Source organism: Nelumbo lutea, chromosome 2, assembly GCF_056320005.1.
Source record: "Nelumbo lutea isolate HS-2025 chromosome 2, American lotus-T2T, whole genome shotgun sequence".
In the NCBI taxonomy this organism is placed as follows: domain Eukaryota; kingdom Viridiplantae; phylum Streptophyta; class Magnoliopsida; order Proteales; family Nelumbonaceae; genus Nelumbo; species Nelumbo lutea.
In genome coordinates, this window is record NC_142685.1 from 34,873,581 (window position 1) to 35,010,051 (window position 136,471).

General features: G+C 37.1%; 7 protein-coding genes, 2 long non-coding RNA genes, 2 other non-coding genes and 1 pseudogene across 17 annotated transcripts; 6 read left to right on the forward strand and 6 right to left on the reverse strand.

The window, feature by feature from the left end:
• Positions 1-11,879: 11,879 nt before the first annotated feature.
• On the reverse strand, positions 11,880-14,842 carry LOC148869797 (protein TIC 55, chloroplastic-like). The gene is made up of 3 exons (XM_088972792.1): positions 14,096-14,842; positions 13,201-13,303; positions 11,880-13,089 (listed from the first exon to the last, which is right to left on the reverse strand). The coding sequence occupies exons 1-3, from the start codon at positions 14,557-14,559 to the stop codon at positions 11,971-11,973; spliced, it is 1,686 nt and encodes a 561-aa protein (XP_088828918.1). The 5' UTR covers positions 14,560-14,842; the 3' UTR covers positions 11,880-11,970.
• Positions 14,843-18,864: 4,022 nt separating this feature from the next.
• Positions 18,865-19,711, reverse strand: LOC148869798 (uncharacterized). Its single transcript, XR_016106694.1, has 2 exons — positions 19,547-19,711; positions 18,865-19,429 (listed from the first exon to the last, which is right to left on the reverse strand). It is a non-coding gene; the product is annotated as an uncharacterized LOC148869798 (long non-coding RNA).
• On the forward strand, positions 19,699-19,785 carry LOC148869799 (small nucleolar RNA snoR14). Its single transcript, XR_016108403.1, has one exon. It is a non-coding gene; the product is annotated as a small nucleolar RNA snoR14 (small nucleolar RNA).
• Positions 19,786-29,758: 9,973 nt separating this feature from the next.
• Positions 29,759-31,787, forward strand: LOC148869800 (peroxidase 46-like). Its single transcript, XM_088971892.1, has 4 exons — positions 29,759-30,240; positions 30,341-30,520; positions 30,615-30,780; positions 31,219-31,787. Exons 1-4 carry the CDS (start codon positions 29,989-29,991, stop codon positions 31,632-31,634), a joined length of 1,014 nt encoding a protein of 337 aa, XP_088828018.1. The 5' UTR covers positions 29,759-29,988; the 3' UTR covers positions 31,635-31,787.
• Positions 31,788-33,410: 1,623 nt separating this feature from the next.
• Positions 33,411-33,483, forward strand: TRNAK-CUU (transfer RNA lysine (anticodon CUU)). The gene has a single exon. It is a non-coding gene; the product is annotated as a tRNA-Lys (tRNA).
• A 3,677-nt stretch (positions 33,484-37,160) lies between these two features.
• LOC148869802 (uncharacterized) lies at positions 37,161-42,006 on the forward strand. Its single transcript, XR_016106531.1, has 2 exons — positions 37,161-37,475; positions 41,760-42,006. It is a non-coding gene; the product is annotated as an uncharacterized LOC148869802 (long non-coding RNA).
• LOC148869803 (Tetratricopeptide repeat (TPR)-like superfamily protein) lies at positions 37,471-39,358 on the forward strand. Its single transcript, XM_088967487.1, has one exon. The coding sequence runs from the start codon at positions 37,528-37,530 to the stop codon at positions 39,079-39,081; it is 1,554 nt and encodes a 517-aa protein (XP_088823613.1). The 5' UTR covers positions 37,471-37,527; the 3' UTR covers positions 39,082-39,358.
• A 9,809-nt stretch (positions 42,007-51,815) lies between the features above and the next one.
• On the reverse strand, positions 51,816-53,430 carry LOC148869804 (G-type lectin S-receptor-like serine/threonine-protein kinase LECRK3; annotated as a pseudogene).
• Positions 53,431-53,834: 404 nt separating this feature from the next.
• On the reverse strand, positions 53,835-74,743 carry LOC148869805 (ubiquitin receptor RAD23b-like). 7 transcript variants are annotated; one of them, XR_016107331.1, is made up of 16 exons: positions 74,433-74,669; positions 73,871-74,032; positions 70,308-70,346; positions 70,148-70,218; positions 70,003-70,047; positions 69,570-69,605; positions 69,401-69,436; positions 59,133-59,313; positions 58,901-59,056; positions 58,757-58,819; positions 56,415-56,462; positions 56,229-56,338; positions 55,308-55,386; positions 55,100-55,219; positions 54,733-54,780; positions 53,835-54,223 (listed from the first exon to the last, which is right to left on the reverse strand). XR_016107331.1 is itself a non-coding variant. In XM_088970313.1 (15 exons), exons 1-14 carry the CDS (start codon positions 74,496-74,498, stop codon positions 55,103-55,105), a joined length of 1,209 nt encoding a protein of 402 aa, XP_088826439.1. In that variant the 5' UTR covers positions 74,499-74,669; the 3' UTR covers positions 53,835-54,223; positions 55,100-55,102. The 7 variants fall into 7 exon arrangements, 3 of the variants coding, with proteins under 3 accessions (XP_088826439.1, XP_088826440.1, XP_088826441.1); XR_016107332.1 differs by having other exon boundaries at positions 53,835-54,339; XM_088970313.1 differs by lacking the exon at positions 54,733-54,780.
• A 6,371-nt stretch (positions 74,744-81,114) lies between these two features.
• LOC148869806 (Pentatricopeptide repeat (PPR) superfamily protein) lies at positions 81,115-84,023 on the forward strand. Its single transcript, XM_088968088.1, has one exon. It carries the CDS (start codon positions 81,366-81,368, stop codon positions 83,559-83,561), a length of 2,196 nt encoding a protein of 731 aa, XP_088824214.1. The 5' UTR covers positions 81,115-81,365; the 3' UTR covers positions 83,562-84,023.
• Positions 84,024-101,873: 17,850 nt separating this feature from the next.
• On the reverse strand, positions 101,874-104,677 carry LOC148869807 (gamma-glutamyl peptidase 5-like). Its single transcript, XM_088973230.1, has 4 exons — positions 103,987-104,677; positions 102,520-102,684; positions 102,127-102,294; positions 101,874-102,040 (listed from the first exon to the last, which is right to left on the reverse strand). The coding sequence occupies exons 1-4, from the start codon at positions 104,302-104,304 to the stop codon at positions 101,942-101,944; spliced, it is 750 nt and encodes a 249-aa protein (XP_088829356.1). The 5' UTR covers positions 104,305-104,677; the 3' UTR covers positions 101,874-101,941.
• Positions 104,678-119,518: 14,841 nt separating this feature from the next.
• Positions 119,519-121,016, reverse strand: LOC148869808 (gamma-glutamyl peptidase 5-like). The gene is made up of 4 exons (XM_088973231.1): positions 120,456-121,016; positions 120,188-120,352; positions 119,928-120,095; positions 119,519-119,858 (listed from the first exon to the last, which is right to left on the reverse strand). Exons 1-4 carry the CDS (start codon positions 120,771-120,773, stop codon positions 119,760-119,762), a joined length of 750 nt encoding a protein of 249 aa, XP_088829357.1. The 5' UTR covers positions 120,774-121,016; the 3' UTR covers positions 119,519-119,759.
• Between the last annotated feature and the right edge of the window lie 15,455 nt (positions 121,017-136,471).

A 136,471-nucleotide genomic window follows, 5' to 3' on the forward strand; every position in this document is an offset into this window, starting at 1 on the left:
CCATACTTACCCCAAATGTAATTTGAAACTACAAGTTCTGACCTTAGGTTATCGTTTCTTGATCTCTATTTTCTCAATGTAAAATAATATTATCTAAGAAGTAATGTGATGAGACTAAAAAGAACCCTATTTTTGTCCCATAATTTTCATCTTTTTACATTAATTTAGCACTTAAATGGACTCATTACTCTTGTATTTCGATTCAGGGCAATAAAGAGGCAATTGGAAAAAAATAGGGCAAATCGGGTGATTTTACATAGTTTCGGCGATCATCAATAATTTGGGCATAACTCTCAATTCCGGACTCTAAATTGAACAATTCAAGAAGCATTAGAAAGAAGAAAGGAATTCCCACAACTTTTATGTTTTGGGTTTTGACAGATTCGGCTCGCATCGAGTACGAAAATGAGCCTAAATTCAGAGCAAGTTCGTAGCCAGGCCCATTTCAAACTGAACCCCAACTCACAGAAGTACCTTGAAACAACCCAAATTATCAAAGCAACCCAACTCGAAATCAATAGTCAAGAGTCCCAATTTCGAATGTAATCTCTAAGGAGAGAGTCTTATCAGATCTAAAGTCTTGAATGTAATTCTAGAGAGATAAGAAGATTGAGATTAAATCAATAGATAAGAGATAGGATAGGATTAGTTCAAAGAAGATCAAGACTCCTTGAAGATAGGATGATCTCCTAGAAGGAGTTGGAAAACAGCCATCTCCTTTGGCTATATAAAGAGGGGGGAGAACCAGCTCTAGCATCACTCAATCATCCAACAATCAAGCATCAAGCAACTCAAGAAGATCAGTTCGGCCTGCTGAGAAGCAAAGCTTGGAGGGTTCAAAAATCATGAGCAGCTAAGCCTTTTCTTTTCTAGTTCAAGGGGAGGTTCAATTGAGTCATCGTGAGGTTCTATATTTAATTCAAGTTCTTGCTTTTTAATTCAAGTATTCATTGATTATTGTGCTCATTCTCTATGGATGTTAATGTTAATTAGTCTGACAAATTAGTTAATATTGATTTTCCTACTGCTATCCATGGTTAGGTGATCCGTAATTGTTACAAATAGTGGTACAAGTAGCAATTAGGTTAATATCTTTCTAAGTCAATTGTTCATGACAGCCTTTGACCAATGTATTGACATGTTTTAACCTAAAGGGAATCAATGGAACAAGATTTGATAATTGTAGATATCTCAATTATTGTTATTTTGGTTTAACTGTTTTCACAAAGTTTAATGCTATCACTAGTTAATATGGAGCGCTATCGTACCCAGTTGATTAGTGACAAGTGTTGATCGAATGTTGGGTTTGGTCAGCTGATTTAGGAAAACACAATATTTATTATGGCTATCCTAATAAATCTAAGGTTAAATGCTTAAATTGCAAGACTGTCGAAGTCTACCTATGATCGATGACCAATTGATCAATCTGAACCCTTGAATCAGAATTTAGTAAGACTGATTTCTCTTGTTTGTTCGTTGCTATTTTCTTTCTTGTTCTTTTAGAATTTTTAATTATTTAATTCTCCCACTATATTATATTAAACATTCGACTAAGAAATTATTCTCTAACTCCCTATGGGATTCGACCTAGTACCACTATTAATGCAAAAATTCTATTGTGGGACTAACATTAATTTTGAGGGCTTTGACAACCTGTCATAATGATGGCAATGACAAGTTGTCATGTCTCCTCTATCTTCCATCATGTCAACCCCTCCCTCTTTCTCTCCCCATAATAACCTATTCAATTAATAATATGAATTTAAATCAATTAATTAATTTATATTTTTAGTTTTATTTATTATAATTAATTTAATAATTTTTAAGAATATTGATTTTATTTTACCTTGTTTTTAATTAATTTGAATGATTTGCTTTAATTTGAATAAATAAAATAACTAATTGTTCAGACTTATTAAATTAATTGCTAAAACGATGGTAGCTATTTGTACTATGGTAACTTACTTAAAATTTTGAAATTACCTAAACCCTAAATAAAAATAATTTAAAACTTTTCAAAATTTTAAATTAAGTTATCTACTTTACAAAATAATAATAATAATAATAATAATAATTAATATTTAATAGAAAACCTAAATAAAATTGTCATGTTATTAAGTTGTAGGAAGGCATTGGACCATAGGATGTTGGTCGGTTTTAGAGGTGTTTAATCTTCATTGGATTTCTCACTCCAGTTTTATATTTTATTTTATTTTAGCTTTGATTTTCAGATATAGTTCTATATATTACACTTCCTCTCACATTCTATCTCTCTATACACCTACACTTATATTACATGTTACAAGAGAGTGAGAGACCCATCTCCAATAGGATCTCCTTGAAGCAAAATCCCTATACCGACCTGCAATGGGTGAGGGGGAGAAGGAAAGTACGGATAACCCAAAATAAGTAGACCGGATTTACTCTTCACACAGCACACTTTATAACCGATCTCATTCGCACATTTCACCATGCAATGGGTACATCTTCCGTATTCAAGTGTTTTTATTCATGGGAGATGTTCTCAATGCAAAGTGTATGTGCCTATAAGGTCAATGTGTGGCACACAATTGCAAATAAGTTATAGGAGTATCGATTAGGTCTTCAAATGGTTCAGATTGGATCAGATTTGGTAATGATAGGGTGATTTGGCCCGACCTCATAATGAGGGGACACGTGGATGTGACTCGACATAAGTGATAATTTAGCGTAACGAGCTCACTACAAGATAATACTCCGTTGCCCCGAGCTAAGACTCTCCCAAGTAGGGAGCACCCTGAGCTAAGATTCTCCCAAGTAGGGAACACCCCAAACTGAAGACACTTCTGGTTAAGCTCGTCAACTCCCTAACTAGAATAAACTCGCTCTAGTCCAAACCTAAGTAGGCTACCTCAGAGACCTGCCTCGGGTAGAAGCACCTTGGCGCATCACCAACATCTCGGTGTAAGGTAGCTCGCTATAGAGTAACTCGGCGTATCGCAGGGGGTTTTATGCCTGACAAACGTACTTGCCAAACCTGGAGATTGCACCCACGTCTCTCGCCTGGCAGTGGCGTGGCTGCCAACCCTGGAGGTTGTTTCTCGTCTGGCAGGACCGTACTCTGCAGCGATCACCTTTGCCCGCTAGCTCAGCTCTAACAAATAACGGCCAACCACTCCAAGCTGTTATTTGACAGAAGATCGCCACAGTAGAGATTCGGAGGCAGTTACACCTGACATGTCAAGATACTAGTAGATAAGGACCCCGACCCCCAGAGGCGAAAGTATTGCGTGATCATTACTCTAGCTCTTTAATTTCTCTACAACTCTCTCTCTCTCTCTCTTTCTCTCCCAGCTTTCAATCCGGTTACTAACTTAACCATCGGAGTGTTCCCACCGGGTGAGCCCCTCGGGTTCCTTCATCTTCTTCCTCACAAGTATCTCTCATCCGTCGCTAGATCGCGCATAATCAATTGGCGCCGGCTGTGGGAAACGCTTCGAAAAGCCTCTTTCCGCCAAGCACTTTCAGTCAAGTTTTCATGGATTCCTCCAGCAACGCCGGACACAGCGCGGATATGAATACTTCTGGGGAGCTACCTCAGATCCCAACGGTGTGCGTCGGTCAGTTCACCGTACCTCTCTTTGTGGATGGGGTCCCGACTCTGAACGTGCCTCATATCGCGACACTAGTGAGTGCTCCACTCCCCTCCACGGTAGGTACAACCTTCGCCAAACCATCAGTTCCCCCGGTAGCCGGACAGAACCAACTCGAAGATCTGGTGCACTGCATGTGAGCCATACAAGCTCAAATGTAGCAAGTCTAGCAGCTCCAACTATATTAGCAATAAGCACCACACCATGTTTATCAATAGCAGTACTAGCAGCATTTTCCACCTCAGCATCCGGCCACACAGCAAGCTAAGCCATGTCATCGGGACGGACACCCCTCTCACCAGGGAGAGACCTACCAGACTCAGAATCCTCTTAGGAGTCAGGTCTCGTCCCGCGGTAGGAGGGAGAAACCAGTTACTCCCACCTCACCGCGCATGGTCGGGTCGGGAGATTCTTAGCCTAACAGACCCGCATCACCTTGGCTTTCAGAGTTTGAGATCCCGCTCGTAGAAAACCGGTTCGAGGTCCTGGCCGCAGACTCTAGACAAGGTCCCTCAATCCACAGCCATCGCCAGCAGTCCGAGCCACTCCCTACGAGAACTGTGCCTGACAAAACAGAGGCCAGCAACACCAATGCGGAGCCGACAAAGAAGCAACGAAGACGCCGCAGAGCTCACCGAGCTACAGCCGAGAACTTGCCTAAACTCCTCAAAGGAAAGGAAGAAGCGAGCTCGGGAGAAGTGAAAGCCACTTCGCTCCTCTCTCTGCCATATCCCCTGTCTCTCGAACTCTTGGCCGTCTCAATGCCAAAAGATTTCAAGGTACCTCCCCTAGACAAGTATAATAGATCATTCGATCCGAATGATCATGTAGATTCTTTTCAGTCCCAGTAGTCGGGGCTGATGAGTCCTGCATGTGTGTAGCTTTTTCTACTACATTTAAGGGGGTAGCTCGCACATGGTATAGAAACCTCGCACCCAGGACAATTAATAGTTGGGCGCAATTTGTGCAGATTTTCACCTCACACTTTATCACCAGCAAGAGGGGTCCGAGGTCCCAAGAAAGCCTTCTCGGCATAGTCCAGAGGGAGGAGGAATCTATCCGCAGTTACATCAAGAGATTCAATGATGCACGCCTACAGATACCTGATCTAGACCCTGCAATGAGGCTCACAACAGCCAAAAGTGGCATAACGCACAAAGAATTCAAGTGGCACGTGGTTGCCAACAAGCCTAAAGATGTAACCGAATTCCTCAAGCTCGCGGACCAGTTCATCGGAAGAGAGGAGGAGATGAACCAGAAGAACGAGAAGAGGAAAAGAAAATGTGAGACCTCAACTAACGGGGACAATAAGAGAAAGAAAGAACTAGCTCGGGGAGGAAATCCAGACCAGTCTTTCCGAGCTCCTTCAACTGAAAGGATGAACTACACGCCCTTGAACGCGAAGCGAGCAGAAATCCTCATGGCGATCAAGGATGCGTCTTATGTGAAGTGGCCACCTTGGATGAGAGGAGGCCCGAATACTAGAAATAAAAAATCTGTATTGCCATTTTCATAGAGATCACGGTCACAACACCAAAATTTGTAAAAACCTCCGCGATGAGATAGAAGAACTCATCCGTCACGAGTATTTGAGAAATTTTGTACAAAGTGATAATAAAACAAGACGACAGGGGGAGCAAGGTATAAACGTTCCCCGAGTCCAGCAACAAGCAAAATGAGCAGCCGCAGAGGCAGCCACCCGAAGAGAGGTCAGTTCGGCGAACAATCCAAATGATCACTGGCGGATCGATCGTCGCGGGCTGCACCTCAGCCACAGCAAGGATCTCGGCTCGCAAGATCGAAAGAGAAGAGTGGAATCCCCCGAAGTGACCAAGGATAGAGGAACCGATTTTCTTCACCAAAGAAGACACGCGCGGAGTCCAGTATCCCCACGATGACGTGCTCATTGTAAATAAGAGAATCAATGATTTTGAGGTAAAGCGCATCCTCGTCGACTGTGGCAGTTCGGTGGATATACTCTTCAAGGCCGCGTTTGACAAACTTCAGCTTCGGGAAAGTGATCTCAAGCCTGTGAACACTCCCTTGGTGGGCTTCATCGGAGAGGAAGTCAGGCCCCTAGGGAGAGTTACAGTACCTATGGAGGTTAGGACATGGCCTAGTATTGTGAGATTCAACCACACTTTTCTAGTGGTCGCGACTCCCTCCCTATACAATGCCATAATAGGTCGGCCGATCACCCACGCTTTATGCGTAGTGGTGTCCACCTATTACTTGGCTATGAACTTCCCAACGGACTTCGGAGTAGGGGTAGCATGGGGCGACTAGCTCGAATCTCGCAAATGCTACGTCGCCGCTCTGAAAGGGAAAGCCAAGGTGGCCGACGACCTCGAGTTGGAGCAACCTGCGGAGCAACATGAAGAGCGAGCTACGCCCATAGAAGAGACAGCCGTTGTACCCACTTCAACAGACGATCCAGCTCAGACTCTCCAGATCAGCGCTTCAATCGAGGAGCCTCTACGATCTCAGCTGGTAAGCTTTCTACTTAAAAATTTAGATGGTTTTACATGGTCCACGGCATAGACCCCGAGGTCATTACTCACAAACTGAACACCGATCCTGTAGTTAGGCCTGTTAGACAGAAGAAACGCAACCTAGCCCCAAAGCATTGGAGAGCAGTCGACGAGGAGGTTGGGAAGCTCCTCGCAGCCGATTTCATTAGGGAGGTCCATTACCCGAGGTGGGTAGCCAACCCCGTTCTAGTAAAAAAGGGCAACAGTAAATGGCGCATGTGCATCAATTATACCGGCCTAAATCGAGCTTGCCCGAAGGACTGCTTCCCACTTTCCAAGATAGATCGTTTGGTGGACGCAACCTCAGGGCATGAGTTGTTGAGCTTCTTGGATGCTTACTCGGGCTACAATCAAATCAGAATGGACCCTGCCGATGTGGAAAAAATGACCTTCATAACCGAACTAGGCTTGTACTACTACAAGGTCATGCCCTTTGAGTTGAAAAATGTCAGGGCTACTTTTCAAAGACTTGTAAACCGATTGTTTGATCCATTGGTCGGCAAAAAAGTAAAGTGTTATGTAGACGACATGGTCATCAAAACCTAGTTTTCGAATGATTTAATAAAAGATATGCATTCTGTTTTCGAAATTTTATGCAAGTTTAACATGAAATTAAACCCAAACAAGTGCGTTTTCGCTGTCACCTCGAGTAAATTCTTATGTTACATCATCAACTGACGTGGCATTAAGGCCAACCCTGATAAAAATAATGTCATCTTAGATATGAGACAACCCCAAAAATTGAAGGAGGTTCAAAGGTTGAACGGCTGCATAGCCGCTCTGAGCCACTTCATGTCTAAATCGGCAGATCGCTGCATGCCTTTCTTCGAGGCAATTAAGAGAAGCAAGGACTTTGAATGGACCAAAGAGTGCTAGCTTGCTTTTGACAAGCTCAAAAGGTACCTCGCTAGTATCCTGGTGTTAACCCAACCCGAGGAGGGAGATATTTTGGAGTTGTACCTCTCTGCGAGTGACGAGGTAGTCAGCTCGGTATTGATAAAAGAAGTAGATCGGGTCCAATGACCCATCTATTATGTTAGCAAAGTGTTGCAGGAAGCAGAGATGATGTATCCAGAGATCGAAAAGTTGGCGTATGCACTAGTTGTTGCAGCTCGGAGATTTCAACCGTACTCCCAAGCTCATACGATCATCGTCCTCACCAATAAGCCTCTGAGGCAAGTCTTGCTCAATCCCGAGGTCTCCGGTAGGTTGACGAAGTGGGCCATCGAACTCAGCGAGTACGACATCCAGTACAAGCCACAAATTGCTATCAAGGCCCAAGCCTTAGCTGACTTTGTCACGGAATGCACTTTCAGCACCAAAGTCCCCAGGTCGGACGAGCCCGAGCACAACGAAGAAGCTTCGACTAGCGCGGCCTCTCCCCTGGTTAGACCGAACCTGACTTGGGATGAGGAGCCCTAGATCCTCCATGTGGATGGCTCATCAAATCAGCAGGGTAATGGGGTTGGAATCGTTCTGTACGGGCCAAGTGGAGTGAAATTGGAGTATGCGCTACGCTTCGAGTTCGCTGCGTCCAACAATGAAGCGGAGTACAAGGTGTTGATAATCGAGCTGGCCCTAGCGAGTGAAGTAAAAGCTAAGCACATCGTTATTTGCAACGACTCCTACCTCATGGTCAACCAGGTCATCGACGAATATGAAGCTCGCGAGCCAACCATGGTCGCCTACTTAGCCAAAGTCAAAGAGGCTCTACTCAACTTCTAGTCCTACTTCATCAAGCAGATCAAGAGATCCGAGAACACTGAGGCCGATGCCCTATCCTGATTAGCCAGCACAAGCGATAACACCATAAGAACCATGTACATAGAGAACCTGCCTCGGCCTAGGATTCTCTGGGGGGCAGAGGAGGTCGCTCCTATCGTACAAGCAGAGCCGAGCTGGGTTGATCCACTTGCGAGCTACCTGCTACATGGGACCCTCCCTACATATCGTAATGCTACCAGAAGGGTAGAGCAGCAGGCAGCCAAATACGTCATGATAAACGGACGGTTGTACCGAAGATCCTACACGCTCCCTTATCTGCGCTGCTTACAACCTTCTGAAGCCGAGTTTGTGCTCCGCGACACTCATAAGGGTTTTTGCGGCAGACACATGGGAGGCAGGGCTCTCGCCCAGAAGGCGCTACGACAAGGATATTATTGGCCAATGATGAAGGCAGATGCGATTGAGTTCGTCAAAAGGTGTGACAAGTGTCAGAAACATGCCAACATCCACCCCCAGCCCACTGCCGACCTAAAATACCTCACCAGCCCATGGCCCTTTGCATAATGAGGGATCGATATACTCGGACTGTTTCCACCAACGACAGGACAGAGGAGGTTCTTAGTGGTAGTAGTTGATTATTTCACTAAGTGGGTGGAGGTCAAACCTCTCGTAACAATCACGGCACGAAGTGTGCAGAATTTCTTCTAGAAGAATATAGTTTGTCGTTTCGGACTACCTCGAGTGCTCATCTCTCATAACGACAAACAATTCGAGGACATTAAGTTCCAGAACTGGTGCAAAGACATAGGAATACAACAAAGTTTCACCTCGGTGGCACACCCCCTAGCGAACGGTTAAGCGGAGGTCACAAACAGAGCCATTCTCCGCGAACGGAAGGCACATCTAGCCCGAGCTAAGGGATTGTGAGTAGATGAGCTACCCAGTGTACTATGGGCTTATCGAACCACAGTGAAGACCGCAATGGGTGAGACTGTTAGACAGTTTTGTATGCCCTTAGCTTCAATCCGATTTGATGTACTTTTGACATTTAGTGTAATTAAATAAAGTACATGTTTGATTCATGTTATGTGGTATATTTCTGCGTAGGACCCTTAAACTGGACACTTAATGAAACTTGTGTTAGTTTAGAACATTCATAGCCGTTGGATAAGTTTGGGGAGATTTATCCTGCCAAGGCTGACATTGATCTGCCACCAAGTGTTGGGGTGGCTTGTCTCGGCCACCAGGGTAAGAACCAAGGCACATGTAGTGTGGGATTACTCGAATCCTTGAACCGGACCAGATTTTCAGTATTGCCCTAGACCTTGGAGATAGATGGGCAAAACTGAAAAGTTACACCTGACCCCTAAACCTGATTATGGTATTGCACTAGGTGTCGGATTGGCTATCTTTGACATGCCAATCAGTGAGATCCTTAGCGGGGGTCAAAACCTGGGTATGTTGGGACAATCTGAGAAGTCATCTAAGTGGGTGATCATAGTGATGGGATCAGCCCCTTTGTCGAACAAAGGTAATGATCGGGAATGCACTCTTTCTTATGGAAACTAAACTGTCGGTAGTTGATTTCAATCGTTGGAATTTTGTTTTGCAAAATCTATATATATGATATATACTTACATATGGTTTCAAATTGTTTGCAAATGATTTTAATTCCCGAGATCCATGTGAGTAGAGAGTGCAACACTGTTCTTTGTAGCCGAGGGAGAGGTCATCTCTTGTCGGGCAGTGCTTGATCATTATGGGCTGAGAGGTTAAGTGTAAGGCTATTTAGGATAATACATGATGGGTTAATCTTGCATCTGCCCACAATCCCTTGGTTTTTATAAGATGGCTTGGCCTAGGGACCACTTAGTGTAACTGTTGGGCCCATAGGGTCCATGTGATGGGCTCAAGGGGTTAACTGGGCTTTCTAGTGAATTCGGCCAGGCCTTGTAACAAAGGCTAGGCCAAACCCATGTGGTTGGTGTGTAAATCAATGCTTGGGTCCCATGCCATACAAAGAAGCCCAACTACGCAGCAGTTTGAAAACTTATTGAGCACTTAAAACATATTGGGCCTAAAGCCCATTTCGAACTGGGTTGATTTGATCAGTCACTTAAAGGGGCGGGTCTGGGATTAGGTCAAGCCAAAAGGATTGGTTCTTGACCCTATCCACTCATGGATACCAAATTCAAATTAGGATTTGAATCTGGTAACCTCCTGATAAGATCAGGAGTGGGTTGATCTAATCTGCAAATAGGATTAAGAAGACTCCTTATCCAAATACAAATTTGGATTAGGATAACTCCTAATGGAATTAAGAGATTTCTTAACCACTAAGGAAAAGGATGAGAAACCCTAATTCGAATTACAAGAATTCGAACCCAAGGGATTTCGCAGAGGACACACCTGCATTCTAAATATTAGATCTTAGAAACCCTAAAGGAGAAAAGCAGTTCACCACTCTCTTCTCTAGTTTTCTTCCTCCATCAGCCGCTGCCAACCACCACCAGTTCGATTTCTCTGAGAGGGAAAGATCAAGAAAGAGTTCTTGATATCAGCTTTTACTGAAAGGCAGATTCAGTTCGGTGCTCATTGTTTTCCAGAGGATTCTTGTAAAGGATTCGATGCGTAGGACGCACTTTGCTGGTTTTGTTCCACAGTTTCTTTGGATCATGTATAATCCTTCCCTTGTCTTTTGGTTCAGATCTGGTCCGGTTATGATTCAAGTAGGATCCTTAAATATTGTATTCTAAAATCAGGGAATATGTTTCCCAGTTGGAGGAAATGTAGGAAATTTTTGAAATTCGCCCACCCATTCCGCATTTTTTTTGGCGTCCATATGATGGATGCTACCATTCCTTCAGAGACCCCTTTCAACCTCACTTATGGCACGGAGGTAGTGATCCCTGCCGAGATTGAGGTCCCTACGCTACGCCTAGAAGCATACGACAACGAAGCAAACAATGATGAACTACGCACCAACCTAGACCTACTTGGTGAGGTACGGGACCTCACATACATTAGGTCCGTGGCCTACCAGTAGAGTGTAGATCGATACTATAACGCCAGGGTCAAGAAGCGAAACTTCCACGTCGGAGACCTAGTTCTTCGTAAAGTCATGGTACCTGAGCCCAGTGTTGGTAAGCTTGGGCCAAATTGGGAAGGACCCTACCGAGTAAAGTGGGTACTCGGGGAAGGAACGTATGAACTCGAAGCCCTAGAAGGGAAGCTGAGTGCCCTTTATTGATATTATTTTTAAAAAGGTAACCAATTTTTGAAATTTTTTTAAATATATTACTTTTATTGATATTAAACGCCAAAAGTTGCCCTTATATGCTAGAAACCCTAAATATTTATATCGATGATGTTTTACATTGGTTTCAAACGTGGTTAGGACTATATCCAATCCACCCCTCCCAACATCCCATATAGCTAGGACCGATCCTTTATGATCAAATTGGTACTTTAAACCTTGTGGAATAGATTGAAATTGGTGTATATAACTAAGGCTGCATTTGGCATTTTTTATTTTAGGGATTTATCTCCTTTTTGCAATTAAAAATTCATTGTTCATATGAGCATTTTCATTGTAAAATAAGTCCTTAAAATAAGGAATGCCAAATGCAGCATAAGTAGCATTGCTTAAATATGTTTTGTACATGGTTTTCGAACCATCGTTGACCCAGACAATCAGACTGTTTGGCCCAAGAACCATCTAGGCAATCGGTTCAGTTTTATCCCAAACCTAGTCCCTGGCCAAAAACCATTGAATTATTCAATGACCCGTTGATTCAGGCAGTCGAACCATTGACCCATTCAACGGTTTTGGCTATTTTTATTTTTAATTATTTTTTATCAGAACGGGCAATCCATTCAAACCGGATGGTCAAACCATCAACCCAAAAACCAATGTCCAAAATGGTTCCATTCCGGGTTGTTTTTTAAAACCATGGTTTTGTATACTCGCACACCATATGAACTCAGAACCTTGGTAAGGCAAGAAAAGCAAAATTCATATATTCTTTATTGTACGGTCTTCATACCCCTACATGTTATATACAGTAATCTCTTCCTTTCTTTCACAATCTCCTGTGATGCCTAATGAAATTTGTTGTGTTGATTGCAATTACAGAGGAGCATGCTTGTACTCCTGCCAAGAACAATGCTGTGGAAACCAAAAGAAGAGCCTTCCATTGTCTCCCTGACACCAGAATGGCCAAAGCAGTTGAAGCAAGAGCCATGATAGAAAGGGCATTTTTCCAGGCTTCAAAAGCTTGGATGGCACTCCTACAGTCCTTGCAATGGACCACATGTCGGAAATATCGATTAGCCGGATTAGGAGCATGTGTCGTTCCCAGGCCACCCTTTGCCGGCAAGGAAGCTGATGCTCCGGCAATCAGCCCAGCTGGTGCATGTTCCACCACAGCAGGCTCCCTAGGCAGTGAGACTGTTCTGTGACCAAAATGATAAGGCATCCCATGCCCAACCTTGTCCATCCACTTCCTGTACTCTGCAACCCAAGTGTCTGAGGATCTTAGGTTAATGTATAACTCCTTTGTTGGGACCTTCTCCTTCATAAGAACCTCATTTTGAGATGAGAGGAAGCCCATATCTTGCTCAAAAACCTTACATGCATTCTGGTGTATGTACCATTTTGGAATCACTTTTGGTAGGAAGGATCCTACAGTACTTCCAAACCTTACAATGAGCATGGATTTCCCTTGTCCTGCTGGTCGACAAAGGAAGAGGCCAGATAAGTAGTGTTTCTCCCCCTTGTTGTTGACAATCACACGGTTGTTTTGGAGAACACAGGGTGCATCAAAACGTAAGGAACTTGGGTTGTCTTGCTCACTTTCTTTACTCCATTCGCCTGCAAATCCACGATCAGTTCGTTCAGTAACCTTGAAAACCAGTGCTTGGGCATCTTCTCTTTTCGCACTCCAATCAGTTCTGTCGTGTGAGATTGGTACATGGGCTGGATCCATGAGGTTCTCAAGGAGTATTGAATGGTCATATGGAAGCTCATGGATGGTGGAGTTGTCCTGGAATCCTGGCCTAGCAAAGTTCTCAAACCATGGGAGCTTATCAGGATTTGGTGGGTTCTTATCTGACATCCATACCCATACAACTCCTTGAGAGTCCCTCACCTCATAAGTCTTGGTACAAGCAGATCGAGGAATTTGTGCTCCTTTCGGGAGCTGTAGGCAAATTTGAGTTCAGAAAGAATGATACTGATCAGTTTCTTTCCAAGTTGTTGAAAATAAATGGAACAAGAGTCAAGACAAAATGGGAGAAGAAGTAAGACAGACCTGAGGAATCCTCACACATTTACCATCACCTTCAAATTGCCAACCATGGTAGAGGCATTCTAGTCTTCCATCAACCAACTGACCTTCTGACAATTTCGCTAATCTGGACAAATTTTGGAAGACATTCAAGATCAGAGCTTCCATGGCCATGAATTAAAACCTCAGAAGTGATGCCTTAAAAGGGGTACATGACAAGGGTAAGCAGAAGCTCACTGGACAAGGAAAAAAAAAAATGTAGCCCAACTTCCCTAACAGTAGACAACAGTTCATCACCGCATCATATTATATTGCACATAAAAAAGTATTCAGAAGGGAGACCCATCTTCCATCTACATGGAAAACAGATATCAGCAAAGGCCCAAAAGATTATTTATTTTAAAGATTTCCTGATATTTAAATTGTCTTCTTTTAATTTCAATTTTCTTTTTCTTGGTTGATACTGAGAAAGAATCCCCAGGTTATATTCTTTTTCCAATTTTAATCAGCTATTGATCAGGCTTCCATATCTAATTTCACTTGATTTTAACTTTATCCCCAAACAATAAGAAGGAAAACACAGTGGTAATAGGCTTTGTGACAACTCCAAATCACCCCGGGTACTACTTAATTCTCAATCTAATTGACTTACTTTTTCCATGGTTTGACTTCTTGGCAAAACCCAGAACAATGTGATACGGAGTAAAAGAGGTAGGGGTGAGAGAGAATTAGGTCAGGATTAAAACGAAGAACCTTCAATAATCAGGTAAAAATCATCAATTCCTACTCTACACCCTAATCTTACAGCAACCCAGGTTCATAATTCGGTGACAAATCTACAAACAGAAGCAAACCATCAGGACTAAAACGATAAAAGGGGGGAAATAACAGAAAAAATAATCACTATCTGGGGTTTTACCTATGAGGACAACGATCTTCGTAGCACCTAAGAACGCCGCTTCCATCTTTATACAACACGAGCTGCTTATCGAAGACAGTGAGACCCAAAGGAGCATCATCAGGGATGTTCCGAGTAAGGTAGAGAGGATACCACTCTTCTCTCCAGTCATACTCAACGCGATCCACTTGTCCTTTCTCTTCTTCCACAGGAGTATGCCCCAGAAAAACACGATCATCTTTTGATCCTCCACCTTCCTTCTCATCAACAAGCGCTCCTCCTCCAACCTCTGCTACTGCGGAGCAAAATATGGATCCCCTTCTTCCTTGCTTTAGTCTTGTTTTCGGGGTCAGCAGCTCTGCAACAGAAACAGTTGCTCTTGAGGTTTTTCTTGTTGCAGTGGTGAGATTGTGGGGGAGCGGTGAGAAGGGGAGTGTTCTTGCCAAGGAATTATTGGAGATGAAAGGGTAGTGCAGCAGAGCCATTTGGTGTCGAAGTTATCAACTACTTGTGATACACTTCAGTCCTGACCACACAAACTTGGAAGAACGAAAACTATGCAAAATTTTCTTTTGGTAAATCAGTCAGACATGCAAAATTGGAAGAAGAGAAGACAAAAAAACAGGTTGAGCATGCGGAGAATCAGAGACTGGGATGGACCGTCACCGAGCCTAGCTGCCTTACAGATTATAGTGTCTTGGACGTACAAGCAACTCATTTGTCCATTTGCTCAAAGTAAATCTGCTGAGATTTTTTCTGACGCCATCCAAGTGAAATGCAAATACATCAAAGTTGATAGGTTTACATCTCCGCCCCCACAAGGCGCTGCCCCACAACGTTCTATAACACATCTCCGCCGTGTACTAGGAATATCTCGATGATCATACGTCATCGGTTCTAATATTATTATCGGGAGATGTGTTATGAGACGTTGTGGGACAGTGATCGGATCTGCTCCTCATACGATGCGCCTCACTCACACACATCGTACTATAGATTGGGAATATCTTTCGAACTTGACCTAGATGATTGGAAGCTACAATACGCAAATAAGTTTTACCTTTTTTTTTAAAATGCAGTCATCAATCTTTAATTTAATTCGTAGACTCGGTAGTATCCATTGTTCTTTGGGGGTTTCTTTCAGAAAAAGGCAACTTTTTGCCTTGAATATCAATAAAAAATAATATTTTTATAAAATAACTATAATTTTTTAGAAAAATATCAAAAAAGACAGGAATATTGTTCATCGTCTTCTTTGACTCTGTATTCATGCGAAGAAATGTGTGAGATGGTTCCACTCTACTTTTCCATGGACCTTATGTGCAATAAACCCTTTCTGGATTATATTCTGGCATGAATGATGAATCAACCATACCACTACCTTCCTTGGGTCGAAGCATTTCGTGTTCGTCTGGAATTGCCATCAAATTTGGAACTGGGCGAGCCATGCCGATAGGTCTCTTCAATCAGCAGTGTGTGCTTCATGCGCCAAGGGAAGAAAGGTGCAAGCCCACACGCCTTGGCAGGTCTATACTATCATGCCAGTGTACTTCGGGGATGAATAAATCTTTTTGTTTCTGGGACTTGAATATCATTGATCAACTCATCATCATCATCATCACTTGAGAAATGGTAGGCAGAAGAAGAAGGAACCCTCTCAAGCATTTTCTTCTTTGAAGAATTTGAGTAAGAAGAAGCCAAGGCATCTGTTGCCGGGAGAAAACGACGTATTATGAAACTCGGTGAGTGATTTCCTCTAGACTCCACCGTCTCTAAACCTTCATGCTCCAATCCACGCACCCCAAGGTTCACGCTATCAACAATATCTATGGACTCTGATAACGAGAAATTGTCGTCTATTACATCTGATGACAAAACCTCATCGTCGTCGGTGTCGGTATCGTCATCACAGTCCGTTGAATTATCATCTTCATCATCGTTGTTGTTGTCGGCAAATCATCGTCATCATCGCAGGCCACTTTCGTCGGAGGGCACCATCGACCGATGGGAGCTTGGGAGGTGGTGGGCTCTCAGCAAGGAGGTCACTTTTCTCAATGTCGTCTTTGGGCATTCCAAGAGATCTCTCCCATGAAAATGGGATCCTTTTACTTATATCGCGAGCAATTCCTCAGGGATCTGCATTTGCATCTGCATCGATGGAACCATCTGCGGCAAGACGCCTTGTTGATAGAAGCGGTGCATTGAAGTTCAAGCTGTGGACATAACATCTCTCATTTGAACCCTCTTGATCCATAGCATAGAGCTCAGAACTGTGAGTCAGCAGAAACAAGTGAATGGCACCACCAAATCATCCACTGAATTTATTCTGACCATTCATTTGGGTAGCTGGGGCTCGCAGGGACAGATGAAAATTGACTAATTAAAATCTTTTCTTCCTTATGGATTTATCGAGAAACAAATAACACGAATACTCCATGAAACATAAAAGTAGAGTGGAACCATCGCACACTTTCTTCGCATGAATAAAGAGTCAGAGAAGACGATGAACAGTATTCCTGTCCTTTTTGATATTTTACTAAAAAATTTATTTTATTTTAGTTATTTTATAAAAATATTACGCAAAAAATTACCCTTATCAGGTGAAGGGATGACTACGTTAATATCTTATTAACCATTATGAGAAAGAAGCTATAAGATTACAGGAAGGATGAACCCCTAGTGAAAAGTTTATCATCTGATAGAGTTAACGAGTTTAACGGCAAGCATGTGAGGTCCACGAAATTTACCACACAGAGTCTAGGGTTACACAGGTTTGATCCTGTGAGGTCCATTATTTTCTACCTAGCTCTATCTCAGAAAGCTCTCTCGGATACTTAATCAATCACTGCTGTCAAGTCAAAATTATAGAGCTAGACAATTTTTGGCAGTGGATGCCTAATTAATCAACAATTGTTTTAGGCAAAATTATATGTGCTACTGTGATACTCAAATTGTCCCTATGGGGATTCACCCACATCACCAAATACCAAAAAAAAAAAAAAAAAGTATAATGCCCTCCCCCTTTCCTCTATTAATCTACATTTTTTCTTCATTTTTTAGGATTCTAGCATTACTTAAAATTGAAATAGTGTTTGTATTTGTTGAATCTATCTCTTGGTTTAAATTAAAGATCATTTGAGAAATCTGATATTGTTTGAATTTTAAGATTTCTAATTAACATATTTATTTATTTATTCGTTTATACTCTTAAATTGTTTGATTTGGTGTGGCTATTTGATAGGTATAAAAGCTAAGATTACTGGTAGGAAGGCATTGGTACGATGGCATATTGTATCAGTATCGGAAGGTACCGATGTACAAAATACGTTATGATTGGAATTATATCCTTTTAGTAATGTATGCCATTGTATTGGTGCGTATTATATAATATCGGCAGATAAAATTCGATAATTAGCACTCCAAAGTTATATCAAGACTCAAGAGCTATCAAACAACACACTATAAGAATTAACCCACGCGAACAATTAAACACATCATTAATGACTAAGCCAATACTCATTTTATGATAATAAATGAAAAACATTAAATTGTATTATTTATTGGTTATAACCAATTCAAATAAATATAAAATATATTATATTAAGCCTTCCCAACTATAAATTAAAAAAGAATAATATTTAAAATTAAAATATTATAAACTAATAGAAAAAATAATCTATCAAATCCATATTTATATCAAAAATGAGTTTTAATCTTAAGAAATTTATACAAATAAAAGTGTTAATAATAGAATAATTATTTTAATCCTTTTTCTTTGGAAACTAATAATTATTTTAGTACATAAAATTTATAAATTTGCACATGATATGTATCTTAAAAAATTTATAAATTATTATTTAATATTTTGATTTGTATTAAATAACAATGTATTTATTATTTATAAAAATAATAATATTATTTATAAATTATTTGAGAATATAATATAAACTGAATCTATCAAATCCACTAATCTACATTTATATCAAAAAATTGATAATTTAAAGAAACAAAAATATCAATAGTGGAATAATTATTTTAGTAATTAGAAATTATGAATTTACATATGATATGTATCTTCAAACTTTTAATAGATTTGATATATTTTAAGATCATATATTTTTGTAAACTATTAATTGATACTTTAATTTACATTTTATAATAACATATTTATTGTTTACAAAAATAAAAATATTACTTACCAAACATTTGAGAATTAAATTTTTAGTTGACCGTTTAATTAATATTAAAAATTAAAAAACAAGATACATATAAAATAATTAATATAATAATTCAAATGTTGCATATACTTTTTTTTTTGCATTGGACTTTAATAGAAAATAAAATAATAATGGTTGCGTATGTATTACTTTGTAAAGATCTATATAATATGTCTTAGACTCTTGTTTAATTTAGTATCAACAAATTTGTATGATTTGTGCAACTTATTATAATAATTGTAATGCATTTCTTCATATATACCAATCAAATATACGCTTTCTTTATATTTATACACTATTTATGGTTATTTTAACATTAAATTTTGTAGTATTAATATATTTATGGAATTTGTATGCATTTTCCTACTTTACCCAAGCTATCCGATATAATATCCAATACCGATACTTTAATCCTAGTAGGAACCATGAGGAAACGCAGTATGGCATTAAATTGAAGTTTGTTTATTATAAAAAGGGGGAAATGTGGGTAATCATGGGGCAAAATGGTAAAATTTATAATTTTAAACATTGAATTATTGTCCAACTCAAACACACTTATTTTTTCATAAGTTCTGAAAAGCAGAAAAAACACTTCTATTACTTTTCAAACTTTAGTGTTATCAAATGCCATTTTGTAGAGCAAATTTGAATTGAATATAAATTTGGGTAAATTACAAAGACCCACCCCGTACTATGGGGTATGTGACAAAGACCCCCCATGTACTATGACTGTGAGACAAAGACCCACTTCCATTAGCCTTCCATCAAAATCTGTCGTTGTAATATTTTTTAATCTCCATACTACCCTTAGAAGAAAAACATTGTTCATCTTCCCTGACCTTATGATACACGAACAGCAGCGACGACATACTTCCGTAGTCATCCCCCGATCTCTCTTCTTCCCCTTCTCGTTTTTCTCTAGTACAGAAGCTGAGTTTCTTTTCTGAACAAACCGAGGCAATCTGCGAGCGCTGTTTCATCTCCAAGCACGACCTGGATGGTTGTTCCTTCATAGTAGAAGCTAGCACCATTCGGGAGATGTGTACTCTTATTAACATACATAGCAGAAGTTGGCTGCCATCGTGACCGGAGAGAGCTGAGAACCTTCATAGCAGAAGCTGGTGCCATTCGGCAATTGCTTCAGTCAATTGTAGAAGTTGACTGAAGGTTAGAATGATAGAGAACGTTTTGACAGAAGTTTCCAAATAAAAGAAAAAAAAATCATGCGGCAGGAAAACATAGTGGCTACTCTAACCTTCATAATAAACTTTGGCAATTGCTTTAGTCAAATAAATGTTCTCCCTCACTCTAACCTTCATAGTGGTTACCTTCTGATTGTTCTCCACTCTCTTTAGTTTCCTTATTTCAAAACACTAGTTAATGGTGTGTTGATGGATGTTGGGGAAGACGAGGTGACGATGAAACTCATGGTCTATCAACCCACTGAAATTATTAGTGTGATGTTAATCATGAATCCCAACAGGTTTTGTTTGTTTTCTCCACAACAACCGACACCTTGAATTCATTTTCAACACGCCATTGGAGGTTTTGTTTCTTTCTCTTTTAATTTACTTATTTGGGGTTTGATTTTCTTTGATTTGCAGCTTTCCCTTTTTTTTCGTATTTTGGATTTATTGTTCTCAGTATCCTTTTAGGAGTATTTCAAGATTTTTAGTGCCATTCCTGGTTCTACAAAATTGCACATTCAGTAACCCTGCTCGTCCAGCTGCATTCACAGTTTGTCATGTTCAACTTCAAGAGTGTTTAGTTATAGGTGCATGCATATTTATATGAACAAACTCTAATTATAATCGGCCTCGCATCAATCAACCCAGGAGAGCTAGGGAGGTTCAGAGGCACAACCACAACCAAAGAAGCTGACTCCACCGTCGCCCAGGAAAACGTGGTGGCTCCACTATGCTAGGGAGGCTCAGTATTGAATCTTGCTCTACAGATAACGATAACGCGAATGGTGGTTGCAGAAGTAAATCCGTTCAGAACGGGCAGAAAAAATCAGCCCTAGGAGAAAATTGATGATGCGCAATCCGACCACTCCAAGCTGGAAGTGACGGGGCATCTAACTGGTGATGGGCAAGAGATACCTGCAAGAAGGACGAAGGGACCCGGGGTTGAACACCCGGCGGGGACTCTCCGATGCATAAGAAAGAGAGTGAGTATGCAAGAAGATAAGAGCTAGAGAGGGGTGAATATGCGATACCTTGGTCCCTCGGGAGTTGAAGTGTCTATATACCGATGCTCTGACGAGTTCGACTGAGTCGGCCACGTATCCCTGCTGCGGCGGGATATGCTTGTTGGGTAGCGTCTCGAGGTGGCTGACCGTTATTGTCAGGACTGAAGGCAGGCAGGCTACAGTGACCGTTGCTTGGTACGGTCCCACCAATCAGGAGACAACCTGTAGGTTTGCGACGCCACCTGTCGAGAGATGTGGGTACAACCTTCTGAATCGGTAGGCGTTGCACCGCATGTCGAGAGACGTGAGCGCAATTCTCTGAATCTGCAGGTGCTGCACCACCAGACAAAGGACGTGGGAGCAGTGCGGCAGGTACGGTTCCGTCAGATAAGAAGCTTCTCGTTGGGTGTTGATCTACCCTGCAGTGAGCTACCCTGTAGCGAGCTACTATGTAGCGGGTTACTCCATAGCGAGCTACCGGTGGCATGCCGAAGTGATTCTCCTTGAGGCGAGTAGTCTTCGGGGTGGCCCACTTGCTTGGGCCTAGGGTGAACTTGTTCTCAGTTCGCGAACTGAGATGAGATTGGCTCGGAGTGCAGCTCGGGACATTGGCGCACTCGAGCTCGCTTTGTGGCGAGCTGGTACTTGGTGAGTTGCTACATGCACCGAGTCATGTCCACGTGCCGGTCCGCCTAAGCCTAGCTGTCATATATGTTGAGTCATGTACACATGTCACCTAGTTAGGGGGTCGGGTCAAATCACCCTTCATCAATTGCCCCCCACTTCTCGAGCAAGGGGATTTTCCATGGCGCAGGGAGTTCATGAAGTGATGCGTGGATTTGACCCATAGTTCAAACTATCTTGTCGGACCGTGTGAGGCGTATGCGGAACGTCACGCGATTATACATCCTATAGGCGCCAAAAAATGCGTTAAACTATTTTCGAACTCGGAGAATGTGTAGCCGGTTTTGCTATGGGCCATTGGATCGCTTTAATCGGGGCCATCGCTTTTCGGGCACAGTAGCTATAAATAGGAGGGCCCCAGGCCTCATTTTCTCGTACCAACCATCCTTGCTTTCGGCTTTGAGGTCATGCCTTCGCCTTACTTGCTCGAGTTCCTTCCGTTCGTGTCGTTCTTTTCAGCTCACTTTCTTCGGTGAGTCCCTCCTACCTTACTCAATTATGTTTGGGTATCCAGAGCTCGGGAACTTCAGGAGGGGCAATCTCCGGAGGCTTGGGAAGCCTTTGGTAACTTGGCTTCCACCTCCCGAAATCGGGAGTCAGACAGTTTCGATCCTTCTTCTATGTTGATGGAGAGACCCAGGGCCCTGGTCTTTCAATACAACCTCCATAAGTAGCTTATCTACAACCTTCCAACCGGTAATTATCCTTGGGAGCACGATCACGACGAAATTGTGACCTTTGAGGAACAGCTCATGGCTACTCTTCGCCTTCCCCTACACCCTTTGATAGTAGAGGTTCTCACTCACTTCAATGTCACCACAGACCAGTTGCACTTGAATTCTGTTCGAAACTTAGTTGGAACCATTTCTTTGTTTTACGAGTATTGTCTTCCTCTTTCTCTCGATATTTTTGCCTCCATCTTGTCAATCAAGAACGCTTCCCCCGGAGCCCCTACAAATAGGCGCTCTTATTATTTTTCCCCCAGTCCTGGCTTCAAGCTCCTCCATGAGTTTCCCAATAGGATCCCGGCCTGGAAGCGGGGCTACTTTGTAGTTCGTAATCCCGAGGGGTGGCCCTTCCCGACCCACTGGAGGGTTGCCATTCAGGATCCGGGCGCTAGCTTGGATCCAAGGACGTAGGAAACGCTACAGTCATGGGCTGAGATTGGCCTCCTCTGTTCGGACTACTTGGCCGAGAACAAGCTTGTGCAAGCCGGCCTAAGCCCCGATAGGTTAACTTCAGGTTCTTTTTTTTATGAACTGGGCTAACACCTCTTTGTTTTTGCAACTGCAATGTCGGACGTGGACGCGGCCCGCCTCCTATCGAACTCCCTGAGGGGCAAAAGTAGGGCGAAGAGGTTTCGCCAAGACAAAGCATCTTCTTCCAAGGCCGCCGAGTTCGAGGCTACAGACCCGTCTTTCGTTCCACCACCAAAGGTCCCGCCCATGTTTCCCGAGGAGGTAGCCGTGGAAGGCGGTGAAGGAGAGGTCCCTGCGCCGACCGTCTCGTCTGCCATGCCAGTGTTCCCCACCAAGGGGTGTGATGAGAGCATCACCAACTATGCCCTGGCCACGTGGAGAAGTCGGGACTCGATCTTCCACGAGGAGATAGGGGAGTGGTCGAAGATACACCCTAGGCGGTTTCTGGGGCTGGCCTCGACTCACTGTATGGTGGTAAGTACCTTCCCTTCTTCTCCCCTTTCTTTTTTTTTTTTTACTTACCTCGGCTCTCTATTGGCAATTCAACTCCGCCCTCCATGCCATGGCCTGTCAGGCGGCTATTCACTCCCATGATGCCGCCGCCCAAAGGATAGAAGTGCGGAGGCTCAATCGCAAGATGGACTGGGCCCGGGGTGAGGTCCTCCAAGTCAAGAAGGGGAGCAAGGCCCAGGGGCAGCTCATTTAGGACCAGGAGGCGCAGATCTCCAAGATGATGGAGGAGAACGCCTGTTACAGGGAAGAGACCTCAAGGACGGCCAAGGATAGGGAGAGCCTTCGTCAGGAGGTGCGGGGTATGGAGGCCAGCCTCCATGAATGAGCTCAAACCTTTGATGCTGCTGTGGAGGAGGGACGGATCAAGGACGTGGACCGCTTCAAAGAGTCCCCGGAGTTTCGTGACTACAGGTCGAGTACCGCACGAACTCCTACCACTCGGGGTTCAAGCTTTGCCGATATCTGGTCCAGAAGAAGTTTTCTAACCTTAGTCTTGACGGCAATACCATGAAGGGCTTGTCCCCTGAGACGATGGATGCAGTGGAGGAGGAGGAGCCCGATTCATTGGAGGAAACGGATGAGGACGTAGAGGTGTTGGATCCTTGATGTTGGGGTGTTTCTTGATTTTTCTCTCTCTCTTTTCTGATCTCTGGATGCATGTTCCCGGGAGGTTGAGCCCAATTTTCTCCTCTTTTTCTTTCTCTTTCTGATGTACTTTCCTAGGTCGTTAGGCCTGGTTTTTTATGAAGAACCTCTGTACTTAACGAAATATTGTTTTTTGCTTAGAATGGTTCCTTTCTGATCCAAGTCATACGTATATAGGTTACTTGAGCTGTTGAGTTATCGAGCTAGCAACAAACGAGGGTAACTGAAGCGGGAGTCATTCAAAATTACATGAGTTACCCGAACTATCAGTCTACCAGGCTTGGTAGCGAGTAAGAGTAACCTTAGTAAGATTTTTCCTAAGTTTCTTGTCGCGAGTTGTCTGCACTTTTGACTTTAGCGGGCGAGGCAATGGGGTCTTACGCTTTGCTTGAAGCCACCATTAGTTCGATTTCATAGCCCTTAGGCTTGGGGAGTGACTCGGAGTCCACTCATAAGCTTTGCCCATGTCGTGGAGGTGACTAGGGCTTAGTTCGCCCATGCCATAGAGGCGACTGGGACTTAGTTCGCCCATGTCATAGAGGCAACTGGGACTTAGCTCGCCCATGCCATAGAGGCGACTGGGACTTAGTTCGCCCATGCCATAGAGGCGACTAGGACTTAGCTCACCCAGGTGGAGCGAATCGGTGTCCACTCTGGGCCATCGGTCACAAGTAGTACTACTTTAGGTTGCTAATGTTCCAAGCTCGGGGTACCTGCTTTCCTTCCAACGTTTTGAGCTCGTACGTACCTTCCCCGAGTATTCGCTTTACCCGATAGGGACCTTCCCAGTTCGACCCCAGCTTACCCGCTCCGGGCTCAGATACCATTACTTTCTGGAGGACCAGGTTGCCTACACAGAAGTGCCGCTTCCTGACCCGGTTGTTATAGTACCGAGCCACCTTTTGTTGGTATGTTGTGGTCCGAATATATGCGAGGTCTCGTACCTCTTCTATGAGGTCGAGGTTGGTGCGGAGCTCATCATTGTTGGCCCCTTTGTCATATGCTTGTAATCGTAGCGTAGGCACCTCGATTTCAGACGAGATTACTGCTTCTATGTCATAGGTGAGACTAAAGAGGGTTTCTCCTGTGGCGGTCTTGATGGTGGTTCGATAGGCCCATAGTACACTACGCAGTTCATCCACCCATAACCCTTTGGCTCAGGCTAGGCGGGCCTTTAGTCGACGGAGTATAGCCCTGTTTGTGACTTCTACTTGCCCGTTCGCTTGAGGGTACACTATTGAGGTAAAGTTCTGCTATATCCCCATCTCGGTGCACCATTCTTGAAACTTGATATCCTCGAATTGCTTGCCATTATCTTAGATGAACACTCGAGGTAGACTGAAGCAGCATACCACATTTTTCCAAAAAAAAGTTTTGTACCGTTCGAGATGTGATTGTCACTAAGGGTTTCGCCTCTACCCATTTTGTGAAGTAATCCACTGCTACCACCAGGAATTTCCTTTGTCCTATCGCTGGTGGGAATGGTCCAAGAATGTCGATTCCCCACTGTGCGAAGGGCCATGGACTGATGAGGTACTTCAGGTCGGCAGCGGGTTGATGAGGGATATTGGCGTGCCTTTGGCATTTATCACATTTCTTGATGAGCTCGAGTGCATTCACTTTCATCGTTGGCCAGTAGTATCCGCCGCACAGCCCTTCATGAGTGTCACGGAGAACAAGCTCGGCTTCTGAGGGTTGTAAGCAATGCAAGTAGAGGAGAGTGTAAGATCTTCTATACAGCCGCCCGTCTATAATAACATACTTGGCTGCCTGCCGCTCCACCCTTCTGGTTGCATTACGATCTGTAGGGAGGGTCCCGCATAGCAGGTAGCTCGCGAGTGGGTCAATCCAGCTCGACTCTACTTGCTTTGTTTGTACTTCATTTGCTAACATGAGTCTGGCTAATAGTGCTTCGTATTCCACTTCGTTATTGAATACCGCAAACTCAAAGCGAAGTGCGTACTCCAGCTTCGCTCCGATTGGACAGTATAAGATGACTCCAGCTCCGCTTCCTTGCTGGTTCGATGAACCGTCTACGTGGAGGATCCAAGGCTCCTCGTCCCAGGTTGACTTCGTTCTAATTAGGGTTGGTTCCGCACTGGTGGAGGCTTCTTCCGTGTACTTGATCTCCATCAGTTCGAGCGTTGTGGTGCTGAAAGTACATTCTGCCATGAAATCGGCTAGGGCTTGGGCCTTGATTGCCGTTCGAGGTTCATACCGAATGTCATACTCACTGAGCTCTATAGCCCACTTCCTTAGCCTCCCAGACACTTCGGGCTTGATTAGTACCTACCTCAGAGGCGGATTGGTAAGGATGACGATTGTGTGGGCCTGGAGGTCTTTCCTGCTGCCGAGGTGCAACTAGCGATGATGGATTCACCTGTGATTGTGTTTATCACCTCGTGGACTGGTCTTTCTTCGGGTGGTTCTTACTGTGCGGCTCACCTATTACTGGACTTGGGGGCATCTCTCCTCTGTTCCCCCTGCCGATATACATGGCTTTTACTATTTTTTTGTATAAATTTCTTTTAAGTACCTGTGACGGATGAGTTCCTCAATATCGTCGCGGAGACTTTTACAGTTTTCGGTACTATGACCATGGTCTTTATGGAAATGGCAATATACATTCTTATTCCTAGTGGCAGGGTCCCCCTTCATCCGGGGTGTACACCTTGCAAATGGTGCATCTTTAATTGTCATTATGATTTCCCCTCGCCTCGCGTTGAGGGGGGTGTAGTTCGTCCTCTCAACCGGAGGAGCTCGGGGGGGCCAACCTGACTTGTCTCCCTCGGTCGGGGACTTGCTCTTCTTCCTCTTACCGTTTCCGTGGTGTGCCTGTCGTTGTCTCTCATCCTCTTCTCCGTTGTGGCTCTAGCCTTCTGGTTCATTTCCTCTTCAGTTTCAATGAACTAGTCGGCGAGTTTGAGGAAGGCGGTGATGTCCTTAGGCTTGTTTGCTACCACATGCCACTTGAACTCCTGATGAGTGACTCCTCTTTTGGCTGCAATGAGTCTCACCATGAGGTCCAAGTTCAGGATCGAGAGACAGGTGTCGTTGAAGCGTTTGATATAGCTCTAGATGGACTCTCCCTCATTTTGGATGATGTTGAGAAGGCTTTCCTGTGACCTTAGACACTTCTTGCTAGTGATGAAGTGCGAAGTGAACGCTTGCACGAACTACACTCAACTCCAGATTGTTCCGGATGGGAGATTTCTATACCATGTGGGTGATACTCCTCTAAAGGTCGTGGAGAATGCGATACACATGCAGGCTTCACTGGCTCTGGCAAGGTGCATCTGAGACTGAAAGAAGTCCACATGGTCATTCGAATCGAACGACCCATCGTACTTGTCTAAAGGGGGAATTTTAAAGCCTTTTGGCATGGGATCTGTTAGGAGGTCAGGAGAGAGGGGAGATGGTACCGAAAGGAGGGGTGCGACTTTTGTGACTCTCAGGTCCGCTCCTGCCTTACCTTCGGGCTGCTCGGGCTGGTCGAGCTCCGCGAGCTGTCCAGGGATTAGTGCACGACGGGCTTTGGGATGCTGCCTCTTGGCTGAGTTTGCGCTGGTGCTGGTTGTTTCGGTGCTGCCGGGTCGGGCCTTGGCCTGGTGAGTCTGACTGGAATTGGCTTTCACGAGCTGAAGGCCTTCGCCCAGAGTTTGTTGCCAAGACTTCGAACCAATTGCCCGGCCTTGGCGGGGCGAGCGCTCCCTAGCCTGCCTTGTTGTTGCAAGGCGGCGGGGGTTGTTGGTCCTCTCCTGCTGTGAGACGAGGTCTGGGAGGTCTCCCCCCTGTGGGGAGGTTGACTACTTTGGTGGCGATCAAACGGTTGCTGGTTTAGTGGTGTTACGGGGCACCGTGGTTGGGCTAGCTGCTGGCTCTGTTATAGCGCTGGGAACTGCTGCTGGTAGAAGTGACACAAGACTTGTTGCTGGTAATGCTGAAGTTGCTGGACTTGCTGCATTTGGGCTTGCATGACTCATATGATTTGCACTAAATCACCAAGCTGGCTCTGCCCCACCGCAGGGGGGGACCACAGCGGGTTCAGCAAAGGTGGTGTTCACCATAGAAGGGAGTAGGGAGTTCACAACTTCGGTGACCTGGGCTAGGTCCAGCGTGGGAACTCCAAAGGTGTTGAGGGGTACAGTAAACTGTCCAATGCGTACAGTGGGAGCTTGGAGTGCTCCCCAGAGGTGTTTGTTCCATTGTTAAGCCCGGCATTACTAGAAGACGCCATTGATACTGGTGAAAGTTTGGTAGAGAAGCCTTTTGGAACGAATTCCCACAGACGGCGCTAATAGATGATGCGCAATCCGGCCACTCCTAGTTGGAAGTGACGAGGCTTCTAGATGGTGATGGGCAAGAGATACCTGCAAGAAGGACGAAAGGACCGGGGGTTGAACAACCGATGGGGACTCTCCGATGCTTAAGTTAGAACTCGGTAGCGAACTGAGAAAGAGAGTGAGTTTGCAAGAAGATAAGAGGTAGAGAGTGGTGAATATGCGATACATTGGTCCCTGGGGAGTTGAAGTGTCTATATATCGATGCTCTGACAAGTTCGGCTGAGTCAGCAACGTATCCCTACTGCGGTGGGATATGCTTGTCGAGTAGTGTCTCGAGGTGTATGACCGTTATTGTCAGGACTGAAGGCAAGCAGGCTACAGTGTACAGTCCCGCCAATCAGGAGACAACCTCCAGGTTGCGACGCCACCTGTCGAGAGATGTGGGTACAGCCTTCTGAATCGGCAGGCATTGCGCTGCCTGTCGAGAGACGTGGGCGCAATTCTCTGAATCTGCGGGTGCTGCACCGCTAGACAAAGGACTGGGAGCAATGTGGTAGGTACGGTTCTGTCATATAAGAAGCTTATCACTAGGCATCGAGCTACCCTGCAGCGAGCTACTCTGCAGCGAGTTACTCCGTAACGAGCTACCGTTGGCGTGCCGAAGTGATTCTGCTTGAGATGAGCTGTCTTCGAGGTGACCCACTTGCTTGGGCCTGGGGTGAACTTGTTCTCAATTCGTGGACTGAGATGAGCTTAGCTCGGAGTGCAGCTCAGGACACCGGTGCACTCGAGCTCGCTTTGTGGCGAGCTGATACTTAGTGAGTTGTTACTTGCACCGAGTCATGTCCACGTGCCCATCTACCTATGCCGAACTGTTATATATGCTGAATCACGTACACGTGTCACCTAGTTAGGGGTCAGGTCAAATCACCCTTCATAAAAAACATTCAGTGTAACCAGCGCCCCTTAAATCTCTCTTCATCAAACGACAAAAGTTATGAGGAGTACGGCAACGACCATGGGGAAAATGGACTGCTGGGATTAGAGACCCCGCACGAGTGTACGCTTGTGGCTGGGAACTTACGACACCGCCGAGGAAGTAGCCAAGGTTTACGACACTGCAACGATTCAGTTGAGAGGACCAGATGAATTTTGCCATTCCGCCAAAAGCTAAGCAGGAGATACAAGTACCACCCAGTTTTTGATAAGATTCCTTCTATTGCTACCTCTGCTACTGTGACATCGGAAAACAGAGGAAATGGAGAAAAAAAAAGGGGAAGAGGAAAATCGGGAGAGAGAGGGAGGACTTCTGAAGTCTGCTGCCGCAGCAACAGTTACTGCTGCTGCTGTTCTTATATTGTGAGGTTGAAGATGAACAGTGTTTTTTCCTTCGGTTAACGGAAGGAGGTCTTTGTCTATTATTAAAAGCTACATTTTATTGCAATACAAATTTTATTTATATTAGTGTGAATGCTGGCCCTGGCCTTAGACACATTGAGGTTGGGCTCAGGCCCTGGCCTCCTGGCTCTGTTTGGATTGATTAGTCGGTCTCAGTTGGACCTATTTAGCCCAGTTTGTTAAAAGAAAAATGCTCTAAACATGTTCGAGCTGGGCTAAGGATTTGCAACTACTGGCCAGTCTATACTCTATAGTGATGACAAGGCATGGTAAAATGTAATATGATTTGAATATAAATAATACAAATATGTACAGTGCAAATGCATACAAAATACAAGGTTTTACACTCTTATACATTTATATTTGTACTCCTTCCAACTGAGCCTCAGGGCACTGCAACCGTACATTGAAAACTTCTCCCTTCGTCATTCATGGGGAGATGTTCCCATACTGGTTGGGATTTTATTGGGACCATGTGTTGGTAGCTGATCCGATAAGAAATTAAGATGAAGGAGAAATCTCTATATTTCTTTTTGTTCAAAAAGAAATTAAATGGTTTCTACTCCTTCGCTGGGAAAACAAGTGCTAGCCCATCTACCTCTTGCAATCACTGAAACTAATAAATGCAGCTTTAAGAAAAGGCGGTAGCCATTACTCCAGTTCTCTCTTTCTCTCTCTGAGTTGTGTGTACAAGCAACAGTATTGACTATTGAGCAAGTAAGAGAAACACAGTGTACATTAGCTCTGATCTTTTGCTCGGATTCTTCGATCAAACCTTCTGTGTATGGAGCCAAAACGAATATCTCCAGTTTCTCTTGATCTCTACAACCTTTTTATACTTGTTACCCTGGCGCTTCTCTTCCAGATCGGGGTATTGGCTGCTTCCTCCGAGTCTAGGCTCTTCTTCAACTTCTATGCAGCTTCATGCCCAACAGCAGAACTCATGGTGAGAAACACAGTGAGGTCGGCTTCGGCCTTGGATCCAACAGTCCCTGGAAAACTCCTGCGTTTACTGTTCCATGACTGCATGGTGGAGGTCAGTGAATCAAAACCTGTCCAAACGAAAAACCCATCAGTTACCAAAACTAACCGTTTTTGTAACTCTGCTTCTTTGTGTTCTGCTTTTAATTTTATAGGGCTGCGATGCTTCCGTGCTACTAGAAGGAAATCAGACAGAAAGGAGTGATCCAGCCAATGCATCGCTTGGAGGATTCTCAGTAGTCGATTCTGCCAAAGACTTGCTTGAACTCTTCTGTCCTGGAACTGCTTCTTGTTCAGATATCATTGCTTTAGCTGCTAGAGATGCTGTTGAATTTGTAACCTCTCTCTCTCTCTCTCTCTCTCTCTCTCTCTCTCGAACACACACATAGCAAGAGTGTGACCAGAGGGTTATGTATTTTATATACACAGGCTGGAGGACCATCAGTTAATATTCCAACAGGTAGAAGAGATGGAAGAGTGTCTTCAGTGTCTAATGTGAGGCCAAACATGGTGGACACTGGTTTCACCTTGGATGAGATGCTTGAGTTGTTCTCCTCTAAAGGGTTGTCTCTAGATGACCTTGTTACTCTTTCAGGTATCAAAAATATACAACCCATCTGCATTTACTTAATGATTCAATTAATCTAGAGGATCAATCAATGGCTTGCCTCTTGGATGGAGCAAATCCAGATTCTGCCATTGCCAGATTCTTATTCATATCAACCTGAGATTTTTCCATTGCATGGAGGGATTATTTGATAAAAGTTGAAATTAATGGCTAATCAAGTGAATGAGTTAGCATGGAGGTTGTAAACTTTCTAATGGCTGAATCTGAAGTTGGGTTGGTTACAATATTCTCCTAAGAAATATTCCATTCAAACACACATCAGCCATTATCAGAAGGCCCCAAAGCAATATTCCCCCTAAAACTCAGAAGGCCCACGTCTTATCATCAAACAGTTAAGATTGTCTAGTTGGTAGCAGTATGATTTAGAATAATAATTACATTCTGGGTTTGTTGTTAATCTCACAGGAGCTCACACAATAGGATCAGCACATTGTAGTACATTCAGTGGTCGGTTCCAAGAAGACTCGAATGGGACCATGACATCCATTGATGCATCTTTAGACAAAATTTATGCAAGAGAACTGATAAAGCAGTGCCCTATAGAGGCTAGCGAGTCTGTAACTGTCAACAATGACCCAGAAACGTCCCTCTTGTTCGACAACCAGTATTACAGGAACCTCATATCCCACAAGGGGCTCTTCCAGTCAGATTCAGTGTTGTTTGTTGATGGAAGAACAAAGGCAAAAGTAGAGGAGCTCTCCAGTAGCCAAGAGATTTTCTTTCAACAATGGACACAATCGTTTCAGAAGCTTTGTAGTGTAGGCGTGAAGACAGGTGAGGAAGGAGAAATACGTACTTCATGTAGAGCAATTAATGGGTGAAGAAGCAAATTCTTGCTTGCAACAAATTCTCCATGCATATTGTTTGGTCTGTGTAGCATTGTATATTTGTGTCGATTAGGTTATTTAAATAAACTGGGCCTGTATGCTTTGGATGGAACACTGCGAAGCTTATTGCAAGAATCCTTTCACGTACATGCTCAACATCTTTCCCTTCAATTTCTAATCGACTTTTTTTCCTGATCTTATCTAACCTGCAAATAAATGGAGATTATACCTGTTCTAGTTTTCATTTTTTCAATAATGTCAATAGATGGATTCTACTAGTCTGCTTCTGATTAACTTCTTCTCAAATGAATAGAATGAATCATATATACAAACAGAAAAAAGAGAGTCCTCATTAAGCCCCTAATTAGAACACTATTTTTGGCTGCTTGCACTGTTGTAAATGCGTGTAAGTGCAAACAGGAGTTAAATTCTGGTTCAATTTTACCTCAGATTTGATGTTGTCTCTTTTGTTTGTGAAAAGTAAATTAAAGTAGTGTGGTTCCAACTCTTATGAAAGAGAATGGAGGTGGGGATTATTTGTTTAGGATTTGATTGTAAAAAGCAAGATATATGATATGAGATAGAATTGAAGTAAGAGAAAGGTAGTGTCAATTTTGCATCAATTTTTTAGATTAAAATTTACACTGCTAAACAACTGCAAATGAGATAAAAATTACAAATTTTGCATCAGATAGAAGTGCAAATCATAGTTACAACAATTAGATGCAAATTTTATATCTGGTTCAGATTCGAAGGGCAACCAAATCTTGTGTAAATGCATGAAACTGCAAATAGATCGAATGTAAATTCTGGCTTACTTTTGCTTTATATTTGATTTTTTTTCTTATTTGTTTGTGAGAAGTAATATAAGGAGTAAAAGAATGTAGTCTCCATGTTGTATGAAAGGGTTATTGGCTCTTGAGAGTGAGGTGAGAAGCAAGCTGATGTAATCCCCACTTGATATGTGAGAGATCGAATTGGTTAATTTGTAGTACGCAAAATTTGCATTGCCAATTACAACTTAACTTGACAAGCAAACTAACACAAAACCAAATCAGGTGTAAAATTTGTATCTAGTTCAGATTGACACTGCAAAAACAAAGCCTTATGATTAGGGATGTCAATGAGGTTGGTTTGGTATGGGTTTGTCTCAACCTTAACATGACCCTTCAATATTCCCATTTTAACTCAACCCGATTTGACTAATTAAATAATATGTAATTTCTGAACCCGCCCATGCCCTATAGGGTTTAAAGTTTAAACCCCGTACCAACCCAACTCAACTCACACTCGCTCAATTATATTTTTTATGATAAATTTTAAAAACCTAAAAATTAACCATTAATTTATGTTCGAATGTGGTTTTAAGATGTCAATTTCTTCATTAGTAAAATCAAAATAAACATCGAAAGAAATCCTAAAGTTTAAGACAATGGAGTTAGAAGTCAACAACTTATACGTATACCCCATATAATGTAAGGGATAGGTATCATGACTTAATAGGGCAGGTGAACCAAAACATGAACCCAACTTAAATTAAAAAAAAAAAATCAAAACCCTAATCCAATCATACACTAGACCTGACCTGAACCTGAGCGTTGAAGTCCAGGTTTACCATTTAACTTTGTCCATTGACATTGGTACTTATGGTTTATCCTGTTAGGAATATGATGATGTTAGGAATGAGTAATCTACAAAAAGACCTTTCTTAATCAGGATGAGTTAGGGCGCTAGTCGCTAGTCCCTACATAAATAAGGACCAAGGAAACAGCCCGTCTAGCTCAGTCGGTAGAGAGCAAGGCTCTTAACCTTCTGGTCGTGGGTTCGAGCCCCACGGTGGGTGGATTTGTTTTTCCACAACATTCAAAAGGTATTTTATTTTATTTTTGGCCCAAAGCCCTTGGGCCCGGCGCTTCTTCTCCAACCTTACCTCTTACCCTTTTAAGTATTAACACCCGTTGATATATTTCATAGTTAGGGATTGTAATTTTTCCCATAAAACCAGGGCCTGCCCCATCTGGAGCAGGAATCAGGGACGGGTTTGTATATGATTCCGGACCTGGAGACAAATTATTAAAATACCTTTATATTTAATATTAATTTATAAAATATCTCTGAATTTTTTCCAAATTCTTACAACCTCTAGAATGAAATAATCCTATGGGGGTAGGGAAGGGGGAGGGGGGCCTTGCCCCATTCCCATTCCTATCTTTGTTTTTTTTTTTATTTTTTTATTTTTTTGTTTTTAAGAAATTTTGCATTTTTCAACATCACCTCAATTTCAAAATACCATCTAACATTCCCAATTACCACAAACCTCTTCTTATATCATAGCCTCCTAAAACCATTTTGTTTGATTATCAAAAAAAACTCCTAAAATCATTTTTCTTGATGGCATTTGTGTTTTTCTTATGACTAGTCAATGGATTTGTGTTAATATTTTTAAAAATATGGTTGAATATATTTGTATCTATTTTGATAGGATTGTAAATTGTAACTTTTATTTTAAAAAAATGAATGGTGTAGAAAAAAAAAGTGAATTTGGCATTGTAAAAAAAATGGTGGAGAATAGGAACCCCATGGAAACAAGGATGAGGAAATCCCTATCCCCATTGGTAAGGATGGGGACCAAGGATGGGGATGGGGTTTTTTGTGGGGATAGGGATCAGGAGTGGTTCCTCGTATCCAATTATACCATGGTTTTGAAAACTAGATTGAATATGACGGTCGGACCTATTGGCCTGAGAACCAGTCAAGTGATTGGTTCTATTTCAACCAAAAAACCCTTATGGGCCAAAAACCATTGATTTGGTCAACGGCCCACTAACCCAAGCAGTCAAACCATCAACCCATCGACCTGGACAACGGTTTTGGCCGTTTTTTGTTTTATTTTTTTTAAGTCAAAATAGGTCATCCATTCGAACCAAACGATCGAACCATTCGACATGAAAACTGGTGGCCAGAACAATTCCATGTCTTATCCAGTTTTGAAAACCTTTCATTACATTGTTGTTTCTAGTTCAACATTTTCATGTCAAATGTGTCAACCATTGATGTCATAATTGAATAAAAAAAAACTAAAAAGATAAAAACACAAAAATTATGAAAAAGATACTGAAATTTTGTAGAAAACATTTGGGAACACTTATAACATTATATGTTCATCATATTAAAAAAAAAAGATTGTTATAAATAAAAGTTATATATATATAATATAAAAAATTGTAGAAAAAATTAGGCAAAATTTACTACCATCATTATCACCACCATCTAAATCTAAAATTTCCATGTACAAGGCACATGCACATTTATTTTATAAAAGAAAGAGGAAGACCAAGAATCCTCTCATTACTCACATATAACAAGTATTTATTTTTTAATTAAATTATTAAAATATAAGTCAAAATCAGATCTCTATTATGTCTTAATTTTTTGGGTAAATTACAAAACCCCCTTGTACTATGGGGTCAATAAAAATTACCTAGGGATGGCAATTTCCCCCATAAAACCGGGGCCCCACCCCCGCCTTGAATTTTATAGGGATGGGGAAAATATTTTTTCCTCGAACCGGTGATAGGGCGAGGACAGTTTTGTATATAATTCTCCGAACCCGCCCTGAACCCGAAAGTAAATTAGTAAAATATCTCTAGGTTTAATATTGATATTTAAAAAATCTTTTAAGTTTTTTCCTAAATTCTTAAAATCATAGGATCCCATAATTCTATTTTCGAATTACCCCTAAAATATTATAATTCAATTTCTAAAATACCCCCAAATTCCTATATCCTATGTGTAAATTATCCATAAAATAGATAATTTTTAAGTAGTTGCCTTGGAGCAGGGAAATTCAGGGATTCCATGTCCTTGACGGGGAGTGGATGCCCTGCCTCAAACCTGCCCCATTGGGGAGGGGACGAGAAGGGGGTGCCCCGCCCAATTGCCATTCCTACAATTACCCCTTTAACTTTCACTTGCAATAAAGATCAACCTATACTATGGGGTCAATGACAATTACCCCTGAATTTTATTTGCAACAAAGACCCGCTGAATTTTCAGTTCGCAACAAATACCCCCATTGCGACATGGCCATTAGGTGAGATGATAGCAGAATGCATTAAATTACCAAAATACCTACACTAGCTTTCTTTATTTTATTTTCCTCATCCTTTTCTATTAAACCCTAATTGACCCAATAATACCTCCATTTTCTCCAAATGCAACCAACTAAAATAATAAGAATCATTTCATTGGAATAGAAAAAACAAGTATCATTAAATTCTTGTTTCATTTTGTTGGCATGAATGTCTCTCTTCATCATAAAAATATAAAAACAATCCACTCATTTCTCCAAGAAATTAAGAAAAACCAAACGAAACCTTAAATTTATATTTATCAAAAAGAAATCTCTACCATATCATTTCAATATTGAATCTAACAAAAATTCTACAAGGATCTTTAGAACTTAGAACATCTAAGAGGACTCCAATATTATATTTAGAAAACTAATCAAATCATAAATCATTCAAATAAATAAGAAAATGGCAATTTAATAATTAAAAAAGTTAAACAACTGAATAAGAATCTTTTTCAAAGTTAACCAACAGAACTCTAACGAAGGAGGTATTTGTAATTTACCCTAATTTTTTCTAATAAATTCACAATTTATATAATTAATTAAATTGATCTTATAAAAACGTTAATTTATAAATAAAAATAATAAATCAACACAAATTTTCCTAACTAACCAATAAGAATAAAAAAATGAATGCAAATTAGGATCCTTGTAAAGTAATTTAAAATAATATAAATTGATATATAATAGATATGCAAATGAGACTGGATTAGGTCAATTTAACGTCAACCCTAATCTAATCTGAAGTTTTGGGGTTGGATTGGGATGTATATACATACATACGTGTGTTTATGGATGGAGAGTTGCACATATCCATAAATGTTACATGCATACATATATACTTGCATAGGTTTAGCCAAAGCCTCAACTCTAACCCTAAACTAAATCCAATCTTTTCAGATTAACCCAGCCCAAGTTGTAAGCTCAATATATAGTGACTATAATTTAAAATAATAAAATTTAATAAAGAATCAATACAAACTTGTCTAACAATCTCTAAACATGTACTTAGTTTACAAGTTTTATTATTTAATATCCATTTAAAAATAATTACATGAATAAAATTTTAAAAATAAAAAATAATTATTCTTTTTAGACATTAGCTTGGTCCAATTCGAAATGTCATAGGATTTATTTTACTTTAATTTCACTTAACAAAACTCGTGCACCTCATGAATCTCTGTCTTCATTTATTTTTTTCTGATAAGATCTATTATTACTCTCTCTAATAACTTTATTTCTTAACCCTTCCTCTCTCTAATAACCTTTTACAATATTCAAACCAAATACAACCTTGTCAATGCTTCTAATTTCCCCACTCCCTCGTTAAATCCCGCTTTTCATTTGGTTGAGCTGGGTTAAAGGCGAAACCAAGAATAACCCTATCGTGATGTAAAATGCTAAATTTAATGTGAAAGCCCAAATTTGACAAACCCAATAAGACTAAAACCCTCACCGAAAACAAGCCTGTTCGAGCCTTCAGTGTTCTTGCTTTCTTCACATCAATCTTTGAGTCCTGTCTATTCTTTAACCTCTCAGTTCCTTTTCTTCTTAATGCTGCACTTTGCATTCATCTGCTCGATTACTGTTATCCGGCCTCGACTGCAATTACGGTGAAGCTTTATTGCAACCAGAGTCAGTTCACCAGCGTGGATTGTAGCAGAAATCTCAGGCGGCAACAGAGTTGGAGGAGGAAGTTTGAGGTAAAAAAAATCAAAATTTATTTTTCATATTTTTAATAGTTTTATTATGTGAATGAAGCTTGCAATAAGGCCAAAGAAACCCAAACGGTTCATCCAAATCCCACAGAACCTCACCTCAGTATTCTCCATCTCTTCCGATTCTTCCCAATTATCTCCTCCCATCCCCGAAATCGATTCCGAAATCGACCGAATCACTAGACTCATCAATGATCATCCATTCCCTGATCATCCATTTCATCCCCTCCTCTTCCGCCACATCCCACCTTCTCTCCTCTCCACCACCCTCGTCGAACAAGTCCTCGGCCGACTCTTCTCAGGCCACTCCAATGGCCTCAAAGCCTTTGAGTTCTTCAAGTTCTCTCTCCATCACTCTCAATCCTTCTGTCCGAGTCCCGACGCATTCGAGAAGACCCTCCACATCCTTACTAGAATGCGGCATTTCGATAAAGCTTGGGAGCTAATGGAAGAGATGAAACAGAAATACCCTTCCTTGCTCACCCTCAAGTCTATGAGCATTGTACTATCGAAATTGGCCAAGTTTGGATCCTTTGAAGATACCCTCGAAGCCTTTGATAGGATGGAGAATGAAATTTTTGTGGGGAGAGTGTTTGGTGTAGACGAGTTTAATGTACTCCTTCGAGCGTTTTGCACACAGAGGCAGATGAAGGAGGCTCGGGCTGTATTTGGAAAGATGTATTCAAGGTTTTCTCCCAATACCAAGACTTTAAATATCTTGCTTTTGGGGTTCAAGGAGTCTGGCGATGTTACTGCTGTTGATTTGTTCTACCATGAGATGATTCGCAGAGGGTTTACGCCGAATGTTGTAACGTATAATATCAGGATTGATGCTTACTGTAAGAAGGGTTGCTTGGGTGATGGTTTAAGGCTTCTCGAAGAGATGGAACAATCAAATTGCTTTCCAACGTTAGAAACAATTACCACTTTGATACATGGTGCAGGGATTGCTCAGAACCTGTCACGAGCCCGGCAATTGTTCGATGAAATTTCACAGAGAAATTTGAAACCTGATATTGTGGCTTACAATGCTCTTATGGCTTCTTTCGTCAGAGGAAGAGATGTGAGGTCTGCAGTTAGGTTGATGGATGAAATGGAAAAGATGCATGTCAGGCATGATAACGTTACTTATCATACGTTGTTCTTAGGATTGAAGAGGTCAGATGGCATTAAGGGTGTTCATAAGATCTATAGGAAGATGGCTGAGAGAAATTTTGTGCCCAAGATGCAAACAGTGGTGATGTTGATGAAATTCTTCTGTGAGAATCAACGACTTGATTTGGGATTGGAACTGTGGGAGTATCTGGTAGAAAGAGGTTGCTGTCCCCACGGGCATGCGTTGGATTTGTTGGTGGCAGGCCTGTGCTCCCGAGGAAGGGTGAAGGAAGCTTACATGTGTTCTGAGCAAGTGCTGGAGAGAGGAAGGCATCTGAGTGAAGGAGTATTCCTCATGTTGGAAAGGTCTTTGGTGCAAGCAGGTGAGGCTGACAAGTTGAGGAAACTTGATCAAATGATAAAGAGGTTACAAATGGTTTTGCCTTCATCAAGGGGGCATGCTTTAGGTCTTTCGGCTTCAACTACTGTAAATTGATGCATTGTGGGATTACAGAGAAGATTTTGAATGAGGCATTTTGCCAATGTTTTTAATTCCCGTCTTTTCCAAGGCTATGCTTGGTTTGACAGAAAATTAGAGAAATAGAAAGTTGAGGGAAGGCTCTTTAGGAATTGGTATTCCCCCCCCCCCCCTCCTAGCTTTTGCCTTTTCCATGTCGTATATTGTTTTCCTAAAATGGAAAAAAGATTCATAACCATGCTATGAATTTCTGCATGATTTTAAGATAGTGGATTTTCCGGACAACTGCCACCCACATGATACTGGATGGATGAATTTTAGCCAAAATTTTAAAAAAGTTTCATTCGTACATACATACATGCATGCCTGTATATATATAAACAAAAAAAATCATCCAAAACATGAAAGTTTCAAAAATATTCATCATTGTATTCCAACCATAATATCATATTGTAGTGATACTAGAAAGGAGTCTTGAATAGTAAAAGTATTCTTAGATACCTTTATAAATGAGGTTCAACATTGTCGGCCAATTTGGTATGTCACTTAGAAAGGAGTCTTAGTTACATGTAGCTCAAAACATACAAGAAGTTACTAGGGTGTTTTTAGAGCAACTCCAGCTAAAAAATGAATATGATTATTTGAGGAAACATTATTAAGAATGGTCTTCCTTAATCTATGGCAAGTGAAGGTTTTGACCTTGTCATTGTTTCAATGACTTGGTCTAATGAACAATGGGATGATTACTTGAAGGTAATGAATATTTATTATTCGATTTTTTTCATATCAATACCCATTAAAAATTTTCTTGACTCCTTGTGTCGTCTACAAGCACAAAATCACTCCAACGTGAAGAAATTTAGACATTTAGGGCTTCAATGGGTTAATGAGTAAAAGGCATTATTACAAGGTGACTGTGTCACCAAACAAAATTGTTGGGGTCCTAGGGTGGAAGGGTTAGTGCAAGGAAATTTGTTGCCCAATTTGAAGTGTACTTCTATTAGTAAAGCATGTTTTATTAGTGGTTCCAAATTTGGCATGAAATATCAAGTAGGGAGGGAGCAAATGAATCTAGTGATGACAACGGCAGTTAATCAATTTTGTGCCCGATCTGTCTTCCATTAGACGAAAAAAGTCCAAGGGAGCGGAAGTAGTTAAGGAACTTTAAAGCATTAATAATTCTATCAATAGCCTCATGGAGATTTTGGAGGCACCTCCACCACAACCCATAGTGCCTACGCCAACCCAAATAGCTCCACATCCAAATGAAGTTGAAGCACAACTTATAGTCTGGAATGTATAAAGGTATTGTCTGATTTAGGAGTTTCTTAAACACACCAAATGTATATTTCAACATCTATGCTATTTGTCAAGGATGTGAAATATGGGAGGGAGTGGATGAAATTACATGGAAATGTGCCTATAAATGTGCAACTGGCATGGTTACAATAAATAGTGAAAAGACTTTTTGGATAGTGAGAATATTTTGTCATTGGTTTTAGTTATTGTCTCAAGCGTCAGCTCAATATTTTTTTTTCCTTTTTTATTTGTAACTTATGAATAGTCTAAAATTACTTTATGTCATGAATATTATTGCTTAATCAACCTATTATATATTGTTTTTTAACGTATCATGACTTATTGTCAGAAAAAGGTCTTTCAGTTGGTGGGATTTTTTTATATGACTATACATTTCAACTACCAATGGATTGTGGAAAATACATGTGCTTGCTAGCATTGCTTTTCATATGTTGCGCTGTAAAAATTAGAATGTTTAATTGTTATGGAGAAACATTCATCGAATGTTCTGAAAATTTATTACAAGTCATTGAGGAACCAAGCGTAAATGATTGCATGGAAAAATTAAGAGATATGGTATTCACAAAAAGAAATCCCTGTATGTTAAAACACACATTATATTTACTGACAATATGCGTCATTGGCAAATGCGGATGAGCTTTTGTGATAGATCAACTTACTCGGCTAAAATTGAGTGGTTGTAGACTATTATATGCAACTACTTTGATCATTAGCTAACTTATATAATTATGATAGTATTCCTTGTATGCTTTTGTGTTTTTGTGAAATTTAAGCAATGATGTAAACAAGTTATGGTTCATTAATACGTAGTGCCATTTAAGATCATATTGTGATTCGATATCATGTAGCAAATTATCTATTTTTTCATATTTTTTAATTATAGATGTTAACTATTGTTTTAAAAGGCTTTAAGCCTCGAGGCACGAAATGTACATGTTAAGGCTTAAGTCTACCGGGGTGGCATTGGTTTTCCCCAAGGTTTAAACTTCACCTTATTGTGAGGCTTATCAAAATGAGGTGTAAGCCTCAAACATCAATGTGTGAGGCATAGCCTGAGGTGTAAAAAGGCTTAAGCCTCGAGCATCATGGATGGGAGTGCAAATTTTAGGCTAAATAGAAAAGTAAAAAAGAAAAACCAACAAGGCAAACCAAATTCTATTAAATTTTCTTAGTGTTTAAAAGAGCTAAATGTAAAAATGACGACGACTACTACATCAATTTACAAATTTTAATTATTTTTTCCTTAAACTTTGAGGCCTACACCTCACCTTTTTGGGCCACTATACCTCAACTATGCCTTAAACCTTTTAAAACCTTGATATTGACAATAAAGGTTAGGAATGCATTGAAGGATGTTTCCTTTCGATCTGTTCTAGGTTATCTTTTTTGGTGGTTGGATCTTGTAGAAGGAGATGGTGTGCTGGTTGTCCGTTGTTGACAATGCAAATTAACACTGTTGCATTGTAATTTCTTTTCATTTGTTTCAATTTGGAAGGAGTACAAATATAAGTATGTAGAGTGCAAAGACTTGTATTTTATATTATTTTGTATGTATTTATATTATACAAATTTGTATTTGTACCTTTTCCAAACCGATCAAATGGAAGTGCAAATTTTGATTTACTTTTATTTCAGGTTTTACTTTGTTTTGTTTGTCATCAGTGTAGATGAAGGAAAATAAAACCTGAAATGTAATAAAGTAAAAAAGATAAAGCAAAAGTGAACTGGAATTTGCATTCTTATGATTTGCATCTGATGCATTTGTATTGAATATGGCTCTGTTTGGAAGGAGTACAAATATAAATATGTACAGTTCAAAACCTTGTATTTTGTATGTATTTGCACTGTACATATTTATATTTATACTCTTTCCAAACTGAGCCAAATTTTCATTTTCTCTGCAAATAGACTAACAGTCAAAAAGTGCCCTGTGAAATTTAGGTGGCATTTGGATAAGCTTTGGCTCTCAAGCCATTTAAAGCCCAAAATAAAAGGCCAAATTTGGGCTTTTTACTTCAGACTTCTGGCTTTGAAGCTTGTTTGGCAATTTTGACTTTCAAAGCATATTTTTCAAAGTTAAAGCAAACAATATGCGTTGGTAATGTAATGAAATGTAGTCCAAACTACCATATTTTTCAAAGTAACACCATCCACCACCATTAAAACATGCCATCATATACCAAGTAATGTAATGAAATGTAGTCCAAGGTACCAAGCTGTGTGGACTGAAAAGATTTGTCTTCAACAAGTTATAAAAACAAAAGATGTCAACATATCTATTCAGTATAGGCTTATAAAAATAACATAACTATTCAATAGACCTAGATATATCCTTAAGGTGTAATTTCTAGCCATTGATAAATATTGATTTCAACATGCGTCATCAAATCTATGAATGCCTATGAAATAACCTCAGATAAATCTTGAATTGCTTCCCTCCGAATTACAAAAGACGAAACCCTCAAACCTGCATAAAAAACACTCCGTGTTCCAAAATTTATTATTAGCTACAATGTTGTATGTTTAGGGTAATGCTGACAGTGGGTGTCAATTGGACCAGATTTGGTCCAATCTGATTTTTGGTCCAATATGATTCCATTACAGATTGATAAGGAACAATTCAATCCAAAACTTTAGACCATTTTGGAGAGGTCCAATTTAATGTCTGAACCATTCAATCTTTTCAAATCGGTCTTAATTTAGATTAGTTCCAACCAAACACGGTCCATTAACACTTATGTTCTTATTGTCCAGCAATGGACCAGATATATTGGTTCAACCAACCCAATCCAATATAAATCCATTATGGATGGATCAGGTCCAATTCAATCCAATAAATACTTTGGATTGGACTAGTCGAATTCAATATATCTTATCAGTCTCTTCAATCCATCCAAATTGATTTTGATTTGAACAAGATCCAATCCAAAATTGGTCCATTGACACCCCTAATTTTTTATTACTATTGTTATTAATATAAAATAAAACAAAGTGTTAGTAGAGACCTGATTACCTACACTCATTTGGTATGTGCCAAGGTGCACTTCCAATGAGATTGGAAGACATAGTTCACATGGATGACCCGGTTCACTTGTGTGACAAAACTAAACGGCATGCTTGTCCCATTATATTTTCATAATTCTTTGAAATTTAAAAAAGTGAAAAAGGAAAATGTAAGCCCTGCATCCCAAACCCTGATCATATAAGAGGTGGTGGATCCTCCAGTCCTAAAACTACAGCAGTATTGTTTATGTAGATGTGGCAGAGTCCTCTGGACAAGCAATCCAATGGTGATCGCAGCAAAATGTCGGAGCAGTTGAGGTAAATAATGGTGTTGTTATGCTCGCCAGGCTGATCACTAACCATTGGTTTTCTGGGAGGTGGATGTAATGGGGTAGGAAGATCCATTGAAGCCATTGAATAGAAGCATGCCAAATACACATCGTTTATTTAATTTGTTAATATTTCAAACTCAATATTATAAAATATAAGTGAATAACATCCGGATTTTGAAGTCTCTGCACATTGGGAATTTCCAAAACGAAGACTCTAAAATATACATGGCAAAAAGTTGATTCAACCTGCAAACCCAACCAAACCCAACCCAAAAAATAGGGCTAGGGTCTCATGTTTAGCTACCTGAATTTGTGAATGACCCGACCTGACCCAACCTAGAAAAATTGGGTTGGGCTGGGTTGGGTCATGAATCAGCCTAATGATCCAATTGGCAGGTCTAATTGGGGCTATATATGTATTATTAGAAGTTCCCACTCTTTAATCTTTACTATTTAGTCTTTATTCTTTATTGTTTAGAATCATTGAATGTTCAAGTTTTTTATTTTATGTTTAGAATTTTTAGGTTAATTCCTTTAATTTTGACACTTTTTATGTATTTGTTCTTTATTTTTTCTAAAATTTTAGTTATTTTGGGGGTGACCCAACTTGACCCGTGGGTTAACCCTAACCCAAACATTTAGGGTTAGGGTCTGGCATTTGTCGACCCAACCCAAAATCGACCCAAAGTCTCTTGACCCAACCCACCCAACCCAATTGCTAGGTCTACTCCCAAATCATGATGACATCATGGATTTGTCACCAATTCAGAGATAGAAAGCATCTCTAAATCCTTCATTTCAACATATACTTCTATAATATATCCAATATCAAATAAAATCCTGGTATGGGTCCTCTGACTTTTTCACCACAAGATTGGGGGTAATCTAGGTCACCTGACTTCTTCACCACAGCTGAAACCGTCGACCATGAGCTTAGTTAATTTAAGGGTTTGTTTTATGAAGTCTACTATCAACCATGGCACACCTAATTCAAAACCTATGAGATCATCTAACATTGAGAGGAAAACTTGATAATTGGGATGGATTCCATGGGCTTCAATGACTTGGTGATGGAAGAGTTGAATGCCAGGATATTTCAATTTTGCTTCAGTCAAGCTTGAACATGGGAACAAATTGTGGCATAGGCTCCATTTGGTTTTTGGGATGGGGATGAGAAAAAGAGAATATTCCAAAAATATTCCTTTTTCTCTTATTTAAGGGAAACATGGGGATGCGAGATCCCAAAATTGTGTAATCGGGGTCGCACCAAAATAGTGCGACCCCGGTGGAAAAACTCGAGTTTCGTCTTCATACTCATCGCTGCTAGTAATCGCCACCACCGCTACTACCTGCTGGTAATCGCCGCTACCCTTCTACCTTCTACTGCCACCGCCACTATCGGTAATCGCCGCTGCCCTTCTACCTTCTACCGCCACAGCCGCTATTGGTAATCGCCACTGCCCTTCTACCTTCTGCATAAGGAAACCGGAAACAGATGGTTTCAGGAACCCAGATCTACCACTGTTGGTAAAGAATATGCATGAGGATGAAGACAGTTTGAACTTGATGGTTTCAGGAACCCAGATCTGCTGCTGCCCTTCTACCTTATGCATAAGGAAACCGGCAACATATGGTTTCAAGAACCCAAATCTGCCACTGCTGGTAAAGCATATGCATGGTTTCGTCTTCATCCTCCTTCATGCATATGCTGAGAATCGCCACTGCTGGCTATTCCACTTTTGCACGAGGTAACACCGTTGATGACGATCCTTGGTAGGCATTCACCAGCAACGAGAGCAGATTGATCTCTGCGGATTGAACCTCCGAGATCTCTGTTTTGTGTTGGGTAATTTTCCCATGTAAAACCAAACAATGAAAAGTAAATTTTTACATTCTCCCATCCCATCCCACCCAAATCATCCCACAAGCCAAACGGAGCCTACAAATTTGGGCGACATTGAAAAAAAAAAAAACAGAGCATGGCTGACTGATTTGGTCTTCCCGCAAGGAGGAGAGAGAGAGAGAGATGGGGAGTCATGGTACTAGTGCTCTCTTCGGTTGGGAGATAAGAGAGAACAAGGAGAGAGAGAGAGAGAGAGAGTTAGTTTTGGTTCGTTGGTTTGGAGGCCACATCTCTCTCTTTTTTTTCACTTTTTTAAATTTTAAAAATTTAAAAAAGGAGAGGGAAGAAGAAATAGAACATTTCCTTTTTTTCACTTTTTTAAATTTTAAAAATTTGTGAAAATATAACGAGACAAGCGTCGTTTAATTGTATCGCACAAATGAGCTGGGGCATCCATGCACACTATAACGTGTTCCAATCTCATTGGAAATGCACCTCGGCACATACCAAACGAATGCAATAAATCCGGCCTTGTGTTTGTAGGCCCTGTCCCGTGGTTTGGTAAGGTTGTTGAAGGGGAGGACTTTGCCCTAATTGGAGAGAAAACGTTCTAATTTGTCCATTTCTAGCAGTGGGGTTAGTGATTAGTGGTTTAACCGGGTGATGGTTTGTTTGAATCCAAGTCTGTTATATCAGTCAAAAACTTCACCATCTCAGAAAGGTAATGAACGTTTGAAAAAGCACACTTGCTTGCAGTGTTTCTACTAGCTAGAACTTTCAAAGGCATATTATGTTAGTTCATAGTTGGATTTGGTGAGACCATAACCTGTTGATATTCATGATTGCAAGCTGTGTTTATAAAACCGGACTGGATCAGCGGTCGCGCGGACGGGTTGAATTGTGACCAGACAAATAAATATTAAGTTCTAGAGGCTATAACTTTGTATTCGAATGACTGATTAGGTTGATCTTTTTTGTTTATTTTGAATAATTTTTCGAGATTTATGTGTTCTCAAAGAGCCTTTAGCATCTTGTCCCACAATTTTTGTCAAAAAAATCTTTTTTGACTTAAAAATCTTAATTTTTAATATAAAAAATCAAAACTAAAATAAAATAAAAGAATGTAATTATGTATTTTGAATATACGCATATAATTAATATTACCATATATATATATATCATATAATTGTGCATATTATAGAAAAATATAATTATATTAATAGAACCTCTCACTTTTCCAGGTTGATGCTGGATCCGATTCTCTAAACATTTTGCAAGAGAAACCATACTTTAGCATTTAAAGTGGCCCAGTCCATCCAACCTGTTAGATGGACTTTGATTCTTGGATGTAATTCAATTTTTGTATTCAATAGAAGTGAAACAACAAAGTGTAGACTACAGACTGAGGTAGATATCCTCAAAGCATCCGGGCTTTGATCAAAAGGGAATTGATCAAAGACCTGTTGTCCTCGTTTCTTTGTCATTTTTTATGGATTCTTAGAGAGCTGAATAGAGTGGCCTATTTTTTGGCTAAATCTGGGGTGGGGAGAGATTGTTTGCAGAGTGAATCCTCAATCCCTTTGTAATTAAGTCCTTGATGATGATTTCATTTTTTGGGTTTGATTTTGTTTTGACTAGAGTTTTTTTACATCTCCTCATCTATAACCTCTGTTTTTAATCAAAGCTATCCTTTTCATTTGGTTCTTCTTCTTCATTGTCAATTTCAAGGTTTAGCCATGTACAGGTGGGAAAAAAAGTCAGGTTGGGCCTTGATCAAAAGATGCCATTGAAATTGTAGTGCCACTTGAATTGAAAGTTGAAAGCTAATAACACAAAGTGATGGCACGCAATCTAAATTCTTATAGCTGGAAGATGATCCGACCTCAATTTTTGCGGCGAGCTGGACCAATCTGCAAAATACTGGATCAAAGAACTCGAGGTAGATAATCCAACGAGTTCGCTCCAATGCTTAAGTCAGTATTATACTATGGATGCGAACTGAATACTTGAGTGCTTGAATGCTAGTGAATAAAAAAATCATGCGTACCTTTGCCTTGAGGTATCATATCCTTATATAATGGAGTAGTTGTGGGCCTTACGAAAGAGCTCTGGGATTTCTGAGCTGTTCAAATAAGGTTTGTTCCGTTTTTGAATGAGAGCAATATGTTGATAAGGTTTATCATTTACCTCCGATTCGGGCGGAGCTAGGACAAGTCTCATTGTGATCCCGAGAAATTCGGGATCCGTAGGGGATGCCTTTGGAGTCGATTATGTGGTGTTTCGGCTCTTTAGCTCCGAACTGGCACTTCGATTCTTTAATCCCTAACTGAAATGAGTATTGAGGTGTCTCTACGCTGAGGTGGTTTTTTAGGCCGATGTGGCTGGATACTCGAGCTCTAAATGTTGTGAAATGGATTTGTTTGGCTGATTTGTCACCCCTCGAGCAAATCGTGTCTACGTATCCCCTTCTTAATAGCTCGTACCAAATCACCCTTCATCACAAAATATTGTAAACATTTTTCTGATCGATTGGCAATACAAGCAACCAGTATATATGGAAACAAAGTTCCTATAATATAAATCAAATACTTTTATACAGCTAAGGCAAGAACAAATTACTCCAATTTGATGGATTAAGGGGACCAACCAATCCATTATACAGGTTTCATGGCTGCTTCCTGTCATCATCAAGATTTTGTGGATTTTTACACCAAAAATCAACCCAATTGGATCGAACAATGAATTACAAGATTTATTAGGTTTTTACTCTTATCAACAAAGATGTTTCTTTTTAAACCCTATAAACACTATGTTTCACATATCAATACCTTCATTCACCTTGCAAACCATTGATGAATAGAAGGAAAATTATCAATACTGATGAATAGAAGCGAAATATTGGTGGTTGTTGTCATCATTATAATTTGGATTTTAACCAAAAGAATATACAATCGCAAAAGAAAGAAATGGGCAAAGTTGGTTCAACGACTTATTCCAAGCGAGGAAGATCCAACCATAAATGAATGCATGGTAAAGGGTGAAGGAAATGATTGGAAAACAGAGGCAAACATAATATTTACTGAAAAAGTATAGAAAATAATGGTTGAGGTCGTAAGAACTAATAAACAATGAAGGCAACATGGTTGGGTTTTGCCAATAAGATGATTGTTCAAATAGTTATTAGTGTGATGTTCAAATGGTTCCTAATTGGTAGATATGTAGGTCTGTTTTTTTTTTTTTTTTTTTTATATTCGTTTCTGTTTTTTGATTTGGATGCTTAACAATAGGGGGTGCAACTTGGGTGGGCCCAACCCAATCTTGAACTGATTGAGCCTCAATTTTATATGAGTCTGACTTGGATTTTCGGCCTTCAAATTGGGCTTGGACTTAAAATCCCAGGCATTTTCATTTTTCGGGCTAGGCTCGGGCCTAACTCTTTGGTAGCCCGAGCCTAGTCTGATATTATTGCAATCCGAGTGCAACCCGATTTATAATGTATATAGACACATATTTATATACATACATGCATATACATATAATTTTTTAACAAATTATATATATATCAATTTTTAGTATGAATTGATGGACCAATCCAAACCCGGCACCAGTTGGATGAATTATTGGCCCGTTCCGCCCAACTTGCACCCCTAGTTAAGTGTCTTCGTGTACTGGTTAACGAGCCTTTCTTGCCACAAAAATGAAATTGGACATGATTGATTATGGGGTTTCACGTGATGACCAACTCTAATTTAATATCAGTTATTAATTAGAAATTAAACCTGATTTAATCTTCTAAATTAAATAGAAAACCAAACTCAGAAATATCACTAGTAGATCCCAAAACATGTGAAATCCCTATATTAGCCTCAAAACATGTGAAATATCCTTCCTGTCTGAAAGCTTTATATAGAGTCCGAATTAAAAGTAAAACAATGAACCGGAACATGTACTAGAACATAAGGCTCCCAAGATTGGAACAGTAGATATTGCATTTGGAATGCTTTTGAGAATTAATGCTGATGAATTTTGTGATTCTAAGAATCACTTTTAATGTTGCATTTATGAAAACTTTTAGAACTAATTCCTTTTCTAAGCACAAATCTCATTTCAAGAATTGATTTGCCTTAAATATTTTTTTATTTTTTGGTTGGTATAGGTTGCCCTACCTTTTTTTTCAAACCAAACACAGCCTTTGTGATTCTTTGAAGCAGAATTTTAACCTAGCATTGCCTTAAGCACCAACCTTCTATTACATAAAATGAGGAACAAAGATTATAAAGAAAAAATATACCAAAGAATATCTCTTTCTAGTTGCTTTAAATTTTCAAAGAATAATCTAGATCAAATTGATAAATACCAGACAAAAAATCTTTGGGGGAAATAAGAGGGATAAAAAACCAGTCCACCTAGTAAGTTGGAAAAAGGCTTGTACCCCGGTTCAGGAGGGCGGATTGGGAATTAAGCTCATGAAAAAAAATAATAATGATGCAAATATTACAAAATGACGATGGAGAATAATTTGTATTATTTTGCAAAATATTTTATTTTGTATGTATTTGCACTCTTTCCAAACTGAGTTTGGAAATTTAAAGCATTGTGTGTATTTGAACTCAGTTTTGAAAGAGAGTAAATACAAATATGTACGATAGAAAGCCTTGTATTTTGTATTTCTAAACCTCTATTTGCACTGACATATCACATTTTTATATTTGTATTCCTTTCAAACTGAACCTTAGTATGAAATACTACATGGTATCAAGAAAAAGAATTGCAGAAATGATTTCTATGATTATCAACAGAGATAATACATCAGTTAAGTATATATATTGTTTTATAAAATAATGATTTTAACTATCATTCTTTTATTTTTCAATTTAACATTCACATGGCATTATTTATTTCAAGCTTTTCAAAGCTTTTTCTTAAAACTCTCAGCTCGTAAGACTTGCAAGCATTACGAACCTAACTTTCCACCATGTCGGGCCCAACACATGAACAGGTTTATACATACATATATAAATAAAAATAAATAAAACTATTGTATATTTGCATTTATATAATATTTATAAATAATAATAATTAGTTTTTATAGTTTTTAACTTTTTATATGTAAAATCAGTGTTTTCAAGTCATCATTAACCCAAATGGTCAGACTGTTCGACTCAAAAATTATCTAGGCAATTGATTCTATTTTACCCTTGACCCATTCAACCTGAGCAACATTCACTGTTTAATAACAAAAATGAGGTTGAAAGATGGAGAGGGTCTCTCGTATTAAAATTCAGAGATTACCAAAATCCGAAATCCGAGAGAGAGGCCAGAAAAAAGATTGGAAAGAAGAAGAATGGAGATCAACTTGCTGCTGCGCTTTTATTATTGCCACCATCTCTGTCACCGTTGCCATCACCGATGAACAACGTCGGGTCCTCCTACTCATCCTCTTCCTCTTCTTCTATCCTTCCTTTCCTTTCTCTTTTTCCCTTTTCTTTCCTTCTTTCTGTCTCAACCTCACTTCTCATAAAAAAAAAGGCAACCACAAATATTTGCCCTAATCTAGTCAAACCATCTAAACCATTTTACCCAAACAATCGAACCATTAACCCAAAAATCGATGGCCACAATAGTCTCATTTCTGGATCAGATTTTAAACTTTATATTAAATAGAAAATAATTTTATATGCACAACTTTTTATTTAAAAAGACAAAAAGACAGCTTCGCTCACAATCGAGTTACAAGCAAGCCAAGCTTTGAGTTGAGCCAGAGTCGAATTCAGTCTCAAACTCAAACCTCAAAATTTTTTAACAAATCAAATTCGAATAGCCAAATATTTAGTTAGGTCAACGCGAATCCACCCTTAACTAAAATACAAACACACCTGTTTGAGCGGTAATTGGAGCAAATTATAGCAGCTAAAAAATTAGTTGCCAACTTGCCATAACTAGCTACCTTGGGTGATGTGGCACATAAGGTTCTAGAAACCTCTCCAGTCTCCACAAAGGTGAGACCTGATCCCTCTCCGAAGGGTATGTACCGTCACCCTCCAAAGTCCAAAGGTGCGATCACTTCTCAGCTTTTCCACCCATTTCCGCCTAAGACTTGTGGAACCAATCACCCTCACCGCTTCCACCATGTTTAATGTCATTAATAAACAAATTAGCATATCAATCGATACCAATCCAAATCGAGTCCGCATTTGGGCGAGTGCACCGGCCAACCACAAATGCCCACGTCGGTGCGTTCAAAATTTACAAACTTTAACGGACATTTATCTGTTAGTCAATAGTTAAAGAATCCGATTGAACGGGACACAAAAAGACAAAAAACAAAAAATAAAAAAAAAAAACTTAAAACACACGTTATACTATTCCTCTTTCTCCCCCTCTTCGTCTTCTTCTTCCTTCCTGTTATACGCCCAAACACGGTTCCTGTAAGTAATAACAACAGAAAACGCTAGCAAAATGAATACACAAACGAAAAATACCACTCCGAATATCAGAATGTCCATTTTGGTTGGATATTGTGGTGCCATTTGTTTTGCTTCCGCTTCCTACCTTGACATACACCATGGTCGAATCACCAAGATTCTTTCGCCCATATCTCAACGGAAGCTTCTATTTTCTACAATCTTCATTGTTAAAAACTGCAGCTTCACAGTTGTAGTCCTCCAAACAGGCGTTTTTTCAATCTTCTTCACCGGTAATGGGCGATGAAATAGCATACGGAACATCTTCCCATGTGGTATGGTCCAAAGAGAACACGCTGTACTCGATGTTTTGGTTCTCACTTCCACAAGTATTCTCTGCACTTAGTTTCCTCGCGTAGCCCCAAGTACGTTGGTTTCTGTCAATGAAATCGAAACCAGGTAGACATCTACAATCAGCTTTTTGATCCAAGAGAATACAATATGCATTCATGCCGCATACCCCCTTGACATCACAAAAATCATTCGTTGAATTCTATTCCATTGACCAATCACTGCTATTTACATCCAAATTGGTCGAATAGACCCGGAAGAGCCCATCGACATCGATTGTCATGCGGTAAACCGTAGTCGTCGTCCTTCCGGTGGCAAATCCACCGTTAGTTACATTCTTTACGTTGAAAATGGTTCCATTGAGAAAGTAGAGATGGCCATCAATGTTGATGGCCATTAGTACCTGAAGCCCAATAAGCGTAAGGGGCCGTGTCTGGGGTGTCTACGGAGTACTGGCGTACTGCACCAGATTTCCATCCTGCTGCATCTTGAGCCAAAATCTTCCTCCCGAGTGGTCGGTTTCTAAGACGCTAGAGAAGAGTTCTGTTCCAGCTTTTAGACGCTGACCAGGTAAAAGAGTGTCCGTCGGATTGTCAAAGCTTTGCCATACGACCTCCCCGCTTGAAGTATAAAGAATAAGTTGCCGGAGTCAAGCATAGAAGCGAAAGAGGCGGATTGGGCACCTTCAGCGATGGATTTGATGGTTCGGTATTGCGCGGATTACAAGATGAGTGATGAGCCTACCGTCATTTTGCAAGACTAATGTAGTATTTCCTGGCACTGACGGGTCTTGTCTGTTTGTAGTCTAAGCGAATCAGCCAGAAGGTGAGAGACATGATGGGGTTTTGGTGGGGGTGAGAGATGAGCCCAAGCTTATGTTGGATGGTCTTTGTTGAGCAGCTGTTAGTGAAGAAAATACAGAAATGAGAAGAAACAACAGTACAACAACCACGAGAGAGGCTCAGAAAGAACTTCTCTTCGGGTGAAGGCTTCGTAGTCCCAGCGTTATGTCCGATCCAACCAGATTCTTTAACCAACAGATAAACTTCCATTAAAATTGGTAAGTTTTAAACACGCCAACGTGGGCGTTTGTACACTCGTCCAGTGCATCCATGGGTGCACAGAACGTGGATTCATCCAATCATACGGAAGGAATGGTGCAACATCAAACCATTCCACCTGTGCATATCATACCTGTCCCTCTGGATACCAAATACAATATGCCCTATATTAAACATATCTCATCATATTGATATTTCAAACTTTTCGACTGGTTAGAAAACAAATATTATTTTCCAAGGATTCATTTTGAGTTGTTAACTTGTGATTAGAGAACATCCCTTTCTTTTTACGAAAGGGGACTAGAAAAGAGGGATGCTTTGAAAAGACGGTTATCTTTTGTCTTTTCACGAGGGATGTGAAGTGCCCTAATCAATCCCCTTCATTTTCCTTTAGTTTTATTTTGCGTCCAACCAAACGCAGCCTATAATATGTATGACAAATATTGTGAGCCACAGATTAGATGCCAAAGGAGAAAAAACACAAGAAAAAAATCATGTCTTATCAGTATTATCAGAGAGAGTGGCAATTCCCCATGTCATAGGACACGCATGAACACCACAAAAGAATCAAGCAAAAATTTAAACGCATTGTATGGTTCCACTGCAGCATCCAAATAAGCTTTCCCCATGCAGACTCAGAAGGCTCTCACGTTAATGGATCAGAAGGTACCCAAGTGAAATCACCATCCAAATAAAACCCGGAATTGCAGGACCAATGTGCTAAATGCTTCCGAATTTTGTGAAGGGGGAATATTGTGCCGCTTCCACAAAAAACTCTCGACACCATGGTCATATCCCCTGAAAGCTATCTGATATGATCCACCACACCCTACTTCATTCCTGAGGCTGAACAACACAATAAGATGTCATATGGTGATATCCACATAGGTATCACAATAAATGATCAACTGCCTAAAACTGTTCCACTCAGACAGCAAATGTCAAATGTCCATTGGAGCTGGCTGCCATTCCTCACAAAGAAAACAAACACCAGATAATTAAGGTGTGTCAAGCCATGTTGTCATAAAAGGGCACCGCTACAGAAAGGGGTAAGTCATCTAACGGCCAATTTTGTGTTGATCTAAAGGGATATGGCTATTCCTTAGGTGATTCAGACCATCTACTTGGCATAGGCTATATAGTAAGCAGTAACCCATCTAGTGAGGTCCAGATTGTTAACCAAATAAATAACCATTATTGTTGGTGCTATAGCTATCACCTCAGCCCATCATCGAGTTTTAGACCATAGAATAAAAAAATGCTCTTCCTCAGAAGATCTAATGTACACTATCCTCTAAACAGTAAGTAATAGTAGCCAGAATGCATTTATAGGATTTCATACTCATAGAAGGTACCTCAGATTCCATAGTTCAATTCTGACTTTTCTACTAAGGAACTACAACCTGAATAAAATAGAAATAGACCAAACCAACAAGGATCAGTTTTAACGATTGAAGACAAGTACCTCATAACCAGTATAAGGAAATCCTCATCTTAATTCTCCCATTAAAAATTGTAGGAATAGTTCAATCCAATAAAGGATCGCATTATACCAAAACTACAAATGCATATAAATTAAAAAAGTAAACCAATCTAACTGCCTACTGCTTACGAGCATAGAAACAGATCAAAATGTCTCAGTAACTAAGAAAAAAAGCAAGAATGTACATACCACATCTAGCTAATTAGTACAGTTTTAGAGAGTAGAGCACCTAAGGTTACCTTTCAGTCTTCAAAATCACCAGCATTCTCCAGCAAGTAATTGACTGCTAATTCCTCGTTACGGTCACAAGCTAAAAATGCTTCAATGACAAGGGCTCTATCAAACCCCATTGCTTCAAGCTGGAAGAGAAATAAACGTGTGAGGGAATCATTAAGAAAGAAACACAGGGAAAAGGAGGCACGAACAAAGAATAATGGAGAACCATACGCGTTCAATAGCCTCTTGTTCGGCTGGTGTCACACTGATAGCATGGGGAATATCTTGCTCAGGCTGATCAAAAAGATCTCTGAAACCAAATAATTACATATTTTTCTTCAATCAGCAGATTTGAAACAAGGTATCATAGGGTTTACAAACTAAGGCACCCATGGGGAAAAGAAGAGCAACTCAATTGGACATATAGCTCGAATCAAAAGGAACGAATAATGCCAGCCTTCAAAAGATGCCCCACATTCAATGATTCAACAGAGCTATTAAGCTAAAATAGGCTTTACCAAATGGCAGGCCAAATTTATAAAGCAAGCTATCTTTTATGCTCTCATCTTTCATATTGGAAATTCAGTCAGGTAGATAGCTGCCTAGAATTTAAGCATAAAACAAGTATATTTCTGCAGATGTTAATCTGAAGACCATCGATGACTAGAATCCAGCATAAAATGTTCCTCTCATGCCCCACTAGACAGCAAACTAAATATGGAAAGAAGAATTTATCAGAAAATTTGGTTTTTTCACATTCTTTAGTTTCAGTTGGCCAGCTGTGGCAGTGTCTACTCTTGCCACAAGAACTCAACTTAGACATGGCAAAGCACATCCATCTCAAGTGGACCACCATCAGTTTTCAGTTTTCTGTAAGGAGCACCATACTTTTGGCCAACAGAAAGAAAAAGATGGAGCAGGGAAGTTCAAGCTATCTTAAAATATTTCAGAAATTTGCAATAATCATAATAAGCAAAAGCTTCATGATAAACAGACAGCATCAAAAGCAAAAGAATTAATCAACGTGGTAATTTGGTGAAGAGTAATTACAGTATGGAACAGAGATGTGAAGCAGAACAATGTATCATAGGACAAGCAGCAGAACCAAATTTCTTATATTTACTAATAGTCAAATGTGTCTGAATTACTCACCCTTCAGAACCTTCAAGAGGTTCATTAATTAGCTGAAGGAACTCAGCATGGTGCTCCTGAATTAGTCTCAGAAGTTGAGGATTTTGCTTGCTTAGCTCCTGGAGCATTGGCTGTAACAGAAGAAGCAGCTTAGGTCTAGAATTCTGAAATAGTAAGAAAGCAACCCCTTCAGGAAAACATACAGACCTGTAGAATTTGTGGGTTGGCTTGAACCATTGAACGCAATGCTTGGAACTAGAAGCACTCAAATAGAAGAAATACAATTCAAGATCAGTAGTGGTATAAATCTTAACTAATGAAATGTGCGTGCATCAAGAGAACAAAAGTTTTGCATGTCAACCAGATTGCAAACAACACCAAGTATATAAAGCAAATGCTATAAAAAAGAAACAAGTATACAAAGGAAACCTAAAAAACAGTAAAAAATTTTATATATATATATATATATTATTGTTAGTGTCCAAGCACATGCAATGACCATAAAAGGTAGATATTCAATTTTGTTTTCTAGTGCAAATAGTCTTGCAGCATCTGTACTCAATTGCAAGCAACACAGGGTTAAGAGAAGATGTTAAATCTTTCATCCTTTACCAAATTATAAAATCAAAATAACGATATAGAGTACAAGAGAAGTTGGATTGTATGCCTGCCAAAATAAGCTTAGTCACCCTAAAAATTATTTCTTCTATAACTTCAAGATATTATCATTACCATCAACTTGCGGTGGAACACTTGGAACTCACAATTAAAGTTCATGACTCAGCATGGTTTAATACTTTAGATAAGGACATATAATAAAGCCAGCAACTGCATCAACTAAAAGTTGATATTAACAACTGAAGGAACACGGCTCCATGCAAAATAGCTTCTTTCTCTGTTACAACATATTAGAAGAACTGGCAATGCTTTAGATTGGTTCATCTGAAATTTTGAAGAAACTGTCAATGCTTCATCAGATTACTTGGAATTTTAGTTTATTGTGGTTTTAACTTTTAAGGATGATAGTGGCCATTGGTTGGTGAAATGGTAAAATCTCAAGTTGACAGTGTGAGAGTATGAGAGCAGCCACTATGTGTTTACTGTGTTTAAAAATATAGGTTAGGCCTGCATCCAGTCACCCTTCCCAAGACCCCGGACAGAGAGGACAAATATTGGGTAATGGCCCTTTAGTGGTATGAAGGATCATTCGTTTTCTGATTATGTTTATTTTGTTAGATATTTTAGTCAACACCTTCTCTGACTCTTCTGGTGTAGATTGCACATTTTGCTTTTTTTTTTTTTGATAGATTGCACATTTTGCTAATTGACCACCCGCGATTCATTTTCTTGCACGTCAACTTTTTTGTCATTACTAGCTATGGTAATCCCCCCAGCGCCTTGCCAACCAAAACTTGTTTTAACCCTGCCACTCCAGAAACTATGGCATTTTTGCTGGGATTGGATATTATGAAAATTAACACTTGAGACACGGGTACATTTTGAAACTTTCTCCTCAAGTTTGCATCTTATAGGCGAAGAAAAGAGACAATTATATCCATGGTTTAAAATGTCCATATATTTCCTTATATTTCCATTTCCACAGGTACTTGATGAAAACTACTACTGCTATGTGGAGTACAAGAGAAAGTATTATAACGTTAGTTTGCAACAATATTTTAGATGTGTAGTAGCAGTGTTTTTGCCCACCTAATGGACATGAATACTGCTATGAGCCAACTCGAAATTCTTGTCAAACCTGAAGATAAATCTTAGTTTTTATTGTATAAAAAGTTATCTGATTGATTTATTGCACTTCTTATGACTTCTAATTTTGCTTAAACTTACTCTATCATGTAGTTTTGACTCTTAAAGTTTACAGGACAACACCTTAGTGTATTATTTTACCTATTAACCTTAGTTTCTTAGTTTTTTTTTTCTTTTTTGATGATTTGGAAGAAGACAATAAATTAATAATTTAAAAGGGTCTACCTATGCATCTTATATCATTGCATAGAATAGCTATTTATATTTTTACATATTTCACAATGTTTCCAAAAATGTATAATTTTTATAATATTTCCATACAAGGAATGCTACTTGCAAATCAATTAGGAGTAGGACAGCTTGTTATAGAAGGGGACTCCAAGGTGGTGGTGGGGCAGTTGCAGAACCCTGAGGAAACCATATGGTGCTAAAGAAATGAAGTCAAAAAATTTAAGTGGCAGACAAGGAATATGTCTGTTAGTACACAATGGGTGGAGAGATCAGCAAATGCCACCATTTTCATGAAGTCTCTGCTACAACCAGCCAGATACCTTACCAACCTTGTACTCTATCTATGTAGGATTCTGCAAGTCTTTCTTTCTTTTTTCATGAAGTTTTAAACATCCAATTATGAATTGCCACCATTTTCATTTGCTTCTAAATGAAATACTATTTGCATTTTAATTGTAAAAATATGTAGGACCAAATATTACGTAAATGTATACAAGTCAGGAATAATTAATTTTCCAATCCAACATAAGGCATTCATAGAATAGTAACCGCACCTGCTGGCTGTTTCTAAGGAAATCAAGCGATCCACCAGCAGCAGCACTGGGATTAAGTGTCTCCTGGTATAATTTATTTCAAAATAAAGTTCTTATAGAGGAACATGTATGAATCGCAAGTAATGACAGTAAAAGAGCACTCACCTGAGGAAACAAGTTTAGAGGAGAAGAATTAGGTGCTCCAGATAGAGGTGCAGACCCTGCTACACCAGTGTCAATTGTGGGATTAGCCCCACCAGATGCCTGATTAGAAGGGAAGCTAGCCACTGGGACAGCAACCTCTGTTGCTTCTGGAATACCCTGAAGAACAGGCCCAAAGTCAATTACTAAAACCCAATAAAAGCATAAAGTGAAACACCATAAAGATTGAACATACAGAATATAAATAATCCACAGCTCGCTCTGGATTGTTGTAAGCTGCACGAAGTGCACGTGTGACAGTCTCCTTGTCCCAGTTTCCACCACCCATATCCATTATCTGTTGAATAATCTGCTCAAGATTATTACCAGCAACCAAATTGGATGCAGCCTGACCATAGACGTCAGATGCAGGAACCCTGGAATTAAGATTTCAAATTGTCAATATGACAAACTTAACGTACAACTTAAATTATGAAAGGTTGAATAGAAAAATTTGGAGAGAGGACATGATTTAGTATACTTATATAAAGCTCAAACAAATGTACATGTACAAAAAAAGTAAATAAACATACATAAGATGGAAAAGATCTAACATTTTATCTAATAGTAGCCATGTAGCATGCATATGTCAACCAACCCATGTACATGTAGAAGCCTGAATTTTAAGTGTTGGCATGCAGACATGGAAGTACAAGCATGCAGTCATCTGCATGAAATAAACATGCTAAAATCTAATTCCAGTTACAAGCTTAAAATTTAGTTTTATACATTAATGAACTTTTGTTACTCATCAAATAAATTATGTGCAACTCTACCAGCATGACTATTGGTATAAAAGTTTTGAATAAATCTTCATGCAGCATAGTTCACTCAATTAAATTGGGTTTTTCCTTCCTCCCTTGCTGGAACTGTTCTTGAACTGGTAAATAGAAATTTTTTATTGTTGTTTCATAGAGAATATTCCAACCATATGGATATTTCTTCTTGTTGTTTTCCTTCCTGTTTCTTCTTCTTCTTTCCTTCTTTCTCTTCTCCATGCTCTAGGGGTGCTTTCATCCCTTCTATCTCCTCTTCTTTGGTAGTTGGGCTGCTTTGGAATAAGTAGTAGGTATGCTAGGAGCAAGTAGAAGAGAATAAAGAGGTGAGCAGCCTCCTTAGACGAGACTTTATAGCACTTTGGGTGGTTCTGTAACCTCCCCTTCTCTTAAAAGAATGAAACCTAGGACCCCACTTTAAAGTGAGGGAGGGACAGGCTTGGGGATATTTTAATTTTTAAGTAGTGAAAAAGAGATTTGTTGAGACCACTTAAGTCTTTTTATTGGCCCAGTCACATGTGGACCCAATCATATGTTCTTATTTAAAGGAGTCACAGTGAGCTTTAAAGTAGGCCCAAACAGTGTTTTAAAAGGCGCGCCTGAGGTGCAAGGCAAGGTGTTTTCGAGAGTAGGCGCCTCGCATGGGTCAAGGCGCCTACACTTTAATAAGGCACTCGCCTCTGCGCCTAAGGTGTGCGCCTCAGACCAGGCGCCAGGCAGTCCAGGCACGCATCTATATTTGTTGCCTTTTGTTTTTTAATTTGTTTTTAAATTGACTTTTATAGATAGATTATAATGCTATGTGCATAGATTATTTCCTTTTATGTGCCAAAATGGTTGGATATGGTATAGCAAATTCAAAAGAAAGTCACAGCCTTCTCAAGAGAAAAAAACTTGCCATGCAAGGCTTCTCAGAGTCCCAGTATCAGTCGAAGTCTCAAGCCCTCAGCCTCCACGTTCTTCTTGGATCAACAAGTTCAGGCCACCTCTCAATCGAACAGCCACCTTCGACATTCTATCAGAGGCCATCTCTTAGTTGGACGACCAACAGGCTTTCAGCAATCAGCATCAGGTATTTCAGTATTTTTTCATCTTTTTTTACACTGAAAACATGGGTTCCGCCCGCCCCCTTCTTCTTCTTTTTCTCCTCCTCCTTCAGTTCTTCTTCTTGTTCACAGAAAATAGGGGCTCCGCCCACTTGTTTTTTTTCATTGTCTTTCTTCTGAAATGTTTTTACAGTAAAACAGGTCCTTCCTCTTCTTTTCTTCTCCTTCTCCCCCTTCAGTTCTTCTTCTTGTTCACAGAAAAACGCCCACTCTTGTTACTTGTTTTTTTTCATTGCCTTTCTTCTGAAATGTTTTTACAGTAAAACAGGGGCTCCGCCCCCCCCCCCCTTCTTCTGGGGCTTCACCCACTCGTTACTTTTTTTTTTTTCATTGTCTTTCTTCTGAAATGTTTTTACAGTAAAACAGGGGCTCCACCCCCTTCTCTTCTGAAATATTGTTCAAGAAAAATAGGAGCTAATAATTAAGTAATTAACTTTGCTTTTTTATTTTTTCCTGATTTCTTAGAATTTCTACATGTTTTTTTCTATTTTTTTAGTTTTCTTTATTTTGTGCGCCTCACCTTGCACCCTGCACCTCAGGCATTTGGAAACTGTCACTTTTTGTGTGCCTTTCGCTTTTAAAACACTGGGCCCAAATGACTGACCCATTACCAAAAGGACCAGAACCTAGAATTCAGCAGAGACAAGTGGAATGGGCAGCACCTGAGACTAAAGGTGTCAATTGGACTGGATTTGGTCCAATCCAACCCAGTTCAATGTGAGTCTATTACAAATGGACCAGGTCCAGTCCAATCCAATGAATATTTTGGATTGGTCCAACTCAATGTCTGGATTGTCCAATCTCTTAGGATTTTTTTAATTTAGATTAATTCTAATCCAAACCCGGTCCACTGACACCTATATTCTTATCTTCTATAAATGAACCAGATATTGGCTCAATCCAACCCAATCCAATATAAATTCATTATGGATGGACCAGGTCCAATCCAATCCAATAAATACTTTGGACCATTAACTCTGAACTGGTCCAATTCAATGTCTTGTTGGTCCATCCAACCTGTCCAAATTGATTTTGGCTTGGACAGGATCCAATCCAAAACCAGTCCATTGACACCCCTACCTGAAACGGGGTCACGGGAAGGCTAAAACTCAATTTTCATGGGTGCAGACTATGCAACCCAGGGCAATCTGGAATTGGAGGGGTTGTTAGAGACAACAACAGAAACATTTGTCTTGGTGATTCAGGCCGACTTGGGCCAGGCATCTCTCTAAAAGCAGAAATCCTAACATTTGTTCAAGGACTAAACCTTATTTATATGCAAGGGTTGAAGGATGTGGTACTGAAGGGAGATTGTCAAACAGTCATAGCATCGATGCAAGCTGATGGGGACATTCTTTGGAGTTTCAGGCCATTTGTAAGACAGGCTAAAGAATTAGAACTGAACAGCATGCTCAAGTGAATACCACAGTCTGCAAATATCTTAGCTGATGCTCTAGCTAAAACAGGGGTAACAACTAGACTTGGTAAAAAGTCGACCCAACACATGAGCCCAACCAGACCTGACCCAACCACCGACCCAACCTGAAAAAGCGGGTTAGAGCCCCTATGCAGTGACCCGAACTAAAAGTCAGCCTAAGCTGGCCCAACCTGAGGAGAATCTGGGTCGGGTCAGGTTGGGCCACACATCACTGCTAGGTCATCTATTTTCATACCAACATTTTCAACCCAATGTTGACCTGGTTGGTTTAAACGTCCAAACCATTTGAGCCAGACAATTAAACCCATATTTTTGGTAAAAAAACGTTGACTTGGTCAAAAAACAGCTGACCCAGGAAGTTGAACCATTGAACTGTCTGACCCATGAATACCCCCTACCTGAATATTTAGAGCTAGGGTCTAGTCTTTGCTGACCCAACCCGAAATAACCCAAAAATGTTTTATCCCCACTCAATCTGACCTGACCCGACCCGAATCAGATTGCCAGATCTAGTAACAACAGATAGTCTTTTATGGGGAACACTTGGCCAGGATTGAATGTGTAGAAATGTTCTGTTTATAAATACTATAGCTATCAAGTCAAGGATTGCCCTGTACTTCTTCCTTTCAACTCATACTTTCAGGTAGAAGACTATTATTAATAAAAACTATAAGGCCTGAATAAAATAGACCTTTAACAGAACTCATTTATTCAGTCCTGGCCAAGTGGGTTATGGCAAGTTGGTTACCCATTTAACAGAACCCACACTATCCAAGAAAAATAGAACACAAGCAAGTTGGTTACCCCCTCCGGAAGGAGTTGTAAAGTGGAACTTTGATGGGAGCAGTCAAGGCAATCCAGGACCTTCGGGTATAGGAGGGATCTTGAGAAATAAGGATGGCAACATTCTGTCCTTATTCTCAGGTCCAGTGGGTTATGGAGACTCTACAAGGGCTGAGGTATTAGCTGTGGTACAAGGACTACAGATTTCCAACCAACTTAGAGTGACTAATTTGATAGTTGAAGGAGACTCTAAGGTGATAGTGGGATGGATGTCGGACCCAGAAACTGTTGTTTGGGGATATAGGGGCATCATCAAAAAAGTCAAATGGCTTACAGGAACCATGTCAGTTAGCTTTCAGTGGGTTAGTAGATCGGCAAATGCTTTGGCAGATTCTTTAGCTAAGCAAGGGACTTCAAGGGATTCTCTGTTTTTGGCTAATTTGTAACTGCAATCTGAAAAGAGTTGAGTTTGGAACCACCTTTAAGGGGAGGTAACACCTTGTGCCTCCTCTTTAAATAAAATCCCATTCATTCATCAAAAAACAGAATCCATTTATTCAATAATAAAATAAGATATAACAGTACCTATAGTGAGTTTGAAGCAGTACAACAAATCAAGTAACCAAAGATTTTCATTGTAAAAAAAAAAGCTGGCCAAACACAGGGAGTTTGAAGCTGGTAGTAAAACAACCCAAGGTGAATAATCAGTTTGTGATTATGGAGACGTTGTAGAGCTAGAGTTGGCGGCAAAAAATAAGGTACAACAGTACCTATTGTGAGTTTGAAGCAGTACAACAAACCAAGTAACCAAAGATTTTCATTAAAAAAATCAGCTGGCCGAACACAGGGAGTTTGAAGCTGGTAGTAAGGCAACCCAAGGTGAATAATCAGTTTGTGCTTATAGAGACATTGTAGAGCTAGAGATGACGGCAAAAAAAGTATAACCAAACAGCTATTTCTAGTAGCAGAGATCAAGAAGATAGCGATTTTGTTGGGGATTCTCAAATGGGTTTGATAACAGATGGGGAAATAGTGGCTAAACTTGCTCTGCAAGCTGAATCCTCCTGTGATCCAACCTATGTCGAGTGAAGCCAGTTTCCTTATATATTGAGATGGAGGTGCCAGTGGATGAAGATGATAAATCCTCTAAAGAATCGGCTGCCAACACTGCTACAAGTTGAGAAAAGGAAATTTGTAGATTTTATCTATACTATATATAAAAGTGTGGATGCAAAGTGGAATTTTTTTGGATTAAAATTACCCTCTATTTCTTTGTTTGAAAAAAGGTATAAAAGTCATTTTATTACAGCTTTAATGGCAATTAAAATGCCCATATTTGTCTATTTAGTCCATCTCTAATTGTAAGGGTTGAAAATGTAACTTCAATTACTACTTTCCACCTCATTTAATCCCCTCTCATTAAGTCTTATACTTAAGGTATTAACTCCCATTTTCTCTTATTGAATCTTATATTTAAGTTATTTTCCACTAATAAATGCTACTAATTAGATATATGTCAATATTTTAACAATGTAAACACATATATTTTAAAACTGACTAAAAAACAAAACCATTCTTTATCAAAGTGATGGCTAAGCAATTCAATGATCCAAATCAAATTGATCAACTTATAAAGTCATAGTTAGGTAATACAATTTTTTAAATAGAAATAAGCATAAAAATTACAAAAATGTAGAAAACATTAAACACATATATGATATTTTTTTTAATCAAATTAAAAAAAAAATGTAATAAACAAGAATTATTCTTATTGATAATGAAAATGAAATACATAATTTAGAACTCACCAAACATGAAATTATTTTACTATTTGGAAAATATCAATAGTTCAACTTTTGGGGATAAATAATAAAAATCAATAAAATATAAAAATACAAAAAAAAGTACATAAATTTTGCAAAAATACATTTAGACACATGTATAATATTATATAATTATTGTATTAAACAAAAATAAGGGAAATTCCTGATTAGTACCCTGTACATTGGGCTTAGTGCCACATTGGTCCCTGAACTTTAAAACGTGAAAATTCAGTCCTCAAACTTTCAAAACGTACCAATTTAGTACCTATCGTTAACCAGCCCATTAACCAACCGTCAAGTGGCATTTAAAAAGACACAAATGCCCTTCCGAATGTCATCTAATTTTCTCTATCAACCATCCAAACATTGATAAAAAATGAACAGTACCAAATCCTTACCTCTTCCATTCAAGAAAGTTTAAGCCACCAAAATGCCCACTGAGACATGACCCCAACTTTCTTGAATAGAAGAGGCAAGGATTTGGGACTGTTCATTTTTTGTCAATGTTTGGATGGTTGATAAAGAAAATTAGATGACACTCAAAGGGCATTTGTGTCTTTTCAAATGCCATTTAATGGTTGGTTAACGGTTGATTAACGACAAGTACTGGATTGGCACATTTTTTGAAAATTCGAGTACCAAATTGTCGCATTTTAAAGTTCAAGGACTAAAATGGCACTAGGCTCAAAGTATAGGATACTAATTGGGAATTTTCCCTTATTTTTGCACACATAATACAAAAATTATAGAAAAAAATGAACACATCTACAATTCTATATTTACACTGCTATTAAAATATTAATAAGATTGTGGAGCGTTTGACTAAAATACTCATTTTTTAATTTAGTCCCTATTAATTGTGAGGTTTAAATTATAAATTGAACTAGTACTTTTCTCCTCATTCAATTCCCTCTATTTAAATCATACATTTCTTTAATAAATGAATAGAAAAAGATATACCAAAAAGATAAAAACATTATAAAAAGAAGAAAATTGCCAAGCAAGTAGGTCTATCAATGGTACTTGAAACTTCACAACTTGATCCGATTATCACATATTTGGATGAGGTGTTTGTGTAATCAGATTTGCATTTTGCAATCTGCATCCGGTTAATAATAAAAACACATATATATAAAAAAACAAAAATAAAATAAAAAATACATATTTATAAAAATTTTTAGATACATTATTACTATCATTATCATCATCTAGAATTGCTACATGCAAAGCACGTACACGCTTACTAGTTCACTCAAATAAGGATTTATCTAAGGTAGGTGAGATTTAACCTCAAAATGAATTTTGTTGGTGGTCTAGCATTGGAGTTTGGTAGAAGTGGATCTGAAGACATTGATGACTGGAAGCTCAGTTAGTGAGCTGCAAAGAGATCCAAAGGGGAATAATTTTTAAGAGGGAGAGATGGGATACAACTTCTTGGCAGTCTTCATATAAGCTTGGTTTTTCCCTAATCCATCTCTGCCTTCTTTGAAAGTTGGTGCATAAAGGGCCTATCAAGCAGTGGGAAATCCCTATGGTATATGGTCCCAATTCCCAGCTGCTGCAATGTAGACCATCTAGATGGAAGGGAACAGCAGAGTGTTTGAAAACAAATCTTCCCAAACCAATGATATTATCCACAATATGATTTTTTTTATGAATGATAATAAATTTATTAATTCAGAAGCAGATTTAGAGTGAGTTCATACAACATCCCAGGGAGAGGCGCGAGCTGCAGCCCCTCCTTGAATCTTACAAGTAAACTATAGACGTTTACTTGGACTAAAGGTTTATTCTTGGACTAAAGCTGTAGACGTTTCAGTTGGCACCCTTTTTCTATAACTAACATACTTTTTGAAACTTGTGGTTATTATACACTTCTACAGTTACACCTTTAGAAACTTCTCCCTCTTGAAGCAATCCAAATATACTTTGCCAGTTCATAAAAAAGGAGGGAGACAACTTAAATAAGGATGGGCCTATTCAGGATCCGGATTGATGATCCCACACAGTGAAATGTACGAAATTGATTTGGTTGGGTTGGAAAAAAATAATTCAGGTAATTGTTCTGATACTGGAAAACTGGGTAAGAACCCGGGTAGAAGAACTGAAAATAGTGAAGACAAAGGCATTAATAGGGGGAGGGTCAAAAACATTGCTTTAAAAGACCAAAGGATCAAAGAACCATCATTTGTGTGTTCCTGGCATATACAGGTAAGACCTCCGGTACAGTTCAGTGTTATCAAGTGTCGAGTCAATCAAGTAATTATCAGAAGGCCGGACCAACTGCATCACTAACTAGTCGGTCAATACTCATGATGCAATTGCCTAGGACAATTAAGTATAGACTAGGTCAAGTGGTTGATTAACAACTAGTCAACCAGAAAGTAATTTTAAAGGTTTATCAATTTGTTTGTATCTCTACTTTTTTTTGAGAGAGAGAAGATAAAGTATTGTAATACTCAAAAAGAACAGAAAAAGTCAAGTCTACACAACAATGAACTGCAGTGCCCAAGTCAATTCTGTACATCTTCTACTCTGTGCATAGATACAAAAAGAGAACCAAGTCCAAAAAAAGAACTATATGGCCTATTCCTGAAAAGTGTGTGTTCCTATCCAAGAAATCAAACTACCCTATAAACCTTTCAATAACTTTTCTTCTGTGTTATATTTATTTTCAAACAGTCTTGTTTTTTTTCTGACTATACTGCCCAAACCACCATAGCAGGTCCTACTTCCCATACAACCTTTCCTTCTTTTGATAGACCATTCAACTGCTAACCCCATAATAAGGCAATCAGATTTTCTGGAATTGTTAGGCACTGCCTAACTCAGGGGTTGCTTCGAGGCTCAACCCAGCCTCCTACCAGAGAGAGAGAGAGGGAGGGGGGAGGAGAGAAAACAAAGGAGGAGGAGAGTCTAGTGAGAATTTTCCTTGATTTATTTCCCACAGATCAATGCTACATTGCTCCAATCAACAGAATAACAGAATGTCACGAGCCAGACCCTCTTTCGGTTACTTGGCTGACATGACTTTCACCTATATACTCTCTGGAATCTTGGGTCAGCTGAGACAATGGGTCAAGAACACGTTATGCCTTGGGCATGAGAAAATACTGTTGGGTCTTGCTTGCTAACAGAATATGGTCAAATGATGATAATATAAAATAGAAAAAAAAAAAAAAGCTGCAAGGTGCCAACCAGCTGGTTGGTAAGGTCTCCTGCTGGATGAAGCGGAGACTTGGGATCGAATCCCACCTGTACCTGGGTTGGGGGTTGGGGGATGGGCTCCCCAGTTTTGCAGACCTTCACAAGATATCAAAAAGAAAAAAGAAAAAAATGCATAATATAAAGGAAGGCAGTGGAGTTATTTTGAGTTTTCCTCCAATCAGTGGTGAGTTGGTATGGAGTTGGAGTTTACACAAACTAAGTGCCTAGGCACCGATATCAACTAGAGAGACCAAAACAACTAGTTGTTGCTTTACCCATTGAAACATGTATATATGAACCACATAAATGCCTTTTTATGGTTAACATTGAAACTTTGGTTATGATAAAAGGATGTTATGAACAATGAAATTGCCCCCATTGTTAGGCTAGCCTTTGTTACCTAACCCCACTCTTTACTTTTTTTGTTTATTGATGAATAACCCCACTCTTTACTTTTGCAACCTGCTTATACAAGTTGCATAGTTGCATACAGTTTTCATTGGTTATCCCACCCAAAAAAAAATCAAACATTATTCCCCATTTACTTCTTGTTTTGCTTTTGAGCTATAGATCAAAGTATCGATACACCCGATACCCATCAGTGGGTATTGGTGTGTATCAAATTGACTGATACCATACTTTTTTATCAGCTTTAGAGGGATGTAGTCTATCATCCCAGGTTTCTAAAATTTTAAAAATCTGTGTATCATTACCAAAACCTGTATGTATCATTGTATCCATGTGTCCCCATGGTCACCAATACCGATACAATACGCCCAATATAATATTGATATTTTGATCCTTGACTATGAAATGTTCCAATTAGGACCATATGACAATAAAAATATTTTTTTCTGAGAAAAGATCAAGTAAAATTTATTGATAGAGAGGAATAATCGTACAACACACCACTGACAGGAGCTCACAAATACAGAGCCCCCAATAAGAACATTTTTCTTTTTTTTGGTAATCAATAAAAATAAAGATTTATTAATAAGAAAAAACAGTACTTTAGAGAACAAGTTAGAGAAAAAACAGTACTTCAGAGAACAAGTTAGAGAAAAATCAGTACTTTAGAAAAATAACAGCAATCATGAGAAGAACATTTTCTTTTCGGATGAGTAGGAAAATACATTTATTGAGTAAATTATCTAAAAATATACTAAAGAAAACTTGACTTATTTAAGCCAAAAGGAGGCCCAACATCTTCTCACATTCGGGCTCCAATGACAGTTGACATGCACATCACTTCTGACCACCTGAATGTTAAGCTACTTTGTAATAGGCAATAGCAAAAGGTTTATCAATTCAACTGGCTGGAGAAACCTAACTTGTTCTCTGAAGTTCTTTTCCTTTCATTCCACAAGCTGCAAGCAAACACAGCAATCATGAGAAGATATGGCCCTAGCAAAAGGTTTAACAATTCACCTGAGTGTTAAGCTACTTTGTAATAGGCCATAGCAAAAGGTTTAACAAGTCAACTGGCTGGAGAAACCTAACTTGTGCTCTGAAGTTCTTTTCCTTTCATTCCACAAGCTACAAGCAAATACAGCAATCATGAGAAGATACGGCCCTAATAGACTAGAAACCCAGGACAGGATCTTTTTAGCTGAACCTAATGGTAGGGCTAACAGTTTGCTAATTAATTTATTGCTGTTGAAGCAGAATCCATGACAATAAAGTGCAGCAAGAGAAGCCAATCAGCGATACAATGTACAATATAACAATCAACTCTCAAATGTCAAGTACAAACTATCAAAGTAAAATATTTAACAATTGAATAGAAAGCCGTTCAGTGTGCAGTCTGCAGATCAATAACACAAAACATAGATTCTTCACAGTCACTTGGCACATGAATTCATAAAGAACTTTGTCAGTAGTAAAACATTGAAAAGACAAGAGAAAGATTGTGAATTTGAGACAGAAGACATACTCAGAAGTCGCTCTCTCTGAAGCAGATGTAGTGCTCGTTGAGGCACTGCAATATGAGAACCCATAAGAGCATGCAAGTCAAATAAGTCAAAACTGAAAACTACCACATCCAATGTTACATAAGGATGCACATGGTATTAACTTACGGTGCCTCTGAAGGAACCTCGGCTGCAGCAGGAGGAGGAGATGGTTCAGCTACTGGGGCATTTTTTGTAGGCTGTTCAAAAGTAGGTTCAGTTTTTACAATAATATATAAAACAATGCAATCAAGGAAAAGAAATTACAAACCCCTTTTGCAAGACAGACCTGAGTAGATGAGGCCCCAGATGATCCCATGGCTTTACTCTGCCAAAATAACAAGAGAATTAGAACTTTACATACAGCAAGGAAAAGCTTTTTCTGATATGGTCCAAGCATAATGTCTTACCAAACCATTGTCTTGAAATATCAGGCAAACAAAATATATTTTACATGATCGTAACAGACGATTCATCTAATTATAAGATGCTTTCATTTTAAATTATTGTTTGAACCTATTGATATCTGGATACTTGTGCATGCCTAGTGTACCAATGTTAAATATAAAACCAGATACTGCATGGATACTTTTAGGTGTACTCCACAACATTATCACTTTTAAAATATGTAAAGTGGTATGTTTTAACAAATTATACTATTAAAAATATCTGCACATGTTATAAATTTAATAAAATTGGAAAAACATAAGTCTTGACAAATGGCATTTACCTTCAAAAACTAGATATAAAGACATGATATGATCATAATACATGGGGTATCCATACCCATATCTGTATTCAACATTTTTGGAAATGGAGGGTCACATCCCTGCTTCCCATAACTGGGCCCATCATGTCTGTATCCACATCCAGGTATCATATATCTAAACTACTAGAAGCTTACCATAAAGGACTTCAATACCAATGCACCATTCAAGATGATATCCATCATCTTAAATGTCCAAGGTATGCTTCTTTAAACAATGTTCAATTTACTCATATCTCAAAAGTTACCAGCAAAGCCCACTCAACCCAGCTCACAATGATGCTTGAATTGCTCTATGTCAAGAGAGATCCCTGTCCAGCAAAGTTAAGGGGCAACAGCAAGGTGCCAACCTGCAGGTTGGTAAGGTCTCCTGCTGGTTGTAGTGGAGACTTGGGATAGAATCCCGCCTGCACCTGGGTTGGGGTGTTATGGGTTGGGGGATGGGCTACCCCTTGTTGTGTAGCCCTTCAAAAAAAAATAAAAATAAAAAGGAAAAAGTTTAAGGGGCAAGGCAACAGCTCAACTACCTACAATAGGGCAGGCCTCTCCCAATTGGACCTGACAAACCAAAAAATTTGGTTTCCCAAATAATTCCTACCAACATCTCAATACAAGAAGGGGCAAGTGCTTCTCAAGACCTCCCAACAACTCATATAGAATCAGGACCAGCCAACTCAAAAAAATAAAAAATAAATAAAACGCTAAATGCAATTGTGACGCCTCCCCCCACCCCAGCAGAATAATGGAATAGTAGGCCATAGCCTCTCTAACCTCTGCCCATAGCTCTAATGCTCTTAGACCATCATCTACCCAATTGCTTATGACCTCTCTCAATAATCCTATGGCCTTCAGTCAACATCCTATCCTTTCTTCTCAGTAAAGGAAATAGAAGGGAAGCAACCACTTGACTCGAGGATCAGAATCCACAATCCAAATTCTACAAAATAAAGCCCGTTTATCCAAAATAAAGAGGAAAAGGGACAAAAATGAGGGGAAGCAACATCCATTTCCACCACCTTGCTCAAGCACCTAAAGAAATCAAATTTCCAAAGCATCCACAATGAGGAGAGATAGCATAACTTTTCAGTTATAAGGACAGCTAGAAACTAATAAGCCTAGCTATGCCAGGACCAGATACCATGCCAAACTTAAGTGCTTGGGACAACACTTCTTGTAACATGCTAGGAATGCTCCAAATGGAACTCAATAAGGCATGCAGGCATTAGCTGGAACACGATTAATTTCAAAAATAAAAAAGTCTAAATTTGATGCAGAAAATAAAGATTGAAAGGAGAGAACCACAGCAAGAGATGAGGCAGTGAGAAGAAAGAATGTAAGTGTGGAGAGAAAATAATTCCAAGTCATGGGCGGTAGAAAGTTCCCACTATATTTTATATTAAAGCTGAAATAAAAGATAAAATTACATCTGTACCCTTAGTGGGGCAGCAACAATAAAACAATAAAGAAATATGGCCATGGACCCAATAAAGGAATACTCTTAACAGCCTCCTAATAAGACATAACAATAAAAATAAAAGCATAACATGCCCAATAAAGAAAGAAAAGATGTACGCCAGATTATCAATACTAAAAAAGGCTTGGTTATGTGTATACAAGGCCTCTACAATTTATTTTTTTGAAAAGGTAAGATAAATTTATTAAATCTAACTCATAAAAGTACAAAACAGATGTAACTTGCCACCTGCCACATTTGGACGATTTGAACATATCATTTGATTAGTCTACAATAGTCTTTAGACCATAACTTGCCACTTGTCACATTTGGACGATTTGAACATATCATTTGATTAGTCTTTCGTGAAGGCTACCTGGGGAAAATCAGTTTAACATGTAATCCCAACTGTTTTTTCATTGCCAGTATTTAAATGACAAAGAACAATTCTATCAAAAGTCACAGACAGCTAAGCAAAATAATGCATGCATAGATAATTGGCAGTTTTCGGATAATTCATTTTTCATGTGGACACTTTCTTGGGTGGGCTCCTCAAATGGTTAGTTATGATCTTCTTATTATGATATTAACCAACATATGTCACGTTATAAGGACCCTAGACACAACTACTGCTCCCGTAGCCTCAAACCAAAACAGACTTTTGTGTAATTTACATTCATTTGCAGCTTCTGTCCTCATGCTGAACTATAGGTAGGGATTGACATACTGGACCCTATCCCTATGAAAATCTGAATCTGACACCCATATAATGTACCAATATAACACCAGGGAGAATATTAGTGATAATAGAATTCCCAAATGACTCCATCAAAACATGTAAGAACAAATCTTTATTTAGTAGTAGCCAAAAACAGAGGTAGAAATGTTCTACCTTGTCAATGGGTAAGACCAACTGAAATCATGGCTGACCATGCCACTATACAAAAGATTGAAATAAGTGTTACTCTGTCATACCCATCCCCACAAATAAAAGGTTTCCTCTACCTCCTCCAACTAAACTTCAGTTAGGATGTTGGATGACCTACAAAACAAGCAAAACATTCAACACAACTGCCACTTGACATCAACCTTTCCCCTCCTGTAAAGCGTGTTATAGTATGTGGACATCAATAAGTAATCTCATTCAGCAAATAACTACAAAAGAATCCCCTTCCACTTCAAGTCTCCATAAACCCGAGGAGAAGCTCGTTTTTAACCCCTTGTAGCACGGACAATATTTTGAACCTTATAATTGTCCTTTCACAATCATGCCCAAATATGTCACATTAGTCCATTGAGGACTCCTCCACTCCCTCAGGGAGAAGGAACCCATTCGTGCAAAACCAGCTTTCTAGGGAAAGTGCAGGTAGAAACGTATTGCTAACCTATAATGACAGAATCAACGATCACAGCTCTAAAAACTCTTCTCGTGATCATGGATATCCAACAGGCTACCACCCTTATTGTTGAGGCCAATGATCTCCACCTCTTTTATCATAAAATATTCTAAAAAAAAAACATATTCTTGACTACAAATATGACTAATAAAAATACAAAGGCTGGACATAGAATTACTGCAAAATCATATTGTTGTTATAACACTTTAAGGTGAAAAAAAAAAAAAAACTAGTACCTTGCTAAGCATGACAACAAGAAAACCATCCTCACTGACTTTGTTCTGTTCCAATGTAGTTTCATCTTTCAACACCTTCCCATTATGAATCAATAACTGTTGCCCACATGGGTAGCTGTCTTTTCCTTGCACATCTTCAATATTCTTCTTTACCGCCATAACCTAAGAAAAAGATGCCACAAAAATTAAACTATTTACATGTAAATTATTATACAATGTCGTTAAGCTCGATTTCAACAAAAACATGAAAAGTTCTATAACCATATAATGCATATACCATTGGTTAAGGAAATGAATCAAGATTCCTTATTTTCCTTATAACATATACTTGCTCTAGTCATCCGTACCTAGCCTTTTCTTTACAAAATCCATATTTGATTTGTCCCAAGAAAACAACCTCGCATTACCAACAAAATTCTCTCTTTGTTTCAGCAAATTCGTTCAATAAATTTAAGTACTAGTGCATTCCATTGACATTAGCCCTCAAAATCCATCAACAAGCGAAGCCAAGTGACAAAAGCGATTATAGAGTACAGAGATAAACAGAGGGAGGAAGACTCACCGTATCGCCGGGCTGAACCCGGATTTCAAAGTGGGTTCCTTTCAATGTCTTTACAGTCAGCTTCATCTCCACTAATTTGCAGAAGCCAAGATCAATTTCGAGGAATGTGACTATGTGAGAAGAAAAGGCCAGAAAAGCAAAAACCCTAGAAAGGAAACCCTAGAGTATCTCAGAGATCGAGAGAGAGAAAGAGAGAGAAAGAGAAAGATTGGAGAAATGGTCGGAGAAAGAAAAGATAGTGAAGAAGTGCAATGAAAGCTATATATAGTTCACAGTTCACACACACATGGGATATTCCGCTTGCCATATACGGACATATGCAACATGCGACGCTCAATATATCTTCTTAGCTTCTGACAATTTCATAAACGGTCCCTAACGAAGTAGCGATCGATCACTTGGCCAAGTAGCGAAAATTACTAGGGGCTGCCTTGTTTGGAACTTTCTTCCTAAACGCTGTTCTAATGTTTGGAGATGAGATGCCAACATAATAAAACATCCCTACTTAAATTTATAAGTTATTGCCATGAAGTAATGAGAAATAAGAAATTATTCATTACAAGTTGAAGGGCTACAAGAGCTTAGAGCTTAGAGGTAGATCCAAAATGGTGGAAGTAATAAGAAATGATTTAAGTCAAATTTGAGAGTGTTTATTTGAAAAATAAAGGTTTAAAACAAGTATTTTTTCTAAAAAGGATTTATGAACATTTGGTGAAAAAACACTTATTTTAAACAGGCCCAAGATAAGCCAAAAAGGAAATAAGTATTTAAAAATAAGCCCAAATTTTGGGTCTCTCAAATTTGAGCTTATTTCCCAAATATAAATAAATATTTATTGATGTGGTCACTATCCAAAATAAGTGATTATTTGAAAAAACACTTATCTTTAAGCACTCTCAAACCTAACCTAAGTGCCCATAATTTAAGGATGGATATGGTACAAAATAAAACTTAATGGACAGGATTCATGTAAATCCCATGTAGTTGGGAGGGGTTTAGATGATGATGTTATGGAGATTGTCACAGGTGGTCTTATTGGTATCATCCTCTTCCATTCATCCAATGGCGGTTATTTTGATTGGTAGGTCTTTTCATGTAAATCACTCCATGCTTTGGTTAGTCTGATGATAGCCATGTAATGTGATGAGGTAAAGGGAAGAATGAATGAAATAATAATGAAAGTACAAAAAGGATATAGTAACTTCCATATTTGGAAATGCGAGCTTGTCCTACATTATCAACAAAAAACATTTTTGTCAGGTTGGCACATGTCAAGTTAGCAACTAGCATTAAATTTTTTTCTAGATCTCATAGCATTGCTAGTATTCTTGAAGGTTTTGTATCCTTTTTGGTCTATACATTGCAGGTAATATCTCTATTCGGTGTGCAAATGTATTTTCAAACAGCAAAGGATTATTGATTGAAGCATTGAAGGAAAAAGGTAGGGAAAACGGGGTTTTTAAAACAGGACTGCACAAGGAGGGGCCGATTCTCAAGTTGAACAATCTGATTGTTTGGTTCGAATGAATAGCCTATTCTTAACTTAACAAATTAAAATAAAAAATAAGAAATGGCCAAAAACTGTTGTATGAGTCGATGGTTTGACAATTTGACCACTCAGGTCAATGGGTCACTGACCAAATCAAGGATTTGGGGTCTAAAAGTTGTTTTGGGGTGAAATAGAACCAGTTACCTGACCGATTCTTAGATTTTTTTTTCCGGTCCCTTCCAATTTTGAAAACCATGAAATAAAGGAAGGGAATTGTAAAGGTTTCCCTACCTTTCCCTTCAAACCAAACATAGCCTAAGGTGCAAGAATTATGCCTTGCATGGGGAGATTCATGGCATTCATCATGGCTTCTATTTCTTAGTTAATTCATTTGATCTTTGTAATTCAATGTCTAAGCAAGTCTGAGAAATGCAATTGATCATTAGCTAGCTAGTCTTTCTTTTTCTACTATGGGAGAGTGGATTAGTGGTCTCCCTTCCTTTTTGATGGATTGGATGATGTTACTAAATCCTTAAACTCTTCTAGGTCAGGAGTATGAAGCAAAGTTAGGTCAGGAGTATGATTTGGGCTAGGTCAGGAGTATGAAGCAAAGTTAGGCTAAACTTATCCCTATTCAATATATGTATTAGATGGATAACTTATACAATGATATGAAGAAAGGCTTGGGCGTCTCTTAGTTTTTTGTGCCAATTGTAGAGAATTCTTAAGTCATTTTCTCTTTTCTCTTGGTGCTCTTTTGCTCATAAAGTTCAATATGTTTTTAGTGTGTTCTTGCATTGTTCGAATTCCTTTATCTTGTAACTTGTGCATTTTTGAATAAATTATGCATTTATGGCTTAAATAAAGGGTTGGACGATGTGTGTTGTGCATGTTCAACAAATGAGTCAAATTACACTTTTATAATAATGTTTTTTATAGGGGAAATTACTTACGCCCCATTTGCTTTTCGGTAATTTATTTACCTAGGTAAGTATTTCATAGGAAACACTTACATGCGTAAATATATTTACCCATGTTCCTTTATTTCCCCGCCAAATAAAAGAATGACAATTTTAGCTATAAAAATCCATTATTAAAAGGGACAATTTGTCCCATCCAAGTGTTGGCAACTCCCCCCACCCAAGATGGAAAAGTTACTTGCCCACCGGGAAGACAAATAATAGGGAAAAGAGTTCAACAAGATAGAAAGCCTTCTACGATAGATATTTAAGGAACACTCAATAGTAATAGGGCAAAGAAGAATTTCTCTTTCATATATAGTTCAAACTAGAAGAGGATTAATGGTTAAAAAATAAGAAGAAAGAAATGGATTTAGTTTAGAAACTAAAAATTAATAGGACCTCTCTAATTGGATTGAGGGTTTTTCGACTTAGAACCATGGATTCCCCATGAATCTTTTTCTTCATTGATCATTTTGAACAATTTTGGGAAACAATCACCTTCCCAAATTAAGCCCTGATTTTAAAATAATCTAGAAACTATAAAGGAAAACATTTTTCTCTTCGATGGTGGTCGGTGGGTTAATGATTAAACCATCAATGGTTCAATCATCCAAATTAATAGGTCATTGACCAAATTAAACCATACATGGCTAAATGGGTTCTAGGTTGACTATAGGTTTAAAAGATTGGTTCAAATAAGGGCATGTTTGTTTACTTTGGTATTAAGAGGAATATTGGTATTAGTGGACTTTTCTTCCCTCTAAACTCTAAAGCAGAGAATATTATTATGGATTTTGAAATTTATTAAATGTCTATTTTAACCCCATATATTATAATTTTTGTTTGTGTTTTGGGGGTATCATTGAAAAACAAAAAGTTATAAAATTCATCTTTAAGATATAATAAATAAAATGAAATGAGCACCCATTTTCCTCTTAAATCTGTAAGATTCCTCTTAAGAGATAAGAGTTAGGCTCCATTTGTTTGCGATACACACACCGAACTGGGGCATTTTATGTACCTCGGTTTGGATTTGTGAGCATTTGTTTGCCATACACAAATGCATCGGTTTAGATAGCAAAAATGTTTTTTTTTTCCTGGCAGGTTTATGCGATAAAGATAGTTCATTTATGTATCCGTTTTTTTTATACAAACTTGTACTCTTGAAAATCGAAGTAAACAAGCTTATTCATTGTATCAATCGAGCAAGAGGAGAGATGTCACTCCTAGGGTTCCGTCAATGGTAACTTATCCTCTTCTTCTCCGAACATTATATTTTTTATTTTGTAGGTCTCCTCCGTCCATGGTCGACCTCTATGAAGGGAGCCTTGCTAAAAAAATCAAAGAGAGAGAGAGAGAGAAGAAAATAGAATAAAAAAGAGAACGAAAACATGATGTTGGGAGTAGATGCCTATATTAATTGTTATTTGGGCCTTTTAACCCATCATTTATAACCCCAATCCCATGTCACGTTTCGTTCTCAAGAACAAGATCTCATCGATCTTTAAAAAATCGACAAATCAACACTGAACAGATCTATTGGGCTAGCAATTAAGGATCATAGTTGCGACTCTCTCCATTGAAGTATTAGCTTCACAATCCATCATTTATGTTATCTAGAAAAAAAGAAAGAGAAAAGAGTAAAAGAAAACAAAAAAGAAAACCTGGGGCAAACACCTTGTGATAAATGCTTTTTCTTACAATGAATCACTTGTTCAACATCTTACAATTTTATCGCACATGCTTTTGAATTCAATGAGTTTTAAGTAATGATCTATATGAGAGGATGCACACTCTCATTTGATGCGAACAAAATATGGCCCATTTGGATATAATTAGTCTCATATGAGTTGAGATTGAAAGTACTTTTACCATTGGATTTTGAAGCTTTTTCTTCTTATCATTCCCATATTTCATGCCCTTGTGTATTGTTTGACAATTGAATACTTTCTTGTACCATAGTTTGAGGAAATGTTTCAACCTTTATAGTGCATTATCAGCTTCTATCCTATCTCTACCATCACATCATATCCTTTTGCTTGATTATATGTTGGTTATTCAAATCTCTTTTTCGTATAAACCATTGCCTTATATTAAAAAAAAAATCCTTTTTCAGGTGTTTATCTCACACTTCGATGTTTTGCCTTTTGAGTGTATAATTTGATTGAAGATTTGTTAGTTAAAGTATCTAAATCTGTGGCACAAAATTGGAATACGTACTACGCTTTGAGTTCGCGGCATCCAACAACGAGGCAGAGTATGAGGCACTGATAGCCAGGCAGAGTACGCATCATTTGTAGTGATTCCCAACTCGTGGTCAACCAGGTTACGGGCGAGTACGAAGCACGCGAGCTCTCTATGATCACATACTTGGCGAAAGTAAAAGAGGCTCTGCTCAGCTTCCAGTCACACTTCATCGGGCAAATCTCGAGGTCAGACGACATTGAGGTCGACGCCCTGTTCCGGTTAACTAGCACAAGTCACAACACCATGAGAACCATGTACATAGAGAACTTACATCGGCCTAGCATTCTCGGTGGGGCAAATTCATTGATAATATTCACATTGGTTTCCATTAGTCATGTAAGCCTATATTCTTTGACCTGTGTTAATATATTCTATTGGTCATGTCATCATTTATGCTTTGACCCATGTCATAAATCCCGTTGGTCATGTCATCCTCTATGCTTTGACCCATGTTAGAAATCCCGTTAGTCATGTCATCCTCTATGTTGTGACATACATTAGAAAACTTGTCGAGCATGTCAGCCTCTATGCTTTGACCCACATCATAAATTCCATTGGTTATGTCAACCTCTATGCTTTGACCCACGCCAGAAAATCTATCAGTCATGTCAGCCTCTATGCTTTGACCCACGTCAAAAAATCTGTCAGTCATGTCAACATTTATGCTTTATCCCATGTCTATCCTCCTTTGGTCATGTCAACATCTATGCTTTGACCTGCATTAGAAATTTCGTTGGTCATGTCAGCCTCTATGCATTGACTCACGTAAAAAATTTTGTCGGTCATGTTAGCATCTATGCTTTGACATGCGTTAGAAATTCCGTTGGTCATGTCAGCCTCTATGCTTTGACCTGTGTAAGAAATTCCGTTGGTCATGTCGGCCTCTATGCATGTTTATGTGTTATTTCCTTTTGCTTTAGTAATAACTGCTCATTTTCTGATGATTAGATAGTTATTTACTGCTTTATTTTTATTGTTTTTTATTTTCTTATGCACGCTCTACTCATCATCTTGCATTAGATCTAGAATCCTATTGTCCTATAGGAGAGGGTCAAAAGCATGAGCCACATAATCTAAGTACTTGTTGGTCGAGCTAATGGTTCTCAACCAGCCATTAACATGAGAAACCCATTTGTCCGAACATGAGTGATCTGAATTTGATCATATAGGACCAAATATTGGATTGATCCATTTGCACCCCTAAATGGAATTTACAATCCGAATGACCAAGAAGCTTATGCTCTTTTTTGTGATTTATGTAGGGATCAGGAAAACTTTATTTTCCTGGGTAAGTGATAGTGTGATACCCATCTCCTAGATGAATATTTTGAGAAAATTACCAACACTTGGATGGAACAAAAATGTTCCTTTTGATGATAGAATTTTTATGACTAAAATGATGATTATTTTGTTTATATGAAAAATAAAAAAATGGATAAATACACCCGAAACACTTACCGGTAGACCTGTTCATGGGCCGGGCCGGGCTTTCACTCTATATTAACAGATATTTCTAAGGTCCGAGCTTGAGCCCAGCTCGACCATCGGGCCTACAACTTGGGCCTGAGCCCGACCCTGATAAAAAGCCTGAAGCCCGGGCCTGAGCCCGAGCTCGAAATTTAGCCCATGTTGTTACTACTGCTGAAGCGGCAGAGAGAGAGAAATTATAAAGAAAAAAATAAAAAAATATATTAAGTTATAAATATATATTTCAATAAATATTATATTATTTATATATTTTATATTATATAAAATACACAATATATATTTTATAAAATATATAATACTGAATCAGGCCGGGCTTTTTTGACAAATCCTGAGCCCGGGCTTACTGTGTTAGGCCCGCGGGCCTAATTATATGACCAAGCCCGACTGGGGTGCGGGCCGGGCCATCGGGCTACCCGGTCCATTAATTACCGGATAAATGCATTTAAGTGGCTAAGTAACTTGTGCAAAAGCGAGCGGGTCGTAAGTTTCCATCGACTAATTACATCTTTCCTTTTTATGGTTTGATAGGGGATGCCACATGGTGGTTTTCTTCCCCGCACTATTTATACTTGCCCTTTTCATAATCCAAAAACGAACAGGGTAATTGTCCCTTTATATACCTACCGCCCTGGCCCTGTCACGATGTCACCGCTCGAGCCAGAAAGACTGCGAAGAGAATCACTGGACGAACTGGGAAGGAAGACGCGAGTCACGGAAATGGAGGCGGACTAACAGGAAACATCATATATGTTTTGCGTTGAGGGGGTGCTGAATAAACCCTTTCAATGTCTGCATTCAAAACGCAGCTATGGTCGTTACCCATATACGAAGCCGTTGCAATTTCTCATCCAAACTTCAGCGCTGTACACGGTCTTGGTTACCCACAGTCGAGCTATCAAGGCAGGCACCATAGTAGACACCTATACTGCAAACAATATCCTAGGTGGGTACGTGAAATGCAGAGATGTCACTTGTGCTCACAGTCTGTTCGACGAAAATTCACAAAGAGACACCGTTACTTGGAATTCAATGATCACTGGATATGTGAATGGTGGGAGCTTTGATACTGCTTGGGAGCTTCTAAGAACCATGAGGGGAGATGGGTTCAGTTTTGATCAGTACACCTTTGGCAGCATTCTAAAAGGAATTGCTTGTGAGGGTCGCCTTGATCTTGGGCAGCAGATGCATTCGGTGATTGTTAAGATGGGTTATGAGAAGAATGTTTTCTCGGGGAGTGCATTATTGGACATGTATGCAAAATGCAACAGAATTGGAGATGCGTATGCATTGTTTGGGTGCATGCCTGAGCGGAACTTCGTTTCATGGAATGCTATAATTGGGGGGTTTGCTCAAGTTGTTGATCGTAGGACTGCTTTCTGGCTACTTGATCGTATGGAGAGGGAGGGTTTGAGACCTGATGATGCCACTTTTACTCCCCTTCTTACGTTGCTTGATGACCCTGGGTTCTATAAGCTAACCATGCAAATCCATGCCAAGGTTGTGAAACATGGACGCGCATCTGATACGGCATCCTGCAATGCCACTATCACAGCATATTCAAACTGTGGGTCTATTGAAGATTCCCAAAGGGTGTTTGATAGTGCAGATGGCAGTCGAGATTTAGTTACATGGAATTCCATGTTAGCGGCTTATGTAGTACATGATTATGGGGCCCCAGCCATTGAGCTTTTCAGGAAAATGCTTGCGCTTGGGATTGAACAAGACATGTATACATATACAAGTGTAATAAGTGCTTCTTTTTGCAAAGAACATGAAAACCAAGGGAGATCCTTGCATGGGCTGGTAATTAAAAAGGGATTAGAAAAAGCAATACCTGTTTCTAATTCATTGATTGCCATGTATATCAAATATGATGGCAAGTCCATGGAAAAAGCACTATATCAATTTGACTTAATGGAATTCAAGGATAGGGTATCTTGGAATACAATTTTGACTGGATTCTCACAGAATGGGTTGAGCGAAGATGGCTTAAAGGTCTTTGAACAAATGCGATCTATGCAGCTTGAGATTGATTGTTATGCTTTTTCTGCAGTACTCCAGTCTTGTTCTGATTTGGCAACCCTCCAATTGGGTCAACAAGTTCATGGATTAGTCTTTAAATGTGGTTTTGAGTCAAATGACTTTGTAGCTAGTTCATTAATATTCATGTATTCCAAGTGCGGGGTCATCGAAGATGCAAGAATGTCTTTTGAAGCAACCCCTAAAGACAGTTCAATCACGTGGAACTCAGTCATGTTTGGATATGCACAACACGGTCATGGTAAAGTTGCTATTGATTTGTTCTTCAAAATGCAAGAAGAAGGGGTAAAACCAGATCATATAACCTTTGTTGCTGTTCTCACTGCATGCAGTCACATTGGTTTAGTAGAGCAAGGCTTTCATTTTCTAAAATCTATGGAAGCTGATTATGGAATTCCACCTAGGATGGAGCATTATGCATGTGGTGTTGATCTTTTTGGGAGGGCCGGATGTCTTACTGAAGCAAAAGCCTTGGTTGAGTCCATGCCATTTGAACCTAATGCCATGGTGTGGAAGACTCTATTGGGTGCATGTAGAATGCATGGTGACATAGAATTGGCTAGTCAGGCTGCGAGGCTCTTGCTAGTTCTAGAGCCTGAAGATCACTGCACATATGTTCTTCTCTCTAACTTGTATGGGCGTCTTGGAAAGTGGGATGAAAGAGCTACCGTTAAGAAGGTCATGAGGGAGAGAGGGGTGAGGAAGGTTCCTGGTTGGAGTTGGATTGAAGTGAAGAATTCAGTGCATGCTTTCAATGCTGAAGATCGCTCACACCCACAGTGTGGAGAGATTTATCAGATATTGGAAGAGTTGATGGAGGAGATTAGGATGTTGGGTTATGTTGCTAATGTTGATTGTATAATGCATGGTATAGATTACATGAAAGGAGACTGGGACTTGTAGACTTTGATTGCCACTTCCTTTTTGTGGATTCTTTGTTTTACATTTTTTTTGTGATTTGAGATTCCCTCCTTTTTAGAAGATCAATTAAGCATCTTGGTTAATCATGTAGAAGAATCTCTGATTGGGATTTAATGGAGGATCAAAAGTATTGTTTATCATGGATAAGATGGCCATAGATGTAGTGGCAATGCAGCATGCAGAAAACACTTATCCCCCAAGTAATATTTCAGAATCTGATATTTTGAAGATAGCATTTGATCTACAGAAACTGCAACTTGAAGTCTGAACAGAGCAACTTATTGGAGGAAATGGGTTTTGAGTATTATGCCATATTGCCATGTAATACAGAATGGGAAATTTATGGTTTAAGACCTCATTGATTTTAGTTGACAGAATAGTTGGGTCTACCATTGGAGGCCTTATATGACAGCACTCTATCCAATACTAAAAGATGGTTGTGTCCATATATTTAGATGCTGCTGCAGGTATATTCTCTCTCTCTCTCTAAATAACTTGAATTTTATTAACAGACTTTATATAATATCTTTACAAGCATCCCTTAGAGAGGCATGAGCTGCTACCTCTCATACAAAAAAAAAAAAAAAAAAAAAAAACAAAAAAAACAAAAAAAACAAAAAAACAAAAAGAAAAAAACAGATTACAATTGTGCCTTGAATAAAGAAGGCCTATTCACCATTCACCCCTTGCTTAGCCAAAGCATCCGCCATCCCATTTGCTGATCTCCTCACCCATTGTATCCTCAAATTCATATTCCTGGTTAGACATGTAATTTTTTTTTTCATTTCACTCTTATAGCACCAAATTATAGGCTCCAGATTCTTCAGCCATTCTACCACCACTTTTGAGTTCTCTTCAAGCACCACATTTTTCAAGTTTAATTCACTAACGATCTGCACCCCTTGAATTGCAGCAAGCAATTTCACTTTGAAGGAGTCACCCATACCCACAGGGCTAGAAAAAAGTGCTATAAATTTACCTTCTCCATCTTTCAAAACCCCTCCTATTCCAGAAGGGCTTGGATTACCTTGGCTACTCCCATCAAAGTTTAGTTTAACAAAACCTTCAATTGGTGGTACCCAAAGAACCTCCACTCTGTCCCTTCCTTAGAGTTTTTAGCAATTGCTTCCCAATTCCTCCAAATATCACCAAAATAAAATTGGGAAAACAACTCTAGAGGTCTTGATCTAGTGGATCACCCTAACCCTCACACAAACCCTTTCCTTACTTCTCTCCTTCTTTGAGAAGATTCTTGCATTCCTCTCTTCCAGATGGTCCAAATCAAGGCTGCTTTGACACATCTCCACATTATCCTTCCTCTCTTCTTTGGCCAAGTAAACAGGGAGGGATCAAATAACACATTAACCCCTCCCCAAATAACATATTAACCTCCGTACTGATAAAAAAAAAGAACATATTAACCTCTGTTGCTAAGGTCCACTTGCACCCAAGCAAAGAAAAAACCAAAGCCAAATATCTGCAACAAAGGGGCAAGAAATTAGTAAATGAAGGCAACTCTCATTATTGGATTTACATAAGGCACACCATGATGTAGGATCTTTGTGATCCAGCACTATTCTTGCAACCAACTTAGGCCTAAGTGTGTAGCAAACAGTGGAGAAAGAGAAGGAAATAAGATGAAAACCCTAGGCAAATCACACCTAAGGGTGAGGGCAATCACACCAAATTCTGTAGGGAAACTTTCTTTGTTAATCACAAAAAAAAAAAAAAAAAAAAACCCTATCCTCAAATGAGCCATACAAAGTTACAAGCTTAATAAAAAGAAGCTTTCAAAGGAAGAAAGTTGCCCTCCAAGTTAGCTTGCCCAACAAGCCAGTTACAAAAAGAAGTTAGATTAGACTAAACCTGCCCCAAACAATTACAAACATAAATCCAAACAAAGGGGAATTACTAGACTAAGATCTATTCCCAAACATAACCCTCCTAACATGCAAAATTACAAAAATACCTTTGCTGTCCATAAATGTAAGAAAACTAAATAAATCTTGTCCAATGGCAAACTTAACCACATAAAGAGCATCTTAAGGTGGACTGAAGACTTTAGGGTCTTCCCAAGTTGATCCACTGCCAACCCAGCTCCCATGTGGGCCTCATATCTTTGTAATAATGCCAAATGTGCATAGAAGCAGCTTTGGTTCTCTTTTGGTATGCCTTAAGTTGATCCCCATCATCTCTCCCTAGCTTGGAAAAACTGGGCTCCGTCGAGTAAAATGGAAGGTACCTCTCATACATATCACAATTTAGGCATTGGAACTCATTGGTAGTGATCCAAGTGCAATCAGAGTGAGAACGACCTTTCCATTTGACAAGAGCTTGAGATATCCCCCATGATGTGTTGAAATAATTTGGTCATCAATAAAATCTTCAATCTCTTTCTTGGAAATGGGGGCTGGTGGTAAGCGGCCTACGGGTTGGTCCATATTGGTTGCATCACCATGATATAATGTTAAATCCTCCACATTGAACACATGACTCATACCCATATCCTCAGACAAATCAAGTACATAAGCATTATGTTATGGGCCCGGGCGTAGGATCTCGTCACGGGTCGGTCCACGGGGAGAAAGCCTTGCTTTCCCTTGCGCCTTCCCTTGCGTGCAGACCCTATTGTGAAAAACTGAATGGGTGATTTGTCCAAGAGACCACCCGAACTCTCCTCACTCTTCTCTTGACTGGAAAACAGAATGTCTTTACTTCAACTCGTAGCTCCTTAAATAGGAGATTACAGAAGGAAATTCCTTGTTGGATTCGGCTAGGCTAGGGTAATCCAACTCAAACTCAAACTCCTAATTACCTACTCCTAATGGTAATACAACTCTTACTTAAGATAAAGATAAGATAAGATAAGGATAAGGGGTAAGGATAAGGGATAAGGAATGGTGAAGCTGGTGGCGAGTTGGTGAGTAGAGCTGATGTGGTAAGATAAGTGTGGACCCACCCTGATGAGCTGTCGTGTGGGCCCTACTGCTGCTACTGGGCGGTGTGCACGTCTCACAGTGCTGTTGCCGTGAGGTGCGTGCTGCTGCCGTGTCGTGCGGTGCGTGCTGCTGCCTAATGCTGCTGTCGGGCAGTGCGTGCTGTGCGCTGCCAGGCGGTGCGTGCGGCGTGTTGCCAGGCTGCTGTGTGGTGCTGCTGGGCGGTGCGTGTTGCTGCCTATGATTGCGCTGCAGTGCGCTGTCGGGCGGTGTGTCCATAACACATTAGAACTGATTTTCTTCTTGATTTTAAAAGGACCCGAGCTTCATGAATGGAGCTTCTTATAAACACCTTTAGGAAAACATTCGGGCCTGATTTGTACCATTACTATGTCCCCTTCATTGAAATCAGTAAATCTGCACCATAGGTCAGCATGGGATTTATACGCTTCATTGCTGGTTGCAATCTTCCTCCAAACTTCTTTTTTTTTTTTTTTGATCAATAACACAATTCATTATATAATTTATAAAAAAAACACAATTCATTATATAATCTTAATAAAAAATACTAAAGGGAAGACAAACTTTCTTATCTTCCAAATGCAGTTTGAGCCCCAAGAAAGGAAAAAAGAGAAGAAAGAGAAAGAGAAAGGGAAAAGAAAAAAAAGTTTACAGCTGTGCCCAAAACATTGATTCCGTCTCGACCCCTTGTTTAGCTAACCCATCAACAAAGAAATTAGTTGATCTTTTTACCCAAATGATTTTAACTTCCATTCCTCGAACCAGCCATCTAAATCTCCTCCTCACATTACTATAATGCCAAACCGCTGTTGTCTTTTTTCAGCCATCCTACCACCACCTCTGAATCCCCCTCAATTATGAGTTTGTTGATATTCATCTCCCTAGCTTTCTGTATTCCTTCCATAATTGCATGGATCTCCAACTCCAATGGGGCTTGAATACATGGCTAGAACAACCCCATTCTCATCCTTGAAAACACCCCCAATCCCTGATTGTTCAGGATTCCCTCTGCAACCCCCATCAAAGTTAAGTTTTATGAAACTTGCAAGTGGAGGGGGGGGGGGTCCAAAACACACTCATCACTGTTTTGGTCTGGGAACAGTTAGCAATCTCACCCCACTTCCTGAACATGTCATCTGCTGTATAATCTGTGAATTCTAGGGATTTCATCCACTGTACTACCCTTTTAAGGATTAGAGCCCTTAGTTCTTCAGCACCTCTCTCCACGTCAGAGAATATCCTGGAGTTTCTTTCTTTCCACAATGACCAACATACCGTAGCCCTTAGTCCTCTCCACATATTCCTTCCCCTTTTCATACGCCACCTGAAAAAAGAAGGGGAAAATAGACTTCGCAAATTTGATGGAGGGTTCCAACTACACCTAAATTGATCACTCACCAAACAACGTAGTAAATTTCCCAAGCTTCTATTCACAACTTTAACTTGCGCATCAGTTTGAGGATGAAAAGCTGAAGAGAACTGCAACTTAGTATTCAGCATACACCAAAGAATCATCCAAAAGTAACTCATAAATTAGGCATCTCTATCTTAAACAATAGTATTGGGTAGGCCATGCAAACACACAACTTCCTTAAAGAATAGTTGTGCAATGTGTACAACATTAGATGCCTTACTACAAGAAATGAAATGAGCCATTTTGGAGAAGCGATCAACCACAACATAGATGGAACCATGCCCCTATAGAATCTTAGGGAGGCCTATTACAAAATCCATGCTAAGGTCTTGCTAGGGAGAATGTGGAATAGGGAGCAGAGTGTACAAACCAACATTATGTTTCCTTCCATTTGCTAGCTCACATGTACATCCTTTTTGAGTCCTAGCCAATAGAAATGATCTTCAACCAAGGCAATAGTTTTGTCCCTTTCAAAATGACCTGCTACACCCCCTACATGTAGTTCCCAAATTCTCTCTTTCCTAAGTGAGGTATTGGGTAGACATAAATGAGTCCCTTTGAAGAGAAAGCCATCATGTAATGAAAATTCTGGGTATGATGCTTGCTGTCTTGACTATATATCTGCATGGATAATGCTGAAATCTCAACATGTAGGGTAGTCTCTTTTGAGCAAGTCAAAGCCTACCACCTGTACAACCATAGTAGAGAGGATATAGACCACCCGGCTAAGTGCATCAACTACTGTTGATTCAACCTCTTTTGAGAATTAATGTGCTTCAAAGCTTCATGATCAGATAGGAGAACAAATTCGTCAGAAATAAGATAGTGTCGCCAATATCACGAGGCTTACACTACAACATGAATTCTTTGTCATAGGTGTTGTATTTTTGCTTGGCTTCATTAAGCTTCTCATTACAGAAAGCCATTGAGTGACCCTCTTGGCTAAGAGTTCCTCCAATCCCAACATGAGAGGCATCATAAGTTACTGCAAAGATCCTTGAAAAGTCAGGGAGACGAAGGACTGGTGAATGGTGATGTTGTTAGTCTCATTTTAATCTCCTCAAATGGCTTGGTTGCTGCATTAGACCATAAGAAGTGGCCCTTCTTCATGCAATCAATTATGGGTGCCATTATGGTGCTGAAATTTTGAATAAAACACCTACAAAATGTAGCTAATTTATGAAAACTTTCAACTTCGTGTAGTGTGGTAGGTATAGGCCAATCGACTATGGCCTTAACCTTTGTCTGGATTAGCCTTCACACCATCAGATGATACAACAAAACCAAGAAATATGACACTAGGCACTAGAAAACAACACTTCTTCAAATTAACGTAGAGCTTCTCTTGACGGAGAACCCTCATAACTTGATAAAGGTGGGCAACATGTGTATCCCTATCCTTGCTATATACTAGTATATCATCAAAGTAAACAACAAGGAAACAATCAATAAAGTGTTGGAGTACCTGATTCATAACGCACATAAAAGTGCTAGGTGCATTAGAGAGACCAAAGGGAATAACCAACCACTTCTATAAGCTGTCTTCCATTTGTCATCGGGATCTAATGCCTTAAGATCTATCTTAGAAAAGATTGCTGCACCAGCCATCATGTCAAGCATATCATCAAGTCTAGGAATGGGAAATTTATACTTGATGGTGATCTTATTAATTGCTTGACTATAAAAAATTTGAATAATTTTTAATTCAATTTACTACCGATATATAATATCCAAAATATTAACTGATTAAATTTATATTTAAGTTATTTATCTATCAAAAATTTTGTATTTAAGTTTATTCTATTGTATCCTATCCTTTTCAGCCCTATTTAAGTTTATTCCAGGGCGAGTGGTCCTCATATACGGCTTGCTCTGTTCCCACTAGTATCCCAACAAGCCTCTACTGTCCGACTAACCCAGTATTAAGATATTAAAATAATCCATTTCTTTTTTTTTTTTTGGACTTGTACTGGTAAATCAATAATATAAGTTCCTCACATGGGAAAAACTGTGTCAGTCCTTATTTGTCACTCCTTTGCTCCACAATTTAGACAATGAGAAAATTAATGAACTCATTCAGAAGTTTTTTTTTTTTCTTCACTAATTAAATCCATGGCCCAACATTATTTGTATTCATCTTCGAACCAGCATACATCGGGGCTTGAACAATAGGGGTGAGACAAAAAACCGAAAAAATGGAATGATCGAAAAGAAATTGAAAAAAAATTTGGTTAATCAAATTAGTTGATTTGATTTTGATTCAATATTTTAAAAAAATTGAAGGTACTTATTCAGTTTCGACTAATCAAAATAGAAAACCGACGGTATATATATATATATGAATGGGAACTTCTTTGTCCTCTGTCTTTCCTTTTCATCTGTAGAGTACGTAGGTTGCAAATGGTTTGGGATTATATAGTGCAATATATATTTGAAAAACTTCTTTTCATCTAAAATCTGTACAGATTATCCTATTCTATTCATCTCTGTCACTTTGTCCTTTGTCTTCAAAAATAAAAAATCAAAAGATTTGGTGTATCCAGTTCATCTGTCTCTCACTTATTGCACATGCAAAAAAGAACTTATATAAATACTAACATTCATCATATATAAAAGAAAAGGACCACCCATCAACCAATGCCTATCTAGTGTGGGTGTCATTATCCCGTTGGATCATTTCTTTTGCATGAATAATTAATTCTCTTTTGATTTGTCGATTTCAATGCAGTCCAAGTTTTGTGAGAGAAGCTATAGGATAAGAGGTTATATTAGGGCTGTTCATAACAAAATTCAAATCCATCAAACCGATCAGTCCAGTCTAATTCAATCCGAGTTGTTCAATTTTTCTTCACCACTGGTAGGTTTTGGATTACAAAGATGGGTAAATCGATGGTTCAGTTCGGTTTCAATTTTTATACATGAAAACCAAAATCGAATCAAACCGAACTGAGTTATACAACTACTTATTACTTGTTAGTTATTGCTTAACTAGGTTGTCTCTATCCTAGTTACAACCTAACTTAGTTTCTAGCCTTTTCTTTAGGATTGCCATTAATGACAAGCATTGCAAGGCAAGTAATCTCTAGTCCTACTCCCTACACCTTTACTCCTTCAGAAATATTAGCTTGATAGCTTCTTGCATTTTTTTGGAAATGTTTAAATAAAGAATCCCTACTCTCTAAGGTCCTTTACACCAAATAATAAGCAATGACAAATATGTGTCCTTTTTTTTCTTAGATTAGAAGTCTTCTTCCAATTACTTTTACTCCTTTAGAAATATTAGCTTGATAGCTTCTTGCATTTTTTGGAAAGGTTTAAAGAAAGGATACCTACTTTCTAAGGTCTTTTACACCAAATAGGCAATGACAAATAGGTGTCATTTTTTTCTTCTCTCTTTGACTCTTATTTTCTTAGTAACTTAGTCCGCCCTCAACTCAAGCACTCTCACTCTCTCAATTCTCAACAATCAAAATTTTCAAATTTCAAATTTTAAAGAACCAGCCACAGGCAAGAAGGGACAAGGCCAAGTGATACTTTGAATATCACAAAACTGACCCAAACCGACTCAAATTGACCAGGTTGGTTGCTTAATATAGGGTTGGTTTCGATTTCATCTTTAGGTAACCCGACTGGGTCGGATTGATTGGAAAAATACTAGTAAACTGACCCAACCCGACCCATGAACAACCCTAGGTTATATATATATATATATATTTGGATAGACAATATTCCACCTTTGAAGTACATACTTCCCCTTTTTCATGATGGATGTTCAAAAATTTTCAATAAAACAATAGGCGTGGCTGAGTCATCCACCATGAGAAGGCAGAAGTACATGCTTCAGCAAACATTATTGTCATGTATAATGAAGAAGGCATGGCAATAGTAAAAGATTGAGCAGCAATACCTTTATAGACCTCCCACAACCTGTAAAAGCTTTATTCGGTACTCAATATATTAATAATTCTATTGTCAATTCTCTCTCTCTCTCTCTCTCTCTCTCTCTCTCTCTCTCTCTATATATATATATATATATATATATATTCTCATCTTCTTCTCATATTCATATATAAAAATGAGAATGGTAGATGGGTAACCGTAAAAGACCCTGATTTTCTATTTCCATTATTGCGTTTCTTTAGTCATTATTATTTCAGTTGCCCCTCTTTAATTATTGTTATTCTAATTGTATTTTAAACTATATATATAACACTTTATATTTTCACTATTACCCCTCCTTAACCATTAATTGTACCCTAATTCCTCTATACCTAATATCTCTCTATCTTCTATAATAAAAATGAGGATGGTAGCAATGTTCCGTAAAAAAACCTGATTTCACTTTCCCTTTTTATAAGGATGTAATTGGATTGGATCAGATTCAAATCACAGTATATCCGGATTCGATTTGATAAACTATAGGTATGATCTGATCCGATCCGAAGATCCGATTGGATTTCACAATTATTGATTCAGATTTGAATTCGATAAGGGATGTCAGATATCTGAATTTGATCCAATCTGATTTATTTAAAAAAATAATAAATTATTATAAAGAAAATATAATAGTTTAATAAAGAAAGACAAAAAAAAGTTTTTCTTTAACTATTTTCATCATATATATAAATGTTTTTTTATAAAAAGTTTACAAAAATGCAATATAAATTACATACTTATATATAAATAAGTTAATAACACACACATATTATATATATATATATATATATATATATATATATATTATGTATATGTATATAATATTGGATTGGATCCTTTCAAACGTGGGTTATGCCTGACATAGCCCGATCGCTATATTAATTGGACCAGCCCATATCCCCGGGTTGTGTTGGGCTTGGGTTTTGAGGCGCGTGCATTGGCATGGCATAGCACAAAAAAGTGGATCATGCTGGTATAGGCCTACAACTTGGCACAAAACAACCTATATAATAATAATAATAATAATAATAATAATAATAATAATAATAATAATAATAATAATAATAATAATAATAATAATAATTCAATTTTATCATACTACTTTATTCCAATTATATTGTAATCTTTTAATTCCATTTTATCATTTCATATATAAACAATTGTATACATCAAAATTCATATAGAATAAAATTTTAAGATTTTTTTCAATTTCTTGTCTATTTTGTTATTTTATTTTAACTTTTTTTTTATTTTTTTTGAATTTTTAATAAAAAATCACGCCTCTCACGACATAGCTTGTGGTCGAGCCCAGTCTAGGCTTGTGCTGTAGGCCTAACCTTTGAAGAGCTTTGGGTTAGGTAGGACACGGCCCACCTAGGACCACGTGTTGGCATGGCACGACTTGCTAAAGCAAAGACAACCCACAAAATTGTGTTGTGCCAGCATGACACAACCCACTTTACACCTCTACATAAATGGCCACATACAGTATTTGGTGGTGACTTGTTATCTATTATTTAATGATTAAACTCATTGCAACATCTTATTAGTTATGTTGTTGCCAAATTCAAAGGCTCCAGGAGTGTTCCCAGGGGTGAGGGCTTCGACGTTTAAGTTAATTGAGGGCTTGGAGTAAGCTAAAGTCACCACAATAGAGTAAGTGCTAGCTCAAGTATGCATGTCGTACATTTAGCTGCAATGCCCCTTTTATAGTTGGAGTCGCCTGGAAGATGAGTAATGAACGATGGGTAACCATCCCATAGATTGCAGTCATGCAGGAGGAGACAGAGAGGCATTGGCTGACCATGACCCCTTCATTGACGTGTCAGGAGTAAATGCGCCTAGGTCATGCACTGACAATAAATGTGCCGCAACTGTCAAGAGAGGGAATTATCCCATTGTCCTTAGTGGGATTGGGAATTGATAGAAGTACCCCTAGACGATGCCATGTGTCGGGGTCTAGAGTGTTGGTTAGAGGTCCCATAACCAATGATTTTACCATTATTTATTTCTTTCTTAAATCCTATATCAAATACTCTATAAATTCACTCTAATATTTAGAATAAAAATATAAATTCATGAACCTCGCTTATGATTAACATAATGCTACACTGTGTTAAATCAATGTGTTAAATCATCTCCAATTCCTTGATATAAAAGTCATGCATTTGGAATTATCTAAACACCAAAAACTTGAAAATAATACAAAATACATCTCTTATTTAATTAATACCGATTTTAATAAGAACCCCTGTTATGGGATTAATATTAATTTAGGGATTGATTGGATAAGTCTTTTTTTTTTTTTGAGCTATGGGTGAAACATAGTAGTACAATAAGAAGGCTTCAATTATTTATTATAGCCATGTTATGGTTGTCTAGAAGGGGATCCACATTCAATTAACCATAAGAAATATATCTACGTCAAAGAAGAAATCATAAAATTTATGATTGTTTACTCTTTAACCATTTGATATATCGATTTCATTTGGACTGATTGAAATGACAATTCAATGGAAATCATAAAATTACATGGTTGTGTTATCTTAATCACTTCAATTTGGTCAAATCTAAGAACCATTCTAATGGTCTAAATCCAACTCCTTCTCAACTTGCGGTCAAGTCAATATTTTCATATTCTCATCCCAAATTGTATTTTCTTTGTCATACTTAATTTGAATTAGTGAATTTAATTATAGTTTTAACTATTATTTTTTCATTCTGTTTCACCCATGCATAACACTAGTATATATTAATATATCTATACTACTTTAAAAAGCACGAATGGCCTCAAGAATATTTTTGAAATTTTTTGAGGACAAATTTTACCCCTCTATATTTAAATTTATTGATAAAAATGAGGGCAAATAGGGTAATTGGTTATTGATATTAAATGAGTTGAAAAGAGGTAATTTTAAGATATTCAACGCATTCAATTCTCTCACATTAAATCCAATATTTGAGGTATTAATTTTCACATTCATTGAATCATATATTTAAGGCTTGTTTGTTTCTTCTCATCATTAAATTCTATAATTAAATCCATACATAATAAATTAATAATTTCAATAACATTAAAACTTATACTTTTAAGATCTACTTAGAAAAAATAGTGTTTTCATCTAGGCAGTGGTAAGAAATTAAACCTTTTGGGTCAAATGATTTAATCCATGTTACTGCAATTAAATAATAAAATTCAAAAATATATAAAATGCACAAAATATAGAAATTAAAAAAATGGAAATATTTTTAACATCATATATTTGACATATTAAACAATAATAAGTATGATAATCAATGTTTTAAAAACTGACCCAAAGGCCGACCCATTTTTGCCTTCGGGTTATAGGTCATCGGTTTGACTATCAAGGTCAAACGAGTTAAATTGCTCTGTGTCAACACTATATGTGTGTGTGTGTATGTGTAAAATTACATATTTTATCAATAAATAGTATAATTATGTTTTATATATATTAATTACATATAATATATGTATTATGTTACATTTATTTATTCTTTTTAATTCAGTTTTTAATTATAAAAATATTAAAAATTGCAAATCGGGGCTAAAAAGGGTTTTTTCACAAAAATAGCAAGACAAGGCACCTACGATGCATGGGACATATAGATCTTGAAAAGTTACTCAAAAAAAAAAAGATAACCCCAATCGAACAACAAAGTGCAAAGTTATGGCTTCCAAAAGTTTGCACATAATTAAATGCGCAACCTACGACCTGCTTACTAGGTCAAACGGGTCAATGGTTAAACTGCTCAGGTTGGACAACTTTTAACTGAAAAGGAGAGTTTTAACAGAAACAAACCCGAAATCATGGCCGAGTGAGGGTTTGAACGATTCACTCAGCCAAGTCAACATGTTAAAAACATTGATGATAAATAAGAAATGTCTTTATTAATAATGGAAATGGAATGTAAAATTTAAAACGAATTGGAATTTGGAAGTAATACTATTTTCCTATTATCTCTCATTAAATCTCATATCTAATGTACATTCTCTTATTAAAGCCTATATTTAAGATATATTTTTCTCATCATGATATTTTACTTCTTAAAACCACAATATTAATTTTAATAATATAAAAATAAATATTTTGAAAACAAAACCATTTTCTTCCCTCTCTATGGTGGGTAAGCAATTCAACCATTTTGAGTCAAATGCATTAATAAATAGTGTCATAATAAAACAATAAAGAATTAAAATAAATAAATATATAATACAAAAAATAAAAAGAATTGGGCACTGAACAAAAATTAAGTATGAAATGTAAGGAGTATTTTCATAAATGATGAAAATGGAATGCCAAAATTAAAGTCAACATAGAAATGATAATAGAATTTTTAAAATTAGAAAATACAAAGAATCCTAAAAATAAATATTATACATAAAATATAATATAGTCAAAAGAATATATAAAAATTATATATTTATTATGTAAAAAAGGTAAGTGTTATAAGTAAAAATTATTTATATAATGTTGATAAAATATATAATTTAAAACTGAACTAGTCTGAAAGCAAAGATATTTCGTTATTTAAATGGTGAGTCAATGATCCAACTTTCCAAATAAATCCATGATATCACAATTGAATAATAAATATTTTTAAAAAAGATAGAACACACACACACAAAAAAAAGAAAGTATAGAGCTTTGTTAAAGACATTTTGGAACATATTTTTCTAATTTTATATAGTCATCATATTAAATAAAAATAATTGTTAAAATAAAAATTATTTTTATTTAAGACAAAAATGGAATACAAAATTTAGTAGTAATAGTAGTAGTAGTAGCAGAAATTGTTATTATAATTTATAATTTCTACAGGTGTACATTTTGTACAAGTAAAGTTTAATCTTAATCATATTGTTAGTTTTATTAATTTTTAATTTCTATCTTAACTATGATATATCTAAACTTCAAGTAATTAATATGAAAAAAAAATCTTACGTGCAACACACATGCTTAATTACTAATATATTTAAAAATTAAGATTTGGGCATAAATTTGGTGGGGCCGTGGAAAAAATGCCGTAAATGCATAAAAAAAAGATTTGCTTCATTTATTTGTAATACAAATTGTTGCACTTTCCTCTCTTCAAGAGAGCTAAGTTCAAGTTGACTTGTGGGTTCCACCATTGAATTAGTTTAGGAACTTTGGGATAAAATTTGCTCCCATTTGAAAAATTCTAGTTGGTTAACTAGGTGTTAAAGTTTTGGATAGATTAGAAAAGTCCTTTGGACTAAACAAAGGGGAGTCACATTCAAATGACCATGGCAGGTAGTAAGTCACCAAACTCTTATTGTTTTGTTTCATTAATGTTTTCTAATATTTTAAGAGACAAGATTAAATTTATCATTTGGTATTGAGGCCTAGCTAGTCTTTGACATGACCAAAAAAAAAAAAAGATCATTTGAACATTTTTAGTTGTTCAAATCCAAGTTTTGATTTTATAAATCATTAAGAAAAGTTTTTCCAATTGTTTTCGACAAAAAAATAGTAGTATTTTGGGTCGGCCAAAACAAAATTTTTGAAAATAATGTTTTAGAATGTTACTACCAGTTGCTAGACCATGGTAGGAGGTAAGTCACCAAATTCCTCTTATTTTGTTTCATTAATGTTTTCTATATGTTAAGAGACAATATTAAATTTATCATTTTGTATTGAGGCCTAGTTATCGTTTGAACAATTTTTGGTTGTTCAATTCCAAGTTTTGATTTTATAAATCATTAAGAAAAGTTTTTCCAATTGTTTTCAACAAAAAATAGTAGTATTTTGGTCAATCAAAGCAGTTTTTTTTTTTGAAAAAGGTTTTGGAAAATTACTACTAGTTGCTAAAGCACCAACTGGTAGTTAACGTGATAGATGGAGTCATCAACCGTGATGATTAGTTTTAGGTGGTCATCAAGAATTCACATTTGCGCCCCACAAATGCTCCACTGTCACAAGTTACCATTTTGTCGTGGCATCAAGTTCCATCACTGTGCCCGTATTGTGTCATCAAAGTGTCCCCTATTTTATCTTCGATGGGGCAACATATGTATTTTGTATGGGGGGAATGCTAATGGCATTATTGTAATTACTAGTATGATTTTTCAACACTTTGATGTATCGTTCTATCAAAACACCAAAAGTTTAAGCTATTATTTGAGAGGAGATAGATAGTTGAGTGGTGCCAATACTGTGTAAAGGTTAAGCATGAGATCTCTTTGACACAAACTTGTGTGTTTGCACTTGCCATCTTTAATGCAATACACGATGCCTTTTGCGCCTTTTGACTAATTTGTGTACCTCATTTATTACCTTTTGTATGTTATTGCTTACTTTCATAGGCTTACTCGACCAAATCGAGCATCGCATGGGGCCTCGTCAACTAGCCTCGTGATAGTTGGTATCAGAGTGCAGTAAGCCAACTACTGTTGTAGTTGGTATAAGAGTAGGAGCTCATTGTTAACATTTGACCCATAACGCAGCTACCGCTTGAAGCACAATAGGGACATTGAGATCGAGCATGGACTGTCCCCATCCCATGAGATCGATGATGCACCTGCAGATGACACAGTCAATGACAAAGCATTGAAGGCAAGCAAGCGGGAGAAATCCACTAACAAGTACACAATCATTAACCTGTGTGCATTAAATTGTGAAGCCACTATAGGTGAGATGCGAGATCAGGTGGACTGTTGGAAGGGTTTAGAATCCATTGTATGGATGGACGAACCATGTTATATGGCTGGAAAAAGTTTCAATTTTTTTTTAAATGCTTGTGGGAACCGATTTCCTAGTGAATTTGAAAATCGAATTTTCTGTTTCTGGATCGATCTTGCATTGTACTGGACTAGATTTGAAACCAAATAAAAAAGGAAAATTATATGTGAATGGATACCACAAGCACAGATCCTAAGGTGGGATTTCATGCCCAAATCAATCCTAAAATCAGTCTCCACTGAAAAAGGCACAATGTGTAGGTGAAGCTGGTTCAACAACGCTATTTTCAACAAAACTGTGATCCAATTTGCTTGAATCGAATGAAATAATGATTTTCTTATTGAATTTTTCTTGCAAAAACAAAGAAGAAAACTGATCTAAATTAGTTCTTGAAAGCCTAGGTCGTCATAGAGTTTCTTGGAAGACAAAAGAGAAGAAGAGAGAACAAGAGAGTGGAGACGATGAGTGCAAATATCTAACTCTCGTATTTGCATTGTACAGTTTTGTTTTTCCACTCTTTCCAAACTAGGCCTAAATGATTAATGTCAAATATATTTAAGGGGAGAAGCTTTTTACATGCTAATCTACCTCAAAATTCCTCCTAGGGTTAGGAGAAGCCTTTTGTTGGCTAAAAAATGTTAATGCTGCATTTGTTTGCAGTGTAAATTCAAATCAACATAAAACTCCACCATTGGTTTGCATTTATCCGTGTTTATTTTCAGTGTAAATACAAACCGATGTAAAACTCCACTCGTGATCTGTATTTCCATGTGTTTGTTTTCAGTGTACTCCATTGTTCGAGTTTTACATCGATAATTGATATAATAATACATTGATGTATTATTACATCGATTACTACACTTTAAAAAGGTTCCAATGGTTCAATAATTTTAAACCCATCAGCATTTAAATCCATCAATGTATTTTTAAATCGATGAAATTTACACCGAAAACAAATGCAGCCTACAAAACACTTTGGGTATATGATTTGGCCCATGGAGCCTAAGATTAGATGGGGCCAAATTTGAGCCCACTAGGCCAAACAAATGTGGACCAACTTTTCATTGAAAATGAGAGATGATCCTCTTTAGGAGTGTTGAGGTTTTGATTGAGCTGTTTCCACTAAGCCCCATTTTGGAGAAGCTAGTAAACTAGAAAGCCCTTTTTTGGGCTGAAAATAACATATATTTGGGTTTTCCAATTTTTTTTCACCAAACATTATTTATAGGCTGTCTGAGTGCGAGCCCACCTTGCAAATCCAAAAGTTTTACCATGAAAGCCCTCCCAAACGAGTATTGAAGGGCCTTTAAGCTGCAGTTTCTAGATTTGCAAGCTGGGCCTCACAGAAAAAGCCTAAAAGCTATGTATGGTGAAAAAGCCTAGAAAGACATGATATGCTTTTCGAGTGAAGCTACTTATGTAGCTTCTTTAAAGTGAAAACAAATAAACCAAAGCTGAAGCCTTCCCAAATGGGCTGTAAGGCTTTTTTTTTGGTAAGCTTATGCTCTTGAATTCTGTGCTTGGTCAACAAAACTGAGCTAAAAAATCTTTTGAGCATTTGGTCAGACTCTCTTAAAAACATAATAGTCTAAGGCCAAAATAATTAAGCCCCTTTTGTGTATACTTTGTATAGTTGTTGTAACATAATTCAATTATGTCATAGTGACATCTTTTGTTAAAATGGTTAATGATAAATACATATTGTAAAACGTGAAAGTGCAGCTTATATAATATGAATCAATAAAAAAAAAAAGATGTAACATCTACAACATGGTTAGTTAAAATTTTGATTTAACGTGCGCTAAAAATTCAATATAAACCCTATTTGAACTCCATAATGTATTCCATGGTTTTTAAAACCGATTCAGAGACTAAATCGGTCAGGGTTCAGTTACCGGGTTGAACGGTCCAACCGTTTGATTCGAAAGGTCGGTTCATTCTGACAAAAAAATAAAAATGATAAAAACCATTCAAATGGTTTGAACAATTCGAATGGTTAACCGGCCGGATTAACAGTTTGTTAACCAAAATCAACAATATTTTGGAGAAAATTCGGTTTTAGGAGAAAATGGAACTGATCACCTAATCAGTTCTTGGTTTTTCCAGTCGGATTTTAAAAACCATGATGTATTCATAAAATTTGTACTCGCAGTTTTTTTAAGGTTCTTTGCAGTTGTGATGTCTTATTCAACACATTACTTCTTTATCCAGCAGCCTATTACTTGTGGGCCTGCTAATTTTTAATGAGCCCACGTGTTTCTTCTTAGATTCGCAGATTTTTGGCCTTATGAGTTTGTGAGGTGGGCCATTATACGTTCAGCTCAAATCTTCCAAATGTGATTCACATGTTCAACACAAATAGATAACCACCCTACACTTACAATACAAATTATCTATGGTAATAATTGTACCGGAAAATCTCATTACATTACAGATTTATAGAGATAGTAGTTTAATCCGTTCCTGTGGGCCCCGCCTCCTGGTCGGGATGGGTTTTTTTGACTATTGATCAGGGTTCAGGGTGGATTTAGAGAAACCCAAAACTCTGGGGGTCAAGAATAGAGTGGGATGGTATTTGAGGCAAAAATAGTGGGGCGAGTCACCAAATGAAACACGTAGAGGTCAAAAAGTTACCAAAAAAAATTACCCCAACCAAACATTTGAATGCAAATTTATAGCTTTAGAAGTTTGCACTTATATGCTAAAAAAATTCAAAAGACTGGCCGTTCAAATTAGTGGTTTTGGCTGGTTTTTTAATATGGCTTTGGGGTATGATTGAATCGGCTAGGGGTCAGGTCACGGTTCAACTGGTCCAACTAATTTGTTCTGTCCAATTTTCTAAACATTGGTTTGAAGAATAGATTTTGGGTAAGGACAGGTTTTGGGATTTTCTTAAGGATGACAATTTCTATCCTACCTAATTGGTACCTGCCCCTACCTTTCCCGCCAGGGCAGTTTTTTATTTTTTCTTTTTTGTTTGAAGAGATGTTTTGGGGTAGGAACAGATTTTGGGATTTTACAAGATATCCCTAGTGCTTATAATTAAATTATCGATGTAAGAAACATAAACTTATATTTATGTGTTGAATTTAATAATGTTTTGAATCTTATGTGAAGGATGATTAATAATTTATGTGTTAAATTTCTATATGTTTTAATTAAATAATTGGAAACTTTAATATTTGCTCATGTTATTTTGTGTTTATTGCTTAAGTACTTGTCTCACTCTCAAGAGGATAGGGATGGGGAGGGTTTTGCACTTTCATTTTCGACTCCACCAAGGAGAAACTACTGCTTTGGAATAAGTTGGTTACAAATTTAATTGGATCAAAACTATGTCCTCTTAAGAAAGCTCCTGCAGATTTTCTCCCAAATCTTCCTGTCTGGTTCGAAGATCTCCAATGTTGATTTCACATCATCAGCATACAGTTTCTGGTAATCAGTTGGACCAGAATTAGATTATTGAGAAGAAAATTTCTTAATTAATGCATAAAAATTGGTGGTGAATTTTCATTTACCTCGATGATGTTGTTATCCACAAGACGATTAATGAGATAACACAGAATATCTTTTGTGTACTCAGGATGACCTTGAATGCCCAATATGTGGTCACCATGGATGAACATCTCTACTCCTGTTTTATCTGAGAAGGCAATGACTTCAGCTCCAACAGGGACCTCCCATACCTGATCCATTCATTATTCCATCGCTCAGGTACTTGAGAGAGAATATTTCAGAAAATTTTGTCATTTTGTAACTTGGGTCTGTAATCAAAGCTTTTGATTAAATAAACAAAATCCCAAAATCTCAGAAAAAAATCTATTTATTATTTAAAATATATTGTGTCGGTGGGTTGTTGAAAGCCTAAATTTTCCAAATATCAAGACTTAAAACAATGAGAGAGAGAGAACCTCATCTTGATGACATTTAATGATGGAGAGAGTAGGTGGGATTTCCTTTAGATCATTAAAGAAGCTTATTGGGGGTAAATCCTCCATGATCTTCACTTTCCTCACACCAAGATCCCAACCACCGTAAGCTCTCCCAGTTTTTCCACCAAGTGCTCGACACAAGACCTGAAAAATAGATAAGCTGAAAGCTATCAACTACTCCTGAAACCAAAACTCTCTAAATGACGGGTTAGTGGTGACAGTGCGTACAGGGAAACACATTTAATTAGAAGCAATATATACAGCTGACGACCCACTAATTTCTTTACTTTCCAAAGCATAAAAATCAAGCTTGCGCTCATAAACTATCTGGAAGTTGGCCTGCCTGAATTTGTCGATTTCATTTACATATCATTGAAACTGGAATCCCACTAATGCTGAGAAGCTAGTTTTTATGTTTAGAAGTAAATCTAGAAGTTGGTCTGTCTGAATTTGTCGATCTCATTAACAGATCATGGAAACTGGAAATCCATCAATTCTCCTGACAAAATTTAAGCAACTCCTATCCTTCTCAAGCTTCAACTAGACTCCCTGTATTGGGGTCCAGATCCCAAATGCAGATTTTCATTCAGATCTAGCTATACCATGCTTGATGAAAGACATATTGTTGGAAGCGAATGAAAACCTACTGGCCAGTGTGGAAAATTAATTGCTGGGCCAAATTACCTTCTTTTTTTTTTCAAGTTTTTCATTTTTTTTTTTGCTTGTGATCCAAAATAGGTTACCCACCAATAAGATACTGATCAAGAATAGAGGAAAGGATGTTAACCCAATTTGCCCTCTTTGTAATTCTGTAGAAGAAACATGTTACCTCCTTTTGAATGTTCATTTGCCAAGAACATTTGGAGCATCATAAATTTGAGTTGTTTTGCCAAATTAGACTCAAAATTCAACAAATTTCTTTGGAACAGTTTTCAGATAAAAGGATGGAGATGTTGATAATTTAGCATAGAAACAGCTTTCATGTTATGGTTATATGGTTTAACAGGAATAAACAAGTGTTTTGTATGAGAAAGGCTATTCCATATATAGCTGTCCATATAGAACAAGGTTGTAATTAGATAGAAGGTAGAGTTTTGCCCCAACCCCAGAATCCACTAAAGTGTATTCCTCTCAAAGGCCAAGTGATCAAAATTAATTCTGATGCTGCTGATGAGAAAGCAGGTGATTCTACTATAGTGTGCATCTGTTGGCATATTTCAGGCCCAGGTTTGGTGGATATATAGAAGCATAGAAATCTCTTGGCAGATATATAAAGTCATCAAAATAAATTCTTCTCTACAAAGGACAGAGATCTCCAATTGTTAGATCTGGCTAATGCTTGCTTTATGAGTTAATTGCACCTAATTGTTTCTAAATGATTACTTTCCTCTATGAAATTAACACAACCCAAAAACATAAACAAATGAAAACAGTTATCCAACTTACTTGGTGCCCAAAACATATTCCAAGCACTTTCATCTCCATAGCATCCAGTGTCTGTATCAGAAAGCAAAGCCTCAAGATCCAAGGGTCATTTGCATGAGCATCATGAGGGCTGCCGCTGATCACAAAGCCATGGTACTTGTGAAGCTCTTCCATTTTGGGAAACTCTCCATTAACCACCCTAAACAGGTCCCATTCATCTCCTTCTTCCCCATACGTATTAACAAACACATTGAAGTACCCACCATATACTTTCTTCACATAATCAGAGTCATTTGCAGCTAGCAGTAAAGCATACCTTCTCTCCCTTACAACCTTCATAGAGTATGAGCGATGGTTTGTACTTTGCAGGCAAGAGAGCGGAATTACAAACTATGAGACTGAATTGGAAGAATGAAAAGCAAAAGGGTCGATCACTGATCTGAAAATAAAGAAAGAATCGAGCCCAGCTGGGTTTGGAATTTGTGAGGAGATCTAGAAGGGGTGGAGGGTTGGAGAGCCAATTTCCCAATGCGGAATAAGAACCTGAACCAAGCTGTGTTTCCTTCCAGGAGAGGGTGGTGGATTTTATAAAGTAAAACTTCAGGAAATATGATTCCATAACTCTCAGTAAACCAACTGACATCAACGTAGTAATCAAGCTTCTTTGCCAGCCTACAAGTGGAAATTAACCTTGTTTTTCCCTTTATATCTTGATATAAATTTAGCATCATGAGTAATATAGTCTGCTACTAGAAGACTCCTGGAAAGGAATGTGTTGGGTCCCCAAGATAGCTACACTTCAGTGGGTCCCCAGCAAAGAGAACTGTGATTTGGTTGAGTACAATCGAGCTATAGTACTTTTACAGAACTTGGACGGTGCTCGAAAATTACATTGGAACTCTTAAAAACTCTGATAAACACTGCAATGGGAAGTAGACTTTTGTTCCTTTTTGTTAAAGAAATATATTGAGGCTTGGAGATCCTACAAGCTTGGCACGACCAGTGTGGTTACTGTTGTAAGACTCGGATCGAACAGGAAAATTGAACTAGTGATTCGGTAACCTAATGACCTTTCTGGGTCCCAGCTAAATGATGATCTGTATGATTTGAAAAAACCGAATTCCTGGTTAATTGATAAAATCATAAAACTATGATCCAATGAGCACCCGGATTTTATGTATAGGGTCGGGTTAAGGTCAGGTTTACTCGGGTGTACAGTTGGGTTAGGGTTTTGATTCTTCAACCTAAGTTGGATTAAGGTTTTGCTGCCCTAGCCCGTTGGGTTTGCAATGTGATACGGCATCTAACTCGATATAGCTTTGAAGTCATGTTTGTTTTTGTTTTTGTTTTTCTTTCTTTTAGTGAAGGAAGTGACACCTTGGAACCAGCTCTTGGGTTTTCAAAATGTGTTATAAAAAATAAAATTGAAGATGCTGGTTAATTTGAACTCTATGGTGTCAGGTTGGGTTTAGAAACTACTTGTTATTTGGTCAGAATCATATCTGACTCGGGTGGGAGAATTAAAGGGTTAGGTTAAGGTGAAAGCAAAGTTGTATTGAACCCGATGGATTGACATCCCTACCCATCTCAAAGAAGATGAAGCATGATTTGAGCCTAGGTCTTGATGTGAGCTGTCACCATTGATGTTCTATTTCTGGACTTGGATGGAGAGGAGTTTGGATCTGGTCCCAACACGTTCCAACAAGCCATTGCAACTATACATTGAGAACATCTCCCAACAAGCCGTTGGTGAGATGTTCCTGATGTATGACATCAATGGCTTGTTGGGACTAGATCCGGCCATGGTGGGGAGACCCATTAAGCATAAAAATCAGGTTTGACCTTTTGACTAAATTAGACCTATACGTTTTGATGATAACTGATAACAAACTTATTAATATTTAATAGTATTAATGGTGTAACTAAGTGTGTAGTAAACCTTTAGTAAGTTTCTCTAGACTAAAAGAGTTGGAAATTTTGCTGAGGTGGCTGGTTGTGCTTCAAAGGCTTCTATACCATCATCATCTCTCTAAGTTGAGGAAAATCCAAGAAATTCAAGCATTAAGGCTATTAAAAGACTTAGTACGTTTGGAGCTGCTTAAAAAACATCTGCTACAACATCTAACCAAGGAGAAGACTACATTAAGTAGTGTTCAAATTGTATTTTTATTTTTAGGATCTTGTTGTGATTAGTTGTATGATGCATTCACTATTAAGCAAGTTTACTCTAACTATGAGACATAGTCAACTACCTTCGACAACATACTGTAACAAACAATGCATGAAATTCTAGGTCTCTAAAGAGTAGTCGAGTACCCCAAAAAGTATAGTCGACTGACTATGATAGTCAAGGCATACAACATGCCTTGTATGAGATGATTAGTTGGATTTCTAGAAAAGCATAGTTGGCTAACTAGACCTGTTCATGGGCTGGGCCGTGCTGGGCTTGGGCCGGGCTTTTAGTGTTCATTAATAGAAAAATAATAGGCCCGAACCCGAGCCCAGCCTGACCAACGGGCCTAGAACTTGGGCCTGAGCCCGAGCCCGACCTAATAAAAGAAAATAAAAAATTTTCCTATTCAAATAGACATTATCTATTTTAATTCAAGTGTTTTTTCCCCAATTTAAATGAACAATGGGCCTACAAGTGAATCAACAACCTTTTGAAATAATTTTTTTTTTTCAAATAGACATCACATAGGGTTTTTACTTAGGTTTAACTATAGGTCGGGCTGGGCTATTTTGGCAGAGCCCGAGCCCGGCTCAAATTTTATGCGGGCCGGGCTTTTTGGCTCGAGGTTAAGCCCGCGGGCCAAAAAGCCTATTCAAGCCCGTTCGGGGGTCGGGCTGGGCCGGGCCGGCCCGTCAGGCCACTCGGCCCATGAACAGGTCTACGGATGACCCAGACAAATTGAGTTTATATGGTACTAGTCAACTGATATGGAGGAACCAGTCGACTAGGAGAGAAAAAAGATTTCCTCCCTTCATCAAGTGGTCAACTAACAAAATTAATAGTCGATTACTTGGAAGAAAAATTGACTGTTTGAAGGCTCTAATGACTATTACCATCTTTAGAAAGCCTTTTAACATGTTGGGGGAAATTTGAATTATTACTAAAGAAAGAAAATCCCTCTAATAGCTATAAAATGGTTACTTTCTCCCAAATCCTCTATAAATAGAGGAATTCAACTTGATTCAAAAGATCAATAAAAAACAAGAGATTTGATCTAGGGCTTGTAAAAAACAATAAGTGCATTCCTTGTACATATTGTATATAGATGTTTTTTAGAGAGAGCAAATTAGGCTAGAGTTATTTTCTTGAAGAGGTCCGTGAGATTCAATAGTGTTAGAGGTAAGCAAAGTTGAGAAGCCATTGAGCTTGTATAATCCCACCTATCTATTGGGAGGCTTCTCTTGCTTATAAGTCTACTCATGTGCCAAAAAAAGAAAGATATTTGAGCAAGTAGGTGTTCAACTTGTTAAACACCATTAAGATCTTGTTGGGACTTCTATTAAGCCTAGCCACAAGATTTTACAGGCACCCAAAAGCCCTATTAGTTCAGGTTGTATTGATGCCCATAAAGTCCAGCTAGTTTCAAGTATTACAGGCACTTGTTAAGTCCTATTAGTTATAAAGGCTTGGTTGGTGCCTGGGAAGTCTAATCGGTTAGTGAAAATCTTGAATGATGGTCTAAGGTAGAAGATGTAGGCAAGGTTAGCTAAACCTCTATAAAAATCTTGTGTCTTGTGTTTTTGCATTTTCTTTTGAAGTTTTGTAGTTTATTATCCATTGCTAACATTCTCATAATTGAAATAACTTGATCCCTTGAGATCTTGCAAATCTTATTTTATTTTGTATTTCTTTCTTTACACTTACAAGATACAAGGTTATTTATTACATTTACTAAGTTGCTAACTTACTAACATTACTAACTGCACTAATTCTTTAGTTTAGCAAATTTGGAGCTTTTATTGCTTACTAACATTTTTCCACTACTAACTATTATTCTAACTGCTTATTGTTCACTTTTGTTCAACCATATTTATATTTCTATAGTTAGATTTTTCCTTGAGATTCTAGTAGCAGTTAATCACTGTTTGAGTCTCAAGTTTATTATACCTAGATTGTTGGTTTTTATCTTAGCTACCACATTATAGAAGGTCTATCTCTCTGCTACTGTTAGTGGTTGGTCCTCTCTCTAGTTGCTCAAACACACAACACAAGATGAAATTATCATTTGCATTCAGCTGCCCTTTATTTTTTACAGTTGTTTACATTTATTTGTTTTAACTGTAGAACCACCAACCAATAGCAAGTTGCAGATTTATTTATTTTATCTACTTATCAATTGCTATCATCTCATTAGTAGTGATTGGTATTATTAGTCTTATTTGTTGGCTGCTAACACTGATGGATTCTTATCTTTGAATCAAGGAACAATCAATGCATATCAACCAATACCTATTGATTTTCAAGGTCACTGATATTGTAAAAAATGAGAGTTACATGATTTTATTTGTTTTAAACATTATTATGTGATGTTACACATCTACGGTTAAATTTTGCATATCAAAAGTATTGATACTTTGAACTTTGGATAAAATGAAGACCAGATTCGTTCTGTCTAGTCTCACTTAAAAACATATTTTGCAGATGTGCAAGAAAACAAAAACTAGATGATAATTTCTCACATGATGATATATTCACACGTCAAAGGAACCCTGTATAAATAGGGCTAAAATGATATCCATTTGTCCGAATTTGAATTTGAACTCATGTCCAATCCATTTGTCCAAAGAACTGAAGTTCCAATGATCTTTCTAATGACAATTTGATATCTAAGATTTCTAAATAGGACATGATGGGGGATGCGGCGGGAAAGAAATCACAACATATATTCTTCGCTAGAGTTGAGTTTTGACAAGATTTGAATGGGCCCGACCAAAATAGTGTGAAATGCTAATTCATGTTAATCCGAATTGTACCCCTATTTTCCAATAGGGTTTGACATACTGTGGATTAACGCTCAAAATATCGATACCCTTTTCTTTTTTTACTTTTATTTATTTTAATTTTTTTTCGAAACAGGTTCAGGGGGGCTGGTTTATCCCCTGAACCGGTCAGACCCCTGATACACCTATTATAGGGGCGTATTGGAGGGGTCCCAGAACGATACGTATCGGCCAATACAGACCTATATGTGTCGATACTTTGAACTTTACTGTGGATAGCTTCATGTACCAATCTAATTAGGGTAGGTTTGCACTCAACCATTAGACTATGTTTGGTTTAGAAAATAAGATGAAAGATAAACAAAAAGTTGAGATTGGTAAAGGGTGAACATTTAGATCATTTGCAAGTCAAATCCTTATTAAATATGAACCCTTTAAGGGGGTATTTAATCCCTAAGGATATGTTTGGTTTGAAGGAAAATGTAGGGAAAGGAAAGGAAAGGTAAGGATATGTTTGGTTTGTAAAGATTTCCTTACCTTTCCCTATTTTTTCCTTCAAACCAAATATAGCCTAAGTCTCCACTACAAACAGCCAGAGACCTTAGCAAATGATCAGAGGCCCAAAAACTCTGTTCTCTTATTTTATATTAAACCAACAAAGCATTGGAGTAAGTTTAGGGACTTGTTAACAATGTATAGTATTGTGCCACAATTGCCAATATGATTTTTGAACGGCTGATGACCAAGACAGTCGGACTGCTCGGCTCGAGAACCGTTCAGGCAATCAGTTTCGTTTTACCTCAAATTCAGTCTCTGGCCAAAAACCATTGGATTGGTCAACGACCCATTAACCCAGATGGTTGAACTATTAACCCATTTATCAGTTTTTGGTCATTTTTAAATTTTAAACTTTTTTATTCTTTTAATTTATTTTGTCAAAACGGATAATCCATTCTAACCAGATGGTTGAACAATCAACCTGAAAACCGGTGGTAAGAGGTTTGGATTCAGGGGATCAGGGTCGTTTTTTTAAACTGATTGCCAACACTAAATCCAAAAACGCATGCATTTGTCAACCCCAAGTATCAAATTAAGTAGAATTCCTAACTCCCATGGCCAACCCATCTCTTTATTTAGGTAATGATTTCATTCTGAGGAATTTGAATGCACTTTCAACTAAAGCATGCACTTATTTTGCCCACTTTTATCATCCTTCAAATAGAATAGAATTGATCGTTTAGGTACAAATACAATGCGTTCCAAGACATAGAATACCAAACAAAAGTTAGGCATGAATTATGAGTCATCTGAAACACGTTCGTACATGCATGGATTATCATGTCAGATTTTTTATTACTTTTCGGGTGTTAATACAAAACTAACAAAAGTTGGGCATGAATTGTGAGTCATCTGAAACGCATTTATAAATGCATGGATCATTTCTTATCAAATCAGATTTTTTGTTACTTTTCATGTCTGGTTCAGATGTTAATACAAAACAAAACCCCACCTCTAAAAGGTAAAAATATTTTCAGACCCAGGTTAATTGTTTCTTAGGTGTCGTTTGAAAACACTGAAGTCTTAAATTTGAAAAGTAAAAAAATTATTATTTAACTCTAAAATCTGAAAAGAGATGAACATGTTTTTTCTGTTTTTCTAAGGTTCTAAACAAGTAAAATTGTTTGAGATAGATCAATCCTTCAACATCTGAAAATAGTGGATTTTATCATTTTAATCCAAAGGGAAGAATTCATCCATCCATTTAATGTATTGAGATCGAACAAGCCAAAATAGCAAATAATTAGTGGATGCACCTTCCACAAGGAACCACCACTGGTGTCATTGATAGATGTTGTCGGTTCTACAAAAATGAGGTGAGAGTTCCCAAAGGTGTCGACATGAGAAGTGGAAACCATCGCTGGTAGAGTTGCTGGCATGGAGAAAGAAGATAAAAAAAAATGTGTTGCTTTTACCTGGAAACTATCCCTGGTAGAGTTGTCGGCGTCGGAGGAGACTTGAAGCTTTAACTCGGGAAGTTAATTGGAGCTTAGATTTGGTTTAAAAGAAGCAATTTTTGTCATTTCAGAAATGATAGGAGGGCATTTAGGATATTTTATCAGCTCTGAATTTCCTCTGACCACATTAAGTAGTCATGCAACCTCTTACGGTTTCAAATCTGAAAAGCAAAATTTTCAAATATGAGAGGCGGATTCAGCGTTATCAAATGCCGCCTTAAGCAATACCGCTGCAAATTCATTTCCATGATGGCCCAAGGTTTTAAAAGGCTAAACGTGTAATTGAGATGTAATGGCCCAAAAAGGTGAGGCATAAGTCTCAAAGTTTAAGGAAAAATTAATTAAAGTTTGTTAATTGATGAAAATAATATATAAAATGTTAAATTAAAATGATAGAAAGTAGATGTATTCATAAACTAGAAACTTATAAGCATTAAATTTAGGTATTTAAGCATTAAATAAAATAATAACTAATCAACTAACAATTATAAAGTTTTACATTTTATGTAAGAAAATCAATTGAGAAGAAAGGAAACAATTTGGCTGATTTTCTATATCATTAATAATATTATTATTATTAGAAAGAAAAAAAGATACATTAGTAGAAGAAAACAGAAAAATAATAAACTTGGGATATTACATTTAGAATGATAAGAAAATTCTCACTTGATTTATCCAAAAGAAACTGAGAACTTAATTAGTCCATTTTGCATTGTACTCTCTTAAAACATTAAGAAAAATTAATAGAATTTGATTTGCTGCATTGGTTTTTCCTTTTTTATTTGATTTATAATGATTGAAGTGTTTTCTATATTAACTTTTTATGTCTCAGGCCATAGCCTCATGCCTTGAGGTTTGAGGCTTTGTGAGGGTTAGGCCTTGAGGCAAAATTTGTGTGCCTCGCCTCAAGGCATACACTCAGGCTTAAACCTTTTAAAACAATGGATAAAGGTCTACAACAATGTGGCCATGTGAATGAATGTAACAAATCAGAGAGAGAGAGAGAGAGAGAGAGAGAGAGAGGGTGCTGTGAAAAGCTCTAATATTCTTCTCTTCACTAGAGCTTAATCTTGAAAGCAACAACAGACATGGGCTTGAGATTCAAGAATGTGAAAAGGGTGTAGAAACTAGAAAAGTGGAAAATTTTGAGAGCGGTTTGGATTTGTGAATAAGAGGATTTAACTGCGTTTAAACATTTTGTCAGTGGTTTTTTGTTTTTGGTTGATTTTTCTGTGTGAGCTTAGCAAGTTTTTAAGGGGTTGGAGATTAGTAAGCCCCGTTAATTTTTAGAGGGGTATTTATAAGAAGGGAGAAGTATTTTCAAAGGGAAAGCTGCTGGAGGCTAGAGGCTGGGCATCTAAAATGGGATGTAATATTTCCATCCAAGAGACTTCCTTTGGGCTGTTTTTGGTTTGAAGGAAAAGGTAGGGCATTTTAATTGCAATTAAGAATTTAGTGTTCATAAGTGCATTTTAATTGCAAAAAGGAGTTAAGTCCTTAAAATGAATGCTAAATGCAGCCTAAGCCTAAACCTAAGGGGAATCTGGTATAAAATGAAATTTGGGTAGTTAAATTAAACAACCCTAAACTCCTGAAATCTGAGTATATTGACAAATCATGTAAATCTAAATGTATGCATTTAGGAGGACTTATGCATTTGGGGTGTATTGTGTTGATTGAACACGGTGTTTTGGAGAAGCTATTCAGAATTGCTTCAAATTTAAACAGTGTTTGGAAAGCACATGTTATTTTTTCAGATTTTTACAAAGCACAACTTTTGATACTCCCGTGTAGGGCCCAGTTTAAAACACTAGAAAGTAGAAACTGTGTCCCCAAACCGATGCCAGCACTTGTTCCTCCACTTGTAGGCCCCACGCAGCTTTCTTATAACCAAGGAAGTCAAGGACTTAGGGCTCGATTTAGTCAATATTAAACCAAACAATATATAGTACTAATGACTTCAACTCTAAGCAATATTTCTTTCTTTTTTGACTGTCTAGCTAGTTATTGAGGTTTAACCTTGAGCCCCAAGAAAATAAGTCCAGCATTGCAAGTCAATACTTGGGCTGATGTTTAGTCTACATCCATAATCAAGTTTGTTAATAAAGCCAACTTGATACAACATTTATTGAATTCTGCTTTTAACTTTTTCTGTTATTTATTCCTGTTTTGTAGCACATAAATGATGCTGATCTTAAAAAAAAAATTGTAATTGTTTAATGTTTCAATAATGGGAGTTTGGATCTGCTCACTAAACAAAGAACCAGAGCAACTTCTCTAATAATCCTTCCCTATTTATTGGAAATATGACTTAAGGGGTAGGGGTAGAGACAGGAAGATCCCCCTATTTCCCTCTAGAATATCAAAATGAGATGAAAGAGACCTACTATAATTAAAAAATTTAGTAATTTTTTTTGTGGAAAATTAAATTTATTAAATATAATTTTTTTTAATATTTTCAGTAAATTTGATATTTACTATAAATTTGAGCAGTAATTAGTGATTTTGTTAATTTAGTGAAACTTAAATCATAACAATTCCAATTTTTAAATAAATAATTAGAAAATTTTAATAATTTTCATAAGTCTTGGATACTACATTTATAATTACCATGATTAGTGGAACTATATTTATGGGTTTGGGGGTGTTATAGGTTTAGGGGTTGACCCCCAAGGTAGGAATGGCAATGGACGGGGATCACACTCCCCATCCTAACCTCGAATTTTAAATTAATCCTTGTAAAAAATTTTAGCCTACATCCTTGGTCCTCGGTAGTGAGGGCTTCCCCATCGGGGTTTGAATCCCTGAAGTTTTTTATTAAAAGTTTGCTTTTATAAATGTATTTATTTAAAATAAAGAAAAAATTAAAATACAAATAATATTTTAAATGCATTTTCACATATATATATATATATTTAATATAAAAATACTATAAATAATATTATATTTAATTTAATATGCACACATATATTTAATATATAAAATCAAGGTTGGGGCAAGGTGTGGACTTCACTCCCCGTCTCCAATCAGGTATTCCTATTAATTCCATCCCCACCCTATCCCCACTATGGCAATCTCCATCGATGCCTGCTTGATCGGGGAGGTCGGGTACTTGGCGGGGATGGAAAAAATTGCCATCCCTACCCTTGGGTTGTGTAGCTCTATAGAACAATAAGTTTTAAGTCCAATTTTGTGCATCACACGAGGCCTAGGGGTGTTAACGGTATTTGAAAATCTGATTTCAAATTTGAGATTCGACATAATCAAATTGAATTCGAATATCTAATCGGTCGAATTTGGGTACCCTATTCACATCGAATAGCTAATCAGATATGACCTGATTCAATTCGATAAATATCCAAATTCGATTGATTATTTAATTATTATATATAATATATAAAATATTTAAATGTTTTATATAATTTATATATAAAATAATTAAATTATATAACTAAACTAATTATTATATATAAAATATAAAATATTTATATACTGTATATAAATAAAACATTTATTTTATATATTTATTAATTACCTAAAATAATTATTTGGTTGAATTCAAATATTAATTTTCAATATTTATCGGACATCGAATCGAATTCTGATATCATATTTTCTAATTGGATTTGAATTTGGATATTGCTTGATTTGATTCAAATTTAATCCGAGCTAGGCTATGAGTCAAGCCTTGGGCCTCGATCAAATTAGGCCGGATTGTTTTTTTTTTTGCTAAGTAAAACTAAAATACTTAACTTTCCTTTGGGAACAAATTGAAAAAAATAAAAAATCTAACAAAGAAATTAAAAAAAAAAATACTTAGCAATATACAAAATGGGCAACAAAGTGGAAAAATGGGAATTTTATTTCATTTGAATTTGATAAATACAATGGTTAATGGATGGTGAAATATGGAAAATGGAATAAAATATACAAAAATATAATCCAATTATAAATTGATAATAAAAAACTACATTGTTGGAAAAAGAACAAATAATTTAAACAAAACTCAAAACCAAAATTTACAATAATTTTAAACAATGCTACACAATTATTGAGTATACAAAAAAAAATATTGACTTCATATTTTTCTTCAAGTTTCACCTGTATTTCCATCTCTTTGACTTTGATCATTTACTTCAAGTGAAACATCATTTGTATTGTCATGCCCTCCTTTGTCTTGTAATCTATCCTTAGCATCTAGACTTTCATCACTCATGCAGTTTCTCCTGTCGCCCAACACTTTAGTACCTACACTAATACAAGACTTTGATAGAGCTATAGACACCAGAAGGGTTAGTAGATAACGTTCCATTGCAGCAAAGACTGGATAATTTTTTTCATGTCCACTTCACTAGGCTAAAATATCAAAATTATTCATTTTCTCTGAGTCGAAGGAATCACCTAAACTAGAAAAATTTTCTTGTAAATAAAAATTAAGTTCAACAAATGAACTTGTTGATGAAGTGGCACCAGATTTCTGCCTCCTACTTATTAGAGACCAAAAATTTTCTTTTCCACTAATTGTACTAGTTGTTTCAAAAGTGAAAGTTGCACCTATACAAGTTGTAAGTTTCCTATGCCCTATCATTTGAGATTCATATAAACTACACATTTCAAGTAATAAATTACTAATTTCTTTTTTTATTTCCAATTTTAATATTCATATTTTCATAATAAGATTCAAGTAAAACATCTAAACCATCTTTCCTAATCTTAGGATCTAATATTGTAGCTAAGAAATAAAGAGGAGAAATGTTCTTCCAATATTTTTTAAATTCATTTTCCATTATTTCAACAATAGTTTTAAATTGTGACATTTTTGTATATTTTGCCAAACCTTCGCTAATCATAAATTCATTAGTTTCATCATAAAATTTTTGTAAAATATCTTTTTATACAAATTATCATTTCCTAGTCTTCCTTAAGTATAATATCATGCATTTTTGCATTATAAAAATTAGTAATAATTTGCTTGTAAGAAATACAACTTTCTAACATAGAATAGGTAGGATTCTATCTGTGTTGAACATCTAATACAAAATGTTTATATTTTAAACCATAATATTGATATAAATATTTTAATTCTTGTTTTCTTAGTTCAAAACTTTAATATATATATAATACAATTTCTAATATTAGAAATATAATGAGAAATAATATTTAAAGCTTTCTGAATACATAAATTTAAGATGTGACATGCACATCTAATATGAAATAATTTATCATTTAAGTATGGTTTTAATTAAGATTTTATGTATTTATTATTGAATCATTATTAGTAGCATTATTAAAACTAATAGAAAAAAGTTTATTTTCAATTCCATAAGCATGTAAAGTATTTAAAATACTTGCAGTAATAGCTAGCCAATATGTGCCCATTTAAGCCTAGTAAAACTTAAAATTCTTTTTTGTAAAATCTAATATTCATCAATAAAATTGTTGGTAACACAAATATAAGTGATATTAAATTTAGAGGTCCAAATATCAGAAGTAATTACAACTCTAGAATTAAGATTTGATAAAATAGAAATTAAGTTTTGTTTATATGAATAAAAAATTATTAAAGCATCTCTTCTAATAGTGTTTTCTAGAAACTTTTTTAAATTGTGGATATATAGAATTACGTAAAAATCTTTCAAGTTTAGTATCTCCATTTAATAAAAATGGTTGTTCAGCATGTACAATATATTTTGCTAACTTTTGCCTCATTTTTTCTTGAGAATATTTGAAACTACTCAAAACCCCACACCTAATTTGTGTTTGTGATGTTTCTTTCCCTTTTTCTTGTTCTTCTTTCACAGGGAGAGCAAACTAGGCTACTCAACTTCCTCTATGTTGAATATTTTCTAAATTGAGCTACTCAACTTAGTACTCTTTCCCTCAAGCTCTTTTATTCTAAATATTTTCTAAATTGGGCTATTCAATTTAATGCCATTATTTTTCTTTCCCCTAGTAGCAGTAATAGGGGTGGGAACTCCAACAATATCTATAGTATCCATATCAGTGTTAACACTATAATGTTGCAATTGAACATCAACATCATTGACATTAAACATGTTGGGGAATTGGTTTTGAGAGAGGAGCATGCCATTTTTTTAATTCTAAAAAGTAAAAATTAATTTAATTGCATTTACTTGAATTGTCGGTTCAAAATCTCAACTTGATTTCAACAGTTGAAGTATCCAAGCCTCCCAAATTGTTAACTTGAGATACTTGAGCAAGCCTTTTTATTGAAACTAGAATAAAGTTGAGAATTGGAGAGTAGAGAGAGGGAGTATGAGATTGTATGTATGTATAAGAGACAAATACCCAAAAAACTAGTAGTTTTTTAGTTATTGGGAGGGGTATTTAATTGCCCAAAATACATAAATACCCTCTGTATAGTTGTTTATAGCTATTGAGGGGTATTTCTATAACACCCCTCACCCAAAAAAAAAAAAAAGGTTAAACTTGTCGTTGATGGTTTTCTCAAGTGGACCATGCTTGGTATGGTGCAGGCCTACAAGTCATGCCACGTAGGCCATGCAGGCCACGAGTGGTATGACCCAATTTACACCTCTAGGTAAGCTTTAGGCCCATGGCACAAAAAATAAGGCATGAGCCTCATTTAATTGTTGTGTTTGATTTGGCTTGGTTTAGTATCCTTTTATAGATGAAGGAAAGACCTTTCTTGAGCAATGTGGGACTAGGAACAATACTAAATAATTAGTGCAACCATTTAGTGTTTTTTGGATTCGGATTTGGTCCTCACAAAATTGTCTTATTAGCACGTCACGGTTGCGTATTGGGAATATCTACGTACTTTTATGTTTTCATTTATGGGAAGATATTCCCAATGCACAATTGCAAGTGACTTTGAGGACCAAATCCATTTCGTGTTTTTCTAAGTCCCGCATTTCTTAGGGAAGGACAATGAAGATTTTGCCTTCATCTATATAAGGCCTTACTTATGAGGACAATTCTTATATTTGAATTGACTCAAGTGTTGACATGTATCAATTCATAAATATTTATTTATATATTAAAATAAAACTTAAAACTTTTACATTTTATATAAAATAATAAACATTTAATATAAAATAAAATATACTTATGTATATATTACATATAAAATATAAAACATATATGTTATATAAAAATATGAATATTGAGTTTTGGTTTTGTTAACCGCACCTTTCTGCTTGGTTTTTCATTTTTTATGAACACCTATAGTTTATGGTGCATGGTACCATGCATTTCATAATATAGGTGAGAGCTAAATCATTTCCTATATGGTTCTTAAAAATTTAATTTTGAAATTATTTGGATTCTATTTGAAAATAAAATTTTAAAAGAAAATAATAATTAAAACATAATTTTGTTATTTTCGGACCAAAAGACATAATTTCCTTATGGAAAATAGATCAAAAGACATGATACTAGAAGGGGTTTTACCCCACCCTGAAATTCATAAATAACCACCTAATTAATTACCACATTTTTTTTATACCAGTTAATTGATTACAATTTTTTCTGGTATCATAGTCAAAACCTGTTTTATCTTTGGAAACTTAATAGATGGAAAGAAAAGAGGAGTCTATGTATAACTTTTCTTTAAAAACCCAAGAAAATTGTTATTTAAAATAAAGGAAATCAGTTGGGTATGATACAGAATTGAAACTACACTTGAACCGATTAAACATAACCGAAAAAAAAAATGATATTTGCACAGGTCCCAACTAATTAATTATCAGAGGAAGAATGCTTAAGAATTATGTGGTCAAATGGTAAAACCTTGGGATTATGAGTGTTTGATTGACAATTTGAATTTGAGAATGGCTCATTTGCTTAGACACTTGTTATTGTTTCATATATTTTCTAGCAGCTAACCCAATGCATGGGAAAATAGATAAAAGACTTGGAAGTAGAAAATAAGGTTGCACTTGAATTATATAATACATTTACGGTAGATGCATGGGAAAGAGAATGAAAGAAAATCTATGGATTCATTGAGAGTTGTAGGGTGTCAACCAATCTGGGGCTTCACTATTTTAACTCTACTCAATTCAATACTCAACATACTCAACTATTGATTCAACTACATTCAATTATAAATAAATTAGTATATTAAAGAACTATAAATAAAAAAATAATATTTTATTATATATTTAATTAGGTTCATGATGAGCCGTTGGAGCCAGCAAGTATTACATGCAAAGGGCACGATGAGGTACTCAACTTGAACCTGATTATCTAGAGTAGTACGTGTTTGTACACCCTTGCTACACCCGGCCTGATATCTATCTTACCAACTAGCCCCGGCCAGTTGGTACCGTCTAGACTTGAGAGGGTTTTATTGTGAATGTGATTTTATATTTTGAATTTAAAAATTAATATGAGAAGGGAGATTAGGAGAGGAGAAGGAGACCCATGTGAGTGTTGAACCTTGTATAGATACAGATAGATCTGTTCATGTAGCCTCTCAAAAGATCAATCAAACAGATCCCCATTTTTTGACAACTCTTTTATATATACCCACTTAAATTATAATTAATTAACTACTCCTAGCTAGCTACTAGCACAATGTTAATTAGTGGATGCATATCTTTAGTTAAACAAGAGATTCAATCTGTGGGCCTTAATTTAAAGGTTGGACCTTCCCGATCTCCAACTAATAACATATATAGCTTACATCATCTTGAATAAGTCCAGGACTTCTAATTAAATAATTAAATAAACCAACATTGTTGCTTGTTATTTGTCCTTGAAAAAGAGTAAACGACTTGTTTACAATCTCTTGTATGAAATTCAAAAGGATTACTACAAACCCAATGCGGGTAATAAGATCTATCTTCCCCTGAGAAAGTTCCTGCAAATCTTCTCCCATGTCTTCCTATCTGGTTCAGCCACCTCAAGTCTTGATTTTGTGTCTTCAGCGAACTCTTTCTGAAAAGGTAGTCAGCCCAAGATTAGATGACATAGAGAAAAGAAGCAGAAGAAGAAGCTTCGGATTACCTCTATCTTGTTGTTTTTGACAAGACGATCAATGATGTCATATAGAATGTCTTTGGTGTATTCTGGGTGACCTTGAATGCCTAATATATGGTCTCCAAGAGTGAACATCTCTATTGTTGTCTTATCTGAGGAGGCAATCAACTCAGCTCCAGCAGGGATCTCCCATACCTGATGCTTACATTCAGTGCATAGATAGATAGATATATAAAGAGAGAGAGAGAGAGAGAGAGAGAGAGAGAGAGAGAGAGAGAGAGAGGTACCTCATCTTGATGACACTGGATGATGGAAAGGAATGTTGGGATTTCTGTTAAGCAACCAAAAACAGTATGTGCTTGCAAATCCTGCATCAGCTTTACTTTCCTCAACCCAATATCCCAACCAGTATAAGACCTCCCTACCTTCCCACCCAAAGCTCTGCACAACACCTAAAAGTAAATAGCAAAATATGAACGAAAGATAACTAAAAATCAGTAGGAAAACTAAATTTGATTACTTTCTCTAAGACAATAATAATTAAAAGAATAATACTTGGTGGCCAAAACATATTCCAAGCACTTTCTTCTCCATGGCATACAGATTCTGCAACAACAAGCAGAGTTTCAAGATCCAGGGATCATTTCCATGAGCATCAGAAGGGCTCCCACTAATCACAAACCCATGATACTTGTGAAGCTCTTCTTTGTCTGGAAACTCTCCATCTACCACCCTAAACAAGTCCCACTGCTCTCCTTCTTCTCCAAATGCATCAACAAACACATTGTAGTACCCACCGTACACTTTCTTCACATAATCAGAATCTCTACCTGCTAAGAATAAAGCAAATCTCTTCTCCCCAACAAACTTCATTTTCAGAGAGAGAGAGAGGGAGAGGGAGGTTCTTCAATAGGAAAGGGGAAATGCAAAGGAAAGGTGGGATGAACCCTTTTGCAAGGGATTGAGAGCCCTAAACAACGAAGAGGAGAATGAATCTGATTATGCACAGAGGACAGCGGGTTGGGAGCCATTTATAGGAGAAGATGGTTTCATGTCTTCGGTCAACTTACGCAACCATAATTCTCTTTCCTCCCAGATTCCACTAAAAAAGCTATCAGTTGTTTATCATGTTTCAAGGAACTTTTCTATTAAGCTTAATTACTTGGCTAATTATTTTAAACTATTTTATAGTAACCTCTTGGGTCTACCCCACCATTTTGTCTACCAGCTGTTTGAAACTTTGTTTCTTCTCACTGTTTTTTTTACCAAATTGCCTAAGGCTGTATTTGGTCTGTCAGAACATTAATGACAAGGGGATTTATGGGAAAGTCTTCAAGGCACTTCATGAAATTCTTCAAACAAAACTTTTCCATAATTTTCATTTTTTTTTCTCTTATTTTTCAGGGAACCAAACATGACCTAATCTGAATCTTTACACACTATTTGTAGGAGTATTGACTTTAGGAGATTTTCAATCCATTCGGGTCGGACTCTCCATGTGTACTTACACCAGAGCCCATACATCAATTAAAAAATTGACATTAAATGAGGATCTCTAACCAGAGAAGAACAATTCATTCCTTGGTTTGATCAGCCCAACACAGAAGCTTTCTGCAAGACCAAAATTAGAACAGTTTGGCTAATACCCTCTACCCCGTCAGACACGGATTGAACGAAGACTGAATTCAATAGTTTAAAAAAATAAAAAAATACAGAACAAAAGTGCATTGGTGTTTTCGTGGCCCACCAACTCGACAGGTACGGATCCAACTCTTTTAAACAGTAAAAGAACATAAATGGGCCAAATTCACATACATAGAATCAAGAAAAGGATAGACCCAGAAGCGACATGACCTAGCAATTACCAACCACCCAACTGTAAAACATTAATGTCAAATTGAAGAAATAAAGCCTTCCTGGCTCGTCTCATTGAACAAGGGGATGATGATGGTCAGGGGTGGCGATTGGAATGTTGGGATTGGGTTAAACCCGGTTAATGATCCATTGTAAAAAGAAAAAAAGAATTAAATGGGTTGAATTCAAATCACCCAACTGTAAAACATTCATGTCAAATTGAAGACATAAGCCTTCCTGGCTGGTCTCTTTAAACAAAGGGATGGTGATGATCAGGGGTGGCGATTGGGTTAAACCCGGTTAATGATCCATTGTAAAAAGAAAAAAGAATTAAACGGGTTGATTTCAAATCAAATCTGTCTAACCCATTACCCAATTTTAGTTTTATAAAATAATAGCTTAAAAGTCAAAACCTCTTATTCCATCAGAAAGCTTAAACTTTTAGGAAAGATCCCTCAATCCTTGGGAGTGTAAACAAGCACAAGTTCATCGATACCTTTGTACTGAAATTTAATTATTTGTTATTGGAGTCAAACCCCGGCGGGACCATTTGGCTGGTGTTTGGCACTGATGCGTTGCTTCAGAGCCATTATATGATAAAACGGTGTTGTATCTGTTGCATCGTTTCTTAAGAAAATGGTTTCTTTTTCTTGTTTGGCATCGATACTGTCACCTATAATATTTTCTGGGAAAAGGCACCAGTTTTATTTGGTAGCAATGCTCTATAATTGTTTTCAATATTGATCCACATATCCAATGGTTTACATGATGCCATGTCATGGTACTGGTGGCAGCAATGGTTCCAAAAATGAGAAAACATCAAATTTGATGTTTTTTCGAACCACACTTTCCCAAATTTCAATGCATGGCCATTTTCCGGAACAATGATTCTAAACAAAGGCTGCATTTCTTGGCACACCGTTTTTCTGATGTGGCACAGACGTGGAGCTTTGGAAGCAATGGCATTAATGCCAAACACCACCTTGGTCAAACAGATTCCGATACCATCCCCAAGGTTGATCATAAGCTGCTAATTGGGAGAGGTCCTGAAATAGGTATTTATTCTATAATTCTTAAAATCCAACTAATTCTTAATGATTTTGTCTGCAGAAAAAAAAAAATAAATAAAGAAAACTAATTCTTAATGACTTGTCAAGACATGGCCTAATGGTAAGAATAGTTGTTGTTTGGGTTTAAACCATATTATATGCACATATCTTTTACATGAAAATTTAAGGTTCCTTTATTAAGACACTCACGGTACTTTATCGTATTACTTAAAACACCCTTATAGTTTGCATACTAGTAGGGACCCGTGCGAAACATGAGATTTGCGAAGCGAAAGTTAAATAATATAAACACACAAAAGTATATAATTGGCTTATATTTTTAACATTTTAAATAATTAGTAATTATTTATATTTTGGGTTCGACTATGATACGGGAAAGATATGATATCGAAAATTTTTTAACCAATCAACTGGAATGATAAACATGGTAGCCAATCAGTTGTTATTTATCAAAATTAATGGGGGATTTTTATTGGTCAAAACTCTTTCGCTACCATATCTTTATCGCATCATAGATTTTCCCTTATATTTTATATACTACTTTTAATAATTTTTTACAATATAAAAATAACAATAATTAATCTCATCTAGGGTTGTTCATCAAATTGATGAAACCGACCAACCCAAGTTCGTCGGGTTTCTAGTATTTTCTATCAGCTTCAGTTAAACAATTTTCCAACCTGACCAAGTTGGATCAATTTCGCTTTGGTTATTTGTAAATTGACCAAAATCGAACAACCCAAATATAGATATATATTAATATTTTATATTTTTAATATAATTTTATTAATACGAAAAAATGGAAAAATTACTATATTTCTTAGTCTAAAATATTTTAGATCATAAATTTAATTTTTTGAGTTTAAGTCTTTTGAACCGACCGACCAAACCGAAAATTGACCCAAACCGATACAACCCAAGTTGGCCATTTTTCACTACTGGTCAGTCAATTTTGGGTGACCAACTCTCTAACCTGACCAAGTTGATATGGTTGGCCAAATAGCCTACAACCAAACCGAACCAACCCATGAACACCCCTAAATAATAATAGTTTCATCTCCAATAATTATTGAAAATTTATAACGAAAATGCAAAGTTATTGAAAATATATTGATAATGAAAATACAATAATTACAAAAATACAATAAATAATAAAAATATATTTATCATAAAAAGAATAAATAGTTAATGAAAATACAATGAATGTTAATTTTAGAATATATAAATATATAACAAATATAGATTAAGATTTTACATTTCTTATTAATAAATATTAATTTTTTGAAAAGATATTTTCTAGAATTATTAATTGATATAAGTGAAATTAATTGTTTAAAATATTATTTAGTTATTTAAATAATATCAGTATTTCAATTTTAAAATATTAATTATTTATTGCATTTAATAGTTTGTATAATTATAATTTATACTATTATTATATACTTTCTTTATAAATTTTGTAAAATACTAAATTATTATTATTTTGAATGTTATGTTATAATTATTTTTCTACTTTTAAGAAATTTTTAAATAATCTAGTTATGTTAAATATTTCGTTAGTTAAAATATTTAGTTATTTAAATATTAAAATAATATATAAAATATTTAAATTTTTTTGTAATTTGAATTTCATTTGTTTTAAAGTTATTACATAATATTAAATATTTTGTTATATAATTAATTTTCTATTTTTAATATTTTTTATTTAAGATATTTAGTTATTGAAATATTTAAATAATATTTTATTTTTAATGTTAAGTTTTTATTATTTAAATAAAATTTAAATTGAATAATCTGGAAAACCATAATTTATATTCGTAGTGCATAAATTTCGTGATGAATTTTGTAAAAATATAAAATTATTAATAATATGAATATATTATAATTTTTTGTGTTTTTTATAAATATTTTAAAGTTATTATATAATTTCATTAGAATATTTAAATAATTTTAAAGTTTTTTAATTCAAACTAGGATAGAAACCCTCTACTAAATTAGAGATAATTTAGAAGATAAATAGGAATTAGAGACAATTTAGGTGAAAGTGGAGGATAGTGGGAGAGGTAGTTCAGGAGAAATTTTAGGAGAGGATATTGTTTAGGTTATTGATAACATGTGGCGGAGAGAGAGAGAGAGAGAGAGAGAGAGAGAGAGAGAGAGAGAGAGAGAGAGAGAGAGAGAGAGAGAGAGAGAGAGATTTTAGGTAATTTTTTATGGGTAAAGAGAGCAACTCATTGGTTGTTTAAAAATGACATGGAATAGAAAAAATTCAAAAAAATGAGAAAATTTCTAGACTAATGTGTGTGTGTGTGTGTGTGTGTGTGTGTGTGATGCACATGATGTCCCCTCCTTGTCCCTTGCCCCCGTATGTCAAGACACTCTACTCCATCCCTGCCCTCTGGCCCTAATAGTGGGGCAAGTTTAGGGCAAGGAACCCATTCCCCATCGTGGATGGGGAATCCCCAAATTTTACCCACCCTGTGGCAACCTCATAAAAAAATCTAAATTATGGATATTATACAAATAGGATTATGGTAATTTGGGGTATTTTATAAATGAAATTATAGGATCCTAGGATTATAAGAATACGAGGAAATCTTAGAGATGTTTTAAAAATCAATATTAAATCCATGGATATTTTACTAATTTACCATCGAGTTTGAGGAATTATATGCAAACCCCATCCCTATATCCCCACCCTATCTCTACCCTGTCCTTATTTAAGATTTGAGAAAACTCCCTCGTTGGGGTGGGACAGGGTAGGGCCTTAGTTTTACAAGGAAAATTGCCATCCCTATAATTTTAATAATTTTCTATAACTAATTAACTAACAATAAACTGAATAATAATAATAATAAATTACAATATTTTATGATAATTTCCAAAAAAAAATATTGAAATTGAATTGATTAGTAGTAAAGTATAGTAAATTAATTATTTACAATAATAAAAAATTAATGTAAATTATTTACTTTTTAAGCCTAAAATATGTACTATTTATCAAAGTAAATGTAAGTATAGTAAATTAATGTAATTATGGTCAATTGCATTATTTTTAATTAAAAGTAAACCATTTGTTGTCAATTAATGTAAAACTAGGAATGATCGAAGTCAACCAAGTGGTCTAGATCGGTGTGTGGATAGACTTAATAACTTTCCTAAATTATTTAATAATTATTTATTGAAATAAATAATGGATTGTTATTTAAATAATTATGAAAAATTTTCTGATAGATTAATTTCCTAATTTAATTTCACTAATTGTTTTAGTAATTATTTAGTTGAATAATAATAATGGGTTATTATTTAAATAGTTATGGAGAATATTTTTTCATAGAATAATTTCTTAATTTTCTTAATTACTTATTCAGAAATAATTATGAATTATTAGTTAAAGAGGTTCCCTAAATTATTTGATAATTGTTAGCTATATTGATTTTATAGAAATTAGTAAATTACACTAATTTGTAATATCTTTTATCAATAATTATTATTGTAAAAATTTAATGAAAATTTTTAATTACAATGATTAATGTAAATTATGCAAAATGTTGGAATTTTGAACATTTATTAATAACCAAAAATTATTAAATAATGGATTATTTATTAAATTTTGATAGATTATTAAATTATTTAATATTTGTTAAATAATGGATTATTTCTAAAATAACTATTCTATTAATTTTGGTAGAAAGTTTTCCAGAAATTTTTAATAATTTTCATAACTAATGGATTATTTAACAATAATAGAAGATGTCATGAATATATAGGAAACATCAAATTCCCCTTATTCCCCTCTTTTCTTGAAATCATGTCTATAGATATAAATATTGTTTGATTTGTTATACTAGATCTTAATAAATTATGGTCCTATTTTTATGGGAAAGTGGAGAGAGTAGAGGGGAATTAGAGATAGAAGTGAAGGAGAGAATAAAGCATATATTGAGAGAATTAACGAGAGAAGTTAGGTTGTTATAGAAAATGAGAGAGGTGAGGTATGGGGGGAGAGAGAGAGAGAGCCCTATGGAAGCAAGGTGATGTGGACCGTCTTGCTATATATATATATATATGTATGTATGTATGTATGTATGTATTACTAAGACACCCCTTGTAGTTTACACCCGTATTCTATTTTATTTTAATGGAAATCTAATTTTACATTTTTCCCTTAATGCCTATTCATTTATCAAAGAAAAGAACAAATAAAATTCTACTTTATCCATTTAAATGTGGAGAGAGGATGATAACTACCCTTTTATGCTTGAGGATGAAAAAAAGCCCTTTTTGCATGATGACTTCCCAAAGGAATATAAGAAGGGTAGCCTTTAATAGGCTAGTCTGGTTTTGGTCTTAGTAGCTTAGATCTCATTTGGCATCAATTCTGAAAATTATCATTCTCAAAATACTTCCAAAAAAAATGGATTCTAAGAATTTTCATCAAGAGAATTTGTAGATGTGTTTAATTGACATAGTCATTTGATACATGTTTCTTAGAATCAAGATCACATCCGGCATCACCCTTCAAAAATCTTCACAAGCTAAAGAAAGATTTCGTGTGGGTATATGATTAGTGTCAACACCCAATTTTTGTTCAATTTCTTTACCCCACCTCTTTATACCCAATTTTGAGACCCCAAAACATGAAAACAAAATCAAACCAGCCTGAGACATGTCGAAACCCAAAATCTACTTTCACATGTAAACCCCACCCACAATTGTGAATTAAATTTCACAACCAAACTCCAAAGATCCACCATTCATCATATCAATCTTTGCTCCAATGGTCTCAATCCATGCAACATTAAAACCTTAACTCCACAACATCAAATCCAACACCTCCTTTACCTAAAAGATACTAGGATATAATCAACCCCCCACCCCAAATCCCACCTCAAATCTACAATGATCAAGTTTAAAATTCTAAGATCCCGTTTTGACAGCCTTAAATGAATAGAACTATAAAACCAAGATCAACAAATCCTTTCTCAAATTTGAACCACCTATTCAATTGCTCCTTGTCCACATGCCAAATTTCAACTTAAAAACTCCCTTGTTTAATTGATTGATCAACAAAGATTCCAATTTGATTAAATCGTACAAGAAATCATATCCCAAGCAACCAAGCACCTATCATTAAGTCAAAAATCCTCAAAATAACCTAATTGTCATTTCATTCCTCTAATTCCCTCCAAAACAAGAAAGAACCCATTTTGGATCTTCTCATTAGTTGGCAAGTCATAAGTCAAAAGATTTGATCTGAACCAAACCTTTCAACCTATACCTTTAATCAAAGATCTATCACTTCCGTCAGATTTAGAATGTCCAAAAATGTCTATCCACCGAATTTCTTCTAAAAATTCTCTCATTTGACCTTTTATCAAGCAAATATTATGTTTTAGTAAATCTCGTTAATCAAAGATTATCATCCATAAATCTCTATTATTCTAGTCTTGTTTTACCAATTAGACCTCGCCATTTTGGTTAAAGATCCAAAAAAACCTTAATATGTCAAATTTCACAATCAAACCCTTCCATTTTACATTTTTACCATTAAGTAAGTGAGATTTTATTTCAAGCATCCTTACTGATTGATAGACTATAAGCTTAAAATTTAAACCAAATATTTCAATCCATATCACCTCTAGTAAAAGGTCCATCACTTCCATCAAATCTAAGATATCCAAAAATGCCTACGCAACAAATTTCATCCCAAAATTCTTTCGTTTAAACCTCAATTAAGCTAAGATTACATTTCAGCAAATCTAATTAATTAAAACTTATCAATTGTGAATCTCCATCATTTAGGCCTTATTTGACTAATTGGAATTCACCATTAGGGATGGAAAATTTCTCCATTTCCTCAACCCCTATAGGGATCCGCCCCAAATGGGGATGATTCCCCCCACGGGACGGGGATGGGGAAATTTTCATCCTTGTTAGTGGGGATGGGGAGAGCACTCCCCACCCCACAAGGACCCCGATCCCCTTCCCGTGGGATCCCCACTAATATATATGTATATATGTATGCATGTGTTATATATGTATACATGTACACATACATCTATATATTAATATTTTTAAAAATATGGTTGAATATGTTTGAATCATTTCTAATAGGATTGTAAATTTTAATTATTTTATTTTTATTTTTAAATAAAATAAAAAGACAAAAACAAAATGGTTAACATTATAAAAAATCATAGGGAATGGGGATCCCTGTGGGATGGGGATGGGGATAACCTTGTCCCCGTTAGCGGGGATGGGGATGGGGAGAGATTCCCTGTCCCCGCCCCGCCCCAATGCCATTCATATTAACCACCAAGATCAGAGACCCAAAAAAACTCTAGTACTTCAATTTTCACAACATAATTAACCTATTTGACTGTTAAATAATTTTATTTCAATGTACTATATTAAATCACCACTTCATGTATCCCAACTTAAGACCTCAAAAGTGTAAAGGTTGTTGCCAGCCCTTTACTTAATCCCTCCTTTCACATTAGACTAATTAGGACAAGCCAATTAGACCAAAAGAACCCCAAAACCCCAAAGAAACCCCTCTTGAACCTTGAAATTGACATTTTAAATTTACATTTTCTACCACTAAAAGGTCAAATTCAAACCTAACACAAATGTGTTCGAAAATAACCTCATTAAGCACAAGGAAACCAAATAAAATCATTGAAATTTCGGATTGATTTATAAAACCCCTGAAGTTTTTTAGCTTTCTTGCATGCTCAAGCTTTTTTGAACTTACCCCAACCCTCATTCTCTATAAATAGGGCAGATTTTGAGCTTTGGGCATGGATTTTTTAAAATAAAAAGGTTTCCAAATCTAGAGTTGGAACTCACGTAAATGGCTTACATCTCTATGTGTCCAATGTCCTAATCTCCAAGGAAGACAAAACCCCCTTCAAATATTCACTCTTTCAAATCAAGTAGCAATTGTAAGTCACTCTTATGGCTTGAAATCTCAAAAATGTCATTCTTGAGCACTAAAAAAGCTATTTTCAAGCTCAATCAAGGCTAAATAAAGATGTAAGTTTCTTAACCTGAGTTGTTAGCTTTTTGTTCTTGTTAATTAGGTCTTAAATTAGGTTAATCATGTATTTTGGTAGTTCAAATTTGTATTTATTGAGATTGGAACTCCAAATCTATAAAATCCTTTCTTTAGTACCGAATTCCTAATAGGGTTCTCTTAAAACTGAGATTAAGAGATATTGGAAGGGAGACTATTTGCAAATTTTAGAATTCTATCTTTATTAATTCGAATTTTGCGAAGTTGAGAACCTAAACAACTCCCATGTTGGGATACTACAATAGCTTGGAGAAAGGGGTGCCTAACACCTCCCCTCTCCCAATCCTTTGCAACCCAAAATCTCTTGGTTGAGTGCCTTTTTAGATGGAGAATGGAGTCACATTTTTTTTCAAGACAAAATCAGTTTTCCAAAATTTACAAATGACCCATTTCCTCTTAGACCTCATTCTCTATTTGATAAATTATTCACCCTAGTAAATACACTTACCTGGGTAAGCATTTCTTGGGAAACACTTACATAGGTAAGCGCATTTACCCAAATTCTTTTATTTCCCATGTAAATAAGACAATGACCATTTTAACTATAAAAATCCATTATTAAAAGAGGCATTTTTGTCCCATCCAAGTATTGGCAACTTTCCCTCAAGTGGGAAAGTTATTTACCCACAAATTTTCCTTGATCCCCATATAAATATGAAAAAAAGAACATTAAATTCTTGGTTAATGGGACTCACAATCTCATTGACCAACTCTTTCAAATACCCCCATTTTATACATCAATGCCTGCCCATGAATTGGCATTAATTCCGAGCTGGACCTATTCCAACTGTACTTTGGGCCTAAAAATTCTGACCCTGGGCTGAACCGTCATTCTCCCTTTGTTTTATGGATAAAGTATAAAAACCTCCCCTAAAGATTCTAACAATCATAAAAGCATCTCCTGAAATTTCATTTAAAAAAAATACCTCCACTATGGTTTTGAAAAATCCTACACCCTTTCATCATTGTCTCATCTAGAAAATTTGGTCTAATGCATTAGTTTTAAAATACCCATTTTCCCTATGTCAAATTAAAGAGAATAGAGTAACTTCATTATGATTGAGTGAAGTTTAAAAGGGAAATTCTAGCATTAAAAGATTCTCTAACAAGCAGTAAGGGCAATTTTGTAACTTTCAATTCTATTGGGGAGACAGTAATGTTTTTCTTTTGGTAATGAATTGAGACAATAATGGAAGGGAAGTAAGTGCAAGTTTTTCAAAAGCATAGGGAAGGCTTTTGTTAAAATGGAACACTAGGAGAGGTTTTTATGATTGTCAAAAACCTTAGGGGAGGTTTTTATAATTTACCCTTGTTTTAAGGAGTGGAGTGAGGAAGGTTTTTGATAACTGAATTTGGTTGGGGTTTTTATATTTTAATGACTGAACAACTTAATTCTAAATTTACAATGAAATCAAAGTAGAGTTAATTAAACAACAATGAAGACTGATTTCTAAGTTACTGGAAACAAATTTCTCTTAGGCAGTGTTTGGTTTGAAGGAAAAAATAGGGAAAGAAAAGAAAAAGTAGGGAAACCCATACACAGTTTGTAAAGATTTTCCTGCCTTTCCCTTCATTCCCTATTTTTTCCTTTAAACCAAACATAACCTTAATTAATTACCAACTGAATGTTCTTGCTTAATTGATTCCTTCATGATCAGAACGGAGATCCAGTGTAGTAGGATCATCAAATTATCCTTTAATCTCACATACCACATCATAATTAATGGCAGATCGAATTTTGCACAATCAAGGTAAAATGTCAGCAAGCTTGGAAAATATACTGTAACTAAAGAACCAGTCATATATAGTTTAATTCTAGTAAGAATTTCAGCTTCAGTATACTTGTACCTCCTGAAGAAGAGTCCCTTGAAAGTTGCTACTACTCATCAAGAATCTGATGACATCTCTCTGATATTGAGAGTTGTATATAATCAATAAACTTCTTCATGTTCTCTCACGGCAAGACGTGCCTTGCAAGTTGCAATGATCTAATCATGGCGTATTCATTCACTAACACTGCACCATAATCTATACTATTATACCTTGTTTTATGTGTATTTATAGAACTTCATACGCCATGCCCTTGTTTTCTCTGTGTATATTATCTTTACATGAACACGTACATATTATGTTTTTTATGTAAAAGTTATTAAAATCGAATTGGACAACGAACCAGTCAGGGTCTGGTTCTTCGGTCAAATGATCCGATGATTCGAACTGAATGAATGGCTCATTCTGACAAAAAAGTAAAAAATAATCAAAAAATAAAAGCCAGTCAAACCATCAAACGGCTCGATCGCCTGAGTCAGCGATTTGCTAACTAAATCAACGGTTCTGGAGTAAAATGGAACCGATTCCTGGTTTTTCCAATCTGACCGTCTGGTCCAGTCTGGTTTTGAAAACCATGTATTGTGCTAGTGTAAAGCAATTGATGAGTTTTATTACTCTAATATTAAAAGATCCTAAAGCTCTATTTGTGGATAGTGTAATGTATAGAGTGCATTCTGGTCCATGTAAATGTAAAGTTGGTTTAGTTTTGCATTGATAAATTTATATTCTTGTCAAACGATTTTTAGTTGCAATGGATGTAATAAATACGAGATTAAACTCATTTTGGAAGCAAGCATATCTTTGAAACTTATGAAAGTTATCATTTCAGTACATAAATAAATCGAAGAAGTACGGACAGACCCATTGCAGAATTCTGATTTCCACTATAGATCTACAACATTTCAAAAAGGTCAATTATCCCCACCCTATGCACCAATGCCCACTCATAAATTGACATCAATTCTGAGCTGACACCTACCCCAACTGTACTTCGGGCCTATGAGTTCTGACCCTGGGCTGAATTGCCATTCTTCCTAAATAAATTGACTTGAACTCTTTATGAGTTGAGGTAATTACATCTTATCCTCTCGATGGCTTGTTGTTGCTGGTTTCACTTGTCTTATAAGGAAGGTCAGCATATAGGAGCTCCTGCGTTTAGCAGATGATTCAAGTTGAAGGGACCCTTCGTTCTCTTTAGGAGTGTTTAAATTCGGTTGATAAATTAAAAATAGAATCGAGTTAAACCGAATATAGTTTGGTTCAGTTAATTCGGATATCACTTCGGTTCAATTTTTGTTTTTTCTAAAATTTAGTTTTTGGTTTTGGTTTGGTTGAGATTTTCAACCTAACAAAACCAAAAACCGAATTAGTGTTGTTATTTAATTAATTACATTAAATATTTAATGTTCTACTTGATACTTTATGCTAATTAATTATTATTTCCCAATGATCAATTTGGCAATCCCATTGGGCTTTAGGCCCATTCTAACTTTTAATTAATAATAGTTAATTAAAACCTAGTCTAATTATTAATTATTCCTTAATCATTAACTATTTCTGAATAATGGCCAATTCTACAATTCCCCATTGGCTCACATAGGGCTTTGAGTCTATTCTAGTTTTTAATTAATAATAGATAATTAATTAAAACCAATGGACTTTGGGGCCATTCAAACTTTTAATTAATAATAGTCAATTAAAACCATTGGATTTTGGGGTCCTTTTAACTTTTAATTAATAACACTTATTAATTAAAACCATTGTTTGTCGTTTATGTGGAATTAGGGTCCAACCGAACTAAAAATTGAACCAAACCAAACCGAATTTGGTTAGGATTGTTTCAATTTGGTTTGGTTGAAAAAATTGGTCAAACCAAATAGTCGGTTAGGTCTTCAATTCTAAGCAAACCGGCCGATTGTACAACCCTTCTTCTCTTAGAAAGGAAATCCCTTATAGGAGTGAACATTTCTTTTATGAACTAGAAATAAGGTTCCGCTTTCACTATTTTACTAGCGGGGTGCCCTTGCATTGTAGGAGCTAATAAGAATACAAGAACACATTAAATAGGAAATTTTATTAATCTAGGCAGAGTTAAAGTTAGCTATTTGGGTAAATGAAACAACTTAGGTTTCTGTAATTTCATTAGTTAATTTAACTTAATTGATTAAATATGGTAAATTAATTGATTAATAATTTAATTAAACTAATTAAATTCTTAAATTACATTAATTACTCAAAATTTTAATTATAATTAATAACTTTAAAATAATTCATAAAATATTAAAAATACATTTAAGTGAAATTAAGTAATACGCACTAAGACATTTTAACAAGTGTATAATGTTGGAGGGGTTGGGGGGAGGAATGGGAGGGAGAGATTGAATTCTTGGAGAGAGAGAGAGAGAGAGAGAGAGAGATAATGTTTTAAAATATTAGTTTTCTTTTGTTCCATGGAATTTAATTGAGACGTTGAAGAGATGCAAATTAAAAGGCCCGGCTTGGCCCAAAGATTCTAGACTTGGTCCTAAGTTTTGTGTTTAAATTTGGTCTAGGTCTGGCCTTACAAATTTTTAGCCCAAGCTTTGGCCCAATACTTTAGCCCAGCCCAATCCCACATTAGGCTCACAAATTTCCATGTCAAGCTTGGGCCCAACCAACCTAAGCCCACCTAACTCAAATTTCAAAGCTTGGGCGTAGGTTTTTTGTTCAAGCCTAGGTTTGAGCTTGAGTGTGCATTAGGCCGAAAGTTTCCAAGTTGGGTTTGTCCCAATACTTCAATCCCAACTTGGGGCTTGTCTAGATAAAACGTAATTAGAAGACTTAATTAATTAATTATATTGATTAATTAAAAAATATATATTAAAAGAATTTATTATCTTGTAAATAATATTAAAAGTTCATCCAATGCTTCAATCCCAATTCGAGGCTTGTCTAAATGAAACATAATTAGAAGACTAATTAATTAATTGAAAAAAAATATTAAAAGCATTTATTATCTTGTAGAAGTTCATGGAGAGAATGGTTAAAGATAAATGAAAATTTAAAAGTAAAGATAAATGAAAATTTAAAAATAGTATTATAGTGGGAGTGGAGAGAGAGATAGGGTTGTTAATGGGTCAAGTCCAAGTAGAACCGAAACTGACCTAACAATAATTACTAAGGACCCAGAACCAAACTGATCGATTCTCAGGTTAGACCCCATGGACCTGATTATAATAAACCTAGTAAAAATATTATATATATAGTATTAATTTGTTTAAGATATTTTTGGGTCTAAATCAGTTCATGACTAGGTAGAACTAGCTTCGACTCGATAAGAATCGGGACTAAATATCAGGAATTAGAACCGAATTGACCCAATCGCTTCAGGTCCATTAGGTCCAACTCGACCTATTGACATCCCTAGAGAGAGAGAGAGAGAGAGAGAGAGAGAGAGAGAATGGATAATAAATGAAAGGGAGAATGATGGTTCAGCCCAGGGTTAGAATTCATAGGCCCAAAGTATAGTTGGGGTATGTGCTAGTTTGGAATTGATGCCAATTCACAGGCGAGCATTGGTACATAGAGTAATGGTTTTTGACATTTTGAATTTTTATAGATCTGTAGTGGAATTTAGAAATATACATTGGGTCTGCCCGTACTTTTCCGTAAATGAAAAGTAAAAAGAATAATAAAAATTTTGTGGTAGTATTGTAATTATATGTTGATGGCACTCTTGTAATTACATGAAAACTCAATGTCATCCACACAATTGAAAAAGAAGGAATGATTGCTTTCAATGGCACTATTATAATTAGTAAAAAACTAAAGGTGGCAAATAATGACATTCCTATAATTACATGAAAAATCAACGTCATATGCACAACTAAAAAAAGGCAATGATTTTTTTTTTAATGACACTCTTGTAATTAATAAAAAAAATCAAGGTTACAAATAATGACACTCTTGTAATTAGTAAAAAAGTCAAGGAAACAAATAATGGCTTTTTTGTAATTAGAAAATGATCATGAACATCACACAAACCATTTGTGCCAAATTAGCAAAATATTTCACACAAGCCCATATAACTAGCATTCCATTTCAAGAAAAATGGGCACTCCATCCATACCCATTTTGCTTTTAGTATATACTAGCAGAAGAGGCCCTGCATTGCAAGGGCTCGCTCATAAACTATCAGGCTCAAGCTCGATTTGAATTAGAGACTTGAGCTCGAGCTCGAGCTCAAATTGAGTCAAAAGCTTGGAAGTTAAAGCTCAGCTACCTTTTATTGCAAGTCTCTCAAGCAAATGAGGTTCCGAATTGAGGTCTCCCTCAATTGCCGAGGTGCTAAACCGAGGTTTCCCTCAGCTGCTGAAGTGTCGAGCTGAGGTTTCCCTAGTAAGCGAGGTATCAAGCTAAGGTCTCCCTTAGTTGACAAGGTGCCGAGCTGAGGTCTCCCTCAGTTGTTGAGATGAGCCGAGATCTCCCTCAATGATCGAGGTGCTGAGCCGAGGTCTCCCTCAGTGGTCGAGGTGTCGTCTAGCTTGATCTCGATTCGAATTAGAGAATTAAACTTGAGCTCTGCTCGGCTTGAACTCGACTACCTTTGATTGTAGGTCCCCTATCATCCGAGATGTCGAACTGAGGTCTCCCTCAGTTGGAGAGAGAGTGAAATTCTTGAAATTTGTAAGGAGAGAGAGAGATGGCATTCTTGTAATTTGTAAGAAAAAGAGAGTTGGTAGGAGAGAGTGGCATTCTTG

What these genes read in the sequence shown, in the direction of transcription:
- LOC148869805 (XM_088970313.1), bottom strand. Translation starts at nt 74,498, where the DNA reads ATGAAGCTGACTGTAAAGACATTGAAAGGAACCCACTTTGAAATCCGG. An exon ending in AAAAGAACTTCAGAGAACAA is followed by an intron (nt 59,314 to 69,400) that starts GTTAGGTTTCTC and finishes TCTTAATTCCAG; the next exon opens with GGTTCCTGCATCTGACGTCT. An exon ending in CCAACCCACAAATTCTACAG is followed by an intron (nt 56,339 to 56,414) that starts GTCTGTATGTTT and finishes CTTCTGTTACAG; the next exon opens with CCAATGCTCCAGGAGCTAAG.
- LOC148869797 (XM_088972792.1), bottom strand. Translation starts at nt 14,559, where the DNA reads ATGGCTCTGCTGCACTACCCTTTCATCTCCAATAATTCCTTGGCAAGA. An exon ending in GAAGATCGTTGTCCTCATAG is followed by an intron (nt 13,304 to 14,095) that starts GTAAAACCCCAG and finishes AAATTTGTCCAG; the next exon opens with ATTAGCGAAATTGTCAGAAG. An exon ending in AATGTGTGAGGATTCCTCAG is followed by an intron (nt 13,090 to 13,200) that starts GTCTGTCTTACT and finishes ATTTGCCTACAG; the next exon opens with CTCCCGAAAGGAGCACAAAT.
- LOC148869808 (XM_088973231.1), bottom strand. Translation starts at nt 120,773, where the DNA reads ATGAAGTTTGTTGGGGAGAAGAGATTTGCTTTATTCTTAGCAGGTAGA. An exon ending in TCCAGTGTCATCAAGATGAG is followed by an intron (nt 120,096 to 120,187) that starts GTACCTCTCTCT and finishes TGTAAGCATCAG; the next exon opens with GTATGGGAGATCCCTGCTGG. An exon ending in TCAAAAACAACAAGATAGAG is followed by an intron (nt 119,859 to 119,927) that starts GTAATCCGAAGC and finishes CTACCTTTTCAG; the next exon opens with AAAGAGTTCGCTGAAGACAC.
- LOC148869803 (XM_088967487.1), top strand. Translation starts at nt 37,528, where the DNA reads ATGAAGCTTGCAATAAGGCCAAAGAAACCCAAACGGTTCATCCAAATC.
- LOC148869800 (XM_088971892.1), top strand. Translation starts at nt 29,989, where the DNA reads ATGGAGCCAAAACGAATATCTCCAGTTTCTCTTGATCTCTACAACCTT. An exon ending in TCCATGACTGCATGGTGGAG is followed by an intron (nt 30,241 to 30,340) that starts GTCAGTGAATCA and finishes TTAATTTTATAG; the next exon opens with GGCTGCGATGCTTCCGTGCT. An exon ending in TGACCTTGTTACTCTTTCAG is followed by an intron (nt 30,781 to 31,218) that starts GTATCAAAAATA and finishes TTAATCTCACAG; the next exon opens with GAGCTCACACAATAGGATCA.
- LOC148869806 (XM_088968088.1), top strand. Translation starts at nt 81,366, where the DNA reads ATGTTTTGCGTTGAGGGGGTGCTGAATAAACCCTTTCAATGTCTGCAT.
- LOC148869807 (XM_088973230.1), bottom strand. Translation starts at nt 104,304, where the DNA reads ATGAAGGTTGTAAGGGAGAGAAGGTATGCTTTACTGCTAGCTGCAAAT. An exon ending in GAATATGTTTTGGGCACCAA is followed by an intron (nt 102,685 to 103,986) that starts GTAAGTTGGATA and finishes TCTATTTTTCAG; the next exon opens with GTCTTGTGTCGAGCACTTGG. An exon ending in TGGATAACAACATCATCGAG is followed by an intron (nt 102,041 to 102,126) that starts GTAAATGAAAAT and finishes ACTGATTACCAG; the next exon opens with AAACTGTATGCTGATGATGT.